Source organism: Chiloscyllium punctatum, chromosome 39, assembly GCF_047496795.1.
Source record: "Chiloscyllium punctatum isolate Juve2018m chromosome 39, sChiPun1.3, whole genome shotgun sequence".
Taxonomy (NCBI): Eukaryota; Metazoa; Chordata; class Chondrichthyes; order Orectolobiformes; family Hemiscylliidae; genus Chiloscyllium; species Chiloscyllium punctatum.
Window position 1 is genome coordinate 58,168,981 of NC_092777.1, and position 121,896 is coordinate 58,290,876.

Genomic DNA, 121,896 nt, shown 5'->3' on the forward strand with positions numbered 1-121,896 from the left:
CAATGATCTGTACAACCTTAACAGAACATTCCAACTCCTATACTCAAAGAACAGAGTAATGAAGGCATATGTGCTAAATGCCATTTTAACCACCCTGTCTATGTGTGACAAAAACTTCAAAGAATTATGTGCCTGCACCCCTAGGTCCCTCTGTCCTACAACATGACCCAAGGCCCTATCATTAATTGTATAAGCCCTACCCTTGTTTGTTGTACCCAATTGAACTCCATCTGCTGCTTTCAGCCGATTGACCCGTTTGAACAAGATCCTTTCATAATCTTAGAAAACCTTTTTCACTGTCTGCTATGCTACCAATTTTGGTATCGTCCACAAACTTACTAACCAAGTCTTCTACGTTCTCATCCAAATCATTTATATAAATGAGAAACAAATGAGGACCCAGAATCGATCATTGTGGGACACCACTGGTGTCAGGCTTCCAGTCTGACAAACAACCCTCCACCACCACTCTCTGTCTCCTGCCATTAAATCAATTATGTATCCAATTGGCAAACTCACCATGAATCCCATATGACCTAACTTTACCAATTAGTCTACCATGCGGAACCATGTCAAAGGCTTTACTAAAATCCAAATGATTGGACTTAGTCTACTGCTCTACCCTTATTAATCTTTTTGGTAACATCATCAAAAAACCCAATCAAGTTTAAGAGACACAATTTTCCTTGCATAAAACTATGCTGACTATCCCTAAACAATTTTTTGCCTCTCTAACTGTTTATAAATCCCAACTTTTAAAATCACCTCCAACAATTTACCCACAGCCAAAATCAGACTCACAGGTCTATGGATCCCTGGTTTCTCCTTACAACATTTCTCAAACAAATGGGACTGAGCGTGTCACATCAGAGTGAGTGTACCACATGGGAGTCGGTGTACCACACGGGAGTAGATTTACCACAGGGGAGTGAGTGTACCATAGGGGACTGAGTGTACCATAGGGGAGTGAGTGTACCTCAGGGGAGTGAGTGTACCACAGGGGAATGGGTGTACCACAGGAGAGTGAGTGTACCACAGGGGAGTGAGTGTACCACAGGGGAGTGAGTGTACCACAGGGGAATGAGTGTACCACAGGGGAGTGAGTGTACCTCAGGGGAGTGAGTGTACCACAGGGGAGTGCGTGTACCACAGGGGAGCGGGTGTACCACAGGGGAGTGAGTGTACCACAGGGGAGTGAGTATATTCCAGCTGATGAGGCAGTGAGACACAGTGTGAGACTGCACGTACTCCACCAACTGCCAGAGATTTCGTTAGATGGTTGACTGAGTGGTTGAAACATTTTTTAACTCTCTCAGAGCGGTAAATGCAGAAGTGAAAAAATAAAAGGAAGCGCGTGTGTGAAGAATGAAGGCAGGGAATGTTATTTTTAAATACCTTCAATTTAGATAATTGGCACACACTGATCCAAAAGCAGTCTCGAGTCTTGAGTCTTTCTGCATCTGAAGGGACTCGATCCCTCTTAGTCTTTCTTCCTCTCGGCCACTCCCTTTATACCACCAGCGATATGAATTCCATTCAGATAGTGACATTAGGTAGGGAGGGGATGGCCTGTTTATCCGGAGACCCAGATAATGTCCTGTGGACCTGGGTTCAAATCCTGCCAAGCCAGTCACTTATATGAGAAAAACTCCCCAGAGGCTGGAATCCTGTCACCAATCCCCCTTTATTTACACATGGAGAGCCCTTGACACTGATCCAGCTCCCTCAGAGCCTGCTCCCTCAGAGTGAACTGAACCTCTGACACTCCTGTTTATATCTGTCAGCCAGGGCTCCCTGATTGAACCAGGTTAACAGCCCCAATTGGAAATACCTCAGCAGGCCTGCCAGCATTGTAGAGAGACAAACAAAGAGTTAACGTTTCAGCACCATAAGATATAGGAGCAAAGATAGACCATTCAGCCCCTCAATTCTGCTGCACCATTCAATTAAATGATGGCCCATGTGTTAATCCTCAGCTCCACGGTCCTTTTGATTCTGTTACTGATTTAAAATCTCTCATTCTCACCTTTCAATGTACTTAATAGCCCAGCCCTTTATGGTAAAGAACTCCACAGATTCATTCCCCGCTGAGGGAAGAAATTCCTCCTCATCTCTGGCTTAAAAGGGCGCCACCCCCCCCCCCCCCCCCCCCCCCCTTATTCTGAGAGGATGCCTTCTCGTCCCAGAGTCTCCCACAAGGGGAAACAGCGTTTCTGCGTTGACCCTGTCAAGCCCCTTAGAAACCTCTGATGACCTTTCACTAGAGCTGGGTAAATCTGTAGGTGGAGAAAGTGAGGACTGCAGATGCTGGAGATCAGAGCTGAAAATGTGTTGCTGGAAAAGCGTAGGTGAGCAAGGGTTAAGTTTTCGTGAAAGTTTGAAATATTAACACTGCTTCTCTCTCCACGGTTGCTGCCAGAAACCACAGAGTTTTGCCAACATTTTCTGTCATTATTTGTGAAACAAAAGCTTCCTTCCCAGGCCTTAGTATATGAGAGAGTGAGGCAACTCTGATATTACAGAAAGGACAGACCCCCAGGAAAAAGCCAGAAATTTAGTACCGTGTCTCTCAGTGTCACATCTGATTTTGCAATAAAATGTGAATAATTATTTTTCCAGAAAAAAAGCACTGCTGATGGTTTTGGCAGGTTGAGTTCCTGGCATCAGTGTGGAGTTAGTGTCCGGATGTTCCAACCAGATTGGATCCTACCTCTAATCAGAGGCTGCTGAGCTGGACCAGGATCTCTGACTCCTCAGTTATGCAGTCTTTCAAAATGTTTTCAAACATGTTGGCTTTCAGGCCAAATCCTGTAACAACACACACAGAAATCCAACAGTTATCTCTCATGAGACTGCGCCTTAATACACTTTTCTTTTAAGTCACTCAAGGCTGTCACTCACTCATTCGTTACTCGTCCCTAACTAGAGTAACATGAACCCCATCGCTACGGGTCTGGAGTCACATTAGAATTAGATTTTATTATCGCGTGTCCTCAAGTGCAAAGGAGCAGGAGTACATTGGAAAGTGTACAACGTCACCAACACATGGCACCATCTTAGATACAAAGTTCCCATTTACGTGAAGGCCAGACTAAGCAAGGATGGCAGTTTCCTTTCCTAAAGGACATTGGTCAACCAGATTGTTTTCTTTTTAAAAGAACAATTGACAACATTTTCATGGCCACCTTTATTTTATTGAATTCAAACTCCACTATCTGCCTTGGTGAGATTTGAACCTGGGTTCGTGTAACATTACCTGGATTAATAGTCTAGTGATGATACCACTCGGCTGTCACTACCCTGTGACTGACGGAACAAAGTTTGGCTTTATGGTACAACAACAACTTATATTTAGCTGCTGCCTTTCATGTGATGAAATCTCCCAACAAGTTTCACAGGAACATCATAGAATGAAAGGGGGAAATGTACTGAACCGCATCAGGGGGTATTAGATCAGGTGACCAAAAGTTTGGTTGAAGGAGTTGGTTTTAAGAAATGTGTTAAAGAAGATTAGTTAGGTTAAGAGGAGAAGGTGGGTTAGGGGGTCAATTTCAGAGTTTGGAGCCTATTCATGTGAAGGCATAGTCATCAACAGCAGACCAATTATAACTGGGAGCACAAAAGAGGTCAGAGTTAAAGGAGCACAGATAACTCAGAGTGTTGTGGGTCTTGAGGAGTTTACAGAGATAGGGAGGCCCTGAAGAGATATGGAACCAAAGATGAGAACTTTAAAACCAAGATCCTACTTAACTAGGAGCCAATGTAGATCAGCACAAGCTAATAGTGGAATAGACTTTCTGACTGAAATAATTCTTCAGAGGATGGTATCTGATCACCAATCACCCTTCATTTACAAATGTATAGCCTTTAACAATAGCACCGCCTCTCACTGAGTCAGCCATTCCTGGGCTCAATATCTGGACATTCAAACTTTTATATCAGCCATGGCTTCCTGATTGGGTCAGTTAACTGCCTCGGTCAGGCCACTCATATTCTATGGAGAGGAACTGCAGATGCTTTATCAGGATTCCTGATGAAGGACTTTTGCCCGAAACGTTGATTTTCCTGCTCCTCGGATGCTGCCTAACCTGCTGTGCTTTTCCAGCATCACTCTAATCCTCACTCATACTCTGTAGTGTCCAGTTGGCTGACCTCATCATAATCATTACACTGACCATTAGGATCATGGGCAGAAAATTATATTGTCACTGGAGAGGATCCCAGGTCTAAACTAACACCAGGCTGAGGCAGTTCCCATTGGTGTTTTGTCTACAGCGTACAGTCTCTGAGAGATTTCATGACTGTAGAGTCTAAAGCACGTAGTCTTTTATCTTTACTTCCTGCTGACTGGGGACTCTCTTCGCGAGCTTTCATTGTCAACAGTCACTCACTAACGAGTGTGATTGTCCACCTAGGAAAGTCCGTGTCACTGCCCGTGGTACTGTAGATCCTCATTTGGCTGATGAGCTCAATCTGAGAGCCACATTTCCAACATACATTTGGCTGGTGTTTCTGGGAGGTGGAATCAGTCCTTTGCCTTGAGATTGTTGACTTTCCTTTCTCCAATTCCTTTTCCAGACTCCCTCCCACTGAAGGTGTTCTCAAAGAATTGTATTCCTTCATACAGGAACTTCCTTGGAGTCAGTTTTTTCTGAATACAGGTCTCCCATGCATCTATGTTGCTGTCCTTGGCGGAAATCTTCAAGGAGTCATTGTAATGTTTGCTTTATCTTCCTCTAGTTCAAGTGCCTTTGTTGAGCTAAACGAGATGATTTAGTTTGGCAGTCGGATCTCAGGCATCGTCAGCAAGTGCTGGAATCCAAAGTAGAAGGTAGGAGACTGAAAGAACACAGCAAGCCAGGCAGCATCGGGAGGCTGGGAGAACACAGCAAGCCAGGCAGCATTGGGAGGCTGGGAGAACACAGCAAGCCAGGCAGCATTGGGAGGCTGGGAGAACACAGCAAGCCAGGCAGCACTGGGAGGCTGGAAGAACACAGCAAGCCAGGCAGCATCCGGGGGTGCAGAAGTCGATGTTTCTGAAGAAGGGTTACACACAAAATGTTGATGTTTCAGGTGTAACCCTTCTTCAGAAACATTGACTTCCACGTTCCCTGATGCTGCCTGACTTGCTGTGTTCTTCCAGCTTTCTGCCTGTTTAAATCCTAAGCATGTGGCCAACTCAGTGGAATTGGCTTTGAATGATTGTGGCCTCGGTGCTGGTGCTATTGGCTGCTTCAAGGACACAGATGTTAATACACACATCCTCACAGCTGATTCAGGGAATCTGTCTCAAACAGCATTGATGGTTCCTCTCCTGGGTGTTGATTTGGTGTCTATGCACCATCCAAATTTTGGAGCAAAGTCAGAAGTCACACGATTGTAGTCCAACAGGTGAAACCTGACATGGGAGCAGCGCTCTGAAAGCTAGTGCTTCCAAATAAACCTGGTGTCATGTGACTTCTGATTTTGTCCACCCCAGTCCAACCCTGGCACCTCCACAATGTTTGAAGCCATATCGAGGAGTCGGAAGATGCCAGCCATATACACAAGGATCTTGCTGTCAGCACAGATGTCATGGACTCAAAGACACCCGTCCTTAGGTGTCCAATCAATCAGCCGGTTTAAGACCCAATGATTGCACACGGCTCTGCAATACTGTCACTCCTCAGGTACTGAAGCAGCCCAAGTCTATCTGCAGCAAGACCTTTGACAATATCTAAGCTTGGGTTGATAATTGGCAATAACTTTGAGACCTCACAAATGCCAGGCAGTGACCATCTCCAGTAAGAGAGAGCCTAACCATTACCCTTTGATATTCAATGTGTCACCATCATTGAGTCCCTCACTGTCAGCATCCTTGGGGTTACCATTGATCAGAAACTCAAGTAGACTTCCCATAAGAGTATAGTAGTTACAAGACCAGGTCAGAGGCTGGGAATATTGTGGCAAGTAACTTCCCTCTTGACTCCCCAAAGCCTGTCCACCATCTACAAGGCACAAGTAAGGATTGTGATGGAATACTCCCCATTTGTCTGGATGGGGGCAGCTCCAACAACACTCAAGAAGCTCAATACCCATCCAGGACAAAGCAGACTATAAACTCTCCAGCATATGGAGCTGTGGCTGATGTTACCACTCCGATCAGAGACCTAGACTCTCCCACATCATGGGAGATTCATTTGGGTCTTCTCTTGGACTTATCATGCTACATGGTGGAGTTGGCTAGTTCAGTGGATAGACTGTCGTACGCAATGACTCCCCGAGCACTGGTTCAATCTGCATGGTAATTCACAGAGTCACAACCTTCTCACCTTACCCCTGTACATGGCCTTGGTGAGACTGCCGCTGGAGTATTGTGTGCCGTTGTAGTCTCTTGATCTGAGGAAGGATATTATGGCTATGGAGGGAGTGCAGGGAAGATTTATTAGGCTGATTCCCAGGATGGCAGGACTGAAGTATGGAGGGAGACTGGATCAGTGAGGACTATATTCACTGGAGTTTAGAAGAATGAAGGGGGACTCTAATAAAAACCCATACAATTCTAACAAGACTTGACAGGATAAACATAGGAAGGATGTTTCTGATGACTGGGGAGTCCAGAACTAGGGCTCGCAGTTTATGGATATAGCTTTAGGCCATTTCGGAATGAGATGAGGAGAGGGTTGCTCACCCACTGAGTAGTGAGCCTGTGGAATTCTCTGCCATGGAAAGCAATTAAGACCAAAACATGGAATATTTCTAAGAAGGAGTTACACATTGCTCTTAGGGCAACAAGGATTAAAGGGAACGGGAAGAAAATGGGAAAAGGGGATTGAGTTGGATGATCAGCCAGGATCATATTGAATGGCAGAGCAGGCTCGAAGGGCTGAATGGCCTACTCCTGCTCCTGTTTTCTGTGTTTCCGTGCAATGTGTGATATCCCTTGGGCTATAAGTAACCAAAATACTCTCTCTCTCTCCCTCTAACAGATGGACCTTGGCTAAATGTCAGTACCTAGGTACAGCTAGGCAAAAGGGAAGCTTGATTTGCTGGCATAAGGAGCATGTTAGCTCCTGAATAACCTCATCCCCGTTGCCCCTGAACAGTCCCTGTCCCTATATCCCAAAGTGAGAACAAGGTACTGTTTGTGCCAGACACTGCAAGGCCAATGTGGATTGATTTCCCATGGAGTCAAGGTGACCAAGTGAAATGGTTACACAGTGCAATGCCAGCACTGATTGGCCTGATCGAAATGGCAATGAATCAACGGCTGTTTCTCTCTGCTGTATCCTGTAGGTTCGGAGCAAATGATTCTCAGCTAAAACTGTGACGATTATTAGGATACATTCAGCCCAGAGAAGTGGGAAGCAATGCATTTGATGGAGGTTCATAAAGACAAGGAATACAGGATAAATGGGAGGACATTAAGCAATGTGAAGGGTCGGAGGATCCCAGGAATGGAGGTTGACAGATTCCTGAAACTGGCTGGAAAGTTAGATCGGTTATTGGCAGAGGTGTCACCATAAGGGATGGGAGGTCATGCTGTCTTTAGACCACTGTTGGAGTACTGTGTGCAGTTCTGTGCATGATAGGGAGGGTGGAAACACAGCTGGCAGGCTGACCCAGCAAGGGTGGATGGGCTAGAATGCTTAGCTGCAGGTGTCCACTCTGATGCCCCTGGCCTGCAGTGAATGAACATCAGACTTAACCCCAGCAGGAGACACATAGGGGTCCGTAACAGAGAGGCTGCTCACCTCCTGCCCAGCGTCCCCTCCAGATTCACCCTGTTGCTCATGCATGGATACATCCATGAGTTGGAATCCTTGCAACCACACACCCTCCACTGTAGCTGTGCCCCAGAGTAGAGTGACCGAAATGGGGGAACAATGTGAGGGTAGTGAGGAAGGAGAGAAGAAAGGGAGCGCGTTGATGAGAATTGGAAATCCTTTCGGAACAACCAATCACCTTGGACTCTGCTGTAAATCACAAGCACAATCCAGTCCAAAGTGTAAATATTCTGTGATAAGAAGAAGTAATAATTAAACAGTTCTCTTATACAAAGTCCATTTATTGCTAATGAATACTTAAAAATAGCAGCCACTGAATAAACATTATTCGAATGAGCGAGCTGCTCGATTCTCGAGGACAGTGAATCTGACATTCAATAATCAAACACACTAACTGTGGATGCCGGAAATCTGAAACAAAAACAGAAATTGCTGGAGAAACTTAGCAGGTCTGGCAGCGTCTGTGGAGAGAAAACGGATCTGGTGACTCTTCATCAAAACTCAGGATTCAATATCTTCTGGTGATCTCCCCTCCACAGCTCTGTACTCCCACCTTCCAGCTGCTTCCCAAAATCCACAAACTGAAAAAATGACCTAGGCTGTCTTTTCCCTAGGGTGGGGGATTTCAAGACTAGAGGACATATTTTTTAAGGTGGGAGGAGAAAGATTTATAAAAGACATCAGGGACAATCTTTTTACACAGGAAGTGGTTCATGTGTGGAATGAACTTCCTGAGGAAGTGGTAGATACAGGTACAGTCACAAGGCTTAGAGGACATTCAGATAAGTACGTGACTGAGAAATGTTTGGAAGGATAGGGACCAAGGGCAGGCAGGTGGGAACTAGTTTAATTCGGAATTACGACCAGCATGGACTGGTTGGAATAAAGTGTCTGTTTCTGTGAGGTAAGACTCATTGATTCTGATTGCCATAGCAGACCCATTGTTTCAGCCTCTACCTGGCAGTCTGGACTTATCTCTTCTGATCTCTATTTTGCTACCCCATTGTTCTTCCCACTTCTGTCACTGGTTTAGGTGATTTATAAAATGTTCACTATATTTTTCATGTAAAAGTTCACCAGACAATAAATTTCTATTCTACAATCCAACTCCAGCCAGTGAAAAGGAGGGGACCTGTTCCTGTAGTGATTGGAAGCAGGTTGACCTTGTTAACTATGGGGTTTTTGATAGGGAGAGTTAACCCAGGCCAATCAGGAAGCCCTGGCTGACCAAAATAACCAGGAGCTGAAAATGTGTTGCTGGAAAAGCGCAGCAGGTCAGGCAGCATCCAAGGAACAGGAGAATCGACGTTTCGGGCTTATGCCCGAAACGTCGATTCTCCTGTTCCTTGGATGCTGCCTGACCTGCTGCGCTTTTCCAGCAACACATTTTCAGCTCTGATCTCCAGCATCTGCAGTCCTCATTTTCTCCTCCAAAATAACCAGGAGACTTGAATCTCCTCAGTTCAGGGACTGACTTGGAGCTGGCTGACCGCACAGCCAGTGTACTGTGCACCAGCAAATAAAGGGTGACCTGGGGCGTTTGTGCAGCTAATTCAGTAGCAACAAGAGGAAATGGAATGTGCCTGAAAAACATTCGCTGGCAATGGTCATCTTTGAGTTGGAGTAAGCATTTCTGGCATCACACCTTTATTTGGGAAACTTGATTAGCTTAGATTACTTACTTACAGTGTGGAAACAGGCCCTTCGGCCCAACAAGTCCACACCTACCCGCCGAAGCGCAACCCACCCATACCCCTAACCTAACACTACGGGCAGTTTAGCACGACTCATTTAATCCTGTTATTGAAGACTGTGCCCGGTATGTGAAAAGAATGCGCTATGTTTTCTGGGCAAATGACATTGGGGCAGATGCAAAGCAATGAGCAATTCTTCTGACTGCTTGCGGAACCACAGCGTTTTTGGTTATGAGGGGCTTAACTTTCCCAGAGGCACCAGACATTAAAATCTTCCAAGAGTTGACAGATTTGATTAAGGAATATTACAACCCCATACCCCTCTATTCCTGAGACACTATCCATTCTATTTGGCTGTTAGAGGACCAGAGGAGTTTGTGTCGGGACTTTTGAAGAGTTTGAGATGACTGGCAGAGAAACGTGATTTTGGGTTAATCCTGAGTGAGATGCTGAGACACTGTTGGGTATGTGGATTAATGATGTAACCATGCAGAAGGACCTGCTAGCTAAAGCCCAACTGGCCAGGTACTCTAACCGGCTTTGTCATGAGAAAACATGGCAGTGGACCACGAGAGCTACAGGGCATCCCAATGGAACTGGATTGCTTCACCTTCCAATTGAGCTTGGGGAACACCACTTGAATGTAGGCAATCGCAGAGCCTCACGCAGGGCATTTCCTGAGCAGAGGGACCCTTGGCCAATCCACTGCAGAACCCCACAACAAAGACGAGCCTTGGCCAAATGGCTAAAACGTCCCTCAGGATCTGGGCCGGCAAGCTATTGTATTTGGTGCTAGCATGTAGACGTGAGACAGCAAAGGACTTCTACAAGACCTGACTTGAGTAAGAAAACACGTAGGCCAGTACCCAGGAGAGTGTACACCCTGGAAAGTCCCCCCTACGTGTGGGTTGGAACGATCAAATTGCTTAGTGACATCGAAATCGGAACTGATTAAAATTAACGTTTGGTTAAATGGTCACCAGTTCCTATGGAGGTTGATGTCGGTGCAGCTGTATCTATGGTTGCAGATTCTGTCTGCAACAAGATTCGCTTGGGACTCTAACCCGTAAATTTGCACCAGACCTCAGCCAGACTGAGAACATGCACTGGGGAACCATTACAGGTTAAGGGTAAGACTTTGGTTCCGGTCTCCTATGAGTTGCAACTGGTGCAGGTGCTACTGATGGTAGGAAGAGGCTCAGGCCCAAGCCTATTGGGGTGGAATTGGTCGAGCAAGATTCACCTGGATTGGCTCAACAGCTTTTGATTGGAAAATGGCTGCCTCAGTGAAGTCCGAGTGAAATACTCAGGAATATTTCAGGAAGGGCTTAGGACTATCAAAGGGGGTGAAGCCACTTTACACATTGAGCAGAAAGCAATCCTGAGATATTGCAAGGCCCACCCATAGCCATTTACATTGCAGGAAAAAGTTGAGGCGGAAACTAGGAGGCCAGAGAGCAAAAGAATCATTAAGTATTTACTGTGGAAAAGGACATGGAAGATATAAAATGTAGGGAGGTAGATGGTGACATCTTGAAAAATGTACATATTACAGAGGAGGAAGTGCTGAATATCTTGAAATGCATAAAAGTGGGTAAATCCTCAGGACCTGATCAGTTTTTTTCAATTGGCTACAATGATCAAATACGCAGATTGTTGGAAAGTAGACATTTTTCCAGCAAGCTAGCACGTTACAAGTATTAAACAATTTGCTAGGTGATACATCCTGCATTTCCCAATTGCTTGGAAATATAAAATGTGCAGATGACATCTTGCAAAATGTCCAGATTACAGAGGAGGAAGTGCTGGATGTCTTGAAACGCATAAAGGTGGATAAATCTGCATGACCTGATCAGGTGTACCCTAGAACTCTGTGGGAAGCTAGAGAAGTGATTGCTGGGCCTCTTGCTGAGATATTTGCATCATCGATAGTCACAGGTGAGGTGCCGGAAGATTGGAGGTTGGCAAATGTGGTGCCACTGTTTAAGAAGGGCGGTAAAGACAAGCCAGGGAACTATGGACCGGTGAGCCTGACCTCAGTGGTGGGCAAGTTGTTGGAGGGAATCCTGAGGGACAGGATATACATGTATTTGGAAAGGCAAGGACTGATTAGGGATAATCAACATGGCCTTGTGCTTGGGAAATCATGTCTCACAAACTTGATTGAGTTAAATGAAGAAGTAGCAAAGAGGATTGATGAGGGTAGAGTGGTAGATGTGATCTATATGGACTTCAGTAAGGCGTTCGATAAGGTTCCCCATGGGAGACTGATTAGCAAGGTTAGATCTCATGGAATACAGGGGGAACTAACCATTTGGATACAGAACTGGCTCAAAGGTAGAAAACAGAGGCTGATGGTGGAGGGTTGTTTTTCAGACTGGAGGCCTGTGACCAGTGGAGTGCCACAAGGATCGGTGCTGGGTCCACTACTTTTTATCATTTATATAAATGATTTGGATGCGAGCATAAGAGGTACAGTTAGTAAGTTTGCTGATGACACCAAAATTGGAGGTGTAGTGGACAGCGAAGAAGGTCACCTCAGATTACAACAGGATCTGGACCAGATGGGCCAATGGGCTGAGAAGTGGCAGATGGAGTTTAATTTAGATAAATGCGAGGTGCTGCATTTTGGGAAAGCAAATCTTAGCAGGACTTATACACTTAATGGTAAGGTCCTAGGGAGTGTTGCTGAACAAAGAGACCTTGGAGTGCAGGTTCATAGCTCCTTGAAAGTGGAGTCGCAGGTAGATAAGATAGTGAAGAAAGCGTTTGGTATGCTTTCCTTTATTGGTCAGAGTATTGAGTACAGGAGTTGGGAGGTCATGTTGCAGCTGTACAGGACATTGGTGAGGCCACTGTTGGAATATTGCGTGCAATTCTGGTCTCCTTCCTATCGGAAAGATGTTGTGAAACTTGAAAGGGTTCAGAAAATATTTACAAGGATGTTGCCAGAGTTGGAGGATCTGAGCTACAGAGAGAGGCTGAACAGGCTGGGGCTGTTTTCCCTGGAGCGTCGGAGGCTGAGGGGTGACCTTATAGAGGTTAATAAAATTATGAGGGGCATGGATAGGATAAATAGACAAAATCTTTTCCCTGGGTTGAGGGAATCCAGAACTAGAGGGCCTAGGTTTAGGGTGAGAGGGGAAAGATATAAAAAAGACCTAAGAGGCAACATTTTCACACAGAGGATGGTACGTGTATGGAATGAGCTGCCAGAGGATGTGGTGGAGGCCGGTACAATTACAACATTTAAGAGGCATTTGGATGGGTATATGAATAGGAAGGGTTTGGAGGGATATGGGCCGGGTGCTGGCAGGTGGGATTAGATTAGGGTAGGATAACTAGTCGGCATGGACAGGTTGGACCAAGGGTCTGTTTCCATGCTGTACATCTCTATGACTCTATAAACCAGTGCAGTTTGAGGGATGGGTAGCATCGCCATACCAACTGTGAAGCCTGATGGCTCAGTTGGCCTTTGTGAGGAGTTTAAGCAAATGGTAAACTGCTCCTAGGAGCTAGATAAATACCCAATCTCTCGTAGACAAGACTTGTACAGAAAGCTGGCTGGGGGCGGGGTGGGGGGTGAAGCAGGGAGGTGGCTATCCTTTACGAAGCTGGGCATGAGCTACACCTCCCTGCAATTGCGACTGGATGAGGAGTCCCAGATGTACGCCATTATTAACACCCCTCTTAACATCCCAATACACAACACTGCCAGTTGGGGCATTGTCAGCCTGTGACTTTTTCCAGCAGACCATGGAGAATATTTTACAAGGGCTACCCCAGGTTGACATTTATCTGGATGATGTACTAATAACAGGGAAGACCAACAAGAAAGAGCATTTGGAAAACTTGGACATAGTCCTTAAACATTTCTCCCAGGCGGGCATAAGCTTTAGATGTGAAAAATGTGCTTCCGGCACCATGTGCGTTACAGAGTCGACGAAACCAGGTTACACCCGTTAGAGAAACTAAGGCCAATCAAAGGAGTCCCAGCTCCCACGTCTGTACCAGAACTTAGATCTTTCCTTGGATTGGTGAATTATTACGGAAAACTCATATGTAACCTGGTCTCCAATTTGGCACCCTTCGACCTGCTATTGAGAAAGGGTCAGCCTTGGAAATGGTCACTTGGCCAAGAAGTAGCCTTTAAGGAAGTGAAAAAGCAGTTATTGCCATCTAAGGTGTTGGCCCACTATGATCCGAAGCGAGAGGTGGTACTGACACACCATGCCCCCCTGTACGGTATCTGAGTATGGAATTGATCTGTTGGCTCACTGGTGGCCCAACGGAGAGGAACGCTGAATAACGTATGCTTCTCAGACTTTGGCTGAAGCTGAACACAAATGTATCCAGATGGAGAAGGAAGGTTTGGCTGTCATCTCTGGTGTGAGGAAATTCCACCAGTACCTTTATAGACAGGAATTTGTCATAGTAACAGATCACAAACCCTTGCTAGGGCTACTAAAGGAAAACAAGCTGGTACCGCCCATAGCTTCTGACAGAATCTAGCATTGGGCCCTTATTGTCAATTTTACAATTTTAAATTAGAACCCCCGTTCGGGAAGCCAAGTAGCTAATGCCTTTAGCTACCTGTCACCAGCAGATATCTCCACCAGTGGTACCTTCCCTGGAAGAGTCCTTTTTGGGTTTAAACCTTCTGGACACCCTTCCAGTCACCGTGGACAATATCTAACTGTGGATACAAAACAATCCTGTCGCAGAGAAACTGAAACATCTGGTGGTAATGGGGGAAACAGAAGTGCCATCGCAACCAGGATTGAAGCCTTTCTGGACCTGGCGAGACCAGGTCACTGTAGAGGATGGCACATTACTGTGGGGAGCAAGGGGGATTGTTCTGAGTAAAGATCACAGGGATTTCCAAGATGAAGATGCTAGCAAAAGCTATGTCTGGTGGCCAGGGTTGGATGCCAACATAGCTGCTTTGGTGGAGCAGTGCCCAGAATACCAACAAGGACAAACATTGCCGCCAATAGCACCCCCACATTTGTGGGGATGGCCGGGTAAACCCTGGACTTGATTGCATGTCAACCATCCTTTCATGGGCTCAAAATGGTTCTGGTCATTGTGGATGCCCATTCAAAGCTGTTGGACGTGCAGCGAACTCCAGGATGATGATTGAGAAGCTGCGAGCATCGTTTGTGGGACATGGACTCGCAGAATTATTGACTACAGACAATGGGATGTGATTTGCCAGCAGGGTATTCGAATATTTCCTGAAGTCAAATGGCACTCAGCACAAAAGGACAGCTCCATACCATCCATCGTCCAATGGTCTGGCAGAAAGACCTGTCAAAACATTGACGGTAGGCTGAAAGAAACAGCCTGCAGCTTCACTAGGTACCAAACTGTCCGGATTTCTCTTCAATTATTGGACCATCCTACGCACAACTCTCCAGGAGAGTTGCTGATGGGGAGAAGACTCTGCACCAGGATAAAGTGATATTTCCAGACCTGGATGTGGGGGGAGCAGCAGCAGGAACACCAATGCTGGCCAAACAGCTCCTCTAAGTGAAAGAGATGATTCAATTCAGGGGAGAAGTTTGATGCCGGAATCATGGATATAGCCCTGTATGGGTGTGAGGCGAGGTTTACACAAGGCAAGGTCCTGCCACTTACAAAGTTTGGGTAGGTGACACAGTTAATGAACCAGGAGACCTGGGTTCAGGTCCTGGTTCAGAAACTTTATTTAGGGCATGGATAGGACTAATAGACAAGGTCTTTTCCCTGGGGTGGGGGAGTCCAGAACGAGAGGGCATAGGTTTAGGGTGAGAGGGGAAAGATATAAAAGGGACCCAAGAGGCAACTTTTTCACACAGAGGGTGGTATGTGTTTAGAATGAGCTGCCAGAGGAAGTGGTGGAAGCTGGTACAGTTACAGCATTTAAAAGGCATCTGGATGGGTATATGGATAGGAAAGGTTTGGAGGGATATGTGCCATTTAATCTTGCAAGGAATTAAGGGATACAGGGAGAGTACAGGTAAGTGAAATGCTTATCAGCCATGATTGAATGATGGAGTGGACTCAATGGGCCGAATAGCCTTACTTTCACTCCTATGTCTTATGGTCTAAGTGCTGGCAAATGGGACGAGATTAGTTTAGGATATCTGGTCGGCATGGAGGAGTTGGACCGAAGCTGTACACCTCTATGAGTCAATGATGCTCCCATGCAGTACTGTGGGAGCACTGCACTGTCAGAAATGCTAATTCTTTCTAAGAGGTCTTTAAACTGCCTATCCTGTCAGGTAGATGGAAAAGATTCCACTGTTACCACTTTGTGATGGGGAGGAGCTGGTGTTAGACTGGGGTGGGACAAAGTCAGAAATCACACAACACCAGGTTATAGTCCAACAGGTTTAATTGAAATCACAAGCTTTCAGAGCCCTGCTCCTTCTAGGGGTACCTTCTGCCCTGGGTAAAGCACATCTGTCAATAAATGTCAGTAAAACAGACTCTCTGATATCTCACTTTGGGGGGATTGCATAATCTGTCTGCCACCTTTCTCCCCACATTATCACAGTAACCACGATAGGGTTTCCTGTGATGCAGCGATAGTGTCCCTACCTTTGAACCAGGTGGCCTGAATTCAAGTCCCACTTGCTTCTGGTGGTGTGTAATAACATCTGTTATTAGAAAATATCTGTAAGAGTGACTATGATTCCAAAAGCACATCAGCAGCAGTAAAGCACTTTGATGTGTCCTTAAGTGATCTTTCAGACAAAGGATCAGCCAAATGTAAGTTTACCCTCGATCATGTGAGTGGTTTCTAACCATACCTGGGTGTAGAAAGTACTGAGATTTCCCGAATCCCTGCATCTCAAAGGACACACAGAACAAAGTGGGAACATAATTCCTGTAATATATTTACACCCAGCTTCCTCATAAACTAAAGGACTGTAATTATAACCCCCTGCAGAGTGGCACTGACTGAAAGGGACATTGTGAAACAAAATGACCTTGGCTAAACCTTATTGTGTTTCTTTTGTTTGAGGGATGAGAAGAACACCAAGACTTTTTTTTTGAAAAAACTGCGACCTTATTTCGCCGTGATCTTTGCCTCATGTACCGCTACAATTACAATATTTAACCGGCATTTGAATTTTTTTTTTCTTTTAAACTGTTTGTGGAGGCGGGTAGTGGTTCGTTTATTGTGATTGTTGTTTTATCATAAGATTGTTATACTATTTTGGAGTAATTTTATACTTTTGTAAAAAAAATCCAAAATCTTTTTTTCAATAAAAATATTCACACAAATCAAATAACGGGCATTTGGATGGGTGCATGAATAGGAAGGGTTTGGAGGGATATGGGTCAAACGCTGGAAAATGTGTCTAGATTAATTTAGGTTAGTGGGTCAGCATGGACTGAAGGGTCTGTTTCCGTACTGATCATCTCTATGGCTCTCTCTGTCCCAGGCAAACACTGAATCTCCTGGAGCTGAGTGTTGCTCAGTTATATTGCTCCTGATGAAGGGCTTTTGCCCGAAACGTCGATTTCGCTGCTCCTCGGATGCTGCCTGAACTGCTGTGCTCTTCCAGCACCACTAATCCAGAATCTGGTTTCCAGCACCTGCAGTCATTGTTTTTACCTTGTTGCTCGGTTAAACAGCTCTTCCATTGGAGAGAAAGTTACAACAAGAGAAAACCGCAGCTGATACCGGAATGAGAAAGGCAAGTTCTGGACCAACCTGGCAGCATCTGGAGGGGCACAGAGTTAACCCCGTTCCCCACACCTTGCAGGTGATAGAGCTGGATTAGGGGCCCATCCCACTCAGCTTGGCCTCCCCATGCAGCAAGTGATTGGGAAAATGGAACATTGCAATGGGAATTGAATATAATAGGATCAGCACAGTGGCTCAGTGGTTAGCACTGCTGCCTCATAGCTGCAGGGACCTGGGTTTGAATCCGGCCTCGGGCGACTATCTGTATGGAGTTTGCACAGTCTCCCTGTGTCTGTGTGGGTTTCCTCTGAGTGCTCGGTTTCCTCCCACAGTCCAACAATGTGCAGGTTAGGTGGATTGGCCATGCTAAATTGCCCGTAGTGTTTAAGGATGTATAGGTTTGGTGCATTAGTCAGGGGAAAGGTAAAGGAATGGATCTGGGTGGGTTACCCTTCAGAGGGTTAGCGTGGACTTATTGGGCCAAAGGGCCTGTTCCACACTAACGCTTCACGGTGATAAAGGTGTTAAAGCGAATCTATTCTATCCTAAAGAGTGAGAATTCACCTAGGATTGGACAGATGAGGGAATGGCCTCCAGTGGTGAAGCAATGATACTCCGAGATGTGGAAGGGGTCAGATAACGCTGGAGAACTGAGGAAGGGGAGAGGGAAGGCACAGACAAACAGGGTTCCAAAACTGAGGCAACTCACATGTAGCTTGTCAATGGGTGGACAATGCTAAAGGCTCCCACCTTCTTTCATTGAGAAGCCACGAGGATGTTGAAAGTTGAGTGAAGGGGCAAAAGTCTCCACCTGATGGAGCATCATGTGGGAAAATTCATTTTGGCTCAAACTGTAAACTCCTGTGGCCCTTGAATCGTGAGGGAGAGCTAATGAAATGATTAGATTAGATTACTTACAGTGTGGAAACAGGCCCTTCGGCCCAACAAGTCCACACCGCCCCGCCGAAGCGCAACCCACCCATACCCCTACATCTACCCCTTACCTAACACTATGGGCAATTTAGCATGGCCAATTCACCTGACCTGCACATCTTTGGAGTGTGGGAGGAAACCAGAGCACCCAGAGGAAACCCACGCAGACACGGGGAGAACGTGCAAACTCCACACAGAGAGTCGCCTGAGGCGGGAATTGAACCCGGGTCTCTGGCGCTGTGAGGCAGCAGTGCTAACCACTATGCCACCGTGCAATGAACTTTTGCAATGAACAGAAAGATTGGAACAAAAACAAAAATTGCGGGAGAAACTCAGCAGGTCTGGAAGCATCTGTGGAGGGAGAAACAGGGTTAATGTTTCAGGTCCAGTGACCCTTCCTCAGAACGTTAACTCTGTTTTTCTCTCCACAGATGCTGCCAGGCCTGCTGAGTTCTCCTGCACACCCTGTATTTAACTCCAAGAGTGACCTGACCTCGAAAACTGATGTAATTAATGTGCTTGCACCTCGTGATACTTTCATGTGAACACAGATTGTATTTGGTCATTTGACTTCAGCTCCTATCAATCTCCACAATCCTTTCAGTAAGCGAATTGTAAACTGGAACTGCCTGATAACAATCTCAGTCCAGGTGGATTAATCACTGGAACCCTCCCAAATAAATAAACCATTGAGGTGTTATGTTATTGAAGTGAAGGTTGTGCGAGTAGGTCTCCTGTTTCGCAGTAAAAACCTTGTTAATGTTCTCTTTCACTTTTTGAAACACCAACTCTGAAATAAGGCGGCTCAGTGGTTAGCACTGCAGTGCCAGGGACCCAGGTTTGATTCCAGTCTCGGGTGACTGTCTGTGTGGAGTTTGCATATTCTCCCCGTATCTGCGTGGGTTTCCTCCGGGTGCTCTGATTTCCTCCCACAGTCCAAAGATGTGCAGGTCAGGTGGATTGGCCACGCTAAATTGCCCAGGGATGTTCAGGCTAGGTGGGGTGGCCATGGGAAATATAGGGTTGGTGAGGGTGGGATGCTCTTTGGAGAGTGAGTGTGGACCCTCATTCTAGCCTCCTGTACAATTGGCTGTAATTAGGCCACAATACATTCCCTGTACACTGCTGACTCTGGAGTTCTCTGCCTCACTCCCTCTCTACCTCACACTTCAACAATACCAGAAATTGCTGGTGAAACTCAGCAGGTATGGCAGCATCTGTGAGAAGAAAGCGGAGTTATTGGCTTTGGGTCCAGTGACACCTCATCTGAGCTACCTATCGGAGATCCTCCCCCACTCTGAGCAAATTTTAGTTTGTCATTTGCAGACTCAGTACCAAATTTTGTTTCATAATTTCCCTGCAAAGAGTTCTAAAACGCTTCACCGTGTTAAAGGTGCTACATAAATGCAAATCGTTGTTGGCAGCAGTCAAGTCCACACCAGCCACTGACCTACAGTTCTCGCTGTACTCCGGTATTCCTGTGCTTGACAATACAATCCCGTTTGAATTCTAAATGCTGCAGCTTGGAGCTATGGATAACAATGCTGGAGACTGCAATGGACTAGTGCTGTGGAGAATAGACTTGGAAGGTTAAGTGAGAGGGCCAAAATCTGTCAGATGGAGCATAACGTGAGAAAATGTGATGTTGTTTACTTTGGCTCCAATCGCAAAGACAGAAGAGTATTACCTACCACAAGGAATATCTGCACCATGCTGAGGTGCAGGGGAAAAATCCCGATATTCTGCAAGTTAGCGTGCAGATACAGCAAGTAACTAAGAAGGCAAATATTCTCACGTGAAGAAAGTAAGGAATATAGAATCTCTGCAGTGTGGAAGCAGACCATTCTGCCCATTCACGCTGATCTTCTAAACAGGACCCCCGCAGAACAGGACACCACCAAGAACAGGGTATCTTGATTCCTGATGAATGGTTTTTGCTCGAAACATTGATTTTCCTGCTCCTCGGAAGCTGCCTGACCTGCTGTGCTTTTCCAGCACCACTCTAATCTCAACTCTAATCTCCAGCATCTGCAGAACTCACTTTCAGTCCCACCCAGAACACCCCATCCCTGCATTTCTCATGGCTTATCCCTCTAACCTCCACACAATGGGTAACTTCCCGTGGCCAATGCACCTGACCTGCACATCTTTGGACTGTGGGAGGAAACTGGAGCACCCGGAGGAAACCCACGCAGACACGGGGAGAATGTGCAAACTCCACACAGACAGTCACCCGAGGCTGGAATCAAACCTGGATCCCTGCCGCCGTGAGGTAACAGTGCTAAACCCTGAGCCACCTTAATGTTAAAGTCATGATGCTTCAGTTATACGGGACTTTGGTGAGACCATGTCTTGAAGGCTCTTTGCAGTTTTGGTCTCCTTATTTGAGGAAGGATGTAAACACATTGGAGGTGGTTCAGAGGAAGTTTACCAGCCTGATACCTGGAACGAGTGGATTGTGTTATGAGGAGAGGTTAAACGACCGTTGGACTCTGAGCTGCCCCGTGGTTGATCAGAGCAGAGGGCAGGACTGTACAGCATGACAAGGATACAATTGGTGGGGAGACTGTCACTCTCCTGCTTTCAAACTGTCTTAAATTCCAGGGACACGAATAAACACAATAAGCAATGGTCAGGGCTGATTCCTGTTGCCATCTTGAGGCCCAGACCAGAGCCGGCTTCACAGCCCCTGATCCAAATTTCCAAAATAACTGAAAGAACTGCAGATGCTGGAGATCTGAAACTAAAGCAGAAAGTGCTGGAGATACTCAGCAGGTCTGGCAGCATCTGGGGAGAGAGAACAGAGTTAACGTTTTGAGGAAGGATCACTGGATCCGAAATGATAACTCTGTTTCTCTCACCGTAGATGCTGCTAGACTTCCAGCCTTTCCTGTTTTTGAGTCAATTTCCAAAATATGGCCATTTCTGCTCATGATGATAAGCCCTCTGCAGGTGTTCACTGGAGAATGGGAATCTTCCTCAAGACCAAGGCCACGTTGTAGCTAAGTCTGGACCCAGTACAGAGATCTCCCCCAGTTCCTCAACACAATAAGAAACAAGAACAGGAGAAGGCCATTCGGCCCCTCGAGTATGCTGTGCTATTTTCAGGAAGAGTGAGAGAGAGAGAGAAAGGCCCAGGGAGCTGCCGGGAAGGTAAACTTACCCACTTAAAAGGCACCTACCTTGAGCATCAGTTGCTCCCAGTTTCAGCAGCAGCAGAAGGGGGGAGAGTGAGGGGCTGAGTGTGAGAGGGGAGAGTGAGGGGCTGAGTGGGAGAGGGGAGAGTGAGGGGCTGAGTGGGAGAGGGGAGAGTGAGGGGCTGAGTGGGAGAGGGGAGAGTGAGGGGCTGAGTGGGAGAGGGGAGAGTGAGGAGCTGAGTGGGAGCGGGGAGAGTGAGGGGCTGAGTGGGAGAGGGGAGAGTGAGGGGCTGAGTGGGAGAGGGGAGAGTGAGGGGCTGAGTGGGAGAGGGGAGAGTGAGGGGTTGAGTGGGAGAGGGGAGAGTGAGGAGCTGAGTGGGAGCGGGGAGAGTGAGGGGCTGAGTGGGAGAGGGGAGAGTGAGGGGTTGAGTGGGAGAGGGGAGAGTGAGGAGCTGAGTGGGAGCGGGGAGAGTGAGGGGCTGAGTGGGAGAGGGGAGAGTGAGGGGCTGAGTGGGAGAGGGGAGAGTGAGGGGCTGAGTGGGAGGGGGAGAGTGAGGGGCTGAGTGGGAGAGGGGAGAGTGAGGGGCTGAGTGGGAGAGGGGAGAGTGAGGGGCTGAGTGGGAGGGGGGAGAGTGAGGAGCTGAGTGGGAGGAGGGGAGAGTGAGGGGCTGAGTGGGAGAGGGGAGAGTGAGGGGCTGAGTGGGAGGGGGGAGAGTGAGGGGCTGAGTGGGAGAGGGGAGAGTGAGGGGCTGAGTGTGGGCAGGGAGAGTGAGGGGCTGAGTGGGAGCGGGGAGAATGAGGGGCTGAGTGGGAGAGGGGAGAGTGAGGGGCTGAGTGGGAGAGGGGAGAGTGAGGGGCTGAGTGGGAGAGGGGAGAATGAGGAGCTGAGTGGGAGAGGGGAGAGTGAGGGGCTGAGTGGGAGCGGGGAGAATGAGGGGCTGAGTGGGAGAGGGGAGAGTGAGGGGCTGAGTGGGAGGGGGGAGAGTGAGGAGCTGAGTGGGAGAGGGGAGAGTGAGGGGCTGAGTGGGAGAGGGGAGAGTGAGGAGCTGAGTGGGAGCGGGGGGAGAGTGAGGGACTGAGTGGGAGGGGGGAGAGTGAGGGGCTGAGTCGGAGCGGTCAAATTGAACTCTGGGAACGATAGATTTGGGTATTAGGCTGAACCTGAGACATAATGCGTGTATTATCTCCAACTTCCCCCCTACCTCCCCCTCCTCTAACCAAATAAAGAAGGGCTCGGTGTGTTGATATGGTAAAGGTTTTTGTGTTTTTTTTATTGTGTGATTGGTCAAATCTTTTCGTTTCTTTTTCATTTATCTAAGTTCAGACTACATTCAGCTTAAGAGTAAAAATGGCAGGAGATCTCAGACCCATACTATGCTCCTCTTGCTCAGTGTGGGAGTTAGGGACGTGGCTGATGATGTCCCTGACTCCTTCACATGCAGGAAGTGTGTGCAGCTGCAGCTCTTGTTAGACCGCATGACGGCTCTGGAGCTGCGGACGGACTCACTTTGGAGCATACACGATGCTGAGCTGGTTGTGGATAGTACGTTTCGCAAACTGGATACACCGCAGATTAGGTTTGCTGATGGAGAAAGGGAATGGGTGACCAAAAGGCAGAGAAAGAGCAGGAAGACAGTGCAGGTGTCCCTTGCAGTCATCTCCATCCAAAATAGGTATACCATTTTGGATACTGTTGGGGGTAGATGGCTCACCAGGGGAAGGCAGTAGTAGCCAAGTTCATAGCCCTGTGGCTGGCTCTACTGTACAGAAGGGCAGCAGAAAGAGTGGAAGGGCTATAGCAATAAGGGATTCAATTGTAAGGAGAATTGATAGGCGGTTTTGTCGTCGAAAACAAGACTTCCAGATGGTATGTTGCCTTCCAGGTGCACAGGTCAGGAATGTCTCAGACTGGCTACAGAACATTCTGAAGTGGGAGGGTGAACAGCCAGCTGTTGTGGTGCATATAGACACCAATGACGTAGGTAAAAAAGGGGATGAGGTCCTACAAGCAGAATTGAGGGAGTTAGGAGCCAAGTTAAAAAGTAGGACCTCAGAGGTAGCAATCTCAGGATTGCTACCAGTGCCACGTGCTCATCAGAGTAAGAATGAAAGAATAAGCAGGATGAATGTGTGGCTTGAGAGATGGTGCAGGAGGAAGGGATTCAAATTTCTGGGACATTGGGACTGGTTCTGGGAGAGGTGAAACTTTTATAAATTGGATGGTCTACACCTGGGCTGGACTGGAACTAAGGTCTTTGTGGGTGCTTTTGCTAATGTTGTTGGGGAGGATTTAAACTAATGTGGAAGGGGGATGGGAACCAAATGAGGGGATTAATGGACAGTAAGGAGGTAGTAACTGTAAGGAACTAGATACTGAAGTCAGCGTGACTAAGGGGTAGAGAAGGCAGGGAGTAGATTATGAACACAAAGGGCCAGATGGGTCTGAGGTGCATCTGTTTTAATGTGAGAAGTGTAGAAGGTAAGGCAGATGAAATTGGGGCCTGGATTAGTACCTGGGAGTATGATTTTATTACTATTACTGAGACTTGGTTGAGGGAAGGGCATAGTCATAGAGTCATAGAGATGTTGATTGGCAATTAAATATCCCTGGATATTGATGCTTCAGGCAGGATGGAGAGGGAGGTAAAAGGGGTGGAGGAGTTGCGTTACTGGTCAGAGAGGATATCACAGTTGTGTTGAGGGAGGGCACTATAGAAGACTCGAGCAGTGAGGCAAAAGGCAGAGCTCAGAAATAGGAAGGGTGCGGTTACAATGTTGGGGCTGGACTACAGGCCCTCCCCAACAGTGAGCATGAGACAGAGGTACAGATATGTAAACAGATTATGGAAAGTTGGAGGAGTAATATGGTAGTGGTAATAGGAGATTTCATTTTCCCAACATTGGCTGGGATTCACTTAGTGTTCGAGGTCTAGATGGAGCAGAATTTGTAAGAAGCATCCAGGTGGGTTTTCTGCAGCAGTATGTAAATAGTCCAACTCAGGAAGGGGCCAAACTGGACCTGGTGCTGGGGAATGAGCCCGGCCAGGTGGCTGAAGTTTCAGTAGGGGATTGCTGTGGGAACAGTGATCTCAATTCCCTAAGTTTTACAATACTCAAGGATAAAGAAGAGAGTGGTCCTAAAGGAAGAGTGCAAAAGTGGGATAAGGCCAACAATAGCAAAATTAGGCAGGAGCTGGGGAATGTGGATTGGGTCCAGCTGTTTGAAGGTAAATCCACATTTGATATGTGAGAGGCTTTTAAAGAGGGGTTGGTTAGAGCACAGGACAGACATATCCCTATGAAAATGAGGGATAGAAATGGCAAGATTATAGATGACAGGTGAAATTGTGAGACTAGCTAAGAGGAAAAAGGAAGCATACGTAAGGTCTAGGCGACTGAACACAGACGAAGTTTTAGAAAAATATTGGGAAAGTCGGATCAATCTGAAACGAGGAATTAAGAGGGCTAAAAGAGTCATGAAATATCATTAGCAAACAAGGTTAAGGAAAATCCCAAAGCCTTTTATTCATATATAAAGGAGCAAAAGGGTAATTAGAGAAAGGGTTGGCCCACTCAAGAACAAATGAGGAAAGTTATGCTGGAGTCAGAGAAAATGGGTGAGATTCTTAATGAGTACTTTGCATCGGTATTCACTGAGGAGAGGGACATGACGAATATTGAGGTTAGGGATAGATGTTTAATTACTCTCAGTCATATCGGCATAAGGAGGAAGGAGGTGTTGGGTAGACTAAAAGGTATTAAGGTGGACAAGTCCCCAGGTCTTGACAGATATAAACAGGAATGTCAGAGGTTCTGTTCACTCTGAGGGAGCAGGCTCTGAGGGAGCTGGATCAGTGTCAAGGACTCGCCATGTGTAAATAAACGGTGACCGGGTGATCGGATACCGGCCTCTGTGGAGTTATTTCAGACTGCAACAGCCTCTATACTGGTCAGTTAACAGCTACAGGAAGATTTTTTCACAAAGAGTCAAAGTACCTCATAGAGTCCTAGAGATGTACAAGATGATTAGGGGGTTAGATAGGGTTGACAGTGAGAACCTTTTTCCACGTATGGAGTCAGCTATTACAAGGGGGCATAGCTTTAAATTAAGGGGGGGTAGATATAGGACTGATGTTAGAGGTAGGTTCTTCACTCAGCGAGTCGTAAGTTCATGGAATGCCCTGCCAGTAGCAGTGGTGGACTCTCCCTCTTTATGGGTATTTAAGCAGGCATTGGATAGGCATATGGAGGATAGTGGGCTAGTGTAGGTTAGGTGGGCTTTGATCGGCGCAACATCGAGGGCCGAAGGGCCTGTACTGCGCTGTATTCTTCCATGTTCTATGTTCTATGGAAACAGACACTTCGGTCCAACCCGTCCATGCCAACCAGATATCCCAACCCAATCTAGTCCCACCTGCCAGCACCCAGCCCATATCCCTCCAAACCATTCCTATTCATATACCCATCCAGATGCTTTTTAAATGTTGCAATTGTACCAGCCTCCACCATTTCCTCTGGCAGCTCATCCCATACACATACCACCCTCTGTGTGAAAACGTTGCCCCTTAGGTCTCTTTTATATCTTTCCCCTCTCACCCTAATCCTATGTCCTCTACTTCTGGACTCCACCAACCCACATAAGAGACCTTGTCTATTTACCCTATCCATGCCCCTCATGATTTTATAAACCTCTATAAGGTCAGCCCTCAGCCTCCGATGCTCCAGGGTAAACACCCCCAGCCTGTTCAGCCTCTCCCAATAGCTCAAACCCTCCAACCCTGGCAACATCCTTGTAAAGCTTTTCTGAACCCTTTCAAGTTTCACAACATCCTTCTGAAAGAGGGAGGCCAGAATTGCATAAAATATTCCAAAAATGGCCTAACCAATGTCCTGTACAACTGCAACATGACCTCCCAACTCCTGTACTCAATGCATTCTGATCCTTTCACCTTGGGTATCCAGTGTTTTGCTTTTCCCTGTGGCAGATCTGTTGACCTGTGTAGGGCGGGTTTATGATCTTCTGAAGTTAATACATTCACAGCTTATAGTAGACAGTGTAAGGGGTAGAGTTATTTCAGCTTCAGCAGGTTAACTTACAAATTGCAAAAGCATTGGCCTAAAGGCGCACAGTAAGTAACAGGATGTGGATAATGTTTTCATTCAGCTAGAACTTCAAAAGCTTAATTAAAAACCCCAGAGAAACGATACAGAATATTCTTCATCAAGTTAGAAAGTAAACGAGAGAGATCAGCCAGAGGTTGGACGGTGAGTGAACAACACATAAAGCTGCTACAAAATGAGGAAAACATAAAGATATTGATTTACATTTTATCCGTGTGCATGCTGGAAGTAAATTTTGTCGTAGTGTGTAATTTGTGAACACATATTTTGCAATGAATCGTACAATAAACCTTTAAGATGATACAGCGGTTCAATGGTTAGCACAGCTGCCTCACAGCGCCAGAGACCTGGGTTTGATTCCAGCCTCAGGTGACCGTCTGTGTGGAGTTTACACATTCTCTCCGTGTCTGCGTGGATCCACAGTCCAAAGATGTGCAGGCTAGGTGAATTGGCCATGGGAAATACAGGGTTGTAGGGGGTGGGTCTGGGTGTGCTGACCCTTAAAGGGTCAGTGTGGAGTCGATGAGCCAAATGGCCTGTGTCTACACTGTAGGGGATCGATGATTCTTCTGTACCAATTCTACAGCCATCTCATTACCAAGGCATGAAATAGACAGGAACAATAAATTTTCACTTTCTTAATTATATAACTGGTATGAATGTAAAAATAAAGTTGTGTGTAATGTGGGGTTTATGATTTTTAAAAATATAATATTTGAATGTTATATATAACAGGAACCTCTGAAGTGGGTGGCACGGTGGGTCAGTGGTTAGCACTGCTGCCTCACAGCACCAGGGTCCCAGGTTTGATTCCAGCCTTGGGTGACTGTCTGTGTAGAGTTTGCACATTCTCCCCGTGTCTGTGTGGGTTTCCTCCGGGTGCTCCAGTTTCCTCCCACAGTCCAAAGATGTGCAGGTCAGGTGAATTGGCCATGTTAAATTACCCATCGTGTGAGGTGCATTAGTCAGAGGGAAATAGGTTTGGGTGGATTACTCTTCGGAAGGTCGGTGTGGACTTGTTGGGCCGAATGGCCTGTTTCCACACAGTAGGGAATCTAATCTAATCTCCCAGCCTGATGCTGTGTTTAAACTGGGAGGACTGCAGCTCCCACTGGTGCTGACCTGTGGCATTGCCATTACACATTCTCTCTAATCAAACCCCTCAGAGGAGTTAATATCATCATAACTCCACAATCTGGGCTTCTCTGCTTTCAATCACGTCACTTCTGATGTTCCAGGACAGGTCGAGGGCTTTTGTGGTGCAGTGGCAGTGTCCCTACCTCTGGGCAAGTACACCTGAGTTTCAATCCCAGAGATAGTGAGGACTGAAGGCGCTGGACAGTCAGAGTCGATAAAGTGGGGTGCTGTAGAAAGAACAGCAGGTCAGGCAGCTGCAGAGATGTGCAATAAAATCTCTGAACAGTTTGATTTAAAATATTCTACAGTGGGACAGATTTTGTGATCGAGGTGTCTAAATGATGGAGTAGTAGATGTAGTCGAGGCTAAATAATGGATAATGGGCAATGTGTGACAGAGCCAGAGTGATAGCTGATCAAAAGACCCAAAGAACTATGGATGCTGGAAATCAGCAACAAGAGCAGATATTGCTGGATAAACTGGCTGAGAGAAAGCTAGGTGAATGTTACAGCTTCAGTCACTGATCAGTGGGGTGATATCCGATCACTGAGGCGATCAGTAATCAATGGGGTGATACCTGACTTTCGGGATGGAATTGACGAATTCTGTAATAGATTGCAGGACAGGCAGCATCTGAGCAGCATGAAAATCGCTGTTTCGGGCAAAAGCCCTTCATCAATAACTGATCCAAAGGATGGTAAGGGGTGACTTACCAATGACTGGGGGAGGTTCCCACAGGCAGCTCCTGGGAATCAGCGCAAGTCCAGCTTTGAAAAAAAATCAGAGACATCACAATAGTTATAACCGGATTGAGTGGTGGCTATCCAGTGCCTGTTTGTAAAGGGCTGGGTTCATTGGAGCTGATTGGGGAGTCACTTACTTTCTAGCTTTCAGTTTAAAGTAAATATTACCTGAAAGCAATCACGGTACAGCAGGACAGCCTGGCTGTGTGGAAGCCCATCATGTGTCACATGGGGAGCTTCACATGGCCAAGACAAACACATGCATGGGATGTCTCTCCAGCTTCAAACCATGAGCTTTGGACTTTCTGATTTTTTAGTGTGGAGACAGGCCCTTCGGTCCAACAAGTCCACACCGACCCTCCGAAGAGAAACCCAACCCCCTATATTTACCCCTGTCTAATCCACCTAATACTACAGGCAATTTAGCATGGCCAATTCACCTAACCTGCACTTCTTTGGACTGTGGGAGACAACTGGGGCACCTGGAGGAAACCCACACAGACACAGGGAGAATGTGCAAACTCCACACAGTCAGTTGCCTGAGGCGGGAATTGAACCCAAGTCCCTAGTGCTGCAAGGCAGCAGTGCTAACCACTGAGCCACTGTGTCAAAGCTCTAGTGGAGCTCTAGTGGACATTGGAATTCGCACAGTCCTCAGCATTGTGGTTCACGACAGTATGTTTTACACAAGGGGTTACCGTCAGAGAGCATGCAGGTACAGAGGGAATGGCTAACTATTAGGCAGTCTAGGAAGGTGACACTGGTGTCCTAGTGAATGTCCCAGCCTCAAACAACAACACTGCAAAGAGTGATCCTGTCATGATCACATTGTTTCTTTTTAATGAAAGTATATATTCCATACAAATTGGTTGCAATATCAGAGTGATCACAATTCAAGAAGATTGAATTGGTTATAAAAATGCATTATTTGCGCTGAGGTTGTGAAAGGTGTTTTAGAGATTGGAGTAGCTATTCCACACCACTAGGTGGATGTAGAACACTTTAGTTTGCCCTGGTTACAACTCAATAAACTCAGTCAAAAAATTCTATTGGAAGGATGTTATGAAATTTGAAAGGGTTCAGAAAAGATTTACAAGGACGTTGCCAGGGTTGGAGGATTTGAGCTACAGGGAGAGGCTGAACAGGCTGGGGCTGTTTCCCTTGGAGCGTTGGAGGCTGAGGGGTGACCTTATAGAGGTTTATAAAATCATGAGGGGCATGGATAGGGTAAATAGACAAAGTCTTTTCCCTGGGTTGGGGGAGTCCAGAATAGAGGGCATAGGTTTAGGGTGAGAGGGGAAAGATATAAAAGAGATCTAAGGGGCAATGTTTTCACACAGAGGGTGGTGCATGTATGGAATGAGCTGCCAGAGGAAGTGGTGGAGGCTGGTACAATTACAACATTTAAAAGGCATTTGGATGGGAATATGAATAGGAAGGGTTTGGAGGGTTATTGGTCAGGTACTGGCAGGTGGAACTAGACTGGGTTGGGATATCTGGTTGGCATGGACGAGTTGAACTGAAGTGTCTGTTTCTGTGCTGTACGTCTCTATGACTCTATGACTCTAAATAAACAAATCGTGCAAATGGAATCTGAGAAATCTACAACACAGAAAAAGACCCTTCAACCCATCGGAGTATGTGCCAGTCGAAAACAATCTCCTGACCGTTCTAATCCCATTTCCCAGCAATTAGTCGAAAGCCCTGTGTCCTTTGGCATCATCAGTGCACATCTAATTACCCCTTAGATGTTATAACGGTTCCTGCCTCTCCCACCCTTACAGGCTGTGAGTTCCAGATTCCCATCACCTTCAGAGTGAAAATGATTTTCCTCACATCGCTGTAACCCTCTGGCCCTCACCTTAAATCTATGCTCCTGCTCATTGGATTCTCCCACCCAGCGGACATGTTCCTTCCCATCAACCATGTCTATATCCCCCATAATGTTATACATCTCAATCATGTCTCCTCTGCTGCAAGGAACATACCTCCAGTCTGACCCATTTCTCTCCATCACCGAAACTCTCCAGCCCAGGCAACATCCTGGTAAACCTCCTCCGTATCCTCTCCATTTCAGTCACATCCCTCCTGTAGTGTGGATTCCATGAGCTGCGGCCTCATCAATGTTTAATACAGTTCCAGCATCTCTTCCCTGTTCTTTAAATCTATGCCTTGGCTAATAAAGGCAAGTATCCCATATGCTGCCGTAACCACTTTATACACATGTTCTGATACCTTAAGGGATTGTGGACGTGCACACCTCTGATCCTCCATCTTTCATAGAGATGTACAGCGTGGAAACAGACCTTTCGGCCCGATTTGTCCCTGCCACCCAGTTTTCACAATTTAATCTAGTCCCATTTGCCTGCATATGGTCCATATCCCTCCATACCTATCCTATCCATGTACATATCCAAATATTTCTTAAATGGCAATGTTGTATTCGCCTCCACCATTCCCTCTGGCAGCCTGTTCCAGACACTCACCACCCTCTGTGTGAAAAAATTCCCCCTTTGGACTCGCTTCCTTCTCATCTTAAACCTGTGCCCTCCAGTTTGAGACTCCCCGACACTGGGGAAAAGCTGTTGGCTATCTGCCTTATCTGTACCTCTCATGATTTTATAGACCTCAGTCTCCTATGGTCCCAGGGAAAAAGACCCAGCCTATCCAACCTCTCCTTATAACACAAGCCTTCCAGTCCAGGCAGCATTCTGGTAAATCTTTCCTGCACTCTTTCTAGTTTAATAATATCCTATTTCCTATCATTCATCATGTATTTCCTGTGGTGAAATTATGTTGATCAGGATTGTTTATTTTTCCTGACATTTATGACTTTGTTTCAGGTACCGGCCATGCTATGGAACTGTTAGCCTCATTGTAAATGTGTGTAAATATTACAGCATTCAGAACCCTCACTTATGACCGCTCAAACTAGGAACACAAGCAAACACTTTCCAATTATTTGACGGCTATATGTCACATACCACTCTACAAAGCTTTACGAATCAGGGGCTCGGTGCTTGGAATCATGTTCGACTGGATTGGAATGTCAATGAGGAGCATAAACACGTTCTTGCATAAGTTCTTTGCTATTGTCTGCCACACATCGGAATGATCTCCCAGTTCATTTGTCAATTCCAAAGCATTTGGGACTCTCCAGTGAAATGACCCCTCAGTCACCAGCTTTTGTGTCAACCCCTTCTCCATGTCTCAGTACTTTAGGGATCATCTCTTCCTATTCTTTCGGGTCAGTCACCTAACTCTATAAACCTCAGTTCATCTACAACTCTGCTGTTACCTTACACCAAATCCAATGCCCCAAACACCCTTGAGTGTGTGGACATTAGGTCCCTCCAGTTTAAAATTCTCACCTTTGCTTTCAATCCGTGACCATGCTCTTGCCCATGTCTGTAACATTCTCTGGGACAAAAGCTTGCCTCTAATTCTGTTCCTGACTAATGCCTGAAGGTCTCAAGCCATTTTTAAAATGTTCATTAAAATCTACATAATGTCCAAGCTTGTGGTCACTCTAATAACCCGTGGCTCAGCATCCAATTGTATTTGAAGATATTTTCCTGCGTTAAAGGTACTACATAAATAAAGGTTTCCGGTGAGCAGTATGCTTTAGCTTAACATCATTCAACCCCCTCTCCTGTAAATGAATCATTTTATTGTCATGTGTAATTTACAGAGAAAAACAGTAAAATACAGTGAAAGGCTTTCCACTGCCTCCATGATCCGGCCAAAACCAAGAAAGAAACAGGATGTAGCTTCAAGAGAGTCTATCAGTCCTGAGCTAGCACATCGTCAATGATGCTGACAGCACCATCTCTCCGCCATTGCCTCGTCATTGCCTGTGCTGGACCAGCCAACATCGGAGTCACGTCTCTCACCGCTGGGCCCACCTCGATGATGCTACTGTGATGCCCTGCCACCGTCGCTCCCCCACAACCAGCTCCAGGCCCGACTAACAGTGAAGTCGCTGATACTCAGGGGCCATCTGTCACTGCCCGGCCTACCTTGCTGCCAGCCATTCTGACACCAGCCCCCGTGGTCACCCCAGGAAAACGAGTAGGGGCCCACACTCCCACCACTCTGGGCCCACACTCCCCCAACTCTGGGCTCACTTTCCCTCACTCTGAGCACACTTTCCCTCCCACTCTAGGTCTACTATCCCCCCCACACCACTCTAGGTCTACTATCCCCCCCACCCCACTCTGGGTCCACTCTCCCCCCCGCCCCCCCCACTCTGGGCTCACTTTCCCTCACTCTGAGCACACTCTCCCACTGCTCTGGCTCACTCACACTCCCCCTGCACCGGGCTTACTCTCCTCCTGTTCTGGGCTCACTCTCCCCCACTCTGGGCTCACTGAGGGTCCACTCCCCTCCCCCCCCACTCTGGGCCCACTCTCCCACCCCCTCTCTGGGCCCACTACCTCCCCCCCCCCCCACTGGTCCCATGTTTGTTACAAGCATGAGGTTTGTAACATTGTTGTTGTTTGCTTCTATATTTTGCTTCATAAAATTATTGTACTTTGGAACCATCTGTTTAAATCTAGGGCAATGTTCATGTAGCCTGTGGAGTTTGCCTGACTGTCTGTCAGAGCTATTTTATTATTATAAATCAAAGGGACTTCCGAGTTTCTCCAGCAATTTCGTCAGCATCCACAGTTCTTGGCTTTATATTAGAGATCTACAGAACTTTGATTGGTTTATTGACGGTGATCTGAAGGTATTTATACCTGGAGAAAATCCAACAGTTTTTAAGTCAACAATATGCAGACCCTCAGTCTCAGCAAGGTCTTACATGAATCTACTTATGAAAAGGTGCAATTTAAATTATCCACTTCCAATATGAGAGGAAACTCCAAGTCGTTCTGCTATAACGCGCATTCCGTTAAAACGTGATTGATGAATTTGGGACACTGCTTGTAAAGCACAAAATTTTAAAACATTTGTTGGCTGTGATGCGATTACATCGCCAACACTTTAAGCGCGGTTTCCAAAGTGGGATTTCTCTGTAACATGGGGTTGCACAAGAACACAACCATACAGGAGTATGACCTGTATTTAATTGATAATGAGAGCAGCTCTATGGACTTGGGAGACTATTAGGTTGGTGAACGACTTTAGTTTTCTGTTGTAAAGGTAATGTGTTTTCTGTTGCTTGGGAAAGAGGGCAGATGATGGTAAATGGGAAATGGTAGAGGATGCCATTTTGACATCAGGCATCCTCTAACCCAGAACACAGCAGGTTGCAGCTCGGTCTTTGTGAACAGAATATAAAAGCAGCCTGTGCCTTACGGACAAAAAACACTGTTTCCATCATTCACCACACAGAATGTGGGATGAACTCACATTGCGACTGAAGGCAGAGTTAATCAGAAGCTAAAGGATACTGGACGCTTTATCCACATTGGAGTTAGGTGAGGAAATCTAGCACGCATTCATTAGTGCGAGATTGGTCTAGGATTACGAGCTAGTTAGTTGGGAATGTACAAACACAGCAACCCATTAGAAACTGAGCACATCTGTAACTGTAGTAAGACACTGTAATAACATGGAACATAAAGAGCAGTAAGTAACAAGTTATTTAGAGTCATAGAGTCATAGAGATGTACAGCATGGAAACAGACCCTTCGGTCCAACCTGTCCACACTGACCAGATATCCCAACCCAATCTAGTCCCACCTGTCAGCACCCGGCCCATGTCCCTCCAAATCCTTCCTGTTCATATACCCATCCAGATGCCTCTTAAATGTTGTAATTGTACCAGCCTTCACCACATCCTCTGGCAGCTCATTCCATACATGTACCACCCTCTGCGTGAAAACATTGCCCCTTAGGTCTCTTTTATATCTTTCCCTTCTCACCCTAAACCTATGCCCTCTAGTTCTGGACTCCCCGATCCCAGGGAAAAGACTTTGTCTATTTACCCTATCCATGCCACTCATAATTTTGTAAACCTCTATAAAGTCACCCCTCAGCCTCCGACGCTCCAGGGAAAACAGCCCCAGCCTGTTCAGCCTCTCCCTACAGCTCAAATCCTCCAACCTGGCAACATTCTTGTAAATCTTTTCTGAACCCTTTCAAGTTTCACAACATCTTTCCGATAGGAAGGAGACCAGAATTGCACGCAATATTCCAACAGTGGCCTCACCAATGTCCTGTACAGCTGCAACATGACCTCCCAACTCCTGTACTCAATACTCTGACCAATAAAGGAAAGCATACCAAACGCCTTCTTCACTATCCTATCTACCTGCAACTCCACTTTCAAGGAGCTATGAACCTGCACTCCAAGGTCTCTTTGTTCAGCAACACTCCCTAGGACCTTACCATTAAGTGTATAAGTCCTGCTAAGATTTGCTTTCCCAAAATGCAGCACCTCTCATTTATCTGACTTAAACTCCATCTGCCACTTCTCAGCCCATTGGCCCATCTGGTCCAGATCCTGTTGTAATCTGAGGTAACCCTCTTTGCTGTCCACTACACCTCCAATTTTGGTGTCATCTGCAAACTTACTAACTGTACATCTTATTAGATTAGATTACTTACAGTGTGGAAACAGGCCCTTCGGCCCAACAAGTCCACACCGACCCGCCGAAGCATAACCCACCCAGACCCATTCCCCTACATTTACCCCTTCACCTAACACTACGGGCAATTTAGCATGGCCAATTCACCTAACCTGCACATTTTTTGGATTGTGGGAGGAAACCAGAGCACCCGGAGGAAACCCACGCAGACATGGAGAGAATGTGCAAACTCCACACAGTCAGTCGCCTGAGGCGGGAATTGAACCCGGGTCTCTGGCACTGTGAGGCAACAGTGCTAACCACTGTGCCACCGTGCTCGCATCCAAATCATTTATGTAAATGACAAAAAGTAGAGGACCCAGCACCAACCCTTGTGGCACTCCACTGGTCACAGGCCTCCAGTCTGAAAAACAACCCTCTACCACCACCCTCTGTCTTCTACCTTTGAGCCAGTTCTGTATCCAAATGGCTAGTTCTCCCTGTATTCCAAGAGATCTAACCTTGCTAATCAGTCTCCCATGAGGAACCTTGTCAAACACCTTACTGAAGTCCATATAGATCACATCTACTACTCTGCCCTCATCAATCTTCATTGTTACTTCTTCAAAAAATTCAATCAAGATTGTGAGACATGATTTCCCACAAAGCCATGTTGACTATCCCTAATCAGTCCTTGCCTTTCCAAATACATGTATATCCTGTCCCTCAGGATTCCCTCCAACAACTTGCCCATCACTGAGGTCAGGCTCACCGGTCTATAGTTTCCTGGCTTGTCTTTACTGCCCTTCTTAAATAGTGGCACCACGTTTGCCAACCTCCAGTCTTCCGGCACCTCACCTGTGATTATTGATGATACCAATATCTCAACAAGAGGCCCAGCAATCACTTCTCTAGCTTCCCACAGAGTTCTGGGGTACACCTGATCAGGTCCTGGGGATTTATCCACCTTTAACCATTTCAAGACATCCAGCACTTCCTCCTCTGTAATCTAGACATTTTGCAAGATGTCACCATCTATTTCCCTACAGTCTATATCTTCCATATCCTTTTCCACAGTAAATACTGATGCAAAATATTCATTTACTATCTCCCCCATTTTCTGTGGCTCCACATAAATGCTGCCTTGCTGATCTTCGAGGGGCCCTATTCTCTCCTTAGTTACCCTTTTGTCCTTTATGTATTTGTAAAAACTCTTTGGATTCTCCTTAATTCTATTTGCCAAAGCTATCTCATGTCCCCTTTTTGCCCTCCTGATTTCCCTCTTAAGTATACTCCTACTTCCTTTATATTCTTCTAAGGATTCACTCCTGTCTATACCTGACATATGCTTCCTTCTTTTTCTTAACCAAACCCTCAATTTCTTTAGTCATCCAGCATTCCCTATACCTACCAGCCTTCCCTTTCACCCTGACAGGAATATACTTTCTCTGGACTCTCGTTATCTCATTTCTGAAGGCTTCCCATTTTCCAGCTGTCCCTTTACCTGCCAACATCTGCCCCCAATCAGCTTTCGAAAGTTCTTGCCTAATACCGTCAAAATTGGCCTTTCTCCAATTTAGAACTTCAACTTTTAGATCTGGTCTATCCTTTTCCATTACTATTTTAAAACGAATAGAATTATGGTCGCTGGCCCCAAAGTGCTCCCCCACTGATATCTCAGTCACCTACCCTGCCTTATTTCCCAAGAGTAGGTCAAGTTTTGCACCTTCTCTAGTAGGTACATCCACAGACTGAATCAGAAAATTGTCTTGTACGCACTTAAGAAATTCCTCTCTATCTAAACCTTTAACACTAGGGCAGTCCCAGTCGATGTTTGGAAAGTTAAAATCCCTCACCATAACCACCCTATTATTCTTACAGATAGCTGAGATCTCCTTACAAGTTTGTTTCTCAATTTCCCTCTGACTATTAGGGGGTCTATAATACAATCCCAATATGGTGATCATCCCTTTCTTATTTCTCAGTTCCACCCAAATAACTTCCCTGGATATATTTCCGGGAATATCCTCCCTCAGCGCAGCTGTCATGCTATCCCTTATCAAAAATGCTGCTCCCCCATCTCTCTTGCCTCCCTTTCTGTCCTTCCTGTAGCATTTGTATCCTGGAACATTAAGCTGCCAGTCCTGCCCTTCCCTGAGCCATGTTTCCGTAATTGCTATGATATCCCAGTCCCATGTTCCTCACTATACCCTGAGTTCATCTGCCTTCCCTGTTAGGCCCCTTGCATTGAAATAAATGCAGTTTAATTTATTAGTCCTACCTTGTCCCTGCCTGCCCTGACTGTTTGATTCACTTCTGTTCTCAACTGTACCCGTTTCAGATTGATCTCTTTCCTCACTATCTCCCTAGGTCCCAACCTCCTCCGCCTTCGCCCCCCCCCCCCACTTACTAGTTTAAATCCTCTCAAGCAATTCTAGCAAATTTCCCTGCCAGTATATTAGTCCCCTACCCATTTAGGTACAATCCGTCCTTCTTGTACAGGTCACTTCTACCCCAAAAGAGATTCCAATGATCCAAAAATGTGACTCCTTCTCCCATACACCAGCTCCTCAGCCATACATTCATCTGCTCTATCCTCCTAATCCTGCCCTCACTAGCTCATAGCACTGGGAGTAATCCAGATATTACTACCCTTGAGGACCTCCTTTTTAAATTTCTGCCTAACTCTCTGTAATCTCCCTTCAGAATCTCAACCTTTTCCCTTCCTATGTCATTGGTTCCAATGTGGACAATGACCTCCTGCTGGCCCCTCTCCCCGTGAGAACATTCTGCACCCTCTCTGAGACATCCTTGATCCTGGCACCAGGGAAACAACACATCATTCTGCTTTTACTCTGCTGGCCACAGAAACGTCTGTCTGTACCTCGGACTACAGAATCCCCTAACACAATTGATCTCTTGGAAGCCGACTTACCCCTTGTTGCATTAGAGCCAGTCTCAATACCAGAAACTTGGCTGTTCAGGCTACGTTCCTCTGAGAATCCATCACCCCCTACATTTTCCAAAACAGCATACCTGTTTGAAATGGGTATATCCACAAAAGACTCCTGCCCTCGGTGCCAACCTCTCTTACCCTTCCTGAAGTTAACCCATCTATGTGACTGTATCTGAGACTTGCCCCCCTTCCTATAACTGCCATCCATCACGTACTGTTGCTGTTGCAAATTCCTCATCGCTTCTATCTGTCTCTCCAACCGATCCACTCGATCTGATAAGATTCGCATCCAACAGCATTTATGGCAGATATAATCTGCAGTAACTTAAACTCCCACATCTGACAAGAAGTACATCTCACTGCAAAGGCCATTTTTGCTCGTTCACAATCTACAGACCCAGAAAATAACACCATCTTATTCCTCTACAAAACACTGCACCAGGTTAAATTAATAGCTATGGCTTATATTTTAAGAGAGACTTATCTCCAAAACATATAATCAAGAAAGAACCAACAGTACTCACTAATACAGCCTTTCTCTTGGACAGACTTAAAACAACAATTATTCTGTAGTGATTGTAACAAGGTCAGCCAGGTGGACCTCAGAGTATGAGTTCCCTGAATGGACCAGGTAAATAGCCCCAATCAAGGAGCTCTGGCTGACAGATATAAAAAGGAGTATCTCTCCGTCCAATTCTATTTTGATTTAACCCCTGCCCTCCCCTTCACTGTTTTGATCACACAGCATTGCCCTTTGATGTGAAGGGCACTGCTTGTCACTGGCCACTTGGGTGTTTTCCTATCTTCCTGGTGGTGGAAATTTGAATAAAGATTCGTGCACTTTGTGTCTCTCACTGTGTCTCACACCTGCACACACACAACATGGGTGCGGGGAATAAATAAGCACTACCGCAGTTAGGCAGTAGTGTGGGGGCAATCAAAAAAAACAAAAAAGAAATAAACAGGTGTCAGAGGTTCTGTTCACTCTGTGTGCTGGCTCTGAGGGAGCTGGATCAGTGTCAAGGACTCTCAGTGTATAAATAAAGGGTGACTTGGTGACAGGATATCGGCCTCTGTGGAGTTATTTCAATTTCCATCAAGTATAAGTTAGCTTAAAGAAGAAGTCACCTTTAAAAGAAAAACGTTTGGTCAATAGCACTTTTAATTATTTGACATTATACAAGTTTTAACGTGTGAAAAATTTATGCATTTTTCTTTCGGTTGTTAACTTTTAAAGAGAAATCTGAACTTCTAGTTATCAGTGTTGACGGGACACAACAGCCAGCAGGAAGGGTCAGGAAAATAGGACAGACCAGGGATTAAAAAACAAGAGACCTGATGGTTCATTATGATTATAGAAACATCAAATGTTTAATCATAAAAGAATGGGGTCAATATTTAATAATCTTCTGTTCGAGGGTAGCAAAACATCACAACTGTACAGTCTGCCCCAGTGGTGTTTACATTTCAGGTTCCCATTTTAACCAATCTGCGATAACATTGCTAATTAGTTAGCATTAGCAATGAGATTCATTGGTGATGGCTCGGTACAAGGCTGGCCTGATCCTTGAAGCTCATTCATCCAAAGTCAAAGCAATGGACATTACCTTGGATTTTCTCTAACCAGAGGGTCACTGTAATGGTTTATGAATTCCGGACGGGGGTCAATGACAATATTTCTTTCAACAATGACTCTGTATCTATAACAAAGTGTAACACGTGAACGCAACAGATGGACACAAACAAGCAACGTTCGGTGTGCTCAACTGAAAGGCTTCCTGGGCATTGGATATTTAGATGGAAATAGAGGCCAACATTAAATGGACAGCTCTTTCAGACCCAGCACAATTGGAATGGGCTGACGATTGCAATTCATGAAATCATGCAATGAAACCACACTGTAAGAGGCTGCTCAGCCCATTATACTTCACTGGTGGAGCTATCAAAGAAAACCCACTCCCGACTCTTTCCCCATTGCCCTGCCACGTTTGTCTTTATTAATCTGCTTCCACTTCATTTTCAAGCAGCTCATTGTCCGAGGTTATTTCAGCCAAAGTTCTTAAACCTTTATCCACTGGTTACTGATCTTTAAAGCACTAATTTTGGTTGAACTCCTTGACTAAAATCTCAACTATCTCTGGAGAACAATTTCAGCTTCTCCAGGTGTCTGAAATCCTTCGTTGCTGGTGCTATTCTGATAAATCTGTTTCTAACACTCTCCAAAACCTTGACATCCCAGAACTAATTGCAACTGGTCCTAACAAGTGTTTCTTAAGGTCTATCACACCTTTGTGTTCCTTCTCTGTACCTCAATAAGCTACAGATCTCATATCCCTTTTCCTTCCCTCAAAACGTCTCAAATTATCCTGTCACCTTTCAGTTTACATGTAACGCCTGCTCGGTTCCTGAATAAAAACTCAGAACTCTAATCACTGTGCCGCTCCTCATTCTTCCAAACCAAAGTATGTCATCGTGTGTTCCTCTCCTTTAAGTTGAATTAGCATTATTGTTGCCCGCTCCCCTCCTCTCCTCTGTCAGGCTGGTACTAACCACCTCATTCTTTAATTCACATAGAAGTCAAACTTATGAATTCAAATTCAGACAAATTTAAGGCACTAGGGCACTAGATTCAGTACTACTTGATGTTTCCTTTGAAAAGGATACATTGCCCATAAACAATATTTTTAAAAATATTAAAAAGCTGCCCCAGGTGGCATTGATTGGTATTCAGACCAGAAGTACAAAGTTGACCTGAACAAAATGTCGTGATTTCAATTTCCCGCTGGTTTCCAATAGCAGAAGGGAGTCAACGACGAGAAATCTGACAAACTTTGAAATTTTGCAAATAGCACACACTCGGACTGCAGACTTGCCTCATCCATTCTGACTTTTGGAACAAACTCGGACGTTTGGGGTGGGGGAAGAAAAATGTCAACAAGGCCAATGCAGTTGGAAAATTTAATTTTTTTTAAAAACGAAATCCATTTCACTTGACAAGCTAAAGAAACCATTTGACTTGGGAATGCAGTTATGGGCAGAGAAGAGAGACAAAAGGTTCCCACAGTCCCTAAATCTCAGATTTTACTGATAACTGGCAATTGTTTAAATCGTTCATTCCCCACTGGCACTTCTGAAGCTTCATTTCTACTTCATCATTACCTGCCCCATGGCAGGTGGTGAAATTTGAAGTCAAAGTCTGGAATAAAAAGCTAACTTAGAACTTTATTGTGCAAACCCATCTGCTCCACTAATGTCCCTTAGGGAAGGAAATCGGCCATCCCTACATGGTGCAGTGTGAGATTCCAGACCCACAGAAACGTGACTGACTCTTAACTACCCTCTGCGCATAGCCCATACTCCACAGATGAATAAGTCTAAGCCAATTAACAAAAATGAACCAGATAAATGTAACCCACACTTGCATGATGGCTTAGTGGTTAGCACTGCTGCCTCACAGCACCAGGGTCCCAGGTTCAATTCCAGCCTCTGGTGACTGTCTATATTGAGTTTTCACATTCTCCCAGTGTCTGCATGGGTTTGCTCTGGTTTCCTTCCACAGTCCAAAGATGTGCAGGTCAGGTGAACTGGATGCCAAAATGCCCATAGTGTTAGGTGCATTAGTCAGAGGGGAATGGGTCTGGGTCTGGCTACAGAGAACAGCCAGGGAATTCCTAGAGGCATGGCACTCATCCACAGACTCTTATCAACAAACACATCGACCTGGACCCAATATACCGGCCACTACAGCGGACAGCTCGAACTGACAATCGGAAGCGGCAGAGACAGGCCACTATAAATGCCGGAGGAAACAGCACAGAAGCGCTTCACAGGAGGCTCCCAAGCACTGAGGATGTCACCTAGACAGGGGACGAAACGTTTGCAAGACAAATTCCCAGCTCGGCGAACAGAACCACAACAACGAGCACCAGAGCTATAAATCTTCTCCCAAACTTTGAAGGTTTTAATTTGCAACTTATTTCAGTTTCTGCACCAATTCCCCAAAGATTCTGAAGTTAAAGATCGACGATGACTTAATTGCTTTGTGACATTAAAGCAACTACACAAATTCAAGTTGCTGCTACAGCCAGTGACTAAAGCTTTTGGGAAAAAAATACAAGTGAAAAACCCAGGCCGGTAGATCTGCTTTCCCAATGACTATATCAGACAGCTTCCACATTACACTCTCAATGTGGCCACTTAGTGAGAGTTAGGTCTAAGAAGAGCCCAGAAGTGTGGAAGGGGTGTCATAATTAACTATCTAAAATTGCAAATCTGATCAGCACACAATGCTAGTCAGCACCTTAGTCTCTAGCACTGATAATTAAGCTAGAAGGAGACTGGAGGATTAAGGAACCAAACTAACCTCCAGTACCAATGCCCTCATTCCATTTGTCATCGTAATTGATCACACCCTAGATCGCACTCCCATCAGACCGAGACTGGTACAAACAGTGAATGATAATGAAGAGGAAAAGACAATGTGCTAGTTCCAGGCTTGTTCTCCACAAAGTTGCAAAAGGATTTCCATTTCTACAATAAGTGCATGGTTGAGAGAGGAATTTTATTTCAGCAAGAGACAACAATTTGAGTTTTTTTTAAACAAATTTCAAATGGAGAATTGTCCTAACTGGCTGAGCTTTGATGGTATTGGTGAGTTATAGAGTCCCACAGCACAGAGACAGACCCTTTAACCCAAACTAGTCCACACCAACCAAAATGTCTGTTCATGCTAACACCATTTCCCTGCACTTGGCCCATCGCCTTCTAATCAGGTGGGAGAAAGTGAGAACTGCAGATGCTGGAGATCACAGTCAAAGAGTGTGGTGTGGAAATGCACAACCGGTCAGGCAGCAGTAGGATTTAAGAGTTTATGCCTGAAATGTCAATTCTCCTGCTCATTGGATGCTGCCTAACTGGCTGTGCTTTTCCAGCACCATACACTTTGACCCACATCCTTCTCACCCGTGTATTTGTTTAAATGCCTTTTAAATGTTAAATGCACCTGGCTCAACCACTGCTGCTGACAGCTCATTCCATAAGTGTACCACCCTCTGTGTAAAAAGAAGTTGCCCCTCAGGTTCCCTTTTATTCTTTCCCCTCTAGCCTTAAACTGATGCCCTCTAGTCCTCAATTCCCCCAACTCTGGGGAAAAAGACTGAGTGCATTCACTCTATCCATACATCTCATGATCTTATACACTTCTATCAGATTCCCCCGGTCTCCTACACTGTAAAAGGTCCTACCCTGTCCAACCTCTCCCTATAATACAATCCCTTCAATCCTGGCAGCATTCTTGTAAATTTCTACTGCCCTCTTTCCAGTTCAGTTTCCTATAGCAAGTTGACTAAAATTGAACACAGTATTCCCAGGTGTGGCTGCACCAACATCCTGTACAACAATTAAAGGAGATATTGGGCAATGTGTACAGGTCACTGATTAACAGGAGGCTGGTGTGTGGCATAGAATACCTCCAACAGGGTTTGATTCCCATTCTAGCTGAGGTGCACTTGTACAAGGTGAGGAGGCAGGCCCCAAGACTGGAAGGAAATGACAAAGAACGACAACAAAAATGGCTTGGGGTAAAACATCAGCAATAAGCCAGAGCAAAGCACTTATGAATACATTGGACACGGTACATTGCCTAAACGGGTGACAGTCATCTGCCCAACACAGTGTCCTACAGAGAGCTGCCCACTGGTAATCTGAACAGTCAGGGCCCACTCAAACACTGAGGACTCCCTGAAGAAGTCTCCTTGTAAACACCATCACCGTCAACTATCACCAATGAGAAGCACAGGCCATTGAACATTAAACCAAGACATCATCTTCCCAGCAATAAAAAACACCACAGGATCCCATAACCATTGGAGTAATCTGACCGTACCCCTTTGGTTTTGTATGAGGTGATGAAAGCAACAAAGATAGTCAGAGCATGGAAACAGGCCCTTTAATCCAATTAGTCCACGCTGACCAAGTTTTCCATCTGCCTGTGTTTAGCCTATATCCCACCAAACCACCCCTATTCATAAATTTATTCAAATACCTTTTAAATGTTGTAACTATATCTATATCCATCACTTCCTCTGGAAGTTCACCCCACATACAAACGGTTTTACCTTAAAAATATGCCCCCTAATTTTGAACTTCCCTACCTTATGGAAGAGACCTTTGCTATTCATCTTATCTATACCCCACATGATTTTATAAACTAAGGTCACCCCATCATCTCCAATGGTCCACTGAAGAAAGTCTCAGCCTATCTATATAACTCAAACCCTCTATTCCTGCAACACTCTGGTAAGCCTTTTCTGAACCCTCTCCAGTTTAATAATATCCTTCCTGTAACAAGGCAACCAGAACTGCACTTCAGAAGAGGCCTCACCAATGTCCTGTACTTCCTAACTTCTTTACTTAAAGATCTGAGCGATGAGGATGCTGTGGAATCCTCAGCTGCTCGCAAACACTGCAAACCTCACAGAAGTTGGAATGTAAGGCAGGCCCACCATGGTACAAGGCTTCTGATGGAACTCCAACTCTGGATGCAAGTTTGTGTGCTGAACTGGAAGGTTCATTTTCAAATGTTACATTACCATACTAGGTATCATCATCAGTGAGCCTCCGGAAGAAGCACTGGTGTTATGGCCCCTTTCTATTGAGATGATTGGGCTTCCTTGAGGTTGGTGATGTCATTTCCTGTGGTGACATCATTTCCTGTTCTTTTTCTCAGGGGTGGTAACTGGGATCCAAGTCAATATCTTTGTTGACAGAATTCCAGTTAGAATGCCATGCTTCTCGGAATTCTCATCTGTGTCTGTTTGGCTTGTCCTAGGACTGATGCATTGTCCCAGTCGAAGTGGTGTCCTTCCTCATCTATATGTAAGGATACTAGTGAGTGTGGAGAAGACTCATGCCACTCCACCCAAGAATTCCTGAAGACCAAAGACACCAAGATAGAAGAGGATGAAATAATGGTCTCCTTTGATGCAAAAGTCCTGCTCACATCCATCAATATCAGCCTGGCCAAGGAAACATTGACCACAATAAGAACCAAAGACACATACACCAAACAACAACTTCATCAGCAAGGGCAATATTGTCAAGCTAGTGGACCTATGCCTTACCACCCACTTCACTTTCAAAACCTACAGAACACCCATGGGATCTCCGATATCAGGGTTCTTAACAGGGGCAAGTAAGGCAGAGACTCGAACAAACATCTCTGCCAACCATCCAACCCAAACTCTGGGTCCCCTACATGGATGACACCTTTGTCATCAGTAAATAAAACAAATCAGGGGAAACCTTCAAGACTATCAATAATACCCTTACTGGCATAAAATTCACTAGAGGAGGAAAACAACAACAAACTGCCATTCCTAAATGTCGCAGTAGAGTGAACAGCTAACGGGGAACTTCAAACTAGTGTCGACGGGAAAACAACACATACGGGCCAAATATTGAACTACAGAAGCAATCATCCCAACATCCACAAATGAAGCTGCATTACAGCATTATTTCAACTAGCCAACACACACTGCAGCACGGAGGAACTACGCAGAGCAGAGGAAAATCACCTATACAGTGTATTCAAAAAGAACGGGTACCCAGTGAAGACAGTCCACTGATTTCTCAGCAACAAACAAGCAGACAAAACATGTCCAGAAACCCTAGCCACTCTCCCCTATATCAAAGGCATCTTGGAAATGACTGCCAAACTACTCTGACCCCTGCGCATCATGGTAGCCCACAAATCCACCAACAGACTGAAACAGCAGCTAATGAACTTGAAAGATCCTATACAGACGACAAGCAAAACTAATGTCATTTACAAAACACCTTGCAAGAACTATAACACTACATTGGCTAGTTTTCTGCCTGTTTGTCCACAAAAAGACGTGACCCACTCTCACTAGTATCCTTACATACAGATGAAGGAGGACACCACTTCGACTGGGACAACACATCCATCCTAAAACAAGCCAAACAGACACACACAAGAATTCCTCAAAGCGTGGCATTCCAACTGGAACTCTATCAACAAATACATTGCCTTGGATCCCATTTGCCATCCCCTGAGAAAAATGGCATCACCAACCCAAGGAAACCTAAACACAAATAGAAAGCAGGCCATACCACTAGTGCTTCATTCAGAAGCTCACTGATGATGTTACCTAGTATGGTGATGAAACGTCTGAAAGCGAACCTTCCAGCTCAGTGAGCAAACCTACATCCAGAACCCCAACCTGAGCTACAAATCTTCTCAAAACTCAGTAACTCCAACTCCTCTTGGGACTTTGATAATCTGCATCTGATTAATGAAAGTCCCAATTTCCAGAATTGGGCTCCAATTCAGCAGTTCTTTCAATAGACAATTGCTGATACCTTTAGCACCTACGTTAATACCATCAAGTGTATGTCAAGCCTGACTCCTTTCCAGTGTATAGTGTCTTGCAATTGGCATTCAAGAAGTTTAGCTTTGGGGTTTTAGGTTAGGAACTGAAAAACTGTGAGTCATGATATTAAATTTGCCATAAGCTGATGCTAAAATATTGAAAATTTCGAGTTTACTTTTTGTGGGAGAAGGAACAGAAAGATCCTCTTTCACTTCTACATTTGCTGGAAAATTGATCTTGTTTGGTAAAGGAATCAAATTCCCTTTGTCACCACCCCAATAAATCAGCAGTATAACCCGCTCAAGCCAATTACACCATTCAAAAAGAACATGCCCAATATTGTCCCTTAACCCCACTTTACTGCATTATACCCTCTGCTGCCAACAAAACTCCTCCAGTGAAGCAATTCCTCATTTCTAGAGGTCAGTGTGATGGAAAACAAGCCTCTCAACAGCCACCTTGTCAAGTTCAAAGGTCAATCTCAAATGTTAACCATTCCTCTCCTCACAGATGCTGCAAGATTTCCTCAAATTTTCCTTTCATATTTCAGATTTCCAGCAATTGTCCATGAAACTTGCTGCTGCGTCTGGCCACCTGTCCTAATTTCTCACATGGATTGGTGTGAAACTCAGATAATGTATGCAAAATGCTTTAGGATGTTGTCTTCAAATTTAGAAATTATGCAAGTTGCTGACAGAGAAAAGACGACAAGTATTTAGTCGGAATATTTTATTATATTTGCAGTGAAAATGTGGGTACGGTTTTTTTAACCTGTTAATATCCAGTCTACACAGGAGTCACAAGAGAACATAAAAAAATCCATTATTGTATATGGGGAAGAGCAAGGGATATGGCAAGACAGACAGGTAAAATCACATTTGGTCCCAGTTCTAACCTCAATGGCTAAAAGCTTCCAATGATATATGCTGGCTGCTTAGAACACTTTATTGAATATGCCACATTTTAAAAATGAAACTATTCAACTAAAATTAGCCGGATGGTAGTGTAGAGAATCCAGAAATGGAATACTGACACAGATTGATATGAGGCACAAAATACAAAGAGGCATAACGCGAGTTCCACCATCCCTTTCCAACACTTTGAAGCAATGCTCCTTTATCTTTTTGGTTGACACTTCATCCACTGCTGACATTTCATGGTCAGGCAGTTCCACTTAGCACCTGTTACTTGAAAAACTATACATGATTCCGTCTGCTGTAACATGCCTAGACACAGCACAAAATTCTCTCTAAACCGTAGGCCTTCAATACTCAATTGTGTACAGCTGAAATACTACTTTTAATAGATGTGCATTCACATCAGAAATGCCAGCATTGATCAGACTAGCTGCAGTGCAATGTGATCACAACCACAAGCACCTAGTAAGACAAAATGGTTTCTGGATTCATGCTACTAGTATAAAGACCTTGACTAAGAAATTCTATGATTTTTTTCAAAAACAATTTTAGCATATATAAGGCAACATGGTTACACAATAAAAATTACAAGTTTTTTTAAATTCAGAGAAAGAACTGCCTCTAACAAATTTACATTATATTCTTTTGCCTGGTTGAAACATTATGATCATCTAAATTTCCAAGCTTAGCATTGCGCTTAAGTAATAGATAAGAAGTGGTCAAAGCTCCACTGCAGAATGTCAAGACCTCAAGCCAAGTCTATATGACTCGTTGCTTCCTCTTTTAAAGCAACATACTGCAGTCCCACCCTCCCCATCCCCCACAAAAGGCAGCTGCTGGAAGGAAAAAAAAAGCAAACTAAAATGAGACTGGGGAATGAAACATGTAGCCGTGCCTCTGACCTGTGCCTTACAAAAAAAGGATTTGATTTTCTTTTGCCAATGATCTCGCTGTGCAGTATAAATCTCACATTTTTTTGTTCCTTTTCAAAAAAAGATTACTTTGGTACAGGTGGTGTATTTTTATGTTTCCTCTGTCAGATGGACGACAGCTTGTCCTGTGTTGATTATTCTTTCCATTCCTTCTTTATGTTGAGCTGCCACTCCCAGGTGAGGTGGTTATGCTTGTCATCATCTGTGAAAAAGGATTTGATAGTATAGGTGCCCCTCACGAACATTCCTTTGGGTGCATCCTCCTGTGTTGTAAGGAACTCATATTCGGTGTCACGTGGACCATAGCTCCCCACCATGTATTCAGCTTTATCAACTGTTCAAAGGGTACAAGAAAAAGGAATTTTAATGAATCATCCATTTAATTTCTCACTAGGTCTTCATTCAAGCTGCACATTTATGCTTCTGACATTCCAAGCACAATACACGCTTATTTAAAACGTTCCATAACCTGCTCGCCCTGCTTACATTCTTTCACAGAATGTGGGAGTAGCTGATTAGACGAGCATTAATTGCCCTTTGATAAGCTCCACCAGGTTTTTGAATTGCTGCAATCCATTTAATGTTGATATACCACAGCACCATCAAGAAGGGAGCTCCAGCATATCGATCTCCTAATCATAGTTCCATGGCAGAATGGTGTGGGCCATGGGAGGGAACTTGCAAGAGGGGTTGCCATGCACTCCAGCCCACGTGGGAGAGCTCTTGGGTTAGGGGGGGGAAAAAGACAGGAAATGGAATTGAGGATCATCAGACACAAGAACAGAAATTGCTGGTCTGGCAGCATCTATGGAAAGGAGGCAGAGATAACGTTTTGAGTCCAGTGACCTTTCTTCAGAAGTGACTGTAGCTAGGAAAAGGCTGGCATATATGCTGAAGATTGAGTAGGGGAAGAGTAAACAATAGGTGGTCATGGAGCCCAGAGTGAGGAAGAAAAATTGGGCAAAAGGAATGGGTAATCGTCGGCCTGGGGGAAACAATATCTGCTAACGGAGACCATTAATGGCTGACAATGGATTATTTGTGGTAATAGCCCATATGGTAAGACCTGGAGTGGGGTTAGGGCAAGGACATAGGAGAAGGTGCTCAGGCCCTAATATTGTTCAACTCAATATGGAATCCTGAAGGTTGCAGGATCCCCAAGTAGAAAATGAGGGGAGGGAGGGAATGATGAATGTTTGTGAATCAGGTGGACTGCTTTATCCTGAATAGTGCCAGGTTTCTTGAGTGTTGTTAAAGCTGTACACAGTCAGGCAAGTGGAGGGTAATCCAGCACCCTCCAGCCTTATTGTTAGTAGACTTTGGGGAAGACAGGTGGTGAATTACCTCACCACAGAATTTCCAACCTGTGTTGCTCTTCTTTTATGGAATGTCAAAGGGAGATGGTTAGGTTCTTCCTTATCTGGCACCTGTGTGGCACAGATGTTAATTGCCACTTTCACCCTAAGCCTGATTGTTCAGGGTTTGTTGCATTATTAGAGGGGTCACAAATGGGTGCTGAACCTGGTGCAATCATCTGTCTGAGCTTATTGGGGGGGGTGGGGGGTGGCGGTGCTTACTGATGAGTAAGTTCTCAAAATGCTCACCATCTGTCATCATCTCCATCACCCTAGGAGACAGCTACTCGGCATCTTAAGCCTGCATACCATTAGATGATGAATTATCATAACCTTGCCTCGGTTCTGTAGTCCTTAATATCCTTCCCGAAACAAAAACTAGTACATTTAATTTTTCAACTTAACCAACCACAACCTTATAGTAGCATGTTCTACAGCTTCTCAAGCTTGGTTTGCTCATCAGTAAAATCACAGCTGAATCTCTAAATCAACTCCTCTTTCCTGGTCTAGCCTCTCAGTCCTTGAATACTTTTGTTCCAAAGCTCTAGCGATCTCAGTCCTCAATGGAGTAGCTGTAGCATTTTGGAGAGAGAATTATAATGATTCACAACTCTAAATGAAGAAACTTCACATCTCAATCCTAAACAGTCAGCCCTTAATGAGCTCCAGTTCTAGAGTCTCCAGCCTGGAAAACAGTCTCTCAGCATCTTACTGGTTAAGCCCTTTCAGAGTTGTCAGCATTTCATCAAGATCAGTTCTCATTCTTCTAAACTCTGGGGAATACAGTGTCATCCCACCAAGTTTCTCCTCAGAGGACAGTGTCAGCCCAGGCATCACTCTAGTGAACATTTAAACTGTAACACTATCTTTACTTGGATATGAAAAGCCCCAAAACTGCGCACAGTATTTTAATTATGGCCACAACTGAAGACTTTCTCACTCCTACCCTCCAACTCTTAAGGCCAACATTTGCCTTCATAGAATCATAAAGCACAGAAACAGCCCAACCAGTGCATGCCGAGCATAATACCAAACTAAACTAGTCCCACCTGCCTGCGCTTGGCTGATTTCCCTCCAAACCATTCCTATTCATGAACCTATCTCAATTTTTTTTCAGCGTTGGAATTGTACCCACATCCACCACTTCCTCAGGATGTTTATTCCACATGCAAACCACCTTCTGTGTAAAACATTTGCCCATGTCTTTTTTAAAAACGCTCTCCTCTAACCTAAATAAAAGGTGCCCCCTAGTCTTAAAATGCCCCAACCTAGGGAAAAGTCAACTACTAACTCTATCTATGCCTCTCATTACTCTATACATGTCTCTATCAGGTGTACTTGCAACCCGCAATACTCCATTGACAAAAGTCCCAGCCTATTCAGCCTTTCCTTATAACTCAACATGTCCAACATCCTGGTAAGTCTCTTCTAAACCCTCTCCAACTTAATAATATCTTTCCTATAACTGGGCAACCAGAACTGGATACAGTATTCTTATTTGTATCCTTTCTATTGCATGTTAACTATATTTTACGTAGGTTGCCTGAACCCTTTAAACACTTACATTTCACAGGTACTCACTATTTAGATAATTCATAGATTCACAGAATCCGTACAGTGTGGAAATAGGTAATTTGGCCTAAAATCCACACCGACCCTCTGTAGCGTAACCGACCCAGACTCATTCCCCTATTACTCTATGTTTACCCCTGACTAATGCACCTAACCTACATATCCCTGAACACGGTGGACAGTTTTGCACAGCCAATTCACCTAACCTGCACATCTTTGAATTGTGGGAGGAAACCAAGGCAAATACAGAGAGAATGTGCAAACTCCACTTGCGTTTTCCTACCAGAGTGAATACTTTCACTTATCAAACATTATATTCCATCTGTCGCTATCCTCCTAACTCCTAACTTTGTGATTTACTGCCCCACTTGGTTTTGTATTAAAAATTTGAATATATTACACCTGGTCTCTTCATTTAAAGACACCGATATAGATAGCAAATAACCAGCACTTCACTTGTTACAAAACACACAAAATGCTATAAAAACTCCACAGGTTTGGCAGCATCTGTGGAGAGAGAAATGGAATTCATATTGAGTCCAGTATGACTCTTCTTCAGAGCTGAAAGATACTGGAAAATGCTGGGTTTTATTTGTTGTTGAGACAGGAGGAGAGAGAGCAGCAGCAAATGGAACACCCGTGGCGACACCCGTGAGAAGATTTAGATGTGAAATAGGTGTACGATAAACAGGACAAAAAAAATCTCCTCTGAGCCAACAAACCACAGCAGAGACAGGGTATGTAATCAACACGAAGCACAGGCATCATGTTCGGAATGGCTTGCGTGTCAAAGAGAAAAGAGCACAGAATGTGCAGAGAGTGAAAGTGCCTTAACAGTGATGGACCGGGGCATTGCAGGCCCTGTGGAATGCTAACAGTGAAAGGGAAAAGGATGGTGACGTGTTTGGGGGTCAAGGTATCCTGCTGGAAATGGCAGAACATCTCACATCCAGCCATCCAGAAAATGACCGGTTTTTCTGATGCAGTGTGTTCACCAGCCCTCAACCCGCGCTAATGTATTACTCCTAACACCATACAACTTACTGTATCTCTAATACATTGAAAAGTCAAATACATTTCATCTTGTGCTTGCCCTATCTATGCTACACCCTCAAAACAGTCAGATGTATCCAACTTTTAATTCTCTTTCATAACAGTGATGTCAGCCTAGCATTCTGAAATGCCTATAGTCATGTTACCAAATGCTACTACAATCTAGTTATCTCACTACTGATGCCAGGCTGTCATTCCAGTTTCCTCCCTCCATTCCCTTTTTAAACCAGTTAGCTTGCTTTTGCCATTTTTTAGTGTACAGAACTGTTCCAGAATCAAGAGAATTATGTAAAAATTGAAAAATATACCTATCACTCCAACGACTTCCCAAAATCTTAGGCTGTAGGTCAGCATGACCAAGGATTTGATGATCATTAGATTTTCCAGTATTTTTTCTATCCCAACAATAATATCCATAAATTCCTCATTTGCATTACTTTTAATCCCTAACACATCAATAGTGTTTGCCATACAAACTCAGATAAAACATTTGATTAGTATTTCTGCCATTTTCTTATTCCCACTATAATTTCTTTTCTGCTTCTACTCTCTGCAGGATCTACACTTTTGCCAGTTTCTTCCTTTCAAAAACAGTAGCCTTTATAATTGGCTTTAATATATCTTATTAGTTTACTCATTCTATTTAGCCTTCCTCATCACTTTTCTCATCAACATTTAAGGATTTCCAACACTTTCTCAATCCTCTTTGGACACTTTGGGCAACACAGTAAGCTTTTTCTATTATGACACTGCCCTCAGTCTCCATGTGTTTAAGTCCAAATCAGATATCAGAATGTTGAAATTGATCCTTCAAGTAACTGCAAATTCAATTTTTATTATTTGATTAACTTAATTACCTGCAACTAGAGCTAATATCTGTCATCAGCACAAAAATCAAAGCAAAGCAACATTAGCCAAGAATTCTGAATTGAACAAAAATTGCATCAAACTCTATTTATCTGGAGTAACAAAGTTATTGTATTTGAAATCTGAACAACAAGGAAACTGGAGTGTTTCTATTTAGCTAGGGATGGGCAGGGAAGAAAAACCTGCTCTTGGGAACGTGGTATATGGAGGAAACGTAGACTTTTTTTAAAAATTGGTTTTCATTCCAAGTATTTCAGAAAGAGAAATTTAACTTCACATTCACTGCACAAGACACACTTGTACTCACGTGTGATTCCTGTCCTTGTCGTTGTCTGAACATACTTCAATCCAGAGACTATTTCCTTATTAACCTGAAGAGAGGGAGGAGGGAGAGGGAGATTAAATAAACACATAGCCTTTCAGCTATTGATACAATCGATGTTAACCCTTATCGTGGATTAATTTGTCAGGAGTTTGATATAAAACATGCTCATTCTGGAGAACAGACAGACATTGTAAGTTTCATTATTCACTGCCTTCAAGCAGGTCTGTAGTTAGCTTTGCAAACACCATGATCCTGGTGTAAGAATGGACTCTCAAAGCTGTTTTTAAAATTCGGTTATGAACTTCACTGGCTAGGCCAGCATCCAGGAGGTAAAAACAATAACTGCAGATGCTGGAAACCAAATTCTGGATTAGTGGTGCTGGAAGAGCACAGCAGTTCAGGCAGCATCCAACGAGCAGCGAAATCGATGTTTCGGGCAAAAGCCCTCCTGATGAAGGGCTTTTGCCCAAAACGTCGATTTCGCTGCTCGTTGGATGCTGCCTGAACTGCTGTGCTCTTCCAGCACCACTAATCCAGAAAGAGGCCAGCATTCATGCCCATCTCTTAATTGCTGAGAGGGCAGTTTCCAGGCTTTGGGCTTGGAAACACATGTAGGACAGCCCAAGCAGGGCCAGTAATTTCCTTCTCTAAATCCATTAGTAAATCAGATGGTTTTCCTGACAATCTATGATGGGTCATATTAGACTCTTAATTCCAAATTTTTATTGATTCAAACTTCACCATCTACTGTAGTGGGATTCTATACCCCACTCCAGGAAATATTATCTGGATCTCTGGCTTAATAACCTAGCAATAATCTCACTAGGTCATCACATCCCCATAAACGTAACTGTATAGACATACTAGATAAAAGGATGGATTGCAAAGTAGAAATAAATCTCCCCTCTTCTCACCATCGGATTGGAGACTAGAGCTGCAGCACAATGGCACTCAGAATTGGTACTTTCCCAAATGGGACTTCCACATACATCAGCAACAATATGTATTGATAGAATGTTTCCATATAGCAAAGTGCCACAAAATGCTTCAGAGGAGCAATAACAAAATTTGACAGCTGCACAAGGCAATAATTGGACAGGGAAGTGGTAAGTTTTAAAGAGCATCTTAAAGAGGAGAAACTAAGTGAGGGAACTTTAGAGTTTAGGGCCCCGGCAGCTCAAGACACAACCACCACAATGGAACAACTGGAAATCAGGATGCTCACGCAGCCAGAATTGGAAGAGGAAAGGACGTTCATGATGCTGGGATGAGATTTTGACAAGGGTTTAAATTTCATCAAATTTAGGAGTGGGAGCCAATTTAAGTTGGCATGCACAGAGACAATGGGTGAAAAAATCTTGGTGACATGATACAGGCAGAGTTTTAACAATGCTGACATTCATGGTGGTGTAAGATGGGGAAGCCAACCAGAAAGGGTGGCACTGTGGCTCAGTGGTTAGCACTGCTGCCTCACAGCACCAGGGCCCCAGGTTCGATTCACCTTCGGGCGACCGTCTGTGTGGAGTTTGCACATTCTTCCTGTGTCTGCGTGGTTTCCTCCGGGTGCTCTGGTTTCCTCCCACAGTCCAAAGACGTGCAGGTTAGGTGAATTGGCCATGGGAAATTGCCCATAGTGCTAGGTGCATTAGTCAGAGGAAAATGGGTCTGGGTGGGTTACACGTCAGAGGGTCGGTGTGGACTGGTTGGGCTGAAGGGCCTGTTACCGCACTGTAGGGAATCTAATCTCATCTAATCTAATCTAAGAACATTCCCAACAGTCAGCATTCACGGAGAGGGACCTCTATCCCTGACTGCTATATATACTATCCAGTGTTGCCTGCTGGGTGTCAGCCAACACCATGCTTCCTCGGTGAGCCTGTCCTTAGTCAAAAATGCCTACTAGTATTTAGTCTTACAATTGTGAGGCACTTTGCTGTCTCAGCCAGAGCTAGGAAGCGGCTACGATTCCAAGACCACCAGATAATAAAATAACCTCCGTGCCTGTAGATAACTAGAAGAGTATAATTATAAAGACTTCCTATTTTTACTGACAAGATTTTAAGATTCTTGTCATACAGAAAAGAAATAGCAACAGAAACAACTCTAAAAATAGACCCAAGCAATCATAATTCTGAATTTTAAGCTATAGCATAAAGTGGAGGGAGCTCCACAAACATAACAATGGGACCATCTGTAAAACTGATCAACATGCAAGTCTGCACACTCATTGTTCCAGAGTTCAGGCGGCTAACAGCATTCCTGCTTTTCAGCTAAATACACAAGAGCTGTAAGGGTATGAATTTGGAGGCTATAGGAGGTAAGCAATTGCCCAAATCCAGAGTCAGGAAGACCACAAACAATAACTACCCAAGCAATCTCAACACATGATTACAAGAATAGAAACAAACCTTGAAGTTGATTTTTATCTTGTATTCAACACCCTCTTTCAGCACAAAAGAATGTTTTTTAAGTTTGTCAACGTCACCTGAAAATAAAAACATTTTGTCAAACACAGGTTCAAATTATTTAGAAATTTGAGCAGTTTCAACAGGTGCATACACAAAATTACAGATTGTAAAGAATCCAAGGCCGCTTTAAAGAAAAGGTTTCAGAAACTAAGTGGTTAAATTGTGGAAAGCAAAATTGGAATAAGTTTTGAGAAAATTTTGCAAAGTAGAAGGTGTGTGTCCTGCCAGAGCCCAACAGGGAGTACCCATTAGGGCATGCTACTGAAGACGAGGTAAATGAGTAGAGGGGAGGACAAGGAATCAGTAAACAGAGAAGACAGTAACTAAAACAGAACTGGTGATATTGCCAAGAATGTGGATTATGAATGCCAGTGAGATTAGCACAGGCAGTACGACAAGGTCAAGATAGCTTGGCGAGTTATCTTTGAAGTACTACGGCCTATGTACAAAAGAGCTATACTCTAAAAATCTCATGTTATGACAGTGCAAACTCTTTGACCATCCAGTTCACATGAAAAGTTGAGAAGGATATGGACTAAATCAAGGAGCTGGTCATTGACTCTCTATCAATGGTGCTAAGGTAGAGACAGTAGAGATTCAAGTTGGAGTAAAACATCACCAAGCAATCCTGTCATGGTCTATTCACGTCAACACTATGGTCAGGAAAGCACACCAACACCTCTACTTCCTCATAAGGTAATGGAAGTTTGACATGTCCACAATGATTCTTACCAAATTTTATAGGTGCACCACACAAAGCAGCCTATCCAGATTCAACACAGCGTGGTATGGCAACTGCTCTGCCCAAGACCACAAAAAATTAGAGAGCAGCCCAGTCAATCACAAAGCAATTTTGCTTCTATTGACTCCATCTTCACTTCCTGCTACCTCAGGAAAGCAGCCAACATAACCAAAAACCCATCCTACCCTCGTTATATTCTATTCCAAAGTTTGAAAACAAATACCAACAGATTTAAGAACAGCTTCTCCCCTGCTGTTATCAGATTTTTGAATGGAGCTCTCATCTTAGAATTGATCTTTCTCTGCATCTTCTCTGTGGCTGTATCACTATAATTCTGTATTTTGTTCTATTACCCTGATGTACTTATATAAAGTATGATTTCCCTGGGCAGCGCACAAAACAATACTTTTCTCAGTACGTGGCAATAATAAACCAAACGAAAAAAGCTCCAGGAAAATGTGACTACTTCAGTTTAGGAAACCTGGTCAGCATGAGTGAGTATGGCTGAAGGGCCTGTTTTCGAGGTGTATGATTCTGATTCTAGAACTATTGAATGATCACTTGAAGCATAGTTTATTGAACTGTCCTACAATACACAGAATAAAAAAGGACCCGGTTCTAGCATTTAACAGTTCTTCTCTTTCAGCTTCACAGCAAACAGATGTGCATGTATTTGGAAAGGCAAGGACTGATTAGGGATAGTCAACATGGTTTTGTACGTGGGAAATCATGTCTCACAAACTTGATTGAGTTTTTTGAGGAAGTAACAAAGAGGATTGATGAGGCAGAGCGGTAGACGCAATCGATATGGACTTCAGTAAAGCGTTCGACAAGGCTCCCCATGGGAGGCTGGTTAGCAAGGTTAGATCACACAGAATACATGGAGAACTAGCCATTTGGAAACAGAACTGGCTCAAAGGTGGAAGACAGAGGGTGGTGGTGGAGGGCTGCTTTTCAGACTGGAGGCCTGTGACCAGTGGTGTGCCACATGGATTGGTGCTGGGTCCACTACTTTTCATCATTTATATAAATAATTTGGATGTGAGCAAAAGAGGCAGTTATCAAGTTTGCAGAATGCAAAATTGGAGGTGGACTGGACAGTGAAGGAGGTTATCTCAGATTACAACAGGATCTTGACCTGATGGACCAATGGCCAAGTAGTGGCAGGTGGAGTTTAATTCAGATAAACGTGAGGTGCTGCATTTTGGGAAAGCAATCTTAGCAGGACCTCTACACTTAATGGTAAAGTCCAAGGGAGTGTTGCTCAACAAAGAAACCTTGGAATGCAGGTTCATAGTTCCTTGAAAGTGCAGTCGTAGATAGATAGGATAGGGAAGGTGGCGTTTGTTATGCTTTCTTTTATTGGTCAGAGTATTGAGTACAGGAGTTGGGAGGTCATGTTGCGGCGGTACAGGACTTTAGTTAGGCCACTTTTGGAATATTGTGCGCAATTCTGGTCTCCTTCCTATTGGAAGGATGTTGAGAAACTTGAAAGAGATCAGAAAAGATTTACAAGGATTTTGCCAGGGTCGGAGGGGAAGGCTGAATAGGTGGGGGCTGTTTTCCCTGGAGCATCGGAGGCTGAGGGGTGATCTGATAGAGGTTTATAAAATCATGAGGGACATGGATCGGAGAAACAGACCAAGTCTTTTCCCTGGGGTCGGGGAGTCCAGAACTAGAGGGCATAGGTTTAGTGCGAGAAGGAAAAGATATAAAAAAGAGACCTAAGGAACAACTTTTGCACGCAGAGGGTGGTACATGTATGGAATGAGCTGCCACAGGAATTGGTGGAGGCTGGTACAATTGCAACATTTAAGAGGCATTTGGATGGGTATATGAATAGGTAGGGTTTGGAGGGATATGGGCCGGGTACTGGCAGGTGGGACTAGCTGGTCGGCATGGACGGATTGAACCGAAGGGTCTGTTTCTGTGCTGTACATCTCTATGACTCTATAGAGAGCTAATTTAAATCAGATATAACTTGAAATGAACCCAGGCAACCTTCTGTCTTGAACATCCATTTAGTGGCTTAAATTCAGGCATTCAGTTATAAGGTTTTATTGAATTTGATGAGGTAATCCAGGAATTGAAAATAAATTAGATCAAATAAAAATGAAAAGATTTTGTATGAACAAGTGCTATTTGAAGTGTTCACTAAATATTCAAATAGATGGTCAAAAAGATCTAGGGGTTCAACTAGATTTTTTTAATATAGTCAACATGTCCAAACACTGCAGAGATATAAATGACATCAACAGAATGGATAATAAAAACAAACATTGCTGGGGATATTCAGCAGGTTTAGCAGCATCTACGGAGATAGAAAACCAGTTAATGTTTTGAGTCCAGTATGACTCCTCTTAGGAAGAATTATCACACTGAACACAAAATGTCAACTCTTATTTCTCTCTCCACAGATGCTGCCAGACCTGAATTTCTCCAGTAATTTGCTTTTATTTCAGATTTCTAGCATCCAAGTTATAACTAATTGTGTGTTTATAAAGGCAGAACAGTATGTTGTAAAGTGTGTTTAACACAAAAATCTTCAAAATACTTCACAGGAGTATAAGCAAATAAGGTAATACAAGCCATATAAAAGCTTGGTTTAAGAAAATTTAAGAAGCATGTTCAAGGAGGGGTGGGAGGAATTATTTAGGGTGGGGGGGGGGGGGGGGGGGGGGTAATAATAAGTAATTCCAGAGTTTCTAACTTATGCATCTGAAGGCCTGATCACCAACGTAAAGCAATTAAAATTAGAGTACTTGAGACCAGAGTTACATGAATATCTCCAAAGATAATGGGTGGAAGAGATTACAGACTCTGGGAAGAGCAAGTCCCTAGAGAAATCTGAAGGAGGGCGAGAAACGTTTATCCGATATCAACCAACATAACTAATATAGGTCACCAAGCATAAGCATAGGTGAACAGATGTGATGTAAGTTAGGACAGGTAGCAGCATTTTCTACAGAGAACAGAATGCTAGAGGCCAACCAGAAACTTGTTGGAATAGCCAAATGAAAGGCATCAAAGTTTTAACAAAGAAACTGATACAGAGACCAGATCAAGCAATGTTACAGAGGTGGAAACAGACCAGAGGAAATCTTCTTAATAATGGCACAGTGTTCTGATTAGACCACACATTGACATAAACCCTTCGTCATCATGATACAAGGAAGATGTTCAAAACCTGAATGGGATGAGAGTGATCCTTGCCCACAGACATTTGGAGGAGGAATTCACCATTTTCAGCCATTATAGTGATGGCACAAAAACAGCAAATTGTACAGAAGATATCAAATTGAAACATTATTTCAAATTAAACAGTGACCATGAGAAAGGGGGGCAAAAGGTTCAAATTATAAATTGATTTTAACGCTATTTTGAAAATGACATCAGAAATGCACATTGTGATCACAGAATCTCAATCAGGTAGCTTTACTGACCTGTTAAATCCAACACTAAGGGCTGAGGTGCAGCTGCACACACCAGTGTTAGTCGAGTCACTTGAACATTTGGAACATTGGGATCTACAAATAAAAGAACATAAAATTTAAATACCGACATTTCCAAACATATCTGCCATTTCATAGCAAATGTAAGACAGGACAAGATAAAGCAAGATTCAAGAAACAACACTTGAAATATGCTTACAGAGAATTCCTTTTCGTGGCACAATTTGAAATACAAATTCCAAGTCAAAAAGATTCACGTCCTCCTGAAAGTTCAGATCAACAAAACCAAGAGACTCAATTCTCATTCAGATACCTCCTCCATAAACATGAAACTTTCATCCTATAAAAACAGCTGTGCTTTGATATATATAAATTAGTATTAATAAAGAAACAACTTGCAAAAAAATGATTACACAGCCATTTATAGCCTAACAGGTTGTGGAATTTGAAACAGTTTACAGAACTCTGAACATCTTGATTCTATAACTGACAGAAGATTCGCACGACTGATCAAATCATTTAACACCTGAACTACGAATTCCTGATGTTATTCAGCTTCCACATCTTAAATCATTGCCACTATAGTTCTTCTAAGCATTACTGATGCTGAATCTCCTCCATACAGTGAAGTAATAATTTCAATCTCAAATTTGATGAAAAAGTTGTGAATCATGGAACTTTCTTGTCATTTCCCCAACATTTTTTCCATCTTCCTAGTCAGTATCTGATTCCTTCACACCCTGGGATATTTTGAGACTTTAGAAGCTCTATGTAATTGCTGCAGAAGCAAACAGTGAAAATCTTTAAAAGTGGAGAAACAGAATCTCATGCACTGGCCTGTAATAAGACAAAGATGAAACCGTCAAAGCAATGCAAGTTGACTGCCCCCACCCACCACCGCCCAAAGTTATCTGCCCACCTTCTAGAAACTGGAGCCTTCAAAACACCAACTTAATGTGCTTTAAGCACAGCAAGATTTATTTTTTATTCAGAGTTTATTTTTTTCCCAGTTATTACAAAGTTCCAGGAAATGCAACTCAAGGGTTTTGGAACAACCTCAAATTTAAACTTCTGCACAAATTTCAAGCACCTGCTATAATGTTCAATCATATCAAAAAGATTTAATACTCAGTATTTGAAAGTATGCATTATTAAAAACACTTGCCTGCCTCTGAGCACAGAGCTATTACAATCACTGGGCATTCATTTCAAGTTAGAATAGGAGGAACTAGTTTATCTGGAGGTCAACTTTTATTCCATCCCAAAACAAATGTATCTGCACAGCAAGTCTCACCTTTTAAAGTTATAAATACTATGCAATATAACAACAGAATTTACAGGTACCCAGACTACATTTATCTTCAGCTGAATGGTTATGTTCCATATACGTTTAAAGCAACTGGCGAATTCCAGAGCTACTGATTTTCAAGGTCAAAACCAGTAACAATGCAGATCAAAAGCCAGTGTTGACCAGTTAGGGTAACATTTATTCTTTGTAAACAATATCACCTGAAGATATTTCTATAAATTTCGCAAATTAGGAGCTTCACTAGCTGTAACTGACGGCCACCACCCTTTTTCTTCTGAACCCTGACAGACCCTAAGGAGCTCAGAAGAAAGACCTTACACCATCGCCAATTCATTTGAGAGCGCTATGACACAGTAACACACTTCCAGTTTTACCTTGGAACCAAGCACAGACTATTCAAAAGTAGTTATACAAAGGATTCCGCTTAATCTTTTGAAGCAAGTTACTGCACTACTTTCCCTTTCCTCCTCCTATCTGAAATAGTATCTCAAGCAAAAGTTAATTGGCCTTAATCTCAGCCTACATTATACATTTGAAGCTTACTGCAAGTTCTTAAGAAATAGGAACACAACAAGGCCTGTTTGGCTGCTTGATACAACTCTAGCATATCTGATCCTGGCCTTCATTTACTTTTCTGCTTGTCCTCAAATCCTACAACTTACATCTAGATCAAAATTCGGCAATTCATCTTTGAATATACTCAATGACCCTGATTCCAATGCTCAATATTAAAAGAGAATTACAAAAGTTAGTGATCCTCAGAAGAAATTCATCTCCATCCTAAATTATCTTTAAAATATGCCCCAGTCCTAGATTTCTCCACAAGGAAACATTCGCCAAGCATCATTTAAGTTTAAAACAATAGTTTTAGACAATAAAAACCAAAAAGAACTGTGGATGCTGTAAATCAAAAACAAAAACAGAAACAGAAACAGCTGAAAAAGCTCAGTAGGTCTGGCACCATCTGGAGAGAAATCAAAGTTAACATTTGAGGTTGAGAGATCGTTCCTCAATTTTAGACCCAAACTTCTCAACCCCAATGAATAATTATGATCATTCTTACCTAGACGATCCTTGAGATCATTCATTCATCTAGCCTCATTACACATTACTTTAAAAAAAAGCTTTCTCGTTCCAGAATATATTGTTATAAGAAACTGTCCCAAAATATACTCTATGAACTCACCCTCCAGGCTCCTTTAGGCAAAAGAATTAGTTTAATCTCTGATAATTTAAATCTTCTGATTATTATACTTCCTCTTCCTTAGAAAGATCCATTATTTCTAAATTTATATTCTGTCCTACAGTATAACATTAGGAGACTTATTAACCCGACGCAGGACTGACTTCTTTCCTTTCTCAGCACCCAAACTGCTTCAACACAGATCCTTCAAATCATGATAATGTCCCACTACTGTTCAGATCTCAATGTCATCCCATCTGCTTCTCTTTCCTTGTCCATCGGAAAGGTCAAATATTCTTGAACATTTAGGTCATGGTCACGGATGCTTTGCAACCATGTCTCTATTATTTCAGTCAATATTTCTGTGTACGATAAATTAATCCACCTGGTATGAATGTGGCATTCTGATTGTGTGTGATGGTGTATACTGTATTCGTATGCTGCCACCATCCTGTTACGCGTCTGACATTAATCACTACCCTGCTTTCTGCCTTGTCCTTTCTCCATTCTCTAAATCTCCCCACTTCTCAACACCTGGTTTTAGTCTTAAGTCCTCATAGAACCATACAGTGCAAACACAGTCTGCATCCACACGTGATGAACACCTGACTTTCAACCTAGATGACTCTAAAGCTCTGATGAATAACCATCTAGATTCAAAATGTCAGCTTGCTCTCTCTCTCCATGCATGCTTCCTAACCCAATGTGATTTCCAGCAATTTTTTTGGTTTTCAGTACAATTCCAGCATCTGCATCTAATTTGCTCCCACCTATCAGCACTTGGCCCAGAGCCTTGAATGTTATGACTTGTCAAGTGCACATCCAGGTACTTTTTAAAGAGGACATGAGGCAATTTGCTTCTGCCAACCTCCCAGGCAGCATGTTCCAAAGTCACTGCCCTCCAGGTAAAAAAGCTTTTCCCCACATCCTGTCTAAATCTCCTAGCCCTCACCTCGAGGTTGTGTCTCCTCATGACTGAACTAAATATGGGGAACAGCTCCTCCTTATTCATTCCATTCATGGTCCTCAATATTGTACACCTCAGATTTCCCCCCAGTTTTCTCTGCTCCAATGAAAACAATCCAAGCATATCCACTCTTTCCTCATAACTTAAAATTTTCCATCTGGCAGCATTCTGGTGAATCTCCTCTGTGCAATCACATCTTTCCTGTAATGTGGTGACCAAAACTGCATACTGTACTCTAGCTTGTGGTATATAACTCCAACATGAACTTCTCTGCTTTTGTAATCTATGCCTTTCTTGATAAAAGCAAGTGCCCTGTATGCCTTCTTCACTACCCTACTAACATGACCATCCATGTTCAGGAGATATATGGACAAATACTGCAAGGTCCCCTTGTCCCTTATGTAATGCCATTCATTGATACTTCTTTGCTAAATTATTCCTTCCAAAGTGCATCACCCCCTCACCCCTTAGATTTCATCTGTCACTTAGACGGCCATTTGACCATCCCATTTCTATCTTGTAGCTCAAGGCACTCAACCTCACTTAAGCACATGACCAATTGTTGTATCATCCAAAAACTTCCTAATCTAACTGCCCCAGTCAGCTATTTATATAATTGATGAATAATAGGAGACCTAGCACAGATCGCATGGTACCACCAGTGACGCCAGCTTCCAGCCATTAAAGAAGCTTATCACCACCCTGTCTCCTACAACTGAGCTAATTTTGAATCCATTTTATCCAATTATCCAAGGCTTTGCTGAAATCCATAGAAACTAAATCAACTGCACTACTTCATCTACAACTTTAAGTTACCTAATCCTTATGTACGTTAGTCTTAATGCAGTTTAGTTTGAGACTATCCAAATAGTTCAGAAATGGTCACTTGCTGCAAAGCAGATGGCTGATGCATTTGCTCAAACTTCATTTTTCTAAAGAGAAATTCATCCAGATATTTGATTTTTATAATATTCTTTCATGAGCATGCCATCAGTTGTCAGGGGCAACTGAACAGATATCTACAGCATTCCAGTACTTTTCTTCCTAAGACCTCAGCCTTCAAGCAGGCATCTTAACAGCAAGTGCTGACAGATTATTAGTCATGGGGGATGAATAGCCAAATAGCCAAGTTTAAACTTCGCACTTGATTGCTACATGCACAGTTTCCTATATAACTCATTGAATAACAACACAGTCAGATACTTTACACTTCCATACACCTGATTCAGTAAGGTCTGTTGCGATATCTCTCCAGCTACCCCAAATGTGAGAAGAAATTGCTTGATGTGGAGAGTTGCAAATCTGTGGATTTTTCTGCTATAGAAAGAGGCTCAGCCCAAAACCACTAATCTTCGCAAAAGGGAGTCAGATATAGCTCTTATGGCTAAAGGGATCAAAGGTATGGAGAGAAAATGGGAACAGGATACTAGGTTGGACGATTAGCCATGACCATATTGAATGGCCAAACTGGCTCAAAAGAACTGAATGGCTTACTCTTGCTCCTATTTTCTATTTTTCCATGTTGTGTACAACACTTATTGTATGAAATGAGTATTCGTTGCAAGTTTTATAACAGCCTCACACTTGAACTCAACTGAAAAGTTACTGGAGTGAGGCCCACAGGAGAATGCAAACACCAACTTCCCTTAAATTAGAAAACACTGCAATTGCAACCCATAAAATTTGGATAACAGGAAGATAGGTGTTGCAAACATGGCAAGGCATGTATGAGAAAATTCAAACTTTATTAAAAAGAACTATCATCTCTCAGAAAAGCAAATAGTCTAGAGGCATGGACTGAAAAAGTAAAAGTCATAACTATTCCCATTGCATTCTAAAACAATTAACACTGAACCCTTTTCATTACTCCAGCGTTAACCAAAGATCAAGCTTTTCAATTTGCACTGATACTGAATTTTTAATGCTGTGAAACAACCCAACACATTTTATTGAGGTATTACTAAATACATTGTAACAGTACTAAATAAAGAGACATGAAATGATCAACAATGAAGCAGCTGTCAGGGGCATCTTGAGAGAGAAAGGCAACAAAGCAGAGACATTTATAGAGGGGATGTCAGACTTTAGGGTTTTAGAAGTTGAAGGTACAGCATTCATATTGATGCACTGAAAATCAGGGATGGGAAGCAACCAAAATTGGACAAATGTTGGTATCTCAGTTGTGGCACTGGAGGAGGTTACAGGGATATGGAGGGACGAGGAATTAAATACAAGAGTGAGAATTTTAAAACTGCACATCAAGAGAAACGCAGGCAAGCAAGTAGATGGTTTACTGCTAAATTGAACTTACTGTGAGATTGCATCTAAGTATACAGGTTTGGATGAGTTCAAGTGCGTCACAGTGAGACCAGCTACCGGAGGAATACATTCCAGCTCTCAACTGTCAACTAAAGAGTCTCCGGACTGCACTATATATTAATGCCAAGACTTTATTCAGTCATTGTGACCTAATAAGGAAATACAACTCCTTTCCTCCAACATTAAGGTTTCGATTGCAAATACTGTATGTCACACTGAGCATACGAAGGCCCTACAATATATAAATTAAAAAGGCAGATCCATTCTGAAAAGAAGAGTGGATTATTTTGACTATGGCAATAAGCTACTAGCTATAAACTCACTATTCAGGTCATCTTTACAGCAGATTACACCATCTTTGGAAATTCTCAACCTGGAAAGTCGGGGCAAATATTCTGTTATATGAAGGGGGTAATAAAATATTCTGGTCAAAAGGCGCAGACAGTCAATAAGTCACAAAGTATTTCCTTATGACAAAATAAATTCAATCTGCAAGCAAAGACTATTCTTAATGTATATCTTGTTTTTGAAAAGATCCATTACAATTCAAAGTCAAGATATGTTTTAAGGGACAAATGCATTAAGTTTATAAGAAAGCATGGCACTGATTTTTTAAAACTATGTGTGACTTTCCCACACTAAAAATCTAGACACAATCAAACCATGTGGCGAATTTCCTTTACTTCATATCCGTGCAGATATAACCCTGGGTTGAGTCCAACATTATGAGACTATATTTATTCCTGGTTTTGGCAAATATACTGGAGTCACAGTGCAAGTGCACAAAATGAATTCTAGAATTATTGTACTGGCATCAAATTTTGGCTGTTGCTACACAAGAATATTTAACATATAGGACATGCTTTGGTCTGTCAGACAGATATCACAGGCACTCAAACCTTTCAAAAGAACACAGCAAAACTAAAAAAATGAAAATGTGCAACAGTTCATCTGAAACATGAGAGCGAGCGTTTTTTCATCACTACGCATGAAGGATTTACATCCAAAACATTTTCTCATCTGTCAGGTCTAAATATTGACTTCGTCAAAAAGAACTGCCCTTCATTTTCAATGTCCATTTTACAATTACACAGAACAAAAGCATTATTTGTCGGAAAATGTGCAATAGCCGAAAACATGGGCTACTACTTCCTAATAGTGAGATGTAAAATTTGTACTGCTTTTACCAATATTTAGGAATCAATGTAAAAGACAGACTGTGATGTTACAGTCACTTCTAAAAGAAGAAAATGGATTCCAGCCCTGTCAAAGTGAACTTGTATTGCTATATTGCCTTACATCCACATACACACAGGACCTCTGTTTAGGTCCAGGTTACATTGATTAAACATTAATGACATAACGTTAAGAAAATTCATGTTGAAATGCATATGCTCCAAAAAGATCATTCACCCTGCTACAAATAACGGACTAAAGGAACACAGCAGAATACTTGCAGTTTATCAAAAAGCACAATAATTACAATAATTCAGAATAGGCTCCCTGAGAAAACACCAACATTTCAATGACACTCAATCATGATCACATAGTACATTAAAATAAAATGCCCCACTGAAAATTTTCCAACGTATCAGTTGGCTTTTGGAAGGTATTGTAAGATGCTTTAAAAGCCCAAAAGAACAGCTTACAAGGTAGAGCTTTACAGGATAAAGTCTTAACTTTTCACAATGAAAATCTGACTTAAATACTGAGTAGGCTTTGTAGTAAATTCAAAAAACTGGAATATAAGCAGCAAGCGAAAATTATATTCTTTCATATACAATTCTGAAATAGTTAACAAGTTTTAGCTGAGAACACCTTCCAGTAATATTCCAGTCATGTGCATTGCAGCTGCAATATTAAATTTATTGCGTTATTTCTAAAAAGCTTTGAACAGAAAAATAGACACACCAGTATGTCCATTCAGAATGGTTCAAAGCAAGTGCTTATTGTCATCTTCTGGAGGGAAGACAGTTCCTTTGGAAAATAAACCCTTTAACAGCCAAAACGTTCAGGAAAATGATAGTACCCATGATTCAGCCAGATTTATCAGCCCTAAACAAATGTCTGAACCAAGTACAACTGGTAAATGTTGACTTTTATCAAAGGTTAAAGAATAACAAAGAAAACAGATCTGCTACAAGGTAGGTGTAAATCCAGAAATTCCCTGCCATGTTGTTGCTGCTGCCTCAATTAAAATTCAAGTCCAAGATTGATAGGACTTTTGATGAACAGCACTGACAAGAAATTGGGCAAGATAGGAACAAATTTCTATGGCACTACATGATGCTACATCTATGCTCTAACAGAATTATAATCCCAGTCCCAGTGTCCCACTCTTAAATGATGTACTTTTTAAAACATTTATCCAGTTCCCATGGCCATTTAAAAAGTATAAACAAAGTCCTCAATGATTTCTGATAAGGCATTCTTTACTCACTGCAATAAAACTACCTACAGAGCACCTCTCCCTTTGGTCATAAAATTACACACTATGATCCCTGCTACAATGATACCCAGTAAGATGACTCAAGCTATTATAGTTCTAGATGTGACATGCCTAACTGTGAGGTTCCTAGGCAAGAAGAGCAAATTGACTGTACATCTTTACTCATCCAGCCACCTCAGTTGGTTGCAACAAGGTTAATTTACAAAGATTCCTTTTCTCTTCTGCTGACGCACATTCACAGCTATTGGGAGGGAAATTGGCATCTCATTACCTTTATGTAATCACATACTGTGCACTACTCAAAATATACTGTACTGATTTTAAGCTGTAGCAATCATAGTGTAGCACTGCATTGCTAACATAAGAAAGATATTTTTCCTCATTCTGGGAGTGGTCCACATTATGTAGCACACCATTACTCTGCACAATTATTACCATCCAAACAGATTTGCCATTAACTATCCCTTTATTAATGTCCCAAAGCAATTCAAAGGCATCAAAAAGAGGGGCCTTTGAATTTGAATCTCCTCTGTGCAATCACATCTTTCCTGTAAGATGGTGACCAGAACTGCATACTGTACTCTAGCTTGTGATGTATATAACTCCAACATGAATTTCCTTGCTTTTGTAATCTATGCCTTGCTTGATAAAAGCAAGTGTCCTTTATGTCTTTTTCACTACCCTACCAACATGACCACCCATGTTCAGGAGATCTATGGACAAATACTGCAAGGTCCCCTTGTCCCTTATGTAATGCCATTCATTGAATATTTCTTTGCTAAATTATTCCTTCCAAAGTGAATCACTCCTCACCCCTTAGATTTCATCTGTTACTTAGATGAAATTAGATGTTATTACTGAACAAGTCAGATCCCAGACACACCTGACTTAGATCATATCTGGATTTGTTTCTGTATTAGCAAAATGCTCTCTTTGAGACATAAGCAAGCAAGGCTGTAGATTGCTTTTATGATAAAGCTAAAGTTTATCAGCAACAGAGATGAATTAGAATAAACCAAACTGCCTATATGTAAACACAACTTCAAAGATTTTTAAATAGACTGTAAAGTACCATCCTGTTAATCTCAAAATGCACCTTTATAAATTGAAAAAGAAATTTTTGCTTACTACCCAAAATATGCCCATGGTACAGTACCCAAAGACAAAAAAACTAACCTAGCCAGGCTAGTATTTATTGTCCATCCCTAATTGCCCAGAGGGCAGTTCATTTTCAATTACATTACTGTGGGTCTGGAGTCACATGTGGGCCAGCCCAGGCAAGGATGGCAATTTCCTTCTCTAAAGGACATTAGTGAACCAGATGTTTTTTTTCTGACAACTGACAATGGATTTGTGGTCTTTGTTAGACTCTTAATTCCAGAGTTTTATTGAATTCAAATTCCACCACATGCCATGGCAGGACTCAGACTCATGCCCCAGTACATTATCTGGGTCTCTGGATTAACAGTACAGCGGATAATACCACTAGGCCATCACTTCCCCTCACATAGTACCCCAGAACACAAAGAGTCCCTGTCTCTAATATTGTGGCTTTAACTCCTAGAGTAGAAAAGGTGATAGAATCTTCCTGGAGCTATTATACATCTGAGCTTAAATGCACTCACTTTTAAATAACTTCATTGGGTTATTACCATGATGCTTCTAGTCTGATACTAACAATAACTTTCTAATCACAGGTAATCTAGTTTCACTATCTCCTTCCCTCCTTAGAAGCACTGGTCTATACAACCATCTTTGTCCAAAGACTTCACAGAACTGTTCTAAATTCTTTTTAAAAAGCACAAGTTTTTAAAAAAATTCCAAAGAGTTTCCCTGAGGCTTTAAAAAACCTCTATTTTCTGAACCAGAACTTGTTTATCTTGTTTGGTATAAAACCCTACTAACACACACAAATATCAATAAATTCTAAAGATAGGTCTCAAGAGCTGCTTTCAAATAAATCAGCGTGACTACAGAAAGATTTACAATTAACTTCAGACAGAAAAATTAATGCCTCTTATTATCCAAAATCTAAGAACCCAATCTTGCAGGAAATGAGTTTTGTTTTTAAAAAGTATACATCTCAGTTTGTATCACAAATAAAAGTAGCTATCCAAAAAATTGCAACCTACCAACAATTGTTGAACGGTTTCCCAGTAGTATTTCTTTGTACTTCCTGAGACTCTCATCATCTTTATCCAGTTCCTCAATCTCTTGAAGACTCTTTAGCGCTGGCGCTTTGTAAGTCACCGTACATTCTTCTTCCAGATTCTCAGCAGCAATAGCAGCCAGCTGTTCTGGGGTTGGCTCCTGTTCTGCCATTTCTATTTCTTCTCAACTATAAGAATACAATTAAATGGCTTTTCAATAAAACAATATTACTAAACATTTATGCACATTAACCATCACACTAAGATTGAATATTAAATGTAATTCTTCCACATCCTGAAACACAAAAGAAACTTATGAAACTTGGAAATCTGACCAGTTTTGTTGAAAGCTGCTTTAATCAATGTGCATTTTCTTCTGAGTAGTGAAATGGGATCAATGTGCCATGATTATAGCCCAAGGTCAACCGGGTGGACCTCAAAATTAGTTCCCCGCTTGGGGTTGTTAATCTGGTCCAAATAGGGAACCCTGCCTGACAGATAAAAAAAAGGCATGTCATTCCTGTTAACCCACAGCTGGCTCTAAGGGAGCTAGATCAGTGTTGAGGACTCTCCAAATGTAAATAAAGGGTGACTTGGTGATTGGATACTGACCTCGATGGAGTTATTTCAATGTACGTTGTTGAATTCAAGATTAATTTAACCAAATATTGAAAGTTTCTTCTATGCAAAAAAAAACTTAAATTTTACCTTAAATATGTGCTGACCTCCATTAGTTATTTTAAAATGACTTTTTCCAAAAAGGTAGCATTAAACAAAATGCAAAGTATTATCCAACACAACAGCAAGAAACAGAGTATTGGTAGTGATGTAGCCAAGATAGATAAAATACACCCTTGCACCCTGCTTTCTTCTCACAACATACAATTTAAGTTGCATCTATTTTGGTGTATGAGGAGTTTTAATGAAAAGATTTGGGAGAGAGATTTGGAGAACTCCAACGTAGAACATGACAACTTTGCTCAGGCAGAAAACTGCTCTACTTTCCTATAGATGCAGAGAATCAACATGATTTCTAAACAAAAACATGGAGAGGCACTCCTCTGACATTCAATTTCGACTCTATCACAGCCCATTCACTGCCACTGCTTCAAACAGTTACATTTCATTTTTGCCAGTTCTGATGAAGGGTAATTGACCACAAATGTTAATTCTTTCTCTCAATAGATGCTGCTTGATCAGCTGAGCATTACTCATTTTCAGTCTTTAAGACAAAGACCATTGACCCAGATAGCTGAGAAACTAGGAGCCAGAGTAGGTCACTTCACCTTTGTGCCTACTCAATCACTCAATTTGATCATGGCTAGCCTCTATTTCAATGCCCTTTTTTTTTCCAACTTCTCACCGTACACCTTGATGTCTTAAATTTTAAAAAGAATTTGGCAAATTTTAATGAGATAGTGGAAAAGAAAATCAGTAAGACTCTGCAAAACCAGACAGGTGAGATTTGGATCATTGCCCTCAAATGTGACTGAATCTGTTCTTAGAAATTGGGCATTAACAACTCTGCTCTTATGTGACAGTTAGGATGGTACAGCATGAACTCAAAGGACTTTGGTGCTTTTCCATACTGCAGTTCTAGTATGTCCCATCTTAACAAAAACAGCTTTTGCAGAACACCCCTTTTAGTAGCAGAACCAAGTTTTATTGCAAGATATGCTACTAAAACACTTTCGATTTAACAATTTAAAGAGGTTTATAGTGAAAATGCATTGACAATGGAATATTTTGCACCACAAGTCACAATGGATTTGCATACATTTTCAAAATATTTTAAACAGATCTACACCATTATGCTTCCAGAGTAATAGCTGGAAATCCACAGAACAAAAAGGCGATTCTTGGGTAGTTTCAAGCCCTTTAGGCTGGTGGAAAGAAAAAAGACAAATATGCAAATAATAACGTTAGAAGGTTTGATTACATAATGACATCCGCCTTTAACAGATTATTTTGGTGAAGCATGTTCAACATGGAGGGATACTTAGACAATAGACAATAGGTGCAGGAGTAGGCCATTCTGCCCTTCGAGCCTGCACCACCATTCATTATGATCATGGCTGATCATCCTCAATCAGTATCCTGTTTCTGCCTTATCTCTATAACCCTTGATTCCACTATCCTTGAGAGCTCTATCCAACTCTTTCTTAAACCTATCCAGAGACTGGGCCTCCACTGCCTTCTGGGGCACCTGTCACTCTCTGGGTGAAGAAGTTTCTCCTCATCTCTGTCCTAAATGGCCTACCCCTTATTTTTAAGATGCGTCCTCTGGTTCGGGGCTCACCCATCCGCGGAAACATGTTTCCTGTCTCCAGAGTGTCCAATCCTTTAATAATCTTACACATCTCAATCAGATCCCCTCTCAGTCTTCTAAACTCAAGGGTATACAAGCCCAGTCGCTCCAATCTTTCAACCTAAGTCAGTCCCACCATTCCAGGTTTGGACCTCGTGAACTACAGTGCACTCTCGAAATAGCCAGAATGTCTTTCCTCAAATTTGGAGACCAAAACTGCACACAATATTCCAGGTGCGGTCTCACCAGGGCCCTGTACGGGTGCAGAAAAACCTCTTTGCTTCTATACTCAATCCCTCTTGTTAGGAAGGCCAGCATGCTATTAGCTTTCTTCACTACCTGCTGTACCTGCATGCTTACTTTCATTGGCTGGTATACAAGAACACCCAGATCTCTTTGTACTGCCCTTTTACCTAACTTGACTCCATTTAGGTAGTAATCTGCCTTCCTGTTCTTGCCACCAAAGTGGATAACCATACATTTATCCAGATTAAACTGCATCTGCCATGCATCTGTCCACTCACCTAACCTGTAATGTCCTAACATCCTCCTCACATTTCACCCTGCCACCCAGCTTTGTATCCTCAGCAAATTTGCTAATGTTACTTTCAATACCATCTTCTATATCATTAATATATATTGTAAAAAGCTGCGGTCCCAGCACTGATCTCTGCGGTACCCCAATGGTCACCGCCTGCCATTCCGAAAGGGAACCGTTTTGTACCACTTTTGGGTATTTGCACATGACCAGAGCTAGCTCCAAAAATTCAAGACAGTCACCTAAAAAAAGTGTTTTCAAGAGAACTTTAATCATTTGGAGCGTGGTTATAGTATGGAACTTGCTACAGCAGTAGTCAAACCAAATAGGATAGCTGCATTCAAGGGAAGGCCAGACAACCCTAAGGGAAGATAGAGTAGAAGGCTGCAGTGAAAAATTTAGATGAAGTGGGATAGGAGGCTGCTAGTATGGAATTCAAATACCAATATGCCTGTTTCTATGCTATACATACTTTGGAATCACCTAATATTTAACTTGAGGTAAATCACAAACTGTGTGCATTTTTACAGAACTGTAGAACTGACTGTCAACACAATAGTCAGCAAATAAAGACTTACAGATCATATTTTGATCCAAAAGGCTTTTCTGATGTAGTGGTCATGTCCCCACCTCAGACCCAAGAGGCTGGGTTTCAAGTCCCACCTGCTCCAGTACAAAGGGTATGCAAGAACAACTCTGAATAGGTTGATTAAATAACAAAATTCCTGCACAAACTATTTCTGCTGCTGTTTCAATCAGCAGTTTGCTCACTAATTTGCTCATTTGCTTCCTAAGGCAATGCCAACAAAATAACATTTTACAAATAAACATGACAGATACAAGGGTGACACTTTCTAAATAAAAAGTAAAAATCCTTATATTCCTTGCTTCTGCTCTCCTATAGCTCTTGCTGGAGTCAAAAATATGAAGAAAGCAGGCCTCTGGCCTAAGTAATACTACTGATACACAGCTTACATTTGCAATAAAATATTCCATCGCGCTTTACATAAAAGCTAGTGAAGATTGTGGAAACCACTCAAAAATGGTCAACAGTATAGATTTTAATGACTTTGACAAGACAAAGATATTGACAGGTTAGCAGATAATATGGGAAACTGTGAAGTTGCTCATTTTGGAAGGGAGTATAAAAAGATTATTAAAATTGGGATAAACTACACCAGAAAGTTCCAACACAGAGGGACTTGGTGGATACTTATGCACAAAACACAAAGCTAGCACACAGGTGCAGCATGTAATCAGAAAAACTAATGGAATATTGACCCTTACTTCAAGAGGGTTAGAGTATAAGAGTAGGGAAGTCTTGCTGCAACTGTATGAGGTGGTGAGACCACATACGGGGTACTGTTGTTAGTTTTGGTCTCCTTATTTAAGGAAAAGATATTATTTAACTGGAGGGAGTTCAGAAAGGTTGTACTAGAATAATCTCCCTGGTATGAGGGATTGCCTTGTGAGCCAAGTTTAAACAGATTGGACTCTACTAATTAGAATTTAGAAGAATGACAGGTGAGCTTACTGAAACATATAGGATTCTTAAGGGGCTTGCCAGAGAAAATGCTGGGAGGATGGTTCCCCTCACTGGAGAGTCTAGGACTAGAGAGCAGTCTCAGATTAAAGGGGTGTCAATTCAAAAAAGAGATGAGGAGGAATTTCTTCTGAGGACTGTGTTTTTGGAACACCTCAAAAGCGATGTGTGGGGGAAGAGTCCTTCTGTATGTTTAAGGCCAGGATAACTAGATTTACAATCAGTTAGGGAATCAAGGGTTATGAGTAAAATTCAGTGAAGTGAACATAAGGAATGCTGAGTTTGCCACAATCCGACTGAATGGCGAAACAGGTTCGAGGATCCAACCTCCTGTTGCTATTTCTTTTGGTTTGAACGACTTGACAGGACAGGAATAACAGTGATAACTAGGAACTGATTTTTAAGAGTGAAAGGAAAAGGGATTTTAAGGGAAAGGGTGAGAGGAAACCATAATAGAAAGAGCAGATATACACGTTTGGAGATCAATGTAAAGATAGGTTGGGACAAAGGAACAAACTGATTTGAACATGAGGATTACAAAATTGATACAAAACCCATAAAGATCAGTGGATAGGTGTAGCAGACATGCAATATATGACAAATGCAAATTTCATGAATCAGAGTTTATGGGGCTAGATGAAACATCATTGGAGAGATCATGTCTTGGAGGGAAGAACAACACTGAAGGGTTTTATGGCACTATGCAACATTTACAAAAGATGTTGCAGTGATAGAAAGAGCAAATATGTGCTGCAGAGGTTAATTAAAACTCAGTGAACTAAGATTGGAGTTAAAATACTGAAAAACCAAAATCAGAAGTGAACAACTTCTCCTATGAGAATGAATGTAACTTCTTTTTTCCAAACAAGTGATTGCTGAATAAAGTTATTTTAGTTATAAAGTCTACAAAGCAACAGGCAGCTCAATAGCCCGAAGCTGACAAAAACTTCTATTTTATAACACCTCATAACAACTACTTTGAGGCACAGAAATTTATTCAAGGCACAAAATTCAATGTCAGTTTTGTAGGATATTTATTGAGTGTACAAAGTTGAGCTCAACACTGAATTTTCAGATTTCATATAAAATTTTAATATACCATTTCAATTGCCAGGTGAAGCAGGCAGGTTCCTCCACTTACGAAACACTCCCTTAATACCGCACGTGGTATTAGCCTAAATTTCCCAAGGTCCAGGAATAGAAGTTTAAACACCTCAACTGTCATACCTAAAACAAGAGTACTACCACCAAGCTAGACTGGCAGAAGTTATTATCCCCCGTGATCTCAATTTATTTCAAGACCACTGAAACTCCTAGAAAAGACAATGCAGAACACACCAAGCCACTCAACACCCTCAACAAATGAATTTCAATACATGGTAGTGCCTTCTAACATACTTGCTGACTGTTAACTAACCTAGATCACCACAGCAACAGAAAGCAGGGTTATATAATGCCTGCATGGATAAAGACACAAGCCAGCAATGAGTCAAACAGAATGCTATCACTTATTTAACACACACAATGGCTCAACACTCAGGATATAATGCCAAACCACCTCCAAAGCCATTTTATGGAAGCTCATTTTGAAGTCAGCTGAATTGGGATTTCTCAGTCTTAATTTCTAAATGATGCTTGAAACAGTCACAATATCACAACTCCTCAGTTTCACTGCCGAATTATGGAATACTTTCCAAACTTATTGCAACTAAATTCTAAACAATACTCCAAATTTATATTTATAATGCAAACTTTTACCATCATTAATGAAATACTGCAAGACTAGATTAGATTAGATTATTAACAGTGTGGAAACAGGCCCTTCGGCCCAACAAGTCCACACCGCCCTGCCGAAGCGCAACCCACCCAAACCCCTACATTTACCCCTTACCTAACAGTATGGGCAATTTAGCATGGTCAATTCACCTGGCCTGCACATCTTTGGACTGTGGGAGGAAACCGGAGCACCCGGAGGAAACCCACGCAGACACGGGGAGAATGTGCAAACTCCACACAGTCGCCTGAGGCGGGAATTGAACCGGGTCTCTGGCGCGGTGAGGCAGCAGTGCTAACCACTGTGCCACCGTGCTGCCCACAATGACAACAATAGAAAGAATGCTTTCGCAATAACCCCTTACTTGACTCAAAGAATTCCACACTGAGACAAGCTAACCGTGAATGAGGGATATTCACCGGCATTCCAGTGCAGTTTTAAGGTAGCAGTACTTTTTGATAATAGATGCAGTGAGGGCTCTTCCACCAAAAGTTGAGAAGGTTCAGGAGTGCTGGTGTCAACAGCTATGATAGGGCTAATAAAAACAAGGTGAGCTGGTACTAGAACTCATTAACTGAAGCTATTAAAACAATTAAAAAGGGAGTGTTAGAAACCAAATGTCTTAGAAAGAATTATGTATGTACGCGAGTATGCAGGTGAAAATTCAGAGTTAAACAGCTAGTTAAAGAGGGCTGTTGGCAGCCGGGAAAAGGGCAGCTAACTCCCATGCAAATAGGTGGTGATAAGAAAACAAAGCTTTTCTCAATTCATTGATTTTGAAGTAACTTGGTATTAATACTAATTGTGTTCTGAAAACCCCAGTCACATTGCAATCTCAGGCCTTCAGCTAAAAACTGCAGTGGAGCAGTCTTTCCTAGCATAGGGTTTAAATGATAACTATGAAAAAATCCTCTAGTATATACTTGGCTGGGCATCCAGGAAAGTCTGCAGCTTCAAAGTGTAATACAATACCAAAACACATTCCAGCTTACAGCACATGGTCTTGTCCCTGTAATATTAAGTAAGTGAGGGGGCATTTCTAGCATCACCATCTCGATGACAAAGTGACAAACAGGAAAAACAATGACTCCAAAACATTTTTTAATCAAAAAAGACAAAAATTGAATAGCTGAGACAGCCACCATTTAGGTCTTCACTTGATCATTTTTGCTGAAGGTTCTTTTGCTAAAGGAATCCAAACAAAACCCACAGAGAGACAATGACACTCCTCAGGACAAACATTCCTTGGTGCAACAGTCATCAGCATAAATTATTTCTTAATCTCTGCAGTCCACAATAAATTTTAAAATCAATGGTCCCTCTTCACCAAGAAAGTAGTCTTCCATATTCATTCCTTCCAGCTTTCCATTTTACAGTCATCCTGTCATTTGTAAATTCACTGAGCACCATATTGCCATTGTTTGCTTATCCATGTTGTCATGAGGTACAATACTACAAAGTCTCACCCAACTAGACTATCACCTGATGAAGGAGCGTCGCTCCGAAAGCTAGTGTGCTTCCAATTAAACCTGTTGGACTATGACCTGGTGTTGTGTGATTTTTAACTTTGTACACCCCAGTCTAACACCGGCATCTCCAAATCATACCAACGAGAATCAGTTGTCCAAGCCAAAGAGTACATGCACCACTATAGCCATATGTTATCACCTATCTTTTTAAAACTTGCACAATCATACAGTGAACACATTTGATATTTTAGATAATACCAATCATACAGTGCTATATACACAAATTAACAGAAGTAGGCCTTTTGGCCCTTCAGCCTACTCCATCATTCAATAAGATTATGGCTGAAACGTGACCCAAATTCTGTGTTCCTATCTATAGCAACGGTTCCCTTGTCTAACAAGAACTTACCACCACCTTAAAGATATTCAATGACTCTTCTGCCATTGCCTTCTGAAGCTCAATTCCAAAGTGTCTCAACCCTAGAAATAAATTCTGTCATGCAGTGAGTGGCTCAGTCTGGAATGCACTGCTTACAAATGTGGAGTAGGCTGGTTCAAATGAGGCATTCTAGAGGACATTAGATGACTTAAATAGAAATATTGCACAGGGTCAAATGAATAGGAGCAAGTCATTCGCTCTCTGAGAATTATGTAGACACTGTCTGAAAAGTCTTCTTCTGCAGCGTAACAATTGAGAGATTTGTGAATCTACACCTGAGATACATTTTACTGGAGTTACTAATTCCATCAGTTTCACTTTTACCAAAAGAATGTTCATACATACCAAAGTTCTGGATCAACAGAACCCACCCAATTATAAAACAGGTTCATTTATTTCAGGTTTTCTGGGACCCAACCCCCTAAGATCAGATCATACTGTACACAATGAAAAACTTCACATCCTTCACTATCAAAAATTTCCACCTGTCCCTATTTGCTTGAAGCTGGGCATTATTACTCGTGCATTGGAAACATTGATAGCTCAGTCACGGATCAACCGGATATGTGCTGGTCTTACCCGAGTTCTCGCATGCATCAGGGCTAGACTTGTATTTAATCTAATAACAACTTGCCTCGGACAGACATTACAGAAATAGTAACCAAATCAGTAATAGAAAACATGACAAAGTGAACCCTCCCCAAATTGCATAAATCTAATACAAAGTCAACTCATAGGATGTTGCACCTGATTAAAATGTAGCATATGTCATGCTTACTGACAATCTCTCCTGGCCTGCACGACTGGCTGGAATAATAACTGAACAGTCAATTAGTCTTAGTAATAGCATTATAAAATTGATTGCTGTAAAAACCCACCTGGTTCATCGAACCGTGAGGGATGGAAATCTGTCATTCTTTTCTGGTCTGGCCCAAGCATGGCTCCAACCCAGACAAAAAAAAAAGTGTTTGACTTTTAACTGCCTTCTGAAGTAGCCCAAGCAGCAATTCAGTTCAAGAGAAATTAGGGATGCACAATAAATGCTTGCCATGCCAGCAACACCCACGTCTCTCAAACGAAAAAAAATGACATGAAGAAGGAAGGGAATTTGTTAAGCAGGGAATGGAAGTGAAATGAATTATTAGTAAGGTGTTTAGATTTTTACATTTATTAGAACAAATTCTAACATTAACTTCAGTATACCACAAAGTGACATTATGTGAAGCTGGAAAATTTGACTTGCAAGTTTTTTTATTATTAGTTTGAGATGTGGGCATTGCTGGCTGGCCAGCATTTATAGCACATCCCTAGTTGTTCTTGAAGGTGGCCATTATCTACCTCCTTCAACTGCTGCTGTCCACATGCTGTAGATAGATCCACAATGTCCTTAGGGAGGCATTTCTAGGATTTTGATCCAGCAACAATGAAGGAACAGTGATAAATTTCCAAGTCAGGATAGCGAGTGCCTTGGAGGGGACTTGAAAGTGTTGGTGTCCCCATGTATCTGCTGCCCTTGTTGTTCTAGATGGAAGTGGTAATGAGTTTGGAAGTTGCTATTCAAGGATCTTTGTCAACTTCTGCAGTGCCTCTTGTAGATAATAACACTGCTGCAGCTGAGCATCGGTGGTGGTGTGTGCGCAAGTGTGAGGGGTGGAGCTTTTCCCTTCCAATCCTGATTGAAGAACTGCAATTTAGTCACAAATACTCAGAGCTTTGACAACTTCTAATCATCAATTACTGATCGTCAACTTTTCCATTTGAGGTGGTTTGGGAGGTTCACTATTGTGCAATAGAAAGTTGTAATTAATAAATTCTTCACTTTAAAATATTCCCATTCCTCTCTCCAAGATTCATCAATCACCTAAACTGATAAATCTCAGAACAATGCTGAAAAGCAAATATGACCACAATACGTTATGTGTCATTGTTACAAGACCAATTTCTCCTTAGTCTTATTTTCTGTGCTACCATAATTTATTTAGTAAACTATAGAGAAGGCAGGCTTTGGGAAATCTGAACCATTAATTTTAAGGCAAATCACCAGAACAAGCCTTGTGTGTATATTAGGATAGTTAATTATTACACAATTTGTTGCTAGCAGGTACAGAATTCTGTTTCAAATTGTCCAAATTCCGTGTGGTAAAATTTCAGTTATCTTACAAGTTGGGCTGGACAAAAGGAGACAGAGACAACCATAAAACCTTGGGATAATGAGACATGAAAGCAGAAATTGGTCATTCAGTGCATCATGTCTGCTCCACCATTCAATGATACCACCGCTGAGCTGTTAATTCTAAATACCACTTTGCTGCGTTGTCCTGACAATCCTTTGCTGATTAGAAGTCACTCTTTCACAGTCTTGACTATACTTAATGACCTTTTCTCTACAGCACACTGCAAATTCATTCTATCCTCAGAAGAAATTCCTCATCAGTGTTAAATAAATGATCCCCTACTCTTGAAATTATGCTTACTGGCCCGAGATCCTCCCACAATTGGAAGCAATCTCTCTGCATCAATCCTGTCAAGCACCCTAAGAATCATGCAGTTTTCAAGAAGGCTGCCTCGCATTCTTCTAAATTCCAATGAGTAACCAACCTCTCCTCCATATGCAAGATCAACCTAACAAACCTTCTTTGGACTGCATCCAATGCCAGCAAATCATTCTTTAGATAACAGGGTGAAAGCTACGCACAAGTACCTTGAAGAGATGTTTCCCCCTTGTGGGTCAGTCTCAAACAAGAGTGCATAGATTGAGAGGGAGGAGAAACTACTACTCTCAGAGTAGTGAATCTGTGGAACACAGCCTCAGAGTGCAATGGAAGCAGAATTAGTTAACAGATTAAAAAGGTGAATAGATACACTTCTGATGGAAAGCAGGATAAAGGGCAATGGGGAGCAGGCTGGAGAGTGGAGTTGAGACCTGGATAAAATCAGCTGTAGTCGAGTTGGACCGAAGGGTCTGTTTCCATGCTGAATATCTCTGTGACTATGACTTATACAAGGTGTGATCTAACTTGCGTCTCATGTAGTTTTATTCTATGTTTTACTCCATTATCTTTGAAATAAAGGCCCATATTCTCCATTATCCACCAAACTTTAAATGCCAGCTTTCTGTAATTTCTGCACAAGGGTTACCAAATCTTTGTGCCATAGCTTTCAGCAGTGTTTTTCCACAAATAATATTCAGCTCCTCTACTCTTCCTGCCAAAGTACATAAGCCCAAATTTTCCCACATTATATTCTAACTTCCAAGAGGCTGCCTACTCACTTAACATATCTATATTCTTCCACACAGTGTCATCCTCACCACTTGCATTCCAACAGTTTGTGTTATCCACAAACATGGACGAGAGAAATGAATCACCATCAAGTCATTAATATATTTTATAAATAACTGTGGGTCCAACATGGATCTGTCTGGATCTTCACTAGTCATAGGTTGCTTCCTTGAACATGCCTCTCTTATCCCAGGTCTTCCCCTTCTAATCTAGAGCTAATCCTCTCTCCATATTAATTGTACTAATCCCAACACCAGCCCTGATGAAGCAGCCTAATGTGCAGTAATTTATCAAAGACCCTTTGAAATGCAAATATATTACATATGCTGGCTCCCCTTTATCTATCAGAGATATAGTGTATATCATAATCACTAATATGATTCAGCTCAACATACCTTTTCTCAAAAATTCTAATAGAAATCTTTCAAAATTCCTGATCGATTAAATATGCCTATGTACCGTACAATTATACATTATTGCAAGTTGCAGCTGAATGCTGTTAGGGCACTAATGATGTTTCAAATGCCCCATTCTTTTTTCTCCTCCGTACTGAGAATATACAGGTCTTTGATGTACTATTTATTTGATTGCCACAAACCAATTGCTCACATCAACAGAAGTGAGAAAAGCATTGTTTTATTCAAACTGTAATATACTGAAAATAGCTCCGCCTACGAGCTATTCACGGATATTATCTTTATGTTTTAAAGTATAGCTTTGGTATATTAGTCTTATAAAAATTCTCAAGATCTCTCTACTGTTGTGAACATTATGTGATGACCTTATAAAAGTACTTTTGTAAGGGAAGAGGGAAGGGAGAAGGGAGAGAAAATAACCCCAGCAGCAGACAGGGATTATCAATTCTCTTTCATTCATCTAAATTCAGTCTGTGTTTAGAGAGTTCTGGTGCATAATTCTTTCACTCCTTTGAGAACTGACAAACTGCAATTACATTAAATTAAAATTTTAAATAAGAGGAACTGTCACAGGTTATAATCATCATAATGCAAACAGAATTTTCTTCCATAATCCTTGAATTCAAATCTGGAAGGAGAGAAAATGGAGCACTGATTTTTAACACTTAGTTCTCTCAGCAAGTAACATTAATTAGTTCTAAGATTTCAAATGTTAACACATTTTAAAAGGCAGCAGGGACATGGAGGATAATTCCCTCGCTCTTCTTAAAAATAATGCTACAGGATCTTTTACATTCACCCAGTCGGCCAGACAGAGCCTTGGTTTAACATCTTATGTGAAAGGTGTGGAGATGCCAGCGTTGGACTGGAGTGGACAAGGTCAGAAGTCACAACACCAGGTTATAGTCCAACAGATTTATGTGAAATCACAAGCTTTGAGAGCGCTGCTTTATTGTCAGGTGAACTGAAGCACACAGGCACACACTCTTATAGGCAGAGAGATCAAAAGATCATTCAAATGGTGTTAAGTGGATTGCTGAAAAGTCAAATAATAAGCCTCTGCAGATGTTTAAAAGTGTCAGACGGTGAGAGTAAAGTGTCAACACATGAATAGCAAGTGAAGGGACGACGTTAATCTGATTAACTGAGGCAGAGAAATAATTACAAAAAAATTAAAAATATGTTGCTGGACACAAACCAAATGGCTGGATTAACATGATAGGTAGAAGAATCCTATGCCAAGGGTCTAACCAAAGTAACAAGTAATCCAAAACTGTACAAACTAATTCAAGTAGAGAGATCAGAGGTGGGGACACTATCACTGCACACAAAAACCCTAGGTACAGGTTAATTGTGATGGTTCCACAATCAAAAAGCTGACAAATATCTGGCATTCAAAAAACAAAACTGGAATCACTCTGAAAATGCTTAACAGAATTAGCTGAAAATACCTAGGGCAGGCAGCACCCGTGCAGGTAAAACAGGTCAAATATGGCAAAAACTCATTACCAAGAAATATTTAACTCTTTCTCTCACTGCTGCTTTCAGAATGGTCATATGGAACTTCCGGAGTATTTGTACAAAGTTAACTAACACGAGATTAAACAGGTTATCTAAAGGATCTAATGAAAGAGTGGATTTATGTAACCCATGGAGCCATCCCAGTGACCTATTCTAAATTTGTGATTTTTTTTGTCTGCCTTTCCCCCTACTGGGGATGCAGGAAAAATATTAAAATCAAAATAATACTATGGTTGATCCCAACTATCAGCTCAACACCTTACTATGGAGGAAGGTATCAAAAAGGAAGCATTTACAAATATATTTTCAAATCTAAGCTGGGAAACACTTTTCACCCGGAATGAGAAAGCCTACGTCTACCACTAGGTGCCACTGATTTAAAATATTTATATCTGGCATTCCCCCACCCTCTGCGATTTATCATCATTGAAGTGACCAGGAACTGTTTTGCCTTTTTATATCAGTACGGTTGGATGAAGGTGAAAATGCCATTGTTTTCAGAATTAATGATTTGCTGCATTAAAATCAGAATAAGAGCAGCTGTCTCCCATTAACACAAAGTGGTCATACACAAGCCTTGCAAAGTGGGTTAACATACCTTTTGGTGTAGATTTTTGAATTATCTAGACGGCCAGTCCCCAATTTCAGCAGGTCACTGAAATTCCATTGTAGGCTTAGAATCATGTTCAATCTATTTCAGAATTACACTTTATCCTCCTAATGAAGACCAACTGAGGGATATATATTCACAACAGCAAAATTCAGGAAAACCTATCAGCTTATCTTGTCAATATTCCGCTTGCAACACGTGAGCTTTAATACAAAAATAAAGTTATGTTGCAGTCATTTTTTGCTGAGACATCTTTGACACTTATACAAAACAATGTGAATAGTTCTAAATTTTCTTACTAGCTATTTTAACTCTGGAATCAAAATCAGGTTTTCAAATTCTTGTCTGTACAAGTGGAAATACGATTACCAGTCCCTTGCACTCATGTGATTGGATTTGCTATACTTGCATTGCATAAACGATTAACATGGCACATATTTTCATACCCACAGGCTTGTCTACACTTGATTCCATCCTAATTTCTGATTCAGACTTCTAAACAAACCATATACACTATACAGTTGCTGTTTTAAACTTTTTTTCCTATCGCTGCCCATCTTACAATTTTCCCAATGTCTCAGATACAACCTGCTGAGAGACAAAATCTAGGTCACTCAACACAATCTTCTGCATTCTGGAGGCCATGGGAAAGTTAAATGGTGTTTATTTATTTCCGCATTGAAGCTGCATTAACCATTGCCTCATTACCAAAAAGAATTCTATGCATCCAAATGAATAAGAACAGGCTCCTAAATGTATAAACCAATGAAACTTTATGGTCAACAAACAGAATGCGACTAATAAAACAAAACTTTGGTTTGAAAAAAGAAAAGGCACTCCCCAAACTACTGGATTTAGAAATTACATCAAAACAGTCATAACTTGACAAAATAAAAGCCTTTCACATTCAGATAAAGTTCTGGGAATGGTAACTGTGAATCAAGATAAAGCAATGAATGCTGTTTACCGTACTGAGGTAACTACTTCCCTGAAATTAATATACTTCCAGAAAGTCCTACGGGGACCATGAGCTTGACATGAAGAGGTTTGTATCTACTGACAGGAGATTAGTATGCAAGATTAAAGGGCATGGGAATGGAGACAGTATGTTACCATGGTTTAAGAACTGGTTAACAGACAGAAAACAACTGGAATAATTGGATAATTTTCACTGTGGAAGGCAGTGACTACTGGGATACCACACAGATTAGTGCTTGCATCTAGTTATTCACAATGCATATTTACAATTTGGATGAGGGGTGTAAATGTAATGCTTCCAAATCAGCTGATAACAAAACTGGAAAAATTTGACTGTTGTAGAAGAGGATTCGAGGCAATTTATATAAGTACAGTACATGTCAGATGCAGTAGAACATCTTTAAATATGAAGTTTCCACTTCAATATGAAAAACAGAATGGCAGAGTATTTAAACAGTGACTGTTTGGGGAATGTTGCTACACAATGGGATCTGGGTATCCTAATACACTGAAAGAGGCAGCAAGCAGTTTGGGAGGCAATTGGAATACAGCACTCATTTTAATTGCAAGAGAATGAGAATGCATAAGCAAAGATGTGTTGTTGCAGTTGTTACAAGGCTTTGGTGAGACCATGCCTGCAATATTGTGCACAGCTTTTGTCTCTTTCCAAAAAGGTTTATTTGGAAATACTAGCTTTTGGAGTGCTACTCATTCATCAGGTAGCTGCCTAAAGGAGGAGCAGTGCTCTGAAAGTTAGTTGCAAATAAACCTGTTGGGACTATAACCTGGAGTTGAGAGATTTTTAACTTTGTCCACCCAGTCCAATACTGGGGCCTCATATCATGGCTACCCAGGGAAAGATATTTGTCAGAGGAGGAGTTCGACAAAGCGTCACCAGGCTGATTCCTGGGATGGAAGGTACGTTGAAGGACAGGGATGGACAGGTTATATGCAGGATAGCGTTTCCCCAACTAAAGGTCTAAGACAAAGGGGTCACATTCTTCCCTCTATCCCCAATACAACTTAGGACTGAGATGAGCAGATATTTCTTCACTCACAGAGTAGTGACCACGGAATTCTCTACAATATAAAAGTAGACCAGGTTTCTGAATATATTTGACAGAGAGATTACTGGGCATTAAAAGGTGCAAAGGGTATATAGGGATCGGTCAGGAATATAGCATTTAGATAGAAGATCAGCCATCATTTTGAATGGAGGAGCTGGTTTGGTAGGCTGAAAGGCCTACTCTTGCTCTTTATTTTCTCTTTTTGTGTAAATGCATGCAAGGAAACCTGAAAATGTATTTTTGTAGTACTGTGTATGACATAAACCCACACACCTCAAATTGGGTGCATCGTATTTTAATGAGTTTTAGTGGGGGCTAATTAAAATGAACACCTCTAAATTACTGCAATACGTGTACCCAGATTATGAGTGAGCTGAAGGTAAATTTTGACCAGGTGCACTTGAGTTTAATTTTCTAGAAATTGACAATTTTGTCCATTCTCCCAAAGGCAAACTCTTGGATGCAATTCCCCAGGGACATGCTACTGCAGAAACCTTTGGAGATGTCATTTTGCTGTACACAATCCTATCCTCAGGCAATCTGGTTTCCAACAGGAAGTCAGCAGATAAATAATCAGCAACCTGACCTTGCCTTGCTTTGCTTTTTCCTTTGCTCCATTATTAATGCTGCCAACCTATGAATAACTAGAACAGTCATTTCTATTTCAATTAAGCTTTGGGATGGAGGGGGCAACTCAACCAACAGTGCTAGAATTAGCAGACTTTGTATTGCCCACTAAGTAGCCACTCAGAAATTGCATTTAGAGATGAGGCACCATCTATTATCAACCAAAACTCAATCCATTGCAAAGCAGATTCACCCTCACTAGTACAAGTGAAACATCTTTAGGCCAAAGTTAAAAATTACACAACACTAGGTTATAGTCCAACAGATTTATTTGGAGGCACTAGCTTTCAAAGCACTGCTCCTTCATAGGTGGTTGTGTCACACAACCACCTGACAAAACAGCAACGCTCCAAAACCTAGTGCCTCCAAACAGACCTGTTGGACTATAACCTAGTGTTGTGTGATTTTTAACTTTGTACACCCCAGTCCAACAGTAGCATCTCCAAATCATTTTTAGGCCAGCATATCTATGCCCACTTATTAAAATAACAAGTGGAAATTCCTTTCAACAGTTTAAATACAATGGGGAAAGAGATGTACTTAGATAAAAACAAGTGGACACCATTTACCTAAGGTTGATGGTTATTCTGAAATAACAGTTGTCTATCACTTTGAATGTTGCATTTCCCCATCCATAATAAGTCTCTTGTTATGGATAATGGCCTGAGGTTACAGTACTTATTTTAAAATGGTTTCTGTAAACACATTCCAAACATAAAAGGTAAGTGAAATTAAAGCTACATATCTAAAATCTAATTTGAGACTTCTAACAAATTCACATCATGACCAAGGTTACAGCACATGCACATATGATGTAATCACACTGACTTTCAAAAGTAACCCAGGGTTCAGTTGAAATGGTAAATGACCCTCAATTTAAAGGCAAATCAAAGCAATTCATCAACCTTCCATGCTGTAGGAGCCTATAACAGTAACTAACCCGCACAAACAGCCCAATCTACAGGATGCTCTCTTCAACCCAAGACACTCGCTTGATTCTCATAACAGAGTATACTGTTGATATTTAAATTAACAAATATTCATATTATGGAAAACATAAATGTAGAAATCCAAAATCTGGCCTGTACATAATTGACAGCAAAAAATATCACCAATGATAAATTTCAATGTTTACAAACAGGACTGGGTTTGTAATAATTTTAGATGCCACAACATTAAATGTCAAGTTTGAGAAGTAAAAGATATTGGAGTAGATTTTACACTAGGACACGAGCCTGAAACAGTTTTCTTTCACCTTGAAAGAAAAGATAATTATTGAAATGCTAAGTGGGACTAGATTGATATTGGATATCTGGTTGGCAAGGACAAGTTGGACTGAAGGGTCTGTTTTCTGATGTATATGCCATGACTCTGATGTAGTTGTCCAAACTTAGAGCAGTTTTTGACCAGAAGAATCTAAACCAATGTTCACAACAATAAACGCAAAGGTGGTGATGCAAACTGAGATAATCAACACCAATTGGAGACAACCTGAGATTTGCAAATTAAACTGACAGTTACATAATGACCAGCTTCAGAGTAGGGTCAATTACATAATTAATTCAAACAAAATACACCATCTTTTACAGACATATGCAATAATTCCCAAACTGAAAGAACGTAGCAGGACAAAAGTTACCAGTCCATCTTGTATGCATATTTCATGAAGCACAGACTGAGGACTCTCCACTGTAGATAAGTCTGCTTACAACAGTTGCCATGACTCATAAGCTTTAGACAAGGATCTTTTGATAGGCAAACTGGGCAATAACAGGGGAGTCTACTGCGCTTCAATAATTGTGTGCTTGGAACACATTATGGAACAATAATTTTAAATTATTACACATCATTTCTGAAATTCTAGGATGCATTCAATGAGAATCTCTTGTTTAATACATATTAGCATGAACTGAAAAACCAAATAGAAACACCATTTTTAGCAATAAGAATAACTTAACCTGAGGGATTTCTCCAGAATGTCACACCTCTGAGTAATGCACCAGAAATCAATTCCCACTATTACCAGCATTAATAACATTTTTAAACTTTTATGACAATGTACGTGAAGTCCCCAATTTAGCTTTTGAATAGATGCAGGCTCACAGAAAACAGACCAACTGTCAGTACTTAACAAAAGCTATTTATTAAAAGTAAATAGTTGTTAACCTGTAGTTAGAATCTCTGAACTATTAACACATAACTCTACTAGTTAAAACTCAAACCTCCTTACACAATTACAGAGACTGATAAAAACAAATTGGAGGGGTAAAAGAAAATCTGCAAGTCAGTTCAATGGCCCCAGTCTACAGGATTCATTGAAATGATTATTTCACTTGCCAGGATTTTCTGTTGAGGGTTTAGGTATTTCTCAACAGCAACTAGGGATGGGCAATAAATGCCAGCCCAAACAACGATGCCCACATCCACAAATGAAAAAATAAAACTACCTGGTTTCTGCCATGGGCAAGTCTGCCTTCTGCAGACTTGCTCCTGGGTTGAGATGAAAAAATGTGTAATACTGGGAGTCACCAACACTACATTTTAAAAGAATGCATATCCAAAAAACAAATAATTAGCTTAGAACAAATGAGCAATCATGAAATCCACAAGTGCACACAGAATACTGATATTGTACTAAAAGGTTTTAATAACCTGCAGTCAGTTTTACAAAGCAGTTTTACAGAGAATAATCAAAAAGGGATACAAGAAAACCCACGATCATCCTAAGTTTTCACCATGAATGTCATGGAATCAGAACGTTAAACCACACCCATTTTTTATTCCTTCATGGGATGTAGGCTTCACTGGCAAGGCCAGCATTTCTGCTAACTGCCTTCACCTGAGGGTAAAAATCACTAAATAAATTAGGGGTATGTCCTTTAAGCCTGCCGTGCCATTTAATTAGATCATGGTCAACTTATTTGTGATCAGAAATCCACATTCTTATCTACCCAAACCTACCTCCCTTGCCTAACAAAAGTCTACCACCTCCTTAAAAATATTCAATGAGTCTCATCTCTACAGGCAAAGAGTGCCAAAGTTGCACATACCACCAAGTGAAGAACATTTCCTTCATCTTTGCATAAAAGCCCAAACCCTTAATTTTGAAACTCCAGTTCTGGACTTACCCACATGAGGAAGCATTCTTTCCAAGTCCATCTGTCAACAGCATTCAGAATCTTATAAACTCCAATCAGATCACCCACACTCTAAATTATGATGAAATCAAGCCTAGCGTGTACAATCTTTCCTCATTAGACAACACCCTTATTTTCAAGTCCCACCCAGTAAACCTCCTCTGATGCACCTCCAATGCAGTTACATCATTAAATAAGGATGCCAAAACTGCACACAGTATGAGATTTGTCTCACCAGTGCCATGTACAACTGAAACTTAACATATTTTACATTCAATTTCTCTCAAATAATTAACTAGCTTCTGTACTTTGGAATTGTTCCTGTTCTGCATTTAAATACGGTTTTTAAAATTCTGCGCCAAAGCGAACAACCTCACATTTTCCGATATTATCCTACTATCTGCCAGATTCCTTGCCCATGCACTTAATCTACCTGTATCCCTTCTGTAGTCTCTTTATATCCTCTTAAAACATTTTCCTACCTATCTTTGTGTCATTTGCAAATGTAGCTACTGTCACTCTAAGTCATTGACATAAATTGTAAAACTGACAGCCCAACACAAACCCATCTTGCCAATCTGAGGAAGATCATTTCCATGAACAACTTTGTGCCAGAGATCCCATTTTCTTTCCATATCGGTACGTTACCCTGACACCAGGAACTCCTATTTCAAACAATCTCTGGAACCTTGGCCACTGCCTCCAAGCACCCATTTATAACCTCCTTAATGACAAATTACAATCCTTTCCTGTGACAAGGTCAAAAATCTCAACACCAGGTTATAATCCAATGGGTTTGTTGAAAACACTAATTTTGAGTGTTGCTTCTTCATTAGATGCTAGTGAGCAACAGGTCAAACTAATTAATGGAAAGTTACCTCCTTTCCTCCCTTCTTGAATAGAAGGATATTTGCTACTTTTCAGTCTGATGAAACCCTTCCAGAATCTTTGGGAACATTCCACACTGTAAGGAATCTAATCTAATCTTAAAAATTAGCACCAATTCCTGCCCAATTATCGACACCAGGAAGTCAAACAGAACCCAGAGTCTTATGAACCTGCAGCTCCATCAGTTTACTCAGTACCACTTCCCTGGTGCTGATACTTTCACTAAACCCCTTTCTTCCTTCAACCTCATGATTCACAGGAATTATTGGGACTTTTTTGTATTGTCTGTAGTGAATTCTGAAGCAAAATATTTAGTCATTACATCTGCCATTTCTTTATCATCTGGTAACTCCCAATTCTCACCCTTTAGAGGATCAACATTTACTTTACTACCTTTAAAAAGTGTTAAAAGTAAAGTTAGCTTCCTCCCCTACTAATTTTCTCTTTCTGATTCACTGTGAGTCACTGTGTTCTGACCAGTCATTTTTGCACAATTATTTGCATTTTCAATTGGTTTGATGTTTTCTTGTATTATTGTATAACTTTTAATATAATTCAAAACATTTGCTGAAATGCCACAAAATTGGCTCAGTGGTTAGCACTGCTGCCTCACAGCGCCAGGAACCCAGGTTCGATTCCAGCCTCGGGGAACTGTCTGTGTGAAGTTTGCATATTCTCCCATTGACTGCGTGGGTTTCCTTCGGGTGCTCCGGTTTCCTCCCACAGTCCAAAGGTGTACAGGTCAGGTGAATTGGCCATGCTAAATTGCCCATATTGTTAGGTGCATTAGTCAGAGGGAAATGGGTCAGGAGGAATTATTCTTTGGAGGGCCGAAGGCCTGTTCCCACACTGTAGGGAATCTAAAAATATATGCATGCAAATCCTAAACAATTTGCATTGCAAACCCTGCAGTGCATCTCTGTAACCCAAATACCTAAAAATAGCTTTTATTTCAAAAATAAAGTGAAATGTCACCACATGACTTACACCCTGAAAATGGTTTTCCCCACGGATTTCAATTACTTGCAAACACTTGTCCCATTGGAGCAAGTGGGGTGTCACTTGAGGTGGAAGGGAATTCAATGTTTTATTTTTAAAGCACCGCAAGGCTTACCATTTTTATTGCTTTGCAGGTGTTCACTCAGTCAGAGCATTAGGGCAGCCACTGCTGTCTGAAGCAAGCCACCTCAAAGCTTTGTTCAGGACATCACTTTGGGTGTCTCAACCCCCTCTCTGGGGAGCTGTGCAGTAAGCGGTGGTTCTTCTGTAAAAGTTTCTGTTCAGAGTTCCAGCAGGAGCATTTGATTATTGTTTATAGTTACTATTAGATGTCTGAATTACAAGGAATTATGATCAGCAATTCTGATATAAAACTGATTAGTAGAATTCCCCTGCAATGTCATAAAAATAAATCTGGTTGGCTTTGACAAACACAAGCAACAAGATGTTTCTGTACTTAACTCATTCCATACATCCAAATGAAAATGCAATGTAGATGTTTAAAACACACTCGGGATTCTAATATCAAATATAACTCAGCACATCACAAAAATAGTATGAAAGATTTTCAGTAAGTTGTTTTAAAATCATTTCACTTGAGCACATACTGGTCAATCATTTACTCTCAGCCATAGATATATTCGCATTACTCCAACTGACATTGAGAAATCATATGGTTACAAAGTTATAAAACTGGCATAATGTTTATTCACAGGCTCAAGGTTAGTTATGTTTAATGCTCAAGGAACACCTAGAATTATTGATATTCTGTGGCATTATTTTTCATTTACAACAAGAGGATATTGCTCCCCAACTATCAAAAAGGACATGAATAATGGGATAGCCACATTAGAGAAAGTTGAACTACAAAGAACAGAACAGTTTCTAAAAGCTGAGCGCTGCGAGATGCAACAGATGGATGCTAGCAAACAATGCAAATTCTTCCCACCCTGCAGACAGTTCTCTATATTAACAATAACTTATGAAATGTGAACAAGATGCTTCCCTCTGTATCCAAACAGCGGTCCAACCATGTTTCATTCCTACCACTGGAAGATCAGACCAAACATTACGAGAGATTAATACTGGTTTGTTATTCAAGCATTTCAATTTCCGTATCCGACAGTAACTATCTCCAATTAGAAAAGCTACAATAAACATTTCTTCAACTCCTTGTGGACTCAAACTTGTACATCATTTTAGTTACATAAACATGAATTTCATTACATCTGCCTTATAGTACTTAGCTGCTGTTCAAACACATTGATGTAATGCACTGCAATTGATTGAAAAATGCTAACCTTAGACTGGAACTGCATTATTGTTATTGTCTGTAATATGAAAACAATTTCTGTAGCATACCTGTCAAAATATTACCACCTTATGGTAACATGCTGCAACAATATTGCAAAGCAAAATTACTGAGCTGCACAAAGGTCAGTAATTGTTGTAATTTTACAACAATTTTATGTACAGAACAGTTGTATAGGGAAATAATTGGTCACATTCATCACAATACTGGAAAGATTTGGTAACAGACTATATATTTATTGCCTCTTCTAGCAATCTTGGACAGTATTTTCAGAAACCCATTATGAATACACATTCATATAAGATTGTGTACACAATGTATGACAGCATTGAGAAATTAAATGAATGACAGAAATTAATATTTGTTTCAGGTGTTTTCATTACATTGTCTGAAACCCAGAAATTGTTGCTAATGACAATAAATTATTACAAACTATCTTATTATGCACTATTTTCACAGCACAATTTCAAGTCAATGAATCATTGATACAATAAAATGGACTGCAAGGTGACTGCCATGGAACTGAGATTTTCAATACACAGCATACTGCAGGCAATAGGCTAGGTTCAAGCCCCATCTGCTCAAAGAATGTCTCAATAACATTTCTGAACTGGTTGATTACAAATATCTATATGGCATCCTGCATCATCCCATTTTTAGTATTGTGCTTTTGGAGCCTATATGGTCCAAATCAGTTCACAACTTGTCATGGTTGTGATACAGATTATGACAGCCCAATTGCAATCTGTATACTATTATACAGCAGATATTAATGAAGCAACCAAATTAGTTCTTCAAAATTAGAGTGTAATTTGGTGAGCAATGCTAGATAAGTTTACTTGTAAAACTTAAAGCCTTTCTTCTGAAGAGGCAGGGATTTGTAGATCAAGATCCTTCTTCATGTAATGATCATTTTGCTGCATTAGCACTAACATTAATAATACTAGGAAAGGTGACAAATCATGAAAATGTGGAATTAATACAAGAACCAACGGGCAGAGAGGGATCGACGGAGATATGAAAGGAATAGGGATGGCATGCCAGGACAGAACAGAAACTGGTGATGGAAAACAGAGTAGCAGGGAAAGGTAGTCTATGCTGAAAGCAAACCGTGCAATGTGATAATAGGCTGACAGTGGGTAAAAATGGGTTGGCTGTGCTAAAAAGCAACTCATGTCAAAACAGAACTGGGTATGGAAATGGGCAAAAAAGAGAATGGAATCCAGCGCTAAAGTTATTGAACTTGACATTGAGTCTTAGAGGCTGCAGGATCCCCGAGCAGAAAATGAGATGCTGTTCTTCAAGCGTGCATTGTGGTTCGCTGGAACACTGCAGCAGGCCTGAGACAGGAAGGTTTGGTGTGGGAACATGGTGATGTTTTGAAGTTGTAGGCCACTGTAAGTTCTGTATCGTTTTTAACTGACAGAAAAAGCGTTCTGCGATGCGGTCACTCAGTCTGTTTCACCTTCCCAATACAGGTGAACAAATATTGGGAAGTGGACTAGGTTGAATGAAGTACAGGTAAATTGCTGCTTCACCTGCAAGGTATATAGTGGCCTCGGGGAGTGAAGAGGGAGGAACTAAACAGGCAAGTGTTACACCTCCAGTGACTGCATAGGAAGTCCTCTGGGTGTGGGCAGGTGTTTACAGTAAGGCAAAAGTGGACCAGTATGTCCCAGAGGGAACTATCCCTGTGGAATGGTTGACAGGAGAGAGGAGGGGAATGTGTGCCTGGTTGTGGAAACCTGTTGGAGGTAACAGAAATGGTGGCTTACAATCTTTTGGATGAAGAGGCTGAAGGGATGGTGAGGATCAGAGTGATCCTACCATTGCTGTAGGAGGAAAGAGAAACGAAGGCAGGAGATGGCTCAAACATGGCCAAGGGCCCTCTCACTTATAGTAGTGGAGAATCATCAGTTGACAAAAAGGTGGACATTTCAGGTTCCTCAGTGGAAAATGGCATCATCAAAACAGATGCTATGGAGACAAAGAAACAGGGAGAATGAGGTGGAGTTCTTGCAGGAAGCAGGATGTCAGAGTCCGTAGTCCACATTTCTGTGGGAGTCAGTGAGTTTATAATGGATATCCATAATCAGCCTATCCCCAGAGATGTCAAGGAAGGAAAGGGAGGAGTCAGAGATGGACCAGGTGAAGGCAAGGGCAGGGACTGGAAGTAAAGTTGACAAATTTTTCAGTTCAGAACACAAATGGAAAGCAGAAAGATTTGTGGGTAGGGGTCCAAGTAAGATTGGAATAAGGAATATCTCTCATACCCCACAAAGAGACAGGTAAACCTGGGCCTATCAAGTACCTATGGTCACACCTTTGACCTGAAGACAGAGAGAGTGTTAAAGGAGTCGTTGTTCCAAGTGAGGATAAGCTCAGCCTGGGGAGGAGGCTGGTCATGGATGGGGGTGGTTCAGGCCTTCTTTCCAGGAAAAAGGGGAGACTGCTGAGACCATCCTGATGGGGACAGATGGATGTATAATGGGATTACACATCCATGGTGAAGAGGCAGCAGCTCCTGCTGGGAACTGGAAATTCTGAAACCAACGTAAAGCATCAGTAAAAGCGTGGATAAGTGGGAAGGGACTGGACAAGGGAAGAAAAAAAAATTGAGTCAATGTAGGAAGAAATCAGTTCCATGGGGCAGGAACAGGCAGAAACAACAGATCTGTCCAGGTAAAAGTGAGGACTGCAGATGGTGGAGATTAGAGCTGAAAATGTGTTGCTGCGCTTTTCCAGCAACACATTTTCAGATCTGTCCAGGTAGTCCTGTTTGTGGATTTTGTGAAGGTAGATCCTGTTGCCCCCCCCTCACTGGACACCCTGCAGTTCACGCATCGACCCAACCGCTCAACAGATACATTTAACACTATCATTCCTCAGCACCTGATTGCAAAGATGAGTCTGCTGGGCCTAAATGCCTCCCTTTGTAACTAGATCCTGGACTTCCTGACTGGGACACCTCAGTCAGTCCAGATTGGGAACAGCATCTCCAATGCCATCACACTGAGCATGGGCCCCCCCCCCAGGGCTGTGTGCTCAATCCACTGCTGTTCACCCTGCTGACACGTGACTGTGCAGCAATGTACAGGTCAAATCACATCATCGAATTTGCTGACGATATGACTGTAGTAGGTCTCATCAACCTACAGAGAGGAGATACAGTGGTTAACGGACTGGTGCAGAGCCACCAACCTGGTTCTGAACGTGGACACAACGAAAGAGATAGTTGTTGACTTCAGGAGGGCACAGAGCGACCACTCTCTGCTGGAGATCGATGGCTCCCCCGTGGAGATCGTGAAAAGCACCAAATTTCTTGGCGTACATCTACTAAAGAATCTAATCTGAACCCTCAGCACCAGCTCTATAGCCAAGAAAGCCCAGCAGCATCTCTACTTTCTGCGCAGGCTGAGGAAAGCCCACCTCCCAATCCCCATCCTCATCAAATTCTACACAGGGTTCATTGAGAGTACCCTTTGCCCGGACAGTGAGGACAGCTGAGAAGATCAGAGTCTCTCTTCTCTTCCTTCCATTAAAGACATTTACACCACCTGAAAAGCTAAGGCTAACACACCCCTCACTCAAACTCTTCTCCTTTCAAGGCCCCAAGGGATCCTTCCATATCCGTCACAAATTCACCTGCACCTCCACAAACATCATTTACTGCATCCACTGCACCCGATATGGCCTCCTCTACACTGGGGAGACAGGCTGCCTACTTGCGGAACGTTTCAGAGAACACCTCTGGGACACCCGCACCAACCAACCAATCCTCCAGGCCCGAACCACCCCCATCCATGACCAGCCTCCTCCCCCAGGCTGAGCTCATCCTCACTGTCCGGGTCTTATGATCCAAGACAGTGTAATTCTCGAACCAGACAGTGATGCAGCAGCACAGGGTACTCTTAATGAACACTTTAACTCCCCCTCCCACTCCGTCATGGACATGCAGGTCCTTGGCCTCCTCCATCGCCAGACCATGGCAACACGACACCTGGAGGAAGAGGGCCTCATCTTCCGCCTAGGAACCCTCCAACCACAAGGAATGAACGCAGATTTCTCCAGCTTCCTCATTCTCTCTCCCCCCCCCCCCCCCCCTCCCCACCACCTTATCTCAAGCTCAACCCTCGGACTCAGCACCGCCTTCTTGACCTGCAAGCTTCTACCTGACCTCTCCGCCCCACCCCCTCTCCGGCCTATCACCCTCACCTTATCCTCCTTCCACCTATTGCATTCCCAACGCCCCTCCCCCAAGTCCCTCCTCCCTACTTTTATCTTAGCCTGCTTGGCTTGGCACACCTTCCTCATTCCTGAAGGGCTTAAGCCCGAAACATCGATTCTCCTGCTCCTTGGATGCTGCCTGACCTGTTGCGCTTTTCCAGCAACAGATTTTCCAGCTCTGATCTTCAGCATCTGCAGTCCTCACTTTCTCCATAGGTTACCATGAGCCCAGGTTATCTTTCATACCACTGTAGGTTTTAGGCATTAGCCTAGTGGGTGTTGATAAATTATTGATAGTCATAGAGATGTACAGCACTGAAACAGACCCATCGGTCCAACTCATCCTTGCCGACCAGATATCCCAACCCAATCTAGTCCAGAACCCAGAGAACACTCCTCCCTCGAAGGCAAGACAGTCGACAGAATCGCCGGATCAAATGTGGCTGAGCTGCTTGGCCCTGAAGTGTCAAAGTCGGTATGAGCACTCTCATTCACTCCCATCCCCATATGGACCACTTCCCACAATTGGAAATCGATGAAACTCGGCCAGAACCTGGAGGACACTCCTCCCTTAAAGACAAGACAGTCACTTCCACCATCATCCTCACATCTTGCCGAAAGGAATCACTGAACAATGAGCAGCAGGAATACTCTCCCCGAAAGTAGAGTGAAGTGTAATACTTTTAGGACAGCAGTAAATAGATTCTTGACTACAGCAATCAAAGGGTATTGGTGGTAGGTAAGAAAATGAAACTGTGGCCTCCGTTCAATGTCTTATGAAATAGCACAGCAACCAAGGACTAAATGTCCAACATCACTTCTGAATCACATGAATATATTATATATAGAAATGAAGATTAAGTCTAGTACATGACCAAGTTTTAATATGAATAACATTTGGCCCAAATATTTAGATGAAAAATATATCTGAGGGATAAATATTACACACTATGGTTAGATTAATCCTCAGCTTTCCAAAACATATCTCAAATAGCTAATATCCAAATACTTCAATCTCAACAATGCAAACTGAGAGGAGATAGTGCAGATACTGATTATTTCTCCATTGCACAATAAAACCTGCAAATAACTGCTGCAAACAGCTCATTTCCCAGTCCTGTTAAATGGAAGGAAACTGTCAGCAATACTGTAGAAAATAAGTAAAATACATAGCAGCAACTGAATTGCTAAATGAAGTCAATTGTCTATTCATCAGAAAAATCTACTTCCCTTGTGTTTCGGAAAAGGTTAGACCATTATGACAAATCATTCTAACAGAATAGTTAAAAAGGTACATGACTTTTTTTGTGGGGCAGGGGGGAGAGAAGAGAGAGTTGGCATTTCTTCTAGGTTAAAGGCCTTATTGAATAAGTTTTTCAAAGGTATGGCAAAGTAAAGTTCGCACATTCCAATCAGCAAAGGAAACATTAACTAGAAAGAGTATCAGTATTCTATACAAATATTCTTTAAATGGTTCTTAATTTAGGAAAGACCAGGTTTGCTACATGTTTCAGAACCATTCATTGTAACACTGCACGGACTCCCCAAACCACAAGTTGAGTTCACCAAATGCTTTTATGAACCACATTTCTAACACCACCAGGTTAAGTCACTGATACCATTTCCTTGTTACAGCCAACCAATTTCTTGATGAGCGAAATAAAATTTGTCATTTAAACTTATTAGTTAAAATACAGACATTAAAGCATTAGCTCTAAGTTTATCAATGTGAATTCCACTGTTTCTCAAGGCTGAAATATCAAATTGCAAACTCAAAGCATACTTATACAATAAATTACAAGTTTGCCACAAACATGACATACTTCCTGTCACTCTCTTCCTCCTCCCTGTCACTTATGAGTGCTGCTATTGCAGCAAGGCAGGCATCAGACAAGATCTGCTCAGGATGTTTTTCAGGTTGAGGGTTCTGACAAAGGATCAATAAAGATCATTCCAGGAAAATATGAGGAGGCATTACGACAAACTTCAGAAATGGCAGAGCATGGCATGCTTCTCTAAAGGAAACAACTGAGGCCAAGTTCACAGCATCTATGAAGGCAAAAACTGGAAAACATTTGAAGCTGATGATGTTGGAAAATCGAAGGACAGCAGGCATTGATTTAATAATGCTTTGACAAAGTCAGCTGAGCAGAAAGGGTGGCCTGTATGCCCTCTCTCTGGCAACACACACCAGAGGGGGAGTCAACTTGGAACTTTCTCAATGCCACCAAAATAATGTGATTGTGAGAAGAAACTGAATTATGGTCTGAAAGAAGAGACTCACCACATTGCTAGTCAGACAATCCTGACACAATGTGGTGTTTTCAGCAGATTGCTAGGAAGAAAAACAGAACTGTACACTTCTGAACAAAAAGAAATTAGACAGTTAACAAGGAAATGGCAGAGAAGTGGGATAAGAGGGAGTTTTCTTTTTGCAGGGAGCCATGTGCACAAACACGGGCCTTTCGCTTACCTATAACAAAGCCCTCTCTGTGATTATAAAATATGTTGATGAGTGTTACCTCAGTCTTAAATTAAAATCCAGTTTTATTTGCGAATCATTTTGGCGAAGAATATGCATGAACAATATGGCCGGCTAACCGAGCATGCTGCAGCCTACTTTCCCTCTGGCTAAAATAGGAGAAAGTACTAACAGCTTGACACACACACACAGCGTCACGCAGAGCATTTAAACCTTTGCTCGGTATGATGTACAACAAAGACATCTTTTTTTTTAATGCCCTCTCGCATTGATCAACCGATGAAGCTTATGCAAAGCTAACGTGCGAGCTCTGACTGATTGACAAAGATGGAATTAGAAACGGGTAGCAAATTTCCGATCTCAAAAGCGTAAGTAAGCAATGCTTCCTGATTTCTGTGCAAGCTGCAATGGCGAGGAACGGGTGCGAGGACACCGCCCTAACCGTTAAAACAGGGTAGGAGAAGGGGGCAGGAAACTGGGTCTGAAACACAGGAGGTTTCTCTCTGCCCAGGATAAAAGAGAGGGAAAAAAAATGAAATGCATTTTTTTCTAAACTGCCTGGTGGGTGCTGAGGAGCTGCTAATTAATCTAGCGCTTCACCAAACTGCAGTACCCAGTGGAATAGTACAGTTTCTGATTATTAGCCGTCCTGATTAATCACACATTGTAGTTTTATTCAAAAAAAATTACAAACCAGGAAGTGACCCGCCATATTCATGCTTCAGAGATCAGAAATGAAAAAAAACCCTGCACCCGCACAACTCACATTCCCAGCCCGTCCCTTCCCCATTCCATATTCACTCTCCTTAGAAAAGGCAGCGTTCCTGCTCCTAACCTCCACAATCCTTGCTATTTTAATTGAAGAGAGTTAGATTAAGATCAGGGGCGGCGAGCGGGAACGCGCTCCGCTGCAAGGAAGGGGGCGAAATCCTCAGCGCGTTCCCGGGAGAGGGGGGGCAAATATCCCGCGCGTTCCCGCTGCAAACGAGGGTGGGCGATCCCGGTACAAGGAAGGAGGAAATAATTTTTCCTGCGCGTTCCCGTTGCGAGGACCCGAGGGGGGGTGAAATCCCCTGCGCGTTCCCGTTGCGAGGACCCGAGGGGGGGTGAAATCCCCTGCGCGTTCCCGTTGCGAGGACCCGAGGGGACGAAATCCCTTGCGCGCTCCCGGTGTAAAGCGGGGGTGGAAATGCCCTAAAGCGGGTACAGATACTAGCGGGGCCGCGCCCCGGGGGGGGGGGGGTAAAAAGCGCGGGTCCTCGCCCACGAGCAGCAGCCGTTACGGATCGGGGGGCGCTCCCCACGAGGGGCGACCTCCCTCTCCCGCGGGATCAGAGCGCGGTCCGTGCCGCCTCCCCCCTCCCCTCTCCGGTTCTCTCTCACCGTGCTCAGTGACACTGACCAGCACAAGCGGCCGTATCCCCCCTCTCTCTCTCTCTCCGGTTGACTGACTACCGAGCGGGCTCTCTCTCTCTGACTGAATCTCTCCGCCCAACACCGAGCGGGGGGTGGGCCCTGTGCGTCACCTCCGGCCAGCGCCGGCTTGACACCCCTAGCGGCATGTCGCGGGTACTGCAGCTCAGTGAGGGGTAGACCTGGGTGGGATCTCCCTGAACACCAACTACTGTATACCTAGACACCTCTCTATCCTTCAGCTGATGGCTAGTGCTCCCAAATAAACCTACTGGGCTCTAACCAGGTGTTGTGTGATTTTAACTGGATTAACAGTTCAGCAATAATACCACTAGGCCACTAGCTTTTGGAGCACGGCTCCTTCAGAGAGAGAATTTCTAATTTCTATCTCTCTGAAGGAGCCGCGCTCCAAAAGCTAGTACTGCCAAATAAACCTGTTGGCCTATAACCTGACGTTATGTGAGTTTTAACTTTGTCCATCCCACTCCAACTCAGGCACCTCCACGTTATGTTAATCCAGTGACCCAGCTCCTGGCAAAGGATTTCACCCCAGAACACCAACTTTCCTGCTCCTCGGATGCTGTCAGATCTGTTGTGCTCTTCCAGCCTCACATCTACTGATTAATGTTTTTGGGGACATGGGTTTGAATCCTGCCAAGGCAGATGGTGGAATTTGAATTCAATAAAAAAACTGGAAGTGAGAAACCATTGCTAATTGTTGGAAAAACTCATTTGGTTTACTAATGCCCTTTAGGGGAGGAAGCTGCCATTCTTAAGTGCTCTAGCCTACATGTGACTCCAGACCCACAGCAATGTGGTTGACTCTTAACTGCCCTCTGGGCAATTAGTGATGGGGAGTAAATGCTGCCCTAGCCAGTGAAGTCCTCATCCAATGAGTAAAGAACAGGAGTGGGTCATTCAGCCTTTCAAACCTGCTCTGCCATTCAATACCATTATGGCTGTTCATCCAACTCAAGTAGGCAAAAGTGAGGACTGCAGATGCTGGAAACCAGAGTTTAGATCAGAGTGGTGCTGGAAAAGCACAGCAGATCAGGCAGCAACTTTGAACTCAGAGTTCCTTTTCTGGCTTTGCTACAAATTCCTGTCTCTTGAAATTCAGTTGGCACAAAGAGCTGACTGGTCATTACAAGACCAGACGAAATGACTCACCTCAGCTCTAACTCAGCCCTTGTCTATGCTGCACTTCCCATCCCGTGTTCAGTCAGACATAAACAAAATGTGATAAAAACAGAACTGAAAAGGCCAGCTTGTCCAACAGGCTCTCTGGTTCATTGTTGTTCTCAGTCTGTCCTTCCCCCACCTTCCTCAGTACCCTCTTCCTCCACACATTGCCTCCTCAATCTAAGTCTACCTTTCTTCCTCAATTTTATTTGGCAAATTATTGATGGGTATGAAATAATTGGATAAAGAATTGTAATGCTGCCCTAGGGTCTTAAATCCTTTCTTTCAATACTTGCTTGGAGTGAGGGGATCACTGGCATTTATTCCCCATCTCAAATTGTCCTTAAATAGATAACCTTGTTAGGCTATTTCAGAGAGTAGTTAACAGGTAAGATTTCTTTCTCTAAAGGATGTCAGTAAACCAGATTCCCCAAACATCATTATATAGTCACCATTTGACGAGCTTCATAGTAAAATCTGATGTCAAATCCCACCAGTTGTGGTGGTAGGATTTGAACCCATGTCCCCAAAACATTAATCATTGCCTCTAGATCATTAGTCTAGTGACATCACCACTACACCATCACCTCCCCACAATGTTAGCAACTTTGACACAGGGCTGCACTTTGAGAAACTGCTGGACCTTGGAAGTTCTTGTGGAGTCCTGCAATGCTCTTTCATCCCATTGGACATCCCTCCCCTGACTGCCACTGCATCATGAAAATCAGATTTGTGACTGGGTGGGGTTATTTCACCCTAAGTCGAGAGTGTGGCGTTGGAAAAGCACAGCCAGTCAGGCATATCCCCGTCATCAGGAATCTGATTCCTCATGAAGGGCTTATGCCCGAATCGTCGATTCTCTTGCTCCTCAGATGCTGCCTGACTGGCTGTACTTTTCCAGCACCACACTCTCGACTCTGATCTTCAGCATCCGCAGTCCTCACTTTTTCCTCATTACACCCTAATCCAATTCTGAGCTTATCTGAGATCCACAATTTTCCGCAGATGGTCACTGGGCTTGTGATCTGGAATTGGAAACCCTGGCTAACTTTCCACTACTTAACAAAGTATGGTCCGGTGCCGATCCGCAAAATAATAACAAGGCTTTGTGATCTGTGGCTGGACCTTCGGTTAAACGTTTGGTCATTTCTCTTGACATCTTCTTCAATGTTACATTTTTTCCAGGTAATACTCCTAAGGAATATCCTACATGTTCTCCAAGTTAAAGTTGCAATCCTAGTCCAATTTCTTGTTGTTGTAAGGCTTAATAAAGCACCAGATGACCCACTTAAGCCACCAACCGGTTTCCTGTTTACTTCCAACATTGCTGTTTATCTCTGATCAGATTATTTCCACATTCCAAGACTAAGTCTGCTTTATTTTCCAAATTGATGTCATTTAAATTCAAACATTGTTGCTCAACATTTTAAAACCAATACTACTCTCAGAATACTGCAGGAAACATCAAGTATCATAGAACACATCAGCTTTAGTTTCAATGTCCATATTACAAAAAAATTGAGTGCAACCTAATTGTAAGTCCAATTTGATTCTGAATCAACAGTTGAATTCTGATAAAATGTAATTGAACCAAAATGACAATTGAGTTCATCTCTCCACAGATGCTGCCAAACCTATTGAATCTATCTTTTCATCAGATCACTGTTTTAAATGGTGTAGTGAGACTGATTTAACTGCATCACAACTAAAACGAAAACTCAAATTTTACGAAAAAAAGCCTTAGAAGAAACAAAATTACAAATCACACAACAACAGATTATAGTCCAACAGGTTTATTTGGAAGCACTAGCTTTCGGAGCGCCACTCCTTCATCAGGTGGTTGTGGGGGACACAATTGTAAGATACAGAATTTATAGCAAAAGTTTACAGTGTGAGGTAACTGAGATTATACATTGAAAAATACCTGGATTGTTTGTTAAGTCTCTCATCTGTTAGAATGACCATGTTGGTTTCACTTCTTTCATATGTAAATCAAAAAACCTTTTTTTAAAAGTTACATTCACAGGTTAATTGTAACAACTGGTGTCAGCCCAGATAAGATGTTGAGATGTTGAAGGTGTTAGCCCCCTGTGTTCCCTGTCTGTGCCATAATGTTTTGACTGATTCTAATCTAAAAAGTGAATCAACAGAGTCTTACATGGATTCATGCAGTTTTTGAGCAAAATACAATGTAACTCTGCAAGTACAAATTCGCCCCACAAACGTAAATGTGTATGTGTGAATGTGGGTTTTTTTGTGTGTGTGTGTGTGTCTGGGGTGGGGGTTTATGAGTGTCTGTGAGAGAGTGTGTATATGTGTGTGTGTGTGAGTGTAAAGTGGCCTATGTCTGTGAGAGGGTGCATGTGTGAGTGTGGGAGTGTGTGTCTCTGTAGGAGTGTGTGTGTGTGTCTGAGGTGGGGGGTTGTGAGTGTCTGTGAGAGAGAGTACATATGTGTATGTGAGGGTAAAGTGTCTAAATCTGTGAGAGGGTGCATGTGTGAGTGCGGGAGTGTGTGTGTCTGTAGGAGTATGTGTGAGTATCTTTGTGCGTGTCTGTGTATAGGAGTGCCTGTGTCTGTGTGTGGGTGTGTCTGTGTGTGTTTAATGCAATGGTGGTCATCTGTAGTATGACATGAACCCAAAGTCCCAGTTGAGGCCCTCCCTATGGGTACCGAACTTAGCTTTCAGCCTCCGCTCAGCCACTTTTCACTGCTCCCTGTCCCGATGTCCGCCTTGGAGGATGGTCACCCGAAGGTCTTATCTCGAATGTCCTGGACTGCTGAAGTGTTCTCCAACTGAGAGGAAACCCTCCTGTCTGTTGATTGTTGTGTGGTGCCCATTCATCCATTGCCATAGCCTTTGCTCGGTTTCACCAATGTGCCATGCCTCATGGCATCCTTGCCTGCAGCATGTGGGATAGACAACATTGGCTGAGTCGCATGAGTACCTGCCATGCACATGGTGGGAGGTGTCCCCACATGTAATGGTGGTATCTATGTACACACTCTGACACGTCTTGCAATGCCTACCGTGACAGGGTTGTATGGAGTTGCCCTGAAGGCTGGTCAGTTTGTGACTAACAATGATCTGTTTAAATGGCGAACAGTGGAGGTGTGGGGAAGGTCTTGGCGAGGTGCTCATCCTCATTGATAATGTGTTGTAGGTGGATGAAGAACAATGCGTAGCTTTTTGACTCCTGGGAAGTACTGGACAACCAAGGTTCCTTGCGGTGGCTCGTTGGAACTGGCGGTTGACGAGTTCAGCATTGTACCCCGTTCTTATGAAGGCATTCCTGAGTATTTTCAGGTGCCTGTCACGTTCTTCCTCATCTGAGAAGATCCGGTGTGTGCGTAGGGTTTGTACATAGGGGATGGCTGTTTAATATGTTTTGGGTGGAAGCTGGAGATATGTAGCATTGTGAGGTTGTCTGTGGGTTTGTGGTAAGTGTGATGCTGAAGTGCTGGGGTACGATGCTCAACTCATCGACCGCCAGTTTGTTGTGCCACAGCAAGGAACCGTAATTACCTCCTCAGGGATAGGCACGTGCTGCAACCGACAGGGAACCCTTCGTTGTCCAGTACTTCCCAGAAGCCAAAAAACTATGCCATGATCTTCACAGCCTGCAACACATTATCAATGAGGCTGAGCACCTTGCCAAGACCTTCCCCACACCTACACTGCTTGCTTTTAAACAACCGCCAAACCTCAAACAGATCATTGTTTGTAGCAAACTGACCGGCCTTCAGGGCAACTCCATACAACCGTGTCACGGTAGGCACTGCAAGACGTGTCAGAGTGTGAACATAGATACCGCCATTACACTTGGGGACACCTCCCACCATGTACGTTGTCTATCTCACATGCTGCAGGCAAGGATGCCGTGAGGCATGGTACATTGGGAAAACCAAGCAAAGGCTACGGCAACGGATGAATGGGCACCGCACAACAATCACCAGACAGGAGTGTTCCCATCCAGTTGGGGAACACTTCAGTGGTCAAGGACATTCAACCTCGGACCTTTGGGTGACCATCCTCCAAGGCGGACTTCGGGACTGGCATCAGCGAAAAGTGGCTGAGCAGAGGCTGAATGCTAAGTTTGGTACCCATAGGGAGGGCCTCAACCGGGACCTTGGATTCATGTCGCACTACAGTGGAGTGCCACAAGGATCGGTGCTGGGTCCTCTACGTTTTATCATTTACATAAATGATTTGGATGCGAGCATAAGAGGTACAGTTAGTAAGTTTGCAGATGACGCCAAAATTGTAGGTGTAGTGGACAGCTAAGAGGGTTACCTCAGGGTACAACAGGATCTGGACCAGATGGGTCAATGGGCTGAGAAGTGGCAGATGGAGTTTAATTCAGATAAATGCAAGGTGCTGCATTTTGGGAAAGCAAATCTTAGCAGGACTTATACACTTAATGGTAAGGTCCTAGGGAGTGTTGCTGAACAAAGAGACCTTGGAGTGCAGGTTCATAGCTCCTTGAAAGTGGAGTCACAGATAGATAGGATAATGAAGAAGGCGTTTGGTATGCTTTCTTTTATTGGTCAGAGTATTGAGTACAGGAGTTGGGAGGTCATGTTGCGGCTGTACAGGACATTGGTTAGGCCACTTTTGGAATATTGCATGCAAATTTTGGTCGCCTTCCTATCGGAAAAATGTTGTGAAACCTGAAAGGGTTCAGAAAAGATTTACAAGGATGTTGCCAGAGTTGAAGGATTTGAGCTACAGGGAGAGGCTGAACAGGCTGGGGCTGTTTTCCCTGGAGCATCGGACGCTGCGGGGTGACCTTATAGAGGTTTACAAAATTATGAGGGGCATGGATAGGGTAAATAGACAAAGTCTTTTCCCAGGGTTCGGGGAGTCAGAACTAGAGGGCATAGGTTTAGAGTGAGAGGGGAAAGATATAAAAGAGACCTAAGGGGCGACATTTTCACACAGAGGATGATACGTGTATGGGATCAGCTGCCAGAGGAAGTGGTGGTGGCTGGTACAATTGCAACATTTAAAAGGCATCTGGATGGGGATATGAATAGGAAGGGTTTGGAGGGATATGGGCCGGGTGCTGGCAGGTGGGACTAGATTGGGTTGGGATATCTGGTCGACATCTCTATGACTCTATGACTCATTTCACAAAATTACTAAGAAGAGATACAAGATATGTTTGTAACAAATTAACCAGATCATGGACTAATTTACTGTATAAACAATACCTTCCTTTTAAAATTATCATCCTTATCTTCAATCACTCATGTGGCCTTTCCTCTTTATCTTTTTAATTGCCTCCAACCCTACAACCCTCTGATATCCTGTGCTCCTCTAACTCTGGCCTCTTGCAGACCCCCAGGTTAATGGTTTCTGCTTCAGTTGTCCTACCTTCGGCTATGGCTTCACCTAACAAGGTCCTATCCTCTGGAATGCCCTCTCTAAGCCCCTCCGCCTTTCTATCTCTCTACTTCACTTAAGTTCTTTACAGATGCTCCTCAAAACCCATCTCTTAGTCACCTGCCCTATTATTCCTTTATGCGGCTCATGTCAAATTCTGTCTGAAAACCTTCCCTGCAATGTTTGTTACAATAAACTTGCTATAGAAATGCCAACTGTTGTTGTTAATGTCACATAAAGGTGCGGAAGTCAATCCAAATAACAGAGCAGCTTCAAACCAGTTGATGAAATGGTTAAATGATGTGTTTTATTTCTGCAAGACAGCTTTGTTTGAAGCTCTTACAAAGAAGAAACAAGAACCTCTTCAACTAGTTGGATCTATGCAATCTTTTATCTGACCTTCCTTAGAATTCACACATGCTCACACTTAGAGTTATGTCTTGCCTCTGTATCTGTGGTGACTTGGTGGAGCTTATATTTTGATGCTGAGAATACGGATTGTAACTGCTGTTATTTTTGGATGGCATTGACCATTGTTATCTTGTTACGATTAGCTCACAAACATCACCAAACAGTTTGATAGGCGTGTGGGGACTGAAATTTACATCATATGTTAAATCTCTATCATGTAACTTCCGGGGGTCTTGTTACAGTATGTACACATTATATGAGCTTAAAGTTGAAATTTGAACTCCAAATATAATTTTAATTTTGGGGTTTATTCTCTTGAGGTAATAGAGATACTTTGTTGAGAATTAAAGCTAGACATTCCAGCAGGTAAATGAGGAAACATTTGCACACACAAATGACAGTAGAAGGTTGGAACTTCCGTCTTCAAATAGCAATTGATGTTGCCCTGCATTGAATGAATTAACTTGAGGAGCAGTAACTACTGTAGGGTATTAAGCTATGAAGGATCCCACCTTCATTGGTAAATGTTTCACAGTCCAAATTGAGAACCATTTTACACATTTCTCCACTTCTGATTTCCTAAGACTTAAGCCAGTGATATTGGTGGTTGTGTAGGCCACTTTGGGGGCAGTGCACGGATTTTCCCCCTGACTTGTAGTGTACTGATCCCATACACACTTTTGATATCTCATGTTTAAAGAAATATGTGCAAATGGTGGGTGTAGATGTCGGTAATTCAGAACTTGACAATTCATTGGCACTGAAACCAAAAAAATGATGGAAATCACAGTGGGTCAGGTCGCATCTGTGGAGAGACAGCAATCTAACGTTTTGAATCTAGATGACTCTTCATCAGAGCTGAGCGAAGGGAAAGTGTTGGGAAAGTGATCTCCTATCTGGCAGGCTCATAAACATTCTTTGAGGAAGAAAGAAGACAGAAAGAGGGGCTGGGCTGGGGTGAGTAGGTCTCTCTGTCTGCACATGCTGTAGGCTCCTTGGAGAAATTACCCAGTGAGGATGGGCAGAACTACACCTGCAGATTCCACCTTGACTACACTTCATACCTGCAATTAGTATAGAGGGGCTTCTAATAATCTAACCATGTCAGCTAAGATCAGAGAAAGTACTTTTAATATTGATGATCGTTGGTCGTGAGGAACTCCTACAGTAATATCCTGAAGTGATGATGACTAGCCATTGGTGAATATGTCTGTCCTTCTGCACAGTGGATTTTCCTTTGACTCCCACTGACTTCAGTCTGCTAGGTCCTGAGCCAGCAATGGTGTAAATCCTGACCTAACTATTCTGCAGGCAGCACTAAAACCATAGGTTACACTTCATCAGACAAGCTGATTGTGGTTTGGTCAACAGTTTCCAGTAAGGTTGTACAAATAAATGATGGGGGTGGGTCTGAATTCAGACTGCGGTAATAGCATGATCTGGATAATCGAGATGAACAAGGGTGGGGTTGCCAGCAGTGACTGTGGTCTCATTGACCCTCAGAGTGCTGGGGTCTGCCTGCTTGGTTTCCACATAAACAGAACAGATATCATACTGGATATACTCATCCAGTTGCCTTTTAAATGTTGCCTCCACCACTTCCTCTGGCAGCTCATTCCATACACATACCACCCTCTATGTGAAAATGTTGCCCCTTAGGTCTCTTTTATGTCATTCCCTTCTCACCCTAAACCTGGACTCCCCAACCCCAGGGAAAAGACTTTATCTATTTATCCTATCAATGCCAATCATGATTTTATAAACCTCTATAAGGTCACCCCTCATCCTCCGACGATCCAGGGAAAACAGCCCCAGCCTGTTCAGCCTCTCCCTAAAGCTCAAATCCTCCAACCCTGAGAAACATCCTTGTAAATCTTTTCTGAACCCTTTCAGGTTTTACAACACCTTTCCAATAGGAAGGAGACCAGAATTGCACACAATATTCCAACAGTGGCCTAACCAATGTCCTGTACAGCCGCAACATGACCTCCCAACTCCTGTACTCAATACTCTGACCAATAAAGGAAAGCATACCAAACGCCTTCTTCACTATCCTATCTACCTATGACTCCACTTTCAAGGAGCTATGAACCTGCACTCCAAGGTCTCTTTGTTCAGCAACACTCCTTAGGACCTTACCATTAAATGTTTAAGTCCTGCTAAGATTTGCTTTCCCAAAATGCAGCACCTCGCATTTATCTAAATTAAACTCTATCTGCCACTTCTCAGCCCTTTGGCCCATCTGATCAAGATCCCATTGTAATCTGAGGTAACCTTCTTCACTCTACACTACACCTCCAATTTTGGTGTCATCTGCAAACTTACTAACTATACCTCTTATGCTCACATCCAAATCATTTATATAAATGATGAAACGTAGTGGACTCAGCACCGAACCTTGTGGCACTCCACTGGTCACAGGCCTCCTGTCTGAAAAACAACCCTCCATCACAACCCTGTGTCTTCTACCTTTGAATCAGTTCTGTATCCAAATGGCTAGTTCTCCCTGTATTCCAAGAGATCTAACCTTGCTAACCAGCCTCCCATGGGGAACCTTGTCGAACGCCTTACTGAAGTCCATATAGATCACATCTACTGCTCTGCCCTCATCAATCTTCTTTGTTACTTCTTCAAAAACCTCAATCAAGTTTGTGAGGCATGATTTCCCACGCACAAAGCCATGTTGACTGTCCCAAACATGTCCTTGCCTTTCCAAATACATGGACATCCTGTCTCTCAGGATTCCCTCCAATAACATGCCTAGCAGTGATGTCAGGCTCACTGGTCTATAGTTCCCTGGCTTGTCCTTACCATCCTTCTTAAACAGTGGCACCATGTTAGCCAACCTCCAGTCATCCAGCACCTCACCTGTGACTATCGATGATACAAATATCTCAGCAAGGGGCCCAGCAATCACTTCCCTAGCTTCCCACAGAGTTCTAGGTTACACCTGATCAGGTCCTGGGATTTTATCCACTTTTATGCATTTCAAGACATCCAGTACTTCCTCCTCTGTAATGTGGACATTTTTCAAGATGTCACCATCTATTTCCCTACATTCTATATCTTCCATGTCCTTTTCCACAGTAAACACTGATGCAAAATACTTGTTTAGTATCTCCCCCATCTCCTGTGGCTCCACAGAAAGGCTGCTTTGCTGATCTCTAAGGGGCCCTATTCTCTCCCTAGTTACCCTTTTGTCCTTAATGTATTTGTAAAAACCCTTTGGATACTCCTTAATTCTATTTGCCAAAGCTATCTCATATCCCCTTTTTTCCCTCCTGATTTCCCTCTTAAGTATACTCCTACTTCCTTTATACTCTTCAAAGGATTCACTCAATCTTTGCTGTCTACCTGATATATGCTTCCTTGTTTTTCTTAACCAAACCCTCAATTTCTTTAGTCATCCAGCATTCCCTATAACTACCAGCCTTCCCTTTCACCCTGACAGGAATATACTTTCTCTGGACCCTTGTTATTTCATTTCTGAAGGCTTCCCATTTTCCAGCCATCCCTTTACCTGCGAACATTTGCCTCCAATCAGCTTTTGAAAGTTTAGATGAGATTAGATTACTTATGGTGTGGAAACAGGCCCTTCGGCCCAACAAGTCCACACCGACCCACCGAAGCGCAACCCACCCAGACCCATTCCCCTACATTTACCTCTTCACCTTACACTACGGGCAATTTAGCATGGCCAATTCACCTGACCTGCACATTTTTGGATTGTGGGAGGAAACCGGAGCACCCAGAGGAAACCCACGCAGTCATGGGGAGAATGTGCAGACTCCACACAGAGAGTCGCCTGAGACAGGAATTGAACCCCGGTCTCTGGCACTGTGAGGCAGCAGTGCTAACCACTGTGCCACCGTGACGCCATACCATCAAAATTGGCCTTTCTCCAATTTAGAACTTCAACTTTTAGATATGGTGTATCCTTTTCCATCACTATTTTAAATCTAATAGAATTATGGTCGCTGGCCCCAAAGTACTCCCCCACTAACACCTCAGTCACCTGCCCTGCCTTATTTCCTAAGAGTAGATCAAGATTCAATAGGTACATCTACATACTGAATCAGAAAATCTACTGGGTAGGCCATGTTACTCCTATCCCCGATGCTACATTCCTGAAGTAATTCCTCTGCTGGGAATTCAGTGACTGCAGGAATCTCTCCAGAGGAGAAGAAATGCCTTAGGAATGTCCTCCCTGAAGAAGGCAAACATTCCCTCACCAACTCATGGCTGTTCCTCATTACGGGGAGGCACAGTCATAATGTCACTAATGACAGAATTCCAGGCTTATGTACAAAGGAAATGGGTTTGAATCCCACCATGACACTTGGTTAAATTTGAATTCCATAAATATATTGAATAAAAAGTTGGCCTGTTGGTGACCATTTAATGACTGTCAAATGGTTTAAAATCCAGCTGGTCCGTTAATGCCCTTTAGGGAAAGAAATCTTCCATCCTTAACTTTTAGCTCTCTCTGTGCAGTTAGGGACGGGCAACAAACACTGGCCTAGCAAGCTTTGCCCACGTCGCATGAATGAATAAATAAAAATGACTGACTGAAATGGAGAAGGTTCATTTGGGAAGGCATCAAGAGACTTTGTGGGAATGTGCAGACGTGACATTGAGGTGTCAGAGAGAGCATAAAATCTCCAATCAATCCGTTTACCCAATTCTTCAAGCATCACATGCCCCAGATGTGGCAGAGTGAGCGGATCACATATTGGACTTAGTAACCTTCTTATCTACGTTGCCTGTTAGCTTCAGGGGTCTGTGAATACGCATACCGCAGTCCCATCTCAGAAGCCAACAAACCCCGAATGACAACATATCCTTGATCCTAAGGGAAGGATTAAAATGAAGAAGATCAGATTCCTGTCCCTGAACAGGACTTCAGTTTAACAATGTTGCGGCTGTACAAGACATTGGTTAGGCCACCATTGGAATATTGCATGCAATTCTGGTCTCCTTCCTATCAGAAAGATGTTGTGAAACTTGAAAGGGTTCAGAAAAGATTTACAAGGATGCTGCCAGGGTTGTAGGATTTGAGCTATAGGGAGAAGTTGAATAGGCTGGGGCTATTTTCCCTGGAATGTCAGAGCCTGAGGGATAACCTTATAGAGATTTATAAAATCATGAGGGGCATGGATAGGATAATTAGACAAAGTCTTTTCCCTGGGATCGGGGAGTCCAGAACTAGAGGGCATAGAGGGTGAGAGGGGAAATATATAAAAGAGAGCTAAGGGACAACTTTTTCATGCAGAGGGTGGTACGTGTATGGAATGAGCTGCCAGAGGAAGTGGTGGAAGCTGGTACAATTGCAACATTTAAGAGACATTTGGATGGTTATATGAACAGGAAAGGTTTGGAGGGATGTGGGCCGGGCGCTGGCAGGTGGGACTAGATTGGATTGGGATATATGGTCGGCATGGATGAGTTGGACCGAAGGGTCTGTTTCCATGCTGTACATCTCTATGACTCTATGACTCTAATGAAGAATCCCATCATCATTACTGCCACACTAACATTCTACTCCCAAATCCCAAATGGAACTTGAATTCGCAACCATACAGCTCATGGGCTCACGATGAAGAAAATGTTATCTATTCGCTCAATTTAATTGCTCTTACGTTAGGCAGTCTTTTCCACTCAGAAACGGTTTTCTCCCAATACCAACTGTATGTCTTTTCTGTGGAGACTCTGGCCTCTGGTTTCAGAACAATGAATCATTGGGCAGCAAGGAGAGTATTCAAATTAGAAAAAAAAAATCAGGTTTGAAGCTGACTCACTGAGTGTGGGAAGGATGAATACATCAAAAGTATAATAATTCCAGGAACCAGAGAAATTCTTGGTCACTGAACTCTGAATACTATCAGCTCCCAACTGTCAGCTGATTTAGTTTGCCTGTCTGATCTCTGTACTGTATATAACTTAGTCGAACAGGACTAAGATTAAGGAGGGCTGTGACAGGTCACACTGTTCCGGTGATTGGCAAAGACTGGAATCACATCGAGCTCACTGATTTCACTTTTTCCATTGTGTACGTAATGTTCAAAATTGACAGTCACGCCAGTCTTTCACAATTTGCAAATCCTACTGAGTGCAACAACATCTAAAATCCTTTGCAATAATGCATCAATCGACCATTGTTCTAATCCTCTTTCACAGGAATGCAGATTTAAAATTAAAATCAAATTGTAAGAACCAAAGAATCAGGAGCAGAAATCAGCTGTGTCAGCCCTTGAGGCTGCTCTGGCATTTCAAAAGCCATCCTTCTCCTTCTTCTCAACTCCCCATTCTTTCTTTACTCTCATTTCCCTTACTATGTATAAGAACCCAAAAATCTACTTTCTCTGCCTTGAGTGTGTACAATGACTGAGCACCTATAGCTTTCTCACGAATTTGCAATTCTGATTGAAGAAATGTCTCCTTATCTCAGTCCCAAGTGTGGCTGTCCCCTCATCTTACGACTGTGGCCCCCAGATTTGTGATTATCAGCCCAGGAAACAGCCTCTTAGCATCTAAAAACCGCAGAGAGGTTATGGCACAGGAGGAGGTAACGCAGCCCAGTGTGCCTGCACTAACTTTATAAACTTGCTGTCCATTCTAATCATATTTTTCAGAAATCGGTCCGTAGCCTTGCAGGTTACACTGCTTCAGGTACAGCTCTCAGTTCCATTCAAATGAGTTGTGAGATTCTGCCCCAATTTCCAAATGTGGCAACAAAGGCCAGACTGCCACCACCTTCTAGAGTCGTAGGGTCATAGAGTCATAGAGATGTACAGCATGGAAACAGACCCTTCGGTCCAACCCATCCATGCCAACCAGATATCCCATCCCAATCTAGACCCACCTGCCAGCACCCAGACCATATCCCTCCAAACCCTTCCTATTCATATAACCATCCAAATGCATCTTAAAGGTTGCAGGTGTACCAGCCTCCACCACTTCCTCTGGCAGCTCATTCTATACCACCCTCTGTGTGAAAACGTTGCCCCTTAGGTCTCTTTTATATCTTTCCCCTTTCACCCTAAACCTATGCCCTCTAGTTCTGGACTCCCCGATCCCAGGGAAAAGACTTTGTCTACTTATCCTATCCATGCCCCTCATAATTTTGTAAACCCTCGGCCTCCGACATTCCAGGCAAAACAGCCCCAGCCTGTTCAGCCTCTCCCTATTGCTCAAATCCTCCAACCCTGGCAACATCCTTGTAAATCTTTTCTGAACCCTTTCAAGTTTCACAACATCTTTCCGATAGGAAGGAGATCAGAATTGCACGCAATACTCCAACAGTGGCCTAACCAATGTCCTGTACAGCCGCAGCATGACCTTCCAACTCCTGTACTCAATACTCTGACCAATAAAGGAAAGCATACAAAACGCCTTCTTCACTATCCTAATCTACTTGCAACTCCACTTTCAAGGAGCTATGAACCTACACTCCGAGGTCTCTTTGTTCAGCAACACTCCCTAGGACCTTACCATTAAGTGTATAAGTCCTGCTAAGATTTGCTTTCCCAAAATGCAGCACCTCGCATTTATCTGAATTAAACTCCATCTGCCACTTCTCAGCCCATTGGCCCATCTGGTCCAGATCCTGTTGTAATCTGAGGTAACCATCTTCGCTGTCCACTACACCTCCAATTTTGGTGTCATCTGCAAACTTACTAACTGTACCTCTTCTGCTCGCATCCAAATCATTTATGTAAATGACAAAAAGTAGAGGGCCCAGCACAGATTCCTTGTGGCACTCCACTGGTCACAGGCCTCCGGTCTGAAAAACAACCCTCCACCACCACCCTCTGTCTTCTACCCTTGAGCCAGTTCTGTATCCAAATGGCTCGTCCTCCCTGTATTCCATGAGATCTAACCTTGCTAATCAGTCTCCCATGGGGAACCTCATCGAACGTCTTACTGAAGTCTGTATGGATCACATCTACTGCTCTGCCCTCATCAATCCTCTTTGTTACTTCTTCAAAGAACTCAATCAAGTTCGTGAGACATGATTTCCCAAGCACAAAGCCCTGCTGACTATCCCGAATCAGTCCTTGCCTTTCCAAATACATGTACATCCTGTCCCTCAGGATTCCCTCCAACAACTTGCCCACCACCGAGGTCAGGCTCACTGGTCTATAGTTCCCTGGCTTGTCTTTACCGCCCTTTCTAAACAGTGGCACTACATTTGCCAACCTCCAGTATTCCGGCACCTACCTGTGACTATCGATGATACAAATATCTCAGCAAGAGGCCCAGCAATCATTTCTCTAGCTTCCCACAGAGTTCTCGGGTACACCTGATCAGGTCCTGGGGATTTATCCACCTTTAACCATTTCAAGACACCCAGCACTTCCTCCTCTGTAATATGGACATTTTGCAAGATGTCACTATCTATTTCCCTGCAGTCTATATCTTCCATACCCTTTTCCACAGTAAATACTGATGCAAATTATTCATTTAGTATCTCCCCTATTCCTTGTACTTCTATCAATTGTTAAATCTGGACCACTTAAGTAGTTGACCTCTCCACTCCAGGATACAGATTTCCCTGCCCACTCTGTCCAAGCCCCACATTATTTTGTACACCTCACTTAAATCACCTGAGTGCCTCCTCTGTTCAAAGGAAAACAACCCCAGACTGTACATGATGACTCAGTGATTAGCACTGCTGTCTCACAGTGCCTGGGACTTGGGTTTGATTCCAGACTTGGGTGACTGTCTGTGTGGAGTTTGCATGTTATCCCCATGTCTGTGTGTGTTCCCTCCCACAGTCCAAAGATACGTAGGTTAGGTGAATTGGCCATGTTAAATTGCCCATAGTTTTTAGCGATGTGTAGGTTAGGTGCATTAGTCTGGGGTGAATGTAGTGTAATAGGCAGGGGAATGGGTCTGGGTGGGTTACTCTTTGTTGGACCAAAGGGCTTGTTTCCATACTGTAGGGATTCTCTGATTCTGTCTCATACTTTCTCACTGTTGCAATTTTCAAGCCCTGGGCAATATTCTTGTAAATCTCTTCTGCATTCTCTCTTTGTCCAGCTATTGTGTCCTTCCTGTAAAGTACAGAGTGAGAAGATACCAGGTTCAATCCCTCAGACCATTCTGAGTTTATTTGGTACCAGCCTCAGCCCTGGTAGAAACAGAGCGAATTAAGGATGGGAGAACTGAGCCAGTGTTTTCTGCTCCTGATTGTTGCTCAGTAACTAGTGCCAGACAAGCGCAGCAAATGGCAGGACACAGCTATACTGCTGCCCGCAGGTTAGCCCTATTCTAGTCTTCCCAAGGAGCTTGCTGACAGTCACTGCCCAGGAGTATTGTACCCTGGGCACAACACAGAGGATTGGTCACCCCTTGGCACTGCTGAATGAGTCTGAGAGAAAAAGACTATTTTGGCTAGTGAACACACACAGCCACAGACTTTACAGTTGCTGTTTTATGTCTAATGGAATGTAACATGCTTAAAACTGCTAAAATAAGTGCAACATATGCCCCCATTCAATTAATCATCCAGGTTTGTGCTGAAGGCATTTTTGCTCAGACACTTCCTGTATTTTAACTGGTGTGCCACATCACAATGTAGTTCCTGTTTTGCATCTGATCAGTGACTCATGGGGCCCACAGATTATCAGCACGATCTTGTATTTGTTAAAAATGTTAACTTGACATTATAAAAAAATTTTGGATGTTTTAATGCATTGTTTGCCTGTTTACTGGACATATCATCCAAAATGACCAGTCGAAAAAGAAAATCTCTAACAGCCAAGGCTGCTGAAGGACTGCAGTCTTCCTGCTTCCTTGTTTCACTTACTTTATACCTTGAACAGCAGAAACAAGTGCAAAGTACATTTTAAGATCAAGGTGGTCAAGTTTTGGTTCTTAGTTTGACGACACTCTTCACAATATTATGGACTGTTATCCATGGCTTCCATAAGTGTTCATCTAATACAGAATGGGGCAGAAACTCAAAAAAAGGACAGAGCACGTCCCATCTGGGAATATTGTTGCCAACTTTAGTTGAAAGGTTTGCTGAAGATGTCATCACATGACCTGCTGCTATCTTCTGCCCCATTCTGACCACATTCTCGCCACCAGGTCATCCAACACATCCATTGTCAGAGGGCACCCCCTGCCAAAGAAAATTGGAAATCCAACAAACTCTTCATTACCCCATTGTTGACTATCAGTTTTCTTTTCCGTCTCCTATGTTTTTTATAAACCAATAAACAAGGAATTGATAAAGAAAATGAAACAGAAGCACATGTGGGAATTTTCTTAAAATGTTTTAACTGATAAAGAGCCATCAAAGGAGCCAAGATGTGAGGGCCAAGGGCCTCAGAAATGAGGCCTGTTTAGTTTTAGCTCTGGAGTCGAAGGTTGACCCCTGAACTATTACCTGAAGGATCGCTAAATTGCCACCTTGATTGCTGCTAACCCTTGTTAATAAAGTTTGGTTTTAGTTTAATGCATTTATATTTCACCCTCCATGAATGACACATGAACTACACTTTTGAAGTGTAGTTATTGTTGTAACAGGGAACACAGCAGCTGATTTACACACAGCAAGCTCCTACAAACAACAATGTTATAATGACCATATATTTTGTGACATTGATGTTGATTGAGAGACACTGGGGAGAACTCTCTTGCTGTTCTTTAAAATAATCCATTGGGATACTCTACCTAACAATGGGGGCAGATGGGCATCAATTTAACTTATCTGAAAGATGGCACCTTTGACAAGGTAGGACTACCATTGAAATACACATGGTGTACCAAGCTAGACTTTGTGCTTAAATCTCTGGAGAAAAACACCAACCCTCAGCCTTCAGATTAAAGATAGTCTGTGGCACAATTTAATTTTCTCTGAAAAGGTTAAAAATCACACAACACCAGGTTATATTTCAACAGGTTTATTTGGAAGCACTAGTTGTCAGAGCACTGCTCCTTCATCGGGTAACAAGTGGGATAGGATCATAAAACACAGAATTTATAACAAAAGATCACAGTGTTATGCAATTAAAATAATACCCTTTCCTCACAAAATTCTATCAATCTTCCTGGTTTTAATTCCTTATTTGGGTTTTCCCACCAGAGGAAATAATTTCTCTCGACATACCCTCCAAGCAGTGCCCACTTCTATATTCCTCTGGCAATGCCACACACACAAAATTATTTTATAGCCTCTTGTGATAATATACTGTGACTTTGCATGTTACTTAAAATACAGAAAGAGTCTAAGCAAATACACCTCCAGCATCAAGGCCAAACAGTTAGTTGAATGGAGGCATTAGGTAGATTGGCTATGCTAATTTACCCAACTGTGTCCAGGGAAATACAGGTTAGGTGGATTAGCCATGGGAAATGTGAGGTTATGGGGTTAGGATGAGTCAGAGGGTCAGTGCAAATTTAAATGGCCAAATAGCATGTATCTGCACTGTATGGATTCTTTGCACTTTAGAGTCATAGAGATGGACAGCATGGAAACTGATCCTTCTGTACAATACGTTCGTGCTGACCAGATATCCTAGTCCTGTCCCACTTGCCAGCATTCAGCTCATATCCCTCCAAACCTTCCTATTCAAATACCCATCCAGATACCTTTTAAATGTTGTAATTGGACCAGCCTCCACCACTTCCTCTGGCAGCTCATTCCATACACACACTATCCTCTGCATTAAAACATTGCCCCTTAGGTCCCTTTTATATCTTTCCCTCTCACCTTAAACCTATCCTCTCTAGTTCTGGACTCACCCATCCCAGGGAAAAAACTTTGTCTGTTTACCGTATCCATGTCCCTCATGATTTTATAAACCTCCATAAACCCTTTAACCTCCAACGCTCCAGGAAAAACAACGCCAGCCTATTCAGCCTCTCCCTATAGCTCAAATCCTCCAACCCTGGCAACATCCTTGTAAATCTTTTCAGAATCTTTTCAAGATTCACAACATCCTTCTGATAGGAAGGAGACCAGAATTTCACACAATATTCCAAAAGTGGCCTAACCAATGTCCTGTATAACTGCAACATGACCTTCCAACTCCTGTACTCAATGCTCTGACCAATAAAGTATACCAAATGCCTTCTTCACTATCCTATCTACCTGCGGCTCCACTTTCAAGGAGCTATGAACCTGCACTCCAAGGTCTCTTTGTCCAGCATCATTCCCCAGGACCTAATCATAAAGTGTTTAAATCCTGCTCTGATTTGCATTTCCAAAATGCAGCATCTCCATTTATTTAAATTAAATTCCATCTGCCACTCCTGGACCCATTGGCCCATCTGGTCCAGATCCCGTTGTAATCTGAGGTAACCTTCTTTGCTGTCCATTGTACATCCAATTTTGGTGTCATCTGCAAACTTACTAACTATACCTTCTATATTCACTTCCAAATAAATCATAAAAAACAGTGGACCCAGCATCGATCTTTGTGGCACATTGCTGGTCACAGTATATAAAGCAACTCTCCACCACCACCCTCTGTCTTCGACCTTCAAGCCAGTTCTGTATCCAAATGGCTAGTTCTCCCTGTATTCCATATGATCTAACCTTGCTAACCAGTCTCCCATGAGGAACTTTGTCAAATGCTTTACTGAAGTCTATGTAGATCATGTTCACCGCTCTGCCCTCATCAATCCTTTTCATTACTTCTTCAAAAAACTCAATCAAGTTAGTGAAACATGATTTCCCATGCACAAAGTCATGCTGACTATCCCTAATCAGTCCTTACCTTTCTTAAATACATGTAAATACAGTCCATCAGAATTTCCCCTAACAACTTGCCCAACATTGATGTCAGGCTCACTGGTCTATAGTTCCCTGGACTTTTCTTATTACGTTTCTTAAATAGTGGCACCACGTTAGCCAACCTCCAGTCTTCCAGCACCTCACCTGTGACTATCGATGATACAAATATTTCAGTAAGAAGCCCAGCAATCATTTCCCTAGCTGTCCACAGAGTTCTAGGGTACACCTGATCAAGTCCTGGGGATTTATCCACCTTTATGCATTTTAAAACATCCAGCACCTCCTCCTCTGTAATTTAGATATTTTTCAATATGTCATCATCTATTTCCCCACATTATGTATCTTCCATGTCTTTCTCCCCAGCAAACACAGATGCAAAACACTCCTCCTTTTAATAATTATAATGCAGACTACAGTCCAAAAGGAATAAAGCAGAGGATTTGTAAACTTTGTCGCCGTGTGTCAATCAGTTGAAATATTGCACTTTCCATCTCTCCACAACTTTCTTCTACTGAATACACGTTCACCAGTGCCAAGGGGTAGCCATCCTTCCAGTATTGTGACCGAATCGCTGAGCCATGAGGCCCATGTCCAAGTCTCCATGAGCACACAACACTCTCTGCGTGAAAAAGTTGCCCCTTAGGTCTTTTTTATATCTTTCCCCTCTCACCCTAAACCTATGCCCTCTAGTTCTGGACTCCATCACCCCAGGGAATAGACTGTGTCTATTTATCCTATCCATGCCCTTCATTATTTTATAAACCTCCATAAGGTCACCCTTCAGCCTCCAAAGCTCCAGGGAAAACAGCCCCAGCCTGTTCAGCCTCTCTCTATAGCTCAAATCCTCCAACCCTGGCAACATCCTTGTAAATCTTTTCTGAACCCTTTCAAGCTTCACAACATCTTTCTGATAGGAAGGAGACCAGAATTGCACACAATATTCCAACAGTGGCCTAACCAATGTCCTGTACAGCTGCAGCATGACCTCCCAACTCCTGTACT

General features: G+C 42.7%; 1 protein-coding gene across 2 annotated transcripts; it reads right to left on the reverse strand.

The window, feature by feature from the left end:
• Positions 1 to 46,793: 46,793 nt before the first annotated feature.
• arhgdia (Rho GDP dissociation inhibitor (GDI) alpha) lies at positions 46,794 to 101,285 on the reverse strand. Of its 2 annotated transcripts, none has more exons than XM_072558812.1 (6): positions 101,158 to 101,285; positions 70,122 to 70,327; positions 59,754 to 59,837; positions 55,509 to 55,585; positions 53,083 to 53,146; positions 46,794 to 48,262 (listed from the first exon to the last, which is right to left on the reverse strand). In XM_072558812.1, exons 2-6 carry the CDS (start codon positions 70,309 to 70,311, stop codon positions 48,063 to 48,065), a joined length of 615 nt encoding a protein of 204 aa, XP_072414913.1. In that variant the 5' UTR covers positions 70,312 to 70,327; positions 101,158 to 101,285; the 3' UTR covers positions 46,794 to 48,062. The 2 variants fall into 2 exon arrangements, with proteins under 2 accessions (XP_072414913.1, XP_072414912.1); XM_072558811.1 differs by having other exon boundaries at positions 101,139 to 101,285.
• Between the last annotated feature and the right edge of the window lie 20,611 nt (positions 101,286 to 121,896).

Coding starts and splice junctions, on each gene's coding strand:
- arhgdia (XM_072558812.1), bottom strand. CDS start 70,311: ATGGCAGAACAGGAGCCAACCCCAGAACAGCTGGCTGCTATTGCTGCT. Junction 59,838..70,121: donor AAACCGTTCAACAATTGTTG/GTAGGTTGCAAT, acceptor TTTTATTTGTAG/ATCCCAATGTTCCAAATGTT. Junction 48,263..53,082: donor GACAAGGACAGGAATCACAC/GTGAGTACAAGT, acceptor CCCTTTGAACAG/TTGATAAAGCTGAATACATG.